We start from the raw sequence: 138,074 nt of genomic DNA, 5'->3' as shown, positions 1-138,074 counted from the left end.
TTCAGGACTGAGATACTTCTGGCCATCTTATTAGTGAGGCCCAATACTATTCTGACCAAAATAACGAATATTCTTGGGGAGCAATAGACATGTCTATTATGGAGCATGAATCGAATACCGCATGTAATGTCACCGTAATTTGTGTGAAGGACCTGCTATTAATTAAATTCAGCAAGAGTATATAATATCATCCAATACTGCAGTTAATATCACCATAGTTTGAAATTAACGCTAGTACTGGAGCTTTACAATCCCTACTATTCAAATACTGAAACTAAATTTCTACATATGTTATCAATAATTTCGCTCCTCACTTTCTGTCCAATAAAAGGTTCATGAACCTTTCAAACATTCTTTTCCTCATGTTGTCCCCGCCTTCCTTGGTAGGTTCTTCCCCATTTACAATGCTTTCCATGAAATGGAGCATAAATGGTCCGCAATCAACACAGCAAAATGATCAGAAATGGGTTTATGTTAATTTTATTTTGGGGGGGGGGGGGGGGGGCAATAAACATAGAGATTGTTCTGTGGCATTTACAAATCAAGTCAATAACAACATGTTTCACATTTAGAATGTCAAACAGTGTGGTTTGAGCTATTTACGATGTTGTGTTCTGTTACGCACACTCAAAGTCTTCATAAAGTTCATAGTTGGTCTCCACAATGTTGTTCTGCAATATCCAGCTCCTGGTTTGTTTTTCCTCCTCGGTCATTGCTTTTTCAACAATAATTAGGTTTTCCTTGTCATCTGCGCCTTTGCATTTTTCTCGTATGACCTCTGGATCTTGGCTGTCACCCGGGATTCTCATCTTAGTCAAGTTCACAACATGTATGAACGTCCTGATGTGCTTTGCCTGTTATTTGGCAGATATAACAATTTAGTTCTTCAGAAGCATGATAAACTTACTGAAAAACATAAACAAGCATTGTGAAATGATTACATACCAATCTTGCTGCATTCATGCGGTACTTCTCCTCATCGGTGAATTCATCGATTGTTAGCCTCATTGAATTCATATGAGTGAAGCTCCTTTTTTCATTGTCGACTACCAGCAAAGTGTAGTGCATGCTTGTACCATGGTGAATTGGTACTAGGACCTTTTTGAAACGGAAGATTGACCACAGAGGTTCATACAACATTGTCTCGACACCACACTCAAATGGTCTAGTGTCCTCATCTTTTTCTTTATTTTGTTCATACTTTAGAGCATAGTACTGTATAGACAACAGAACAAAATTAATTCATGTTATTACTTAAAACTATTGGTTAATAAGCCATTACTGACTCCAAACAATCACATTACTGTAGGGCAATAATATAATATTGCCCCCCAATAGACCAACATAGTACACTTCATTTCCACTCAATAAACACAAATAAACGTATCAGCTATCAAAGTCATAATTCTCATAAATAATAACATAGAATCAATATATTATTGGGGGGGGGGGGGGCAATAATCTGTCTACTGCCCCCCAGTAGACCAACCAAAAGCCCTCCATTTTAACCATATTTACACACAACTACTCTTTATTAAACTGAAAATTCAATGTGCTGGGTTTAGGATACTCACTGCAGCGTCTACAGTCAGAAATCCCACTTGCGCATTTCGCTTTGCAGCATCAGACTTCAACAAGTCAATATAAACGTTGATCACCTGCAATTGTGACATTTCATTTTCCATCAGAACTATATAAGTGAACATGGTTAAAGCAAATTTTGACTAAATAACCAAATTTCTAGGGGCAATAATCTTTCTATTGGCCCCCAGTAATACATTAAAGGGATCCCTTATTTGGAAGACTTACATCAGTTTCGACATCCCCCTCTTGGATGATTACTCTGAGGTCGTGCTTGGTGATCCGGCGTAGAAGATCGATGCTGGTCCAGTACTTGGTTCTGTTCAATTTAATACAGATGTAGACAGTATGAAATATGGAAACTGAATTGTTGTACCATATTAAAATAGGCTGTGTACTTACGTGTCTTTCACAACAACGTTGAAGAAGTCTCGATAGTGCCTTGCCACTACTGGGTCCAATGTCCTCCATGTCTGCTTATCACAGTTGACACCCTTGATCTTAATCTTGTTCACCACTTTTCTCTGGGCCTGCGGCATGATTCCAGTTTTCGTAGGTGCGTATCTCTTCCTCATTTTTGCTTCCTTTGGAGTGTCATACTCCCACTCCTCTTCTCTAGGCTTCTTGGCAGCCCTCCGGTATGTCTTCACGTTCTTCTCTATAGAATGTATCTCCAGAGTTTTCTTAGGTTTTTGTTGTTTGGCATAGGTCCCTTCTTTCTGTTTTTCTTTTCTAACTACTGCCATCACTTCATTCTCAGCAATCATACTTATGATGTTATCCAGCTGTTCATCTTCATCTTGATTCCCACATTCTGGTTGCTTTGGTTGTAAACGGCTTTCATCCTGTTGTTCAAGTACTTCCATTGCAATAGGAAACGTTGACGTCACCGAGTCCGTCGACTTTCCCACATTGGCTGCATAATGGGTTTCCTCTTCGACGCTTGGTCTAAAGTTTGGATTTTCATCCTCAACTTCATCTTGGGGGGCCACTTTCGGCATGAAAGGAACTGTCTCAAGCTGTCTTTGTGGTGGGTAGACCTCTCTTTTCTCCTTTCCAAGCCTGATGTACAATGCCCTGATGAGGTTATTTTTTGCCCTATTTTCATTCTCCAGTTCTTTAATCCTCTCATCGGCAACCTTTAGCTTGGCCCATAGATCTCTGTTCTGTGCATTCAGTTCCTCGTTTTCTTTGACAAGCCTTCCTAGCTTTGACTCCATTTCTTTGGAGGGCTTTGTCTCGCCAATGGCTGCCTCCATCTCCATGATTAGATCTTTCATATTCCCTGTCAGCCTTTTATTTTGTTCTTCTTCCACTTGGCTTGCCTGGGGCACCTGTAATTAATAGGACCAAAAACTGTAAGTTATTGCTCCCCAATAATGTGTTTACTGGGGGGCCGTAATAATATTATTTCCCCCTAGTAGACCAGCGTAAAAGCCCATATTTTCATGAAAAAAAAAACCAATGAATTAAAGAAACACATAAACATCAGTTTTTCACTTCAAAATCCTAGTTTAAGTTATTACTGAACTTGTGTCAAAACATTATTGGGGCCTAATAATGTATCTATTATCCCCCCTAGTAGGCAGTAGCTGAGATCAGCCGTGATACTCACCTAGTTGTCAAAGCTTGGTGTGTCCTGCACCTCATCTACCAGCTCGAGGTCTTCCAGTTCAATTTTCGCAGACCACGGTCCATCTTTTATCAGATCCTGTTACATTTAATATGTCAGTTCGGTGTAGTAATCTCATATGTACATCTATGTAATGTTTATGTGTTTTGCTTACCACGGTTAAGTTCTCATTCCTGTACAGCTGCTCCATGCTAAATATTTCCTTTATCGACCATCGGATGAATCGTGAAGTTTCATTCTGCTTTCCAGGTATCCAGGTCTTTGCCTTGGTCTTCTCAAGGAACCAGTAATATATGAGAAGAAGGCATCCATTCATTGTAGATGGACTGTTCCTCCTATACTTTTGTAGCCCTTCCATCAAGAAGTTTAGAATCAGTCTTGGCCAGTTGTACACATTTATGGACTCAATCCGTTCACATACGGCGACCATATCCCATGTAATCTGAGCTCCGGTTCTACTGAAGAAGAATGTGCTGAATAGATACATGATCATTAGCACTGCTATCTTCCTAGCATCTTTCTGTTTGGCTGGCTTTGTCAACTCAGTTACCAGCTTTGATTCAACCTTTGTTCTGAGGACAACCTACATCTTTAAAGGGCTGCCAAATATTGGGGAGTCTTCCATCTCTTCCCTCACCACCCTCCTGTTCACATTGAACACTTGTCCTTCAGCCGGAAGGTGAAATAAAGCCGTGACATCCTCCTCCGTTAACTCCATAACAACATGCCTAAACTTCCATTTGTTGTCTGTGTGGTCGAAGTGCCTCATGATTATCTCCAGGTCTGCTTCATGCTTGTGGAGCTGGATCTCGGTTATCTTGTCTTGCCAGAATGGCTCAATCATTTCACCAAAGTCTGTACCCATCAATATATCCTTTGTTTCGTCTGGTATTTTATCCTTGTGTGCGTCAACCATTCTCCAGAAGGAACTGAGCGTGCACTTCTGCTGCTTCCACTCAATCTTCGCCTTTTGAGTCTCTTTTTTCTGTACTTCCTTCTTAATTGCTTTTTTAGGCTTCTTGGCTTTCCTCCTCTTTGGTTCTTCTTCTTCTGAATCCTCTTCCTCTTGAACTGTTTTCCTTTTCTGATTTCGTCTTGTTTTGATTACAAACCTCTTCGTTGTCTGTTTGCCTTCCGATTCTGATTCTGCTTCAATCGATTGTTCTGAATCTTCATTCACTTCTTCTTCAGCAGATTCTTGGTCGAGAATCTCATCTGCCTGTTGTCACTTCCTCTTCTTGATTTCGTCAACTTTTTTTGCAAGGGCTGGTTAAACGTTGACTCACTACAGTTATCCAAACTCTCTGAACTCCATTCATCTTCTTCCGAGCCACTCATCAGGGTGAATTTTGGTCTAGTCACTTTGCACCGAAACAAAACCAAAATGATCTTTCAAAAATCGTCAAGAGAAGATTTCTGACCCCTAACAAAGTCATTATGGGGGACAATAATGTGTCTACTGCCCCCCCCCCCCACTAAACCATCAAAACTTGCACCAGTTTCAAGGATTCACAGAGTATTGCACTTTATCACAAACAAAACCAACATTATCATTTCATAATCAACAAGAGAAGATAACTGACTCCTAATAAAGACATTATTGGGTGGCAATAATGTGTCTACTACCCCCCGACAGACCATCAAAAATTACACCACTTTCTATGTTTCACAGATTATAGCACTTCTTTACACACAAAACAACATATAATGTCTAAAAGCCCACATTATGGGGGCAATAATCTGTCTATTGCCTCCTACTAGACCAACAAAAACCACACAATTCCTTTCATTTATCGATTACTGCAAATTAACAAACTTCAAAAATCAAATAACAAACGAAAAAACAGAATACATATCAAAGCCTTAATTACAGGTGATTTATGAACCACAGTCCAAACATTTCTGGGAGCCAATAATTTGTCTATTGCCCCCCAGTAGACCATCAAACAAACACTACATTTACTTTGGAATAGCAGATTTCTGTACTTCAATGAACAGAGCAGTGATCATAAGCCCCCAATACAAAGTCTACTGGGGGCAATAATGTTACATCTTTTATGGTTTGGACTCCACAATAGGCTTTCAATCAGTCCTCATTTTTTCTAAATTAACAGTTTATAATCGACAAACAACATTCATAACAGATTTCTTAAATTATGATCCAGAGACCCTAGATTTCACAGATTTTGGCACATGCAAAATGAGTAGACAGAAATTACACAGATATGTAACCAAAATGAGTGGATGCTAACAAGTTTAAATCGTAGATTTTTGTAATAAATTCCTCAGAAACATGAAAATATGGAAAACGGAGTTGGAAATTGGGTTTTTACCTGTTTCGATATCGTCGAAGCCGAAAAAGGAAAAACTGTTGCCAGACCTCGAAGCATCGGCCGTAGAATGGTGAGAATCGAGGTGTGAGAGAGTGAGGGAGAGAGAGAGTGAGAGAGAGAGCGTGTGAGGAGAGAGAGAGAGAGAGAGAGAGAGAATCGGGTAGGGAAGTAGGAAGAGTTTTGAATCGGTTTGACGTTTGATGGAGACTGATAACTGACGAGTCGTGCGGTTTTAGTGTAGTGGCACTACCGTAATATCTTTTTTTCGGAGCCCATATAAGTCATGACACTGTTAAATTGGGTAAGTGGACACAAACAGTTGAAGGTGGAGTGATTGGGGAAATATTGGGCTAAAAATGGGTAACTGGTCACAGCCCTTTTTTTTAATAAAGTGCCACAGATGCCACCACCAAAGCCACCAACATCTTGATGTTGTATAGATGACATCAAGCTATCGCCGCTGCCTGGAAGAAGCCCAAAACTAGCTAAGCCGCCCAAAGCCTCCCCTTGAGTCGATGCCCACATATCCACCTCAGATCTGAAGCAAAAAACCAAAACCCGGCAAGACCAATTCTATCCAGCCTTCAAGCCAAAATTGTTCCAACACCAAGGAGCATTCCCTAGATGCATCACCAGTCCAGCAGCGACACCACAACTTCAGCACAACAAAGGACAGAGCGGCACTGGGCTGCCACGAGACGAGCTTTGATAGAGATTGAGAAGAAACCTTTGCGGCTATAGGACCAGAGAAAACTAGCGTATTTTCATAATTACTCGGATAATATAGTCTTTCAATAATTCAAATATTTGTAGAGTGAACTAAGAAAATAGTAGGGTGACAGTAGCTACACCCTTGAGTCTACAATCAAATGATTACATACCAAAAATTTATTCTTTATTTGGTAAGGTCGAGATTTTCAAATATGAAGAGGACGCTAGCTACCAATTCATATGGCCCTCTCTTAATTTTTTTTTTTTTTTTTTGAGAATGTGGAATTACCATTGATAACAAACAATCAACATACATTAGAAGTTACAATACGAGACAGCCAAGGAGGGCTGTCATTGACCCAAACATAAAAGTCGGGAACCATAAGGGCATTTCTTGCTAGAAGGTGCGCCGCCCGATTACAATCACGTGCTACCAATTCATATGGCCCTCTCTTAAAACTTGCTCATGTTTAAATTTCTCTGCATTTATTATTCGCTTCAAAGTCGAAAGTTGAATCTCTCTAAAACCTACATCAAATATGACCATTAACACTTCGAAGGGGGAGAATTTGGTTAAACAAAATAAAATGGTAACACTACTGAATGAATAATCACTACTGATAATATCTAGCTAAACTCTCTTAGGGAGTGCACATGACGAGATGACGGATGATATGAAAGCGCAGACAAATCCGAGGAAGGCAAGTCCATTTGCTGCGTGAGACATTCTGAAATATTTGTAATAGTAATCACTCCAATCTTTTCCAATGACCCTCTGAAGTTCTCCAGTCATAGCAAACCCTGCAACAGCTCCAGTAGCTATTATAGTTGATACAACCTGCAAATTAATTTGACTGGTTATAAAGCAATGTAGATTCATAGTGACAAGCTTAATTTAGTGTAAAAACCGGGCATTTATAGTTTCTACATTAAGCAATTATTTGTGTGCGCGAGTAGCGCGCATAATTTATATGTACCTTGTCACCGTAGAAGTCAAGTAAGATGTTTCCTTGACCGTACTTTTTGATGCGGATAACTGCAATTACAGTCTGCAAGATTGAATACGCAAGTCCAATAACAACCGCGGCAGCCATGTACCTGGGATTGATTTAAAAGAAAAAGAAATTAAGTGCATGAATTGACAATATGAAAACTAGCATAGATAATAAGTTATGACCAAGTAAAAATAACTCATGATCGATGTTGCCAAAATAACTTTTATGTATGTAAGTCTCTTGGTTGCATCGGATCCATATACAACTAGACTATACTAAATTATACTAATGAAGCCGGATTATTGTCAAAAGTGCATACCGGTATCTGACACGATCATAGAAGTGAAGTGTCTTCTTCGTGTACAGATAATTTGACCTAACATTGGTGACAAGGATGACCAATGACATGAAGAACAAAGTTGCGGTGAGGACTCTCAGCTCAATATTAGCATACTTTGAAGATCTAGGGGAAAGCACTACTTGTGTGTGAGTTTCCATCTTAATTTGCTATATCAGAACACTGTTAAGAGAGTAGGAGAGAGTCAAGCTGAAAATGGTTCAGATCATGATGAACACGTGCACTACTAGAATAATGTTAATAGACATCATGTCATAGACATCAGTCAGGAATTCACGCGATGTAAAAGAGATTTCTAACATCAGTTCTTGAAAATCCGATTTCTATTTGTATAATTAACATCGTTTATCATTTTGGACCGATGTCTGTGTTTTTTTCTAAAATTTTGAAGAAGCATGGAACGACTAAGTTACAAAATTGAGGGACGGGGGAACACAATTTTTGTTGCCTCCAACACTTACTCAGTTCCCACTTGACTACACTCGGTCAATTTTCTCTCTCAAACCCTAAACACCACGACACCCGACGAACACCCGTTCTCCTCTTCCTCATCCTCGGTCTCCGACCAGCACCCAACTGCTCTCTGCCTCAGCCTCCGCCTCCACTCTCCTCCTTCTCCGCCTCCGCCTCCGCTATCCTCCTCCTTCTCTTCCTTTGGCACATCTGTTATCTCATCTCTCTTCTTAAATTCACCAGATCTGCCAAAGACGCAGTCCACCCTGGAGCTCCGCCTTGCCCTTCCTCTCAATTTTCGCGCATTACCGCCATACATACTGTGGGTTTTAACGAAAGGACCAGCACGTCCGGAAAGACGTCGCTACACCCACCCATTTGACAACCCCGAACCCAGTAGCGACTAAGAGTAACAACTAACAACAATAGTCCCAAAGAGAGGTGCGATCTCATGTTGGCCGCTCTACGCTCCCGATCGTCGTCCTCACTGCCTTCTTCGACAATGGAGGCCAGGGTTTCCATCTCTGCACTAGGCCTTCTCCTCCTCCGCAGCCAAGGAAGGCCTGCTTGATCTCCAGGAGGTCGAGACGGTTCTCAGCGAAGTCAAGGCCGACGACGTCAAGGTCATACCGGCGAACAAGCACTGCAAGTGGGCCGATTTCATGGTCCTCGCCACCGGAAGGTCCACCTGGCACGGCAAGAACATCGCCCAAGCCCTGATTTACAAGGCAGGTAATTCGGCTTCCAACTTACTAATTTTACCTATTTCCGATTGAATAGAGTAGAAATTGAAGCTTTAGTAGAAAAATTTAAGTTGTGAAATTTCCTATATGATTGGGATTCCACTTGTTTATACGAGTAGTCTAAGAAAAAGCAGAAAGGAGCTCAGCGCGTGGTGCTTCCCACTGTTGAAGGGCAAGAGGGAGGCAAGTGGATTGTCATTGACTCTGGTTTGTGCTCTGCTCTTTGGTGTATCATCGTTGTGGTGCTCTAAGAGCAATGTTGATTTTAAATTATGCACAACTTTGTTTGGTACAATTGCATAGACCCACGTCGGAATAGTTGGAGAACTAAGAAGTTCATATATTCACATGGCAGCAATCTTTTCTGGCCATCGATATTGTGACTTTGAGATGGCATTAATAGGAAATAGTAGTTCTATAAAGTGCATTCTAACTAGATATCAGAATAACGAATTCTATTTCTGTATTTTCTATTGTAAATTTCTGAAACTACTTTGAAATCTATAATACAGTGTTCACAATGAGTGCACAGTGATTAAGTCCCTCGCTGATGGGGGGCGATATGTTTTCTTTTTTTGGTTTTTTGGTTTTGTAATAGTCATCTTCACTTTTTCAGGGAAAGTGATAGTTCATGCTCTTGATGAGAATGCTAAAGCTTACTACAATCTGGAGACTCTTTGGACAACAAAGCTGTCTGAGAAAGAACCAATTCAGGTATGGTTGAAGTTTACAAATTTGTTTTTTTTTTTGCAATATGTGCATCATATACTCATACTTTATACCATCCTAATCCATCTCATTATTGGAAAGCTCATTCAGATCACCCAATTAGTTTGCATTGGATATAGTGCTCCCTCAAAAAAGTCAAGTTATGAAGTAGCTACGCATGTTACTGTCATCAATTTGTTATTTGATGGTAAGTCCTCAGAAAGCATGCACATATTCAGTTCCACAAACCAATGGCATGCAGTAATAAACTATTATTTTCTCATTACCATTGGTGATGCAAATGTTTATAATGTTGCATTGAGGATGCAATCTATTTTTGGGCCGCCTTCGGAAGAATTATGTAGGATATAGTTTACTTTGTTAATTTTCTCATTGTTGATTACAAATGTCCACTGGTTGTCTTCTATAGCCTGCATTTTTGGAGGATAAATCACTAATTCCTGTCAACCTCTGGATGAACAATGCTCAAGCTAGATCAAGCACTCACTATGATCCACACCATAACCTTCTCTGCTTAGTTTCTGGCTGTAAACAAGGTCAAATAATTTTCTCTAATCTTTTGAATGTATTGGGCTGCTTCCAACTTCATAGTCATTATATATGTTTATATAAAGAATGACTTGGATTGAATAAGAAAGAAGTTTGTTCAATTTTGCACAACTTTTGTCTATTAGAGTTCTCTTGGTTTTTTCTAAAACAAACTTGTATGCTTCACAGTGAGCTTCTTGTTGCCAAACAAGTAATGTTTCCAAGTTTTGTGACTTGTATTAGTTTGAGATGATATAGTGGATGTTATACAGTTTGCAAAAAGCTTCATTTTCAGGGTTTGAAACTTTGAACACATTTTATTTGTTAGGAAGCAGATCTTGAGGATTTAAGAGAAGGTCAGAAACAGATGATGGCATTGTTCCATGAGTAAGGTTAGAATTTATTGGCTATCAGTTTGGAACTAATGTTGCAGTTTTTATGACAAGGTTGTTGCAGGCTAATATGCTGGCAGCTGGTCTTGATGCTTCCAATCTAATACTTTATGCATTTCTGTATACTCCATTAAAGCAAATTCACCCAGTAAATACATGGGTTGGCGCTGTTGTTGGTGCTATCCCACCACTTCTAGGGTAAAGTGTTCCCTGGTTCTATTTGAAATGTTCTTTCATTGAAATTCTTGCTCTGTTAGTAGCTTTAGTATCTTTGACTATTGAAAAAATGTGTTATGATAATGCTAAGTAGCTATAATCTAAGTGTTTGTGAGTGTGCGTGCACACACCTTGTGCAATTGCTTTCTGCTCTAGGTTGGGCCATTTACTTGTTAATCTCATTTTCTATGTTTCTTTCCTTTGTGTTCATTCAATTTCTCCATGCTACATTCTTATGCCCTTATGAAGTTCATGTGTTTGTTTTTTTGGGCTCCTACTTTTTACTCCTACTTTTGATAATAGAATGATAGATTTTGCTTCGTATAGGTTGGGTACTGACGGGATTGTTAACATCTGATTTGGAGGTTCTCTTAAAAATGTTGTGAGCAAAAACATTTCAAGGGACTGCGGATTCAGGGCACTTACCGAGGCAAGTAACTCTACACCAAGCACAGGTCGACTTTATGTTTCCCATTTAAGCATGTACTACCTGATTTTGATCTCATGACATTCACTTAGGTTCACTTTTCACCACTACAGCGCCCAAAGGATCCTTGATATTCAGATTTACTTTTGACATTGTGTGATTGTTTATGGATGTGATTACTAGAATTATACGAATCAAAACTCTGTATTACAATATAGCACTTCAAAAGTAATCCTTTACAAAATTATCATATTTTTCATTTGAGGAATGACTTCTAAGGCATTGAGGTTTGAATGATCTCTTAAGTTCTTCCACTCCCTTGATTACTAATTGAAATTGGATGCTGGATTGGATACATTGGGTGAGTTGGTAAGAAACCTCATTATCAAGTAATCATGTTTGCAGAACTTGGTGCACTGCTCTCTATGATCAGTTGTTGGGGTTGAAATTTCGAATGAATGGTGAAAAGGAAATTGTGTTTGGAAAGTATAGCTTAGGATTTTCATTTGTACTGGCACTGCATTATACTTTGAACTGGAGTGGCCTGAACACAGTTTCATGTGTGTAGTTTTAGGTTAATTTTTAGAATTGGATTTCCATATTTTGAATAGAGAAGATGGAATTGTGTATGACAAGTTTGGTTATTTTGATATTTCCCGCAGGTACATTCTCGATTCTCAACAAATACTTTCCCCAGCTAGGACCTTATTAGCCACAATGGAGAAATCAATACCCTTAGAGGAAATGTTAATTGGTAGGTTATGGAAATTGTTATTAAGCATGCCTTCCATCGATAGCCCCCCTTAAGTTTTAAAATGTCATAAATGAATTCCTCACACATATATGAACTTACTCAGGATGAAGGCACGTGAGGGACTACTTAAGTGTACTGACTTGGTTTATCAAAAAATGAGTTAAAGAAGCTGTTACCAATTGTGGATGCCAGTTCATCCGATTCTAGTAAATTAGAGTACTTTCTGTTGCATGCACATAATTTATTGAAATTATATTGATGAGAACTAGTATGTGACCCTTATCGAAATAGAAGGAATTGGTTATTTTATTCATATCTAATGTGCATAAATTTAATTTCCTTTATCTGTATTCCCTTTATGTTTTTAGCATAGTGAGAACCACATTTGAAAAGAGCTATTAAAGTCTTAACAATTGTAATTTGTTTGAACTAGCTTCTCAAAAGATTTTACTATTCATTAGGCACACGACATACTTCTGTTATGACGCCTCCTCAGATTCTTTTGGATGCCTTAAGAAAGGCATTCTTGACCATAGAAGCAGTATGCTTGATGGTTATGGATGAGTGCCATCGGGCTACCGGAAGCCACCCTTATACAAAGATAATGAAGGTTGATTTCGTTGTTGTGTTCCTCCCATTTCTTTGTTGTGATTTGTTACGAGATATGCATAGTTATATCGTTTGTTGTTGACCAACTTGGCAATATTTTCTCTTTGGGTGCAGGAATTTATCACAGGTCTAGTACTCTAGTATGAAGCCAAAAGTTTTTGGAACGACGGCTTCACTGTACTTCGGAAAGGTAATAAATTGCTATTATCTATTGTTTCTCGTCACTCTTGTTTCAATGTATTACTATGTTTTTTGTTAATATAGAGGATTGCTTTTTACATGTCCATTATTGATACAGAACAATACCGCTAAAATTTACGGATTAGGTGTCTCATCCACAATGGACTGTGAAGATCAAATATCTGAACTTGAAAGCATTTGATTCCCAGGTAACCGCCTTTTTTTTTTCTTTTTTCTTTTCTTTTTTTGAGTTGTCACTGTGAACTACTATTGATGGATCATATGTGGTGATTTACTGTGTTATAATTTGCTGTGATTTACTGTGTTATGACTTATGTTGTGTTATACATTTCTAGTGGGCGGCAAAGAGTCGGAACTCATATACCCAAGAGCAACTTGATGAGGTGCGCATTGAAGCGGCTGACTACTTGCAGACTTTGCCATTGCTAGAACTTGACAAGCAATATAATTTTGAGTAATGCTAGGATTTGCTGACCATTTTGTAGTAGATGTAGTAATATCAGGATGAATTGTGAACAAATTATACTGCATGTAGTTATTGCAGTAGTGGTATCTTCTACACTAGCCTTAAAGTAGGTTAGGGTTTATTGTGCAAAACTTTTGAAACTACCTCAAGCTCTAATTTTGGATAGAAATTAATACAATTCCCTAATATTTAAATTACATTTGAATTTCATGTTATTTGTCGATCAGCTTTCTAGTACTAAATTCAGTAGGAAAGGGATATGAAAAAAACATCAGTTACTGATGAAGAACTGATGTCAGAAAACAGAAATTACATCAGTTTGAAAACAAAAACCGATGTCAGAAAAGAGAAAATACATCAGTTTGGAAACAAAAACCGATGTCAAGAATGCGAAAATACATCAGTTACCAAACAAAAACCGATGTCTAGCATTACTATGAACATCAATATATAAACAAAAACGATGTCTACTATAAATATAGACATCGAGATATAAACAAAAACCAATGTCTAGATCACTATGGACATCGATATATAAACAAAAACCGATGTCTGGTATAACTATGGACATCGATATATAAACAAAAACCTATGTCTGGTATAACTATGGACATCGATATATAAGCAAAACTGATGTCTAGAATAACTATGGACATCGATATATAAACAAAACCGATGTCTAGCATAAATATGGACATCAGTTCAAACTATACTACAGAATGTAGATTGAATGTCTAGTGAAATATTATGTACCAAACACACGAAAAGCTTATGAACCACAAGCAAAAATTTATGAGAACCGATGTGTAAATATTATCAAACATCGTTTCTAAATCAGAAACGATGTTAAAATGGATAATTGTGCTGTTAGACCTATATTTCATTAAGCATCTAATGCCAAAATATGAAGGTTTGACAATAGCTAAACACACCAAAATGGTGATCACATTAACGTTTTTACATCGGTTCTGGACATTAAACCGATGTCTCGTTGCAAAATAGACATCAGTTGTGAACCGATGTCTTAGTTTTGGCGATCTTTAACATCACCCACTAAGACATCGGATTTTTTTTTTTTTAACATCAGTTGTGAACTGATGTCTATGAACTTTATCCTAGTAGTGGTGTCGTGATTTGCTGCGGTTTGTTACACCAGTAACAGAAACAGAGTAGTATAAATAGTCATGCTTAGCTATTTTTCATTTAGTTGAGAAAACTGTACGGTTACTAAAGTAGTAAAGTTCAATACAATTGGTTCTCTATTTTTTCTCTCTGCCTTTCTTCGTCTTCTTCCTCCTCTAGCTGAGGGTTTCATTCACCATTGTTGCTTCAATTTCCAGCTTTTTTCACTGTGACTATGAGTTTTAGCATGGTATCAGAGCCCATGGTGGCCTGACCAGTGCTCGATCACTCTTCTTCCGCTGCAATTTCACTCTTCAAAACCCTAGATTGATTCAAATTTGTTCAATTACCAAATCAAATACCAAATTCATGTGCAAATACGAAGCAAAATCATCAACCAAAGCACGATTTCAAGTAGATCTGTAGCTATTCATTCTCAATTTCTCAGTTCCTCTTCTTCTGACGTTTCGTTCAAACATTGAGTATTTTGAATCATACAAGAGTCGCAAGATTCGTAGTTGTTCATCTTCAAATTCCAGAAATCTGTTCATCTCAAGATTCAACCTGTCTCAACCTCAACAATGGCGTGCTCATCAAATCAAGCATGTACTATTATTTCCGTTCGACTCGATGAAACCAATTATCACATTTGGTTGTTTTTTATGCAACATTATCTTCGTGGCCATGGTATACTCAAATTTGTCGATGGTTCATATCCTTGTCCATCACAATCTGTTATTAGTAATGATGGTTCACTCTCAGCTAGCAATTCAAATGCATATGAGCGTTGGCTGGAGCATGATAACTTCGTTATTTCTATGATTACCAACGCACTTTGTCCTGATGCTCTTACTTTGGTAGTTGGCTGCCAATCTGCAGTGGAGGTATGGCTTACTCTCAAGAAAAGATATGCTAATGTATCTAAGTCTCATATAATGCAATTGAAGTCTGCTATGCAAAGTATACAAAAGGGATCTGATTTTATAGAGAAATGCCTGTTGAAATTTAAGAGCATAATGGATCAATTAGCTGCAGTTGGTGTTAGAATGACTTATCAAGATGTGAAAGTACTGATTCTTGCTGGTTTACCTAGTGAATATGGTCATACTAGGCAAATTATTAGAGGCAAAAGTAATGTTGATTTGGAAGAAGTGAGATCTTTGTTGTTGTCTGCTAAATGTGAAATTGAATTGGAAAATAAGTCTGCATCCTTAGCTCATTTTGTTCCTTTTGGGATGCAATCTATCTTACTCTCTTCCCTTGATAATCATGGAGTCACTCAGAATAGTATAAGCCCTTGTGTGAACTATGACATGACTAATATGCATCAATATAGTGCTTCCCATGCAACCACACAATATGGCTTTGTCACTCCACAGACCACAATGACTGCAAGTACTGGTTTTGCTGTGCCACCCACATCAGTTACTTCACCAACCACATTTCAGCACAACTTCAATTTGCCCAATGGGAGCTGTCAGTCTATGTCATCTATGGGAAATAACACATTCATGATGAACAACAATTTGGGAACTGAAGGAAGCTACAATTCAATGCCATCCCGATTTGATTTATCACATCAGTCAGCTGGTTGTCTTGCTCAAAATGATTGTAATGTGTCTGTGTCATATGGTAATCAACAGCAACAAGCTCAATGAATAATTGCAACTACAACAATCTTTCACAACAGATGCAGTGATGCCGCAACAGCAATTGTCTCAGAAGAATGCACAAACTGTAGCATCTAACAATGGTTATCAGCAGGGTGTTTTTAGCAACTCATATTCTGAATTTCTGATGGTGGCTACTCAGATGACAGTGTTTCATATCCAAATGACAAGGGTACAAACAACTACAACAACAGGACCAATAACAATAATGCAAAACCAAGAAACACAGGGAACTTCAACAATGTCATTGTTTGCCAAATCTGTGAAAACCCAGGTCATGGTGCATGGAAATGCTTTCAGAGAAACACTCGGACACAAAATGGTGCCTCTACCTCATCTGTGATATGTCAGATATGCAAGAAACCTGGGTACTCTACCGTAAGCTGTAGATACTTGAAATTTTCAACCAATTCTCACAATGGTCATCAAGCAATTCTTGCCTATTGTCAAAATACACCACCGACTCATGGAGTGTGGCACATTGATTATGGAGCTACAAACCATATGACCTCCAACAGCAATCACTCACCACTGCAGAAAGTTCTGAAGACACATCACTATGCAGCAATTCTTAAATTTTCAATTCCATATTTACTTATCCCTGCTGCAACCTAGTACTTGATAATCAAGCACTAGTTTCAGGGGGGATGTTAAGAGAGTAGGGGAGAGTCAAGCTGAAAATGGTTCAGATCATGATGAACACGTGTCGTGATTTTTTGTGGTTTGTTACACCAGTAATAGAAACAGAGTAGTATAAATAGTCATGCTTAGCTATTTTTCATTTAGTTGAGAAAACTGTACGGTTACTAAAGTAGTAAAGTTCAATACAATTGGTTCTCTGTTTTTTCTCTCTACCTTTCTTCATCTTCTTCCTCCTTTAGCTTAGGGTTTCATTCACCATTGTTGCTTCAATTTCAAGCTTTTTCACTGTGACTATGAGTTTTAGCAAACTACACAAGTATATAAATCTTTGATGATATATATTTAGGCTAAGCTCCTAAACCTTTTAAAGACAAGTTTACTAAGACCCTGCATGAAATTGTTTCTCTCATTTGGCAAAACCAAGGGAAACAAACACACGATGACAACATAGGAAAGTGTATACGCAATGTGCCATTTTTTGAGTTCATTTCTGTGTTGCATAGTACTCATCGCCCTAGCCATTATGACAGGTGGAAAAGACAGCCAAATCAAAAACTAGATGGGGTGGTCTTTTGAGATTAGGTCAACTCTTGTGGGTTGACTTTTGCTTGAGATTTGGCTGTGTGTGGTGGAGGTGGGTTTTACCTGGTATTCTGGTATATGCTTATACATTATATATGGGATATTTAACATGGCGGCAGCTAGGTAGACTGGATGTTTACGTTACTGTAGACAAAAACTTATAATGAAAAGGGTTTTTGTCCATTTACTCCATTTTTAGGGATTTTTTTTCTCACTTTCCTCATTAAGATTTTTTTTTTTAATTCCCCCTTACCCAACACTGTAAAGAAGTCTTCCCTAATACCCAATTATATATATATATATATATACACACTATTTTACCCTCACCCCTTTGTTACTTAGAGAGAGAGAGAGAGAGAGAGAAATGGAAGAGAGAGAAACCATAGGAGACTTCGTGGAAGCCCCGTCACCGGCCGTGGGATTCTGGTCACAGGAGCGCCATTAAGCTTCAGAGGCTTTCTGGTGGGTCTGATAATCTCATACAAGCCAAAAATGAATTTTCAGGAGGCGATTTCGGGCGTGGGGATCAAGGCGATGCCTATAATCTCAGCGCTCTGACGAAACCTCCTGGCCTCTGTCCAAAACCAGCTCCGACGAAACTCCTGGCCTACTCCGTTTCTGCGTCTTTTGCATGACCACCATAACCCAGACTTCTACAGCTTCCGGTGACGTGGCAAGCTTGGTAAGAGTGGCGGCAAAATCTGAATCTAACAGCGGCATTGAGAGAGAGAGATATATATATATATATATATATATATATATATATATATATTGTTGGCATGGAAGTAATTCAGTAATTAAGTCGAGGGCAAAGTTGTCATTTTACTTTAAATAGGGTAAGAGGGAATGAAAATCTCTTGTTGGGGTAAGTGGGATAATTTTTCCTCATTTTAGTGTTTTGGGTCAAGGACCCTATGAAAATAAGGTTGAAGAATCCAAATTTTCATAAATAAATATACAAAAGAATTTTTTTTTTTTTTGAGTCAAATAGTATCCACATTTCATACTAATTTGGTGCAGGTGTTTTGACTTTGTGATAAGCTTTTGGAAATCATTGATGTTATGATTGGAGGTCAACTTCGTATCAAAAAAACAATTGGAGGTCAACTATAGCTTGATTCTATTATCTTCTTTTGGTTGAATACTTGAACAAAACACATCTAATTGTAAGTAGGATCGCTCAACCTTCAGTCATCGACCCAAGTGCTTTTACAATCAGTAATCGCTTAATCAAATAGTCTGAACCAATTTATCTTAATAGAAAAAAAATGGTAGAATCTTGATAATTTTTTTTTTTTTAATAAAGGGTTGGTGCGGCTGCCCTCAAGGCTTGATTAATGAAACTGCCAAATAAAAAAAGGGGGACGGGACATTGAGCCTACTATGTTGCCGCCAGAGGATAAATCCGACGACACTTAGTTTCACCATGCCACTAGGAGACTGAGACTATTTGACCAAGCAAGAAACTCACCCCCTACCTAGAGCAGACATGTTACTACCACTAGGAGATTGCGACTATTTGCTAATGCAAGGAACTTTCTACCTTCCTACAGCAGATAAGGCACTCAAGTGCATAAACTGGGACCAAGCCCACCTCATCCTACCACGTAATGGTAGCAACTACTTATTAACCCATCTACTAATAAGTAAACATGAAAAAAAAAAAAAAAAACTAAATACTTTAAAACCAAAAATAAAGCATCTTGGACCCAGAGAGATACCCCAAGCCCAAAAACCGCATAACAGGCGCACAACTGAGCTAGGACAAAGAGGGCCCAAACTGATAATCTAGATTAATAATATTTTTGATAGGTCCAGATTTGTGGACAATGTGCCAAATTAAAAATTCGCTAAATTGATAAGATATCTAATACATTTAAAAAAATTTATATAGACCACATATAATATATAAATTAATAATTCCTTGATACATAGTGTTTATGATTCGACTATGAGGCTTTTATAAATAATGACTCAATCATTGTTTGTTTCTTCTTGAAATTGATGTCATTTTCGATCTCATATATGACTTTTCTTAACATGATAAGAACATTTGGTGTGATTTTCTCATGCTGCAACAAAAAACTATTGCAGAATTTGAATCAAGGTCTAATTTCGTAGTTCAATAATAGATGCAGTCCGATCACTTTTTCTTTGCTAATTGCGGTCCATTGACTATTTCTTCTGTCCAATTTACCTTAAAAGTCAAGAAAGGAAACAAAATTAAATTTCTTAATATTGTGATATTTCATTATTTTTATTTTTAATTTTTCAAATTTTAAAATTTGAATTCACGCATTATTAATTATACGTAATCATGATTCCAAAAATTATGAATCCATATAAAATGAACATAACTAAACAATGCAAAACTTAAAACACCAAGTCAACATAACCATGAGGTATAATGAAAGAAGGTGAAATCAATTTAACAAAAAAGCATGCAAGCATGAGTGTTTTATACTTTTACCTCATATAAATTTACATAATTTCACCTCCCAAAGAGAAAATATGGTATGTATGGTATAAGCCTAATCAAAAGGTACAAAGTGATGAACATTAAATCAACCTAACTACAAGGTACATATAATTATAGAATACAAAATGAATTAAAAAAAAACAATATACAAACTAGAATATAGAGGTATAATTATTTTCACCTTATAAAGAAGTAAATATTTTCACTTGGCAAAGATGAAATATGGTATGTCTAGTATAAACCTAACCAAAAGGTAGAAAGTGAAGAATATTAAATCAACCTAACTACAAGGTACATATAATTATAGAATACGAAATGAACATAACAAACAATATATAAACTAGAATGGTTAACCTTATATAGGGGTATAATTATTTTCACTTTATAAAGAGGTAAGTTCTTCACGATATAAAACAAAGGTAAAAGTTTAACCACGTACTATAACTCATATGAAGATACATAAACAAAAATTTTATATACACGTACGACAACAAATCATCAATCCATTGATAAGATAAAAATGGTTCCTAGAACACAAAATGAAAAGACACATGTAAAATTTACCTCTATCATTCCAAATATAGAATAATAATATTTACCTCAATGGTGTTAAGAGTATATATAGTAGAGTCAAAGTCATGAAAGTCAAGGGTCAATGGTGCATACATCAACTGAGTAGTATAAATAGGGATAATCTCTTTTAGTATAGTCAATTGCAACCATTTTTGGACAATTACCAAAAATCTAATATCAGTTGCTTCTCATCTTCTCTCTACTTTTCTTCGTCTTCTACCTCTAGTTAGGGTTTCAATTTCACCATTGTTGCTTTGTCTTCAAGCTTTCATTACTGCAACTGTTAATATTAGAAACCGAAGGCTCTAATTAACGTTAGAAAAGAAAGAAAGAGAGAGAGAGAGAGAGAGATGATACGCTAAAAGTAAGCGTATAATTTAACCCTGAAAATGTCATCGTTAGTATATGGTAAATAGGGATCGTTCTAACCGGGGATTGAGGATACACCTGTCATTGTAAAACAAATAAAAAAATTAAAATAAGTATAAAGTATAATTTACAAAAATAAAACAAAGAATAGAAATATATACAAGTGAACACAGGGGGTTTTAGGATTATTAAATTAAAAACTAAAATAAATAAAATAAAGAAAATGTAAAAACATATATACACGGGTGGAATGCAAGGAATAAAGATCAAAACCACAATCATATGCAAGAAATCCAATCACAATTCCTATAGTTGATTTTCTATGTCATGAGAAAGAAATTGACCATGTGAAACGTTAAAAAGCAAACGATTTCCCATTTTTTACATTCCTTCTATAATTAATCCAAGTGAAAGCACCTAAATCAATCCTATTGAACATGCAATCATAGTCTAGAAAGCTAGCTAATCAAGAACACATTCAACGCATGAAGCATAGAGAAATGATGTCAACCAAAGTGCACAACCTAGTTATGAATAAGTTCACCTATTTGCAATCCTCCTTAATTGATTTCGACTTTTGTCCAAAGCCTTTACTACTTAAATCTAGCTCCAATTACATGCATATATCCTAAGTTGGCCACCAAAGAACACAAACATGCAAAAGTTTTCTGTAATCCAAAATCAATCAAGCAATCTCACATAAGCAACATATAAATCAACATAAAGAAATCACAATTTTATTTCAAAACATATAAATAGGCTTTAAACTTTGCCTTTAACGTCATGTTAACTAGAATCCATAACTCTACGAATCAAACAAAGGAAAACAAAAGAAAGTATGAAATATACCGTGAAAGATGGATGACATGGCCTTGAGACGAAGAACTCGAAGATCCTTGAAAGCAAGCAACCTTCTAGTGACGACCCAAGGGTGGATGGCGGATAAGATCTTGATGTATTGCATGACTTATTCTCCTCCTTGGTTGAGACGCAGAGCTTCTGAAGACTAGAGAATGGAGAGAATTTTTCTAATGTTTATTTTCTAATGGAGAGAGGTGTGTTGTGGTGGTGTGGTGTGTCTAAAATGTCTAGGGAGGAGGGTATATATAGGGGAAGGAAAGGCTTCATGAATTTAATCTCTAAGGAATTTTCTGGTTGCACCACACAGCTCCAACCAATGAAATAATGCCACGTCAGCTCTACCTGTCACTCAACCAATCAAAAAGCTCCAAAATCAATCCCTAATATTTTGTTGCTGATTTTCCCATGATTTAATCTGATTTTATTCATAATTTTCGGCCAAATGTCTAGGCATGAACCTAGACAATGTATCCGGACTCATTTTGGACCTTTTCTCCCTTAAATCTCTCCATGGCTTTATCCTTAACATCCTCCCCTTGATTTTCTCTTGATTTTCACATTAAAATTGCAGATTTTATTCTCTAATTTCAGCCAACATATCTTGAGGGAATTAAGGAATGAATCTGGACTTGTTTTGAGCCTTTTCTTGTTGCACAATCCCTTGAAACTCTCCCTTGATATTCTCAACGTAATCTCCTTGACTCTCTCCTTGCAAAAATCAGATTTAATCTCCCATAATATCTCCCACGTCATCTTCAAGCCATGTGGTCTCCTAATGCCTTCAGGTTTCCTAGCCTCATCAAGATTCCTGCGTTGACTGGGATTCCTAGTTGGACCAGGAAAACTCCATTTCTTCATTTCAGCTCATTTCCTTGTCATTTATTCCAATGTACCTAGAAAATAAAAACTAAATTAAAAATGATTAAGTAAAGGAAATAACTAAGAAAAATATGACGAAATAATTATTAAAACGTCGCATAAAAATGCTCCTATCAAGAGAAACACCAGAAGTATAGTGGTTCGCCTCCCGTTTTAGCGGGAGACTACATCCACTTGAAAGCTTTAACTAGTGTTTGGGCCTTGCGGCCCAACAAGATTACAAAGTATGTAATGAGATGGATTCTAAGTGGAAGTAGTGACCCCTTTTATAACGAAGGGAGTCACTCTCCTTTACATTTTCTTCAATGTGGGACAAGAAGTCCTTCTTGTAGTCTTCAAAGCATGTTGTGAAGGCATATTGTCATGGTTGGGAAGTTGGCTTCCCGACAAGCTCTTGAGCACAACCGACTACCGCGGCGTAGCTTGGACATCGGGCTACTGGATGCATATCACGGTTGGGTCCCACCATGGATTGTAGGCCCCCCAAAGAGGGTGTTACATATGCTTGGTGACATAGTAGATCCTCCATAATAGTAGACGTGTGTACAAGTCCCCAAGTAAGAGGAGCTTCTTAGTTAGGGAGTTATACACATGATGTCATCAAGCATAAGTAACGTCTGGGCGACGCCGAGCCCCTACAACTCCCCGAACTCCGTAAGCAAGAAGGGACTCTTCAACCTGTAAAACAAATATAAGAACATGTGCACATAGAATGCTTGTTGTTTTGGGCAATGCACGTGAGTTGTATTGATATGCAAGCAACCTTCTAGGGCCGGGGCTTAGATATGCTAACCCTTACCCGCCCAAAAAGCCCTAGCCACTAGGGTCGGCCTTCCGAATAGGGCCTTAATTTGTTTAACCAAAAAAAATATTTTATTTTTATTTTTTATCCCAAAATGTGGCTCAATGGTTGTATAGGTAACACAAGACTCATTGTTTTTTGTTGATCATATTATATATATATTGGAATTAACTTATAAGTTAGGAAAAAATTCTGCTTACTACCCTGTACTTTTAAGGTTTCGTCAGTTCAGTCCCTGTACTTCTAATTTAATCAGAAAAGTCCTCGCACTCTCCATCTTCATCAAATCGATCCATTTCCTCACCATTCTGTCAATTTCCTCTGTTTAGGTGTTGACGTGTCTGGATGCCGTTTGATCTGTCAGATTTGTGGGACATTCTCACATGCAAAATTCCCAAGCTACCCTCCTTTTCATTCTTTCCCTCGTTCAATTCTCAACCAGCTTCCCAAGATCGATCCGATTTATTCAGCCTAGCCATCGCCGATTCCATCATTCACATATTCAAGCTCGATCCGATTTAAGAACCACCTCTCTCTCATCGCCGATTCACATGATCGATGACCCCAGCAACCATCCTCATCCTCCTCAGGCCTCCTCAACTAGATGCCCCCACCTCTCCGACCCCAAAGCCATCGCCGCCATGACCCGCGCCGTCTCCGACGTCGCCCAGACCCGCTCCATCCTCAACGCCCTTGACGACCGTCCCGACCACAAGACCGTCGACACCGCCAAGGCCAAGCTCACCCACATCGAGTCCACTCTCTCCAAGAAGCTCGTGGACCTCGTCCTCGCCTATATTGTTAACGGCGACTCACATAACAAAACCAATAAGAAGAAGAAGAACAAGAAATCCAAAACCGACGCAGCCGCCGTGATTCCCACCTTCACCGTAACCATCGCCGGTTCCATCATTCACAACACTCAGTCCCTCGAACTCGCCACTCGGGACTTCTCTATTCCTCTGATCCCTCCCTACCCAACAAGATTTAGCTTCAATCTTTTTTCTAATTCATTTATTTCTTCTTTTAATCTCAGCTGGCTGTCAGATTGCTCGTGCCATCACGATTTTCCGAGTTGCTGAGGTGGTGGTATTTGACAACAACAGTGAGTCTGGCTCTCCGGAAGCTAATAATTTCGATGAGAATTAAAGCAAGGCTAGGGGAGTCTGGCCGGTCAGATAACAACGGCAGCTTTGGATTTTTTGGAGGCATGGGTGTGGTTCGTAGTGGGCTGGGTGGGTGTGGTTGGTAATGAAATTTTGATTTGGGAAGAGATCTGTATCTTTGGTTTTGATTTTCATGTTGGGTTTACATGCATCTTGATTTGAATTTTTTTCAGATTTGGTTTTTCTGCATCTTAGTTGAATCTAGAGGACTCATCTCAACCAAATTGGGTTAATTCGCACACCCAAATACTTAAATTTTTTGGGTTTGTTGTGAGCATGATTTTGGCCCCATTAATGATCTCAGACTCCCTCATCTTCTTCCGGCCATGTTGATCGGTGGAGGAAGTGAGGAACCATAACCAAGAGCTGAGAAGAAGAAGAGAAGACGGGGTTTTGGGGAATTAGGCTGCTCGGGTGGGAAAGGGGAGGGAGATATATTGGAAGGGTAGTGACGCGCTCGAAGCAAGCGCATAATTTAACCCTGAAATGTCGTTAGTAGTATAAGCAAATAGGGATCGTTCTATTCCGGGGATTGAGGGTACACCTGTAATTGTGTAACAAATAAAGAAAAGTATTATTTACAAAAATAAAATAAAGAATAAATATATACAATTGAATAAACAAATAAAGAATTAAAATAATAAAGTATTATTTACAAAAATAAAGTAAAGAATAGAAATATATACAAGTAACAAAATAAAAAGGAAGGGGGGTTTAAGAATTATAGAATTGAAAATTAAGATAAAGAAAATATAAAAACACATGTACAAGAATGAAACATAAGAAACAAAGATTAAACCCAAGTTTATCATTGAATTCGAATTAACCCTACATTGTTCTTCCAAGTCATGTGAAAGGAGTTGATCATGTGAAACATTCGAAAGCAAACGATTTCCCATATTTTACTTTTCAATGCTAATTAATCTAAGCGAAAGCACCTAGATTAATCCTATTAAACATGCAATCAAACCCTAGAAAGCTAGTCAATCATGTCATGTTTAATGCATTACACATAGAGAAAGGCTATCAACTCAAGTGTACAACTTAGTATGAATAAGTTCACCTAATTGCAATCCTCTTCAATTGAATTCGATTTTTGTCCAAAACCTTTACTACTTTGATTCAAGTTTACACAAAACGAAAAGTCGATTTCATGTTCTTAAACCTAGCACCAATTACATGCAAATCCTATAAGTGTCGACCCAAATAAGATAAACATATAAAAGTTTTCTATCAAGCAAATTCAATCGAACAATCACACATAAGCAACTTTGGAATCACAACATAAGAATCGAAATTCTTTATTCAATCATAAAATTTCAGAATATAAACCTTGTTCAAACATAAATGTTAACTAAAAACAATTCTCATGAAACTAAGCAAGATTACAAAGAAAGAGGTTGAATTACACCGTGAGATGGAGATGGGGATGAAGGATGAAACGTTATGGATTCTTGAATCTCGAAAGCAAGCTTCAAGGTGGAGGATGGATGATGATGCTCACGGCTCATTCTTCTTCTTCTTCTCCCTTGCTTGAAACGTTGAATGCACTAGAGGATGGAGAGAAAATGGAAAGGAAATGGAGAGACAAAGAAGATGAGATGGATGAAGGAAGATGATTTGAGAGTGAGAGGAGAAGTGTATTTATAGGGAGGAAAAAGAAGAGTGAAATGATGAGATGAAGAAAATTAATGAAAGTGGAGTATGAGAGTGGTTTGTAAAATATGTAAAAGATGAGGTAATGATGAAAGCAAAGCATGAAGGTGAAGAAATGTGGAAGTGATGATGATCTTTTAGAGTAGAAAAATGTATCCAAGGAGAAAGAAATGCTTTCTTCATGTGGGTGGGAAACATGAATATGTGGTGTTGAGCTGTTTTCAAGTCAGTTTCTGCCCCTTTATTCCTTCAATTATTTCTCCAACAAGACTTCATTATATGCCTTCGACTTCTTCATATGAAATTTTCCTCTATGAGTGTAGATTACTGTGGTAAAATTTCAGAATTTCTTGCCATGTGGTTGGGCCGGAAATGCTGCTGGACTTCTTACAGGTCCAGTTTTCCGGTTTTGCTTCTGTAGAGAATTGGGCTGATTGTTTGAAGGCCTTCCACTCATATTTTTCTCTGGCACTCTTCATAAGAAATGATCCTTTGGGTGTCTAGAATGGATCTGGAAAGTTTCAACTCATTTGAAGTTCGGATGGTTAGTCTGCCACTCCTCATTTCTTGTCTAGCTCGCTTTCTCAGGCCAAAATGCTCATTTTAGGGCCAAACAGCTCATTTCATCATCATCTACTCCAATGTACCTAAAAAATAGAAATTGAGTTAAAAATCGATTCGTTAAGGAATTAACTAAGCAAAATGTGAGGAATTAACTATTAAAATACCGCATTAAAATGCGCCTATCAAATTCCCCCACACTTAGCTTTTGCTAGTCCCTTAGCAAAACAAAACAAAAAAAATCCAAAACAGAACAAAGACTTGACAAAAAGCAAGTAAATGACTCTATTGCTCCTAACTGTTGTCTCAGAGACTCCAAACTCATGGCTTTCACGTTAAACACTTAATCAAAATCACAAAGATAATTCCATGGTTAATAAACCTGTGACATTCATATGACTAAGCAAGATATGGAGAACTTAAGTTATACATTGAATGATAGCATGTTTCGAACAAGTCCAATCCAAACTCACAGGGCATACTCTCGATTTTTCTCTCAGAAATGGCTATGCTTAAAAGCTTCACACTCAAGTATATGCAAGAGAACAAATTGTAAGGCAACAAACAGCTTGCATATTTCATCAATAAACACATTTTGTGAAGAATTTTTAAAGACCTCATGAAATGACTGAGTGCACAAATGGACCTAAACCATAAGCTCGACTGCGTAACTGACTCCACTAACCAAAGACTGCCCATCTCAAGGATCAAGTCAGCACTTAAAACAGGTTGTAATGGGGCTAAGCTAGGGTTTTCGAAATGAAGATTAAGGATACAAAAAAATCCTAAGGACCTAGCAGAGCATATAAGGACCACCTTATGTCATTATTTTTGTAGACCAAATATCATTGTTTTGGGCCAAACCTTCACTCTAACCAACATGGGAATGGACAAAGGCATAATTTTCAACTTTGAGCCTTCTACAAATTTCCAAGTCCAAAACCACACTTCAACATTTTCCCAAGAGTTTTCTTTTCAATTTTTATTCTCTTTTGCCGCTTTTCTTTCTTTCTTTCTTTCTTTTTTTTTTTTTTTTCAAGGCAAATTTTTTTTTTTCTTGGATTTTTCCCACCCCATACTTGTCTTTCATCGTCACCCCTACATACTATGTCATGCTCTACTAAGTCCTTAAGACAAGGGTAGAGATATCCTGTACTAAGCTCATGGTAGGGTAGTGAGGGTGATGAAATAAAGGTTTTCAACGTAGGCTCAAAGGGGTTCATTCTAAGGAGTCCCACGACGGGCACAATTGGGGACACATGCTTGTTTGGCTTTGGTGGTTACCCTAATGCCTTCTATCCTATCCAGGATCAGTGCATATTATGGCATACAAGTTTTGACAGTCACAACAGCCGAGTTCTAGTACTCTCTAGTCCATTAAAATCTATGGCACATGATCATTGGATTTCCAAAGAATGATGAGGTTTTGCAAATACGGCCACGAAATTCTAGAATTATCAATAAGCACTCAAAAAGAAAGTATTTTAGCACAAAAACTCACTTTGGGTCAAATGAATCAGACTTAATCCTAGCATGCTTAATGAACCAAGTTACAATCCTATCTCAAATCTTCATACAAACATCACAATGTCGATTAACCACAGAATTCAATTAAGTCCTATTTTGATTGTGAAAACCTTCAGCCATGAATTCGGAGACATGTTCATCCTAGACGTTAGGAGCATCCTAAGACTCAAACAAACAAAAACACTCTAAAACCAACATTTTTTTTTTTTTTTTTACAATTTAATTTAATTTCAACACTTAGGTACGGGAACAGGGAGTCTCGATGTGCAATGGGACTGAAACAGCTACCCTTTTTCAAGACTATGTTTAATCCAATATACCTTAGTGTATCACAACATTTTCTTTTGTTATAAACATTTTTTTTTTTTACTAACTACTAAAAACACAATAAAGCAATAATCCGTCCCCCATACTTAATTCATGCATTGTCCTCAATGTATAACAAATATAAAGCATGCACAGCATAAATCAAGCATAGAAGAGAAAGTTAACACAACGAAACCTAAAACAACTTAAAATTCATGAAAATAAAATAGAAGGAAGAGTTCAAGAAAGCAAATCTGCGTTTGATGGCTCCTCCACAGATACGGTTGAAATGGGTTGCCTCCCATGCAGCGCTTAATGTTTAAAGTCTTTCAGCCTAGACTTGTACCTCCATTTACTCCTTTGGAGGAGCGGTATGCGGGCGAGTGGCAGCCCTCTTGCTGGTTTCAGCCTTCAGAGGCGGGTCCTCATGTTGTGATGCAGTAGCGTCCTTGCGAGGAAACCCAGGAGGATAACTCTGCAAGTTATTGACTTCCTGAGCAAGCTTGTTTATTGCAGTGTGACAGCGGATCAAAGAGCAGTTCATCTCAGAGATGTAATCGATCATGCAATTGACTCTCCAATCTGTCACCATAATACCATCGCGGAGAGAGGAACGCAAATCATCAATCAAATCCGACAAGCTTTCCAGGGTGGCCATAGGCTGAGGAGCACGAGCAGCTGGTGAGGAAGAAGACTCTCCGGGATGCAGTCTGGGAGAGCGACGAGGCAGAGGAGGGGGACTGCGGGTACGCTCACGGATAGGACGATGGTCCCATGGACGAGTAAGCCCAGCTCTAGTGGCCGCTTGACGACCTTCTTCTTCCAAAGAGAGAACACGGCGTTGATTGACGCCCCTGCGAGGGGTAACCTTGGTTCGAGCCATGAGGAAGTAGAAAGAATTTGAAACTGCACGCTTAGACAAACCTTAGTAAAATCTGGAGGAGACAAAAAAGGATGTATATGTAAAGCACAAAATAGGGTAGAAATCTCAACAAGCACAGGGTTTTAACAAAGCTTCTCCGGGAAGGAGAAGAGTTATGACAGTTCACGGCCCAAGAAACTCCCCCACGTGTAAATATTCCTTTCTTTTCCTGGATTTATGGCATGCTTTCGGCTATAGCTTGTCTGTCACGGATCCTCGAGATTCGTTTGATTCCCCCACGCGTCCTTTCTTTTCCTTGATTCACGGCAATTAAACCTGCTTTCGGCTGTAGCTTATCTGTCACAGCTCCTCGAGATCAGTTTGGTTCCCCCACGTGTCCTTCACGAGCCAACAGCTTTTCCGTGTTTTCGGGTGACTTTAATCCAACGCGTAGATTTAATCTCAGAGATCGTCGATCCAACGGTGGAGATCTGCTCACTCGTTCTATAAATAGGTGCATTCTGAGCGACTGTTCACTCCAAAAGAAAATTCTTCTGAGTTCCAGCCTTTCTCTCTCAACCCTTCAGCCTTTCTTTCGAAACTCAAATCTTTTCTTCATCAACATGGAACCACGAACTCTGCAACTAATGGAGCAACAGACCCAGCAACAAATCGAGGATGGAGGAAACAACCAAGCAGCCGGGACTAATAACCGGTGGGCTCCCACACCGCCTCAACTAAGAATCCTCAAGGGCCTTTACTATGATAAGGGTTTTAAGTACCCAACTCCAGAGCAGATTCAAGAGATCTGCCTCCATCTGAAACAGTATGGGCAGATCGAGGACAAAAACGTCTTCTTTTGGTTCCAGAACCTCAAGGCTCGTGAGAGGCAGAAGTTGAAGGAATTTCGGAACGTTCCGGTTGGTGGATCTCTCGATCTCAATTTTGGATCCACTAGTTCTACTAGTACTGACAGATCCATTGATCTAAATTTTGGGTCACGTGTCGGCTATGGTGCTGATGGATCGATCATGGAACAACGAGGAGAATATCACCAGGAGATTGAAACCCTTCCACTATTCCCCATGCATGGTGAGGACATCTTGGGCAACATGAAGACTACTTCCGAGGGAGGTAGCGGCTATGGCGGTGGCTCTCGCATTTCCCTTGAGCTCAGCCTCAACTCCTACGGAGATGCAGACATGGCTTAGTATAGAGTATTTTTATTATTATTTTTTATTTTTTTTTTTAATTTTTTAATTTTTTTGTAAATAGCTGAATTTAATAAGACTGAATAAATGAAGTTTTTTTTTTTTTTTTAATTTTTTTTTATATAAATATAGGACTCAAAAATAAAAGACAAAATATATATATATATATATAATATAAATATATATAGGACTCAAAATGAAAGACAAAAATATTTATAGGACTCAAAATGAAAGACAATTATATTTATAGGACTCAAAATGAAAGACAATTATATAAATCTCTTCCCCCACACTTAAATATTGCATTATCTTCAATGTAATCAATTAAAAGCATGCAATGAAATAAGTAAGCATAGATAGAAGACATTTACGAAAACAAATCCTAAAATAAAAACAATAGAGAAAAAATGAAAAATAAAAAGAAATAGGGAAAGAGAAAGCAAATCTGATTATATTCTGAATTGGGTTGCCTCCCAAGTAGCGCTTGTATTTTACGTCTTGCAGCCAGACGGTATCTACATTAAATAAAGTTAGTAACTATAATTAACAAAGAAATACAAAATAAAAACAAGTATAACTATTAATTACAAACTACAAGTATAATTAACAAGTATATTGTACATAAGACACAAGTTAAGTACTCAAGTGAGTATAAAACGTGAAAAGTATTTTTACAAGTTTAAAGTGTGAAACAACAAAATAATTTACACGTATAGAGTATTCACAAATATTTCTTTTGTTATAAACATTATTGATATCGAATTAAATTCCAAGCGGTAAATCAAGTGAACGTGCGGCCCAAGTATAGTCGCCTAGACACAAACTCCCTTTCAAATCGTTTGGGCAACCTTACTGAAATGGCCAGGTGGGGGAGGGCGAACACGAGAGGAAAAATCCATTTTGGCATGAGCTACTCCCACATTGTGGTTTATGCCCATTTGCAAGCACTTCTGGATTCAAAAACCCGTCATGAACGTTGTCCCCTTCCTAGACACCATTCCACATAGGCTATACTTACTAAGATGAAAAAGTTCATAAGTGTGAAGACAGTTCAACAAATGTTAATAAAGGCCGCCCTCAACCTTAAGGGACCTGAGCTAGGTACCAATAAGGGGTTTAGACCAATATTAACAAAAGAGACTTCACCTATTCCTCTCAATTTACAACCTACAATTAAAATTCGTGTTCAATAATATAAATAATATTTAAACTAAGTTTTAAACAATTTATATACAACAAATATATATACAATAAATGACACAATTTAGCAAGTGATTTTTCAATCCCCGGCAACGGCGCCAAAAATTGACGCGCTCGAAGCAAGCGCATAATTTAACCCTGAAATGTCGTTAGTAGTATAAGCAAATAGGGATCGTTCTATTCCGGGGATTGAGGGTACACCTGTAATTGTGTAACAAATAAAGAAAAGTATTATTTACAAAAATAAAATAAAGAATAAATATATACAATTGAATAAACAAATAAAGAATTAAAATAATAAAGTATTATTTACAAAAATAAAGTAAAGAATAGAAATATATACAAGTAACAAAATAAAAAGGAAGGGGGTTTAAGAATTATAGAATTGAAAATTAAGATAAAGAAAATATAAAAACACATGTACAAGAATGAAACATAAGAAACAAAGATTAAACCCAAGTTTATCATTGAATTCGAATTAACCCTACATTGTTCTTCCAAGTCATGTGAAAGGAGTTGATCATGTGAAACATTCGAAAGCAAACGATTTCCCATATTTTACTTTTCAATGCTAATTAATCTAAGCGAAAGCACCTAGATTAATCCTATTAAACATGCAATCAAACCCTAGAAAGCTAGTCAATCATGTCATGTTTAATGCATTACACATAGAGAAAGGCTATCAACTCAAGTGTACAACTTAGTATGAATAAGTTCACCTAATTGCAATCCTCTTCAATTGAATTCGATTTTTGTCCAAAACCTTTACTACTTTGATTCAAGTTTACACAAAACGAAAAGTCGATTTCATGTTCTTAAACCTAGCACCAATTACATGCAAATCCTATAAGTGTCGACCCAAATAAGATAAACATATAAAAGTTTTCTATCAAGCAAATTCAATCGAACAATCACACATAAGCAACTTTGGAATCACAACATAAGAATCGAAATTCTTTATTCAATCATAAAATTTCAGAATATAAACCTTGTTCAAACATAAATGTTAACTAAAAACAATTCTCATGAAACTAAGCAAGATTACAAAGAAAGAGGTTGAATTACACCGTGAGATGGAGATGGGGATGAAGGATGAAACGTTATGGATTCTTGAATCTCGAAAGCAAGCTTCAAGGTGGAGGATGGATGATGATGCTCACGGCTCATTCTTCTTCTTCTTCTCCCTTGCTTGAAACGTTGAATGCACTAGAGGATGGAGAGAAAATGGAAAGGAAATGGAGAGACAAAGAAGATGAGATGGATGAAGGAAGATGATTTGAGAGTGAGAGGAGAAGTGTATTTATAGGGAGGAAAAAGAAGAGTGAAATGATGAGATGAAGAAAATTAATGAAAGTGGAGTATGAGAGTGGTTTGTAAAATATGTAAAAGATGAGGTAATGATGAAAGCAAAGCATGAAGGTGAAGAAATGTGGAAGTGATGATGATCTTTTAGAGTAGAAAAATGTATCCAAGGAGAAAGAAATGCTTTCTTCATGTGGGTGGGAAACATGAATATGTGGTGTTGAGCTGTTTTCAAGTCAGTTTCTGCCCCTTTATTCCTTCAATTATTTCTCCAACAAGACTTCATTATATGCCTTCGACTTCTTCATATGAAATTTTCCTCTATGAGTGTAGATTACTGTGGTAAAATTTCAGAATTTCTTGCCATGTGGTTGGGCCGGAAATGCTGCTGGACTTCTTACAGGTCCAGTTTTCCGGTTTTGCTTCTGTAGAGAATTGGGCTGATTGTTTGAAGGCCTTCCACTCATATTTTTCTCTGGCACTCTTCATAAGAAATGATCCTTTGGGTGTCTAGAATGGATCTGGAAAGTTTCAACTCATTTGAAGTTCGGATGGTTAGTCTGCCACTCCTCATTTCTTGTCTAGCTCGCTTTCTCAGGCCAAAATGCTCATTTTAGGGCCAAACAGCTCATTTCATCATCATCTACTCCAATGTACCTAAAAAATAGAAATTGAGTTAAAAATCGATTCGTTAAGGAATTAACTAAGCAAAATGTGAGGAATTAACTATTAAAATACCGCATTAAAATGCGCCTATCAGGTAGCTTGGGAATTTTGCATGTGAGAATGTCCCACAAATCTGACAGATCAGACGGTGTCCGGACACGTCAGCACCCAAACAGAGGAAATTGACGGAATGGTGAGCTAATGGATCGATTTGATGAAATTGGAGAGTGCGAGGACTTTTCTGATTAAATTAGAAGTATAGGGACTGAACTGACGAAACCTTGAAAGTACAGGGTAGTAAGCAGAATTTTTTCCTATAAGTTATAACATTTATAAATATTAGTTAAGATAGTTATATTCAATTAACTATATCTCTAAATCTCCCAAAATAAATTGTTGTTTAACAAAGGAAACAAAAATTAAAGAAAATAAAGCTTAGGAAATCAATTACAAAAAAGAGATAAGTTGTATGTTATAGACTAAAGAGAAACATATTTAAAAAATATAAAAAATAGAAAATTATTAGGGCTTAATTGGCCGGGCTTAAAGGGTCGGGCCGGGCTTGGCTCTAATGGGCTCAAAAGGGGCGGGCCATCGGGTAGGGCCGAGTTTTCATTTGCATGACCCTTACCCTACCCTATTTGAGAAAGGGTAGGGTCGGCCCGCCCTAATGCAAGGGTCGGGTCGGGTCGGGTCGGGCGGGTTTAGGGCCGAAGGGCTAAATGATGAGGCATATATCCATTGATTTAAACTAGTTCGATATCTTAACGATCATCAATTTGGCCGAAAAGTTGTAGATTTGATCTATACATTAGGACAAAAAAATTGAACGGTCGAGATGCCGAAAAGCGATCGAAAAGTGAGTCTCACAAGGGATCCCTTAGTGGAAGGCCCCTACACACACACATGTTAATTAATGAAGGTTAGCAGTAGCAAAGCTAATCTTCATCTCATCTTCATCTTCATCTTGAAGCAGTAACAGCTAACCTTCAATATTGTAGTAGCATAACTAGATGAGTGTCTGATGTGGTTTCTCTCTCTTCATTTTGATCATAAAAGAGTTTGAATTAAAGAAAATAATTAATATTTAGTTATTCATGTCTGGAGGGTATAATTGTAAATGTGTTGCTAGCGCATGGCAACAAAAATAACAACTTGTTCTTATATGCAAAAGTTTGTTCTTATGAGCATGATTTGAAATATTATGAATGTAGTACCAAAATGATCATTTATCAAAGGTTTTTTTTGTAGTTTGTTATTTATCTCAAATGTGTTAAATTATGCAAGGGGAAAGTAATGAATTTTTTTTATGTATTGGGGATAAATTATTTCTCCAAACTCTTTACCTTTGAGAAATTTCAAGGTTGTTGTACTCTAGTGAGGAAAGAAGGTAAACCTCAGCCACACGTACTGGTCCTTCAACTCATGCAATGCATTACTCAAGGATTGTAGAGTCGGGGATAATTCGACCGGTAATGTTTGATTTTTATAGCTTAATCTCAGTAATTGTCCTACCAACCAAACTTCACTGGAGCCAAGAAGGCTATATATTTTTTGTGTTAGTGAAAATCGAACTTTAGTGGCGACAATTGTAGCCAAACTAAGTTATACCAACCCACGGTACCCACCAATCACTTAGAACTTAGAGTTTAGTCAAGCACAACGATGTACCTTCGAGTTTCTCATTGCGTTATGAATCCACTACTAATTTCATTTGTTCTCGAAATGCACAATTCTCGACACATATTTGACTAACCCGAAATTACCACTAAAAGGCGGGGCTGGCTGGTCATGTCATTAATTTTGAGTTTCTTGTTATATGGAATAAGGAATGAGGCATACATCGAAGAGACAAGTTATGATATTGTGATGTTTACCATACACTCAATTTATGTTCAAAAACTTCTAACAAGATCGTAGGTGGTGTAATTACCATTAGTAGAACTAAGATTACTCAAAATAGGACTTACCGTTACCACTCTGACAACTAGTTTGTTGTCACATTTATAAATGTGTGTATGACATACGGATATGTATTATAGAATTTTTCATAGGGTAAGGCTATGGTATGTTAATATTTTTATTTTTTTTTATTTTTATATGTTAATATTTTTCATACATCAACTATTTTTACTACTTTGGGGACTCATTTTACTACTTTAAGGACTCATTTTACCACTTGAGGACTCATGTGGTAACTAAAAAAATTTACCACGTTAAGGACTTATGTTACCACTTTGAGGAATAATAATACTATTTTGAGGACTTATTTTACTATTTAAGGTAATTGTATGCATGTCATATGTTAATACATTGTAGAATGACTGTTCACAATGAAATATTTCAAAAAAAAAAAATTGCAGAAATATCGATATTTGAAATTTGTAGATATCTTATAACTCGAGACGCATTGGCTCACCAAGACAACTGCATGTTATACAACGTACTTAGGAAGAGATAGAAATAAAACAAGAGCTTAGAATTGACAATTACAACTATGGCTCAACTGAAGAAACGCACTTGCAACCCCAAAAGAGAAGAAGAGATCGAATATATATATAACCATTCTCAGGTGCGGACGTCCGTACCTAAGCAAAAGGTACGAATTTCCATTTTTTCCCCTCTTTCTGATCACACATTTAGATCTTAACCGTTCAGTTTTTAGGTCCTAATGTATAGATCATCTCTGCAAAATTTCAGCCAAATTGGTGATCATTAAGGCATTCAAAACTGCAATTTACAACAATGAATACGAACGGTTCCGAATCTGTAGAACCCGAACCGTTCGTATTCATTGTTGTAAATTGCAGTTTTGAATGTTTTAACGATCACCAATTTGACTGAAATTTTGCAGAGATGATCTATACATGAGGACCTAAAAACTGAACGGTTAAGATCTAAATGTGTGATCAGAAAGGGGGGGAAATGGAAATCCGTACCTAATCCTTAGGTACGGACATCCGCAACCAAGAACGCCTGTATATATATATATATATATATATATATATATATATATATATATATATATATATATGAATATGATGTACAAAGTCCATGGTTTTTGGCTCTTCTTCGAAGCAATGGGTTATGGAATCAAAGTGATCGCCTTGGGAGTATAAAGGCAGAGATAATAGATAACACAGCAGTGCAAATAAAAGCGAGCAAGAGGAGACTAGCTGATGCATATGCCTTCTCATAGAACTTGCTCATCTCTAAACCCTCGGCATCCGTGATTCGTTTTAGGTCTACAGTTACACCAAATCCAGCAGCAGCTCCGGTGGCTAGCACATAGGACATGAACTGCAAATCCAAATTAAGAGAGGATACTGTTAATCAACTTGGTCAAATCCGCGAGAATAATTAAGAACATATAAACAAGGAATTAACCTAGTAGCTATGCTCCAAGTTTCAGTGTCATCCTTTTTCCACATAAAAGCAAATGAATCCTACAATTTCTAGATTGGTTTCTTTCTTGTTTCGTGCAGAGAATCGAACCAACCAAATAGGCCCTCCCAGTGTTACTTGAGTTAAAGCCTAGCCTTTGTTTAATCAAGACCGTTGAGTAGCTCAAAATATGTACCTTGTCACCAAAGAAAGCAAGTACAAGTATGCCCTCGCGTCCAGATACTGCAGTACAGATTGATGCCACGAGCTGCAGGAGGCTATATGCGGTACCAATAACGATCGTAGCAAGCATGTATCTGCAATATTAATCTTTTACATTAATTCAACATATTCAAAGATAACTATTTCATTGAAAGAGAACAACTTAAAAATTGATCAGCTAGCTAATTGCTTGATTACCGGTAGGCATAAAAATCCTGAAAATGAACTTTGGACTCATCATAATCGGAATCAATGGCAATTACGGTATTCGTGGCGAGCACTATGAGTGATATGAGTGAGAAAGCGAAGGCCAAGATCCTCAATATGAATGAGGCAGTTCGTGAAGATGCAGAGGACAATTGTGCCATGTTCTTCTTCTTCTTCTTCTTCTTCTTGTATGCCTATCTTAATTTACTTGCTGCACAATATGACTGCAACTGCTAGCCTTTTATAGACCAGATTTCAAATAATTGGCTATGCCACCGGTTACTTGAGCCACATTTCCTTGTCTTTACTTTGTATCTACCAATTAAGTCCGAGTCAATGACTAGCTAAGTCCTTAAACCTTGAGAATATATGAGAGTTGGCTTTGTAAATGAAATATATGAAACATTAATGACTCTAGCCATTCATATTAAACGTGCTTGACCCGGAAGTGGTGGTGGTATGCAAAAAAAGGACTCGAACACAAGGGGGTTGTGTCAAAATTGCTTTTATTGACGTCTTATTGATTGTTTTGCTTGTCAAAGTGGATGTTACTCAAAAATCTTGGACCAAATTTATAAGATTCAAAATTAAAAGGAAGTTGTGTATGAAAGTACTATTTCATTGGTCGTGTTCTCAGTATAGTTCAAAAGAAAATTGGGCATATATTAGTTTTGTCAACTCTTTTGTGCATGGGAGAAGCAAATTTTTACAGCAATATATTGCAGGAATCATATTAACGGTTACTTGGAACTTAAGCGTTAATTGAAAATTGTTCTTCAAGTCTTGTTGACCATATATACATTATTATTGGAATGATGATTTGGCATTCTTATCAGAATTGATTGAGTGTACTTTGGCTCAGTGGAGAACTGGTTGGTGATGCCTAATGTGACGGGCTGGTTCTCCTCCACGGCAGCACGGGTTGGCGGCGATGGTCTGGAAAGAAGGAGTGGAGCCTATGGGGTGTCCTTAGCAATCTTTGCTTGGGTCATCTGGCCTTCACTCTGGTTTGTGGGCCTCAAGCAAGGTCGGGATTGGGTGGGCTCGATCCTAGGTCTTTTAGGGTGTGGGGCTGTGGGCTGCCTTAATTAGAGGAGTGGAGGGTGGGTTGTCACATTTTGCTCCTATTATTGCTTAAATTTCTTTGGTCGTAAAAAGTCTAGCCGCTCTAATGAATCAATTTATTCCCCTTTTAGAATAACAGTGCAGTGCATGGACTTTCTAAAAGGCAAGGTTCTTATTCTTTTTTAGAATAAGATTTTAGGTTGCTCTGAGAAACATTTCTTTCTGTCGACCCCTTAGGAGTGTGTCGTTTTTATACTGCTTGCTAAATTTCAATGAAGCGGCTGAACTTTTCCCCTAAAATAATAAACTTGATTGGGTGTAAATTGCTATGAATCCCATGTATTTTTAGCATTTGACCAAACCAATATGATGCATCACTCTTTTTTTCTTTTCTTTTTTTGAACGAGAAAGAAATTGCATTGACATATGGGCAACATGCCCACGAGGCCCATACTAAACCGGCCTCATATAGAATACAAACAAAGACTTGGCCCAAATAGACAAAAAATAAAGAAAACAAAACCAAGATGGTGGTGAACGCTACATACATTTCCTATCCACATGCAGAAAAAAAAATACCACTTGCTTAAAAAGCCCACATCAATAGCCCAACCCATTCTGAAGCTCCGTCAATGGCGACTACGGGACCGATTTGGAGCCGTACATAGATGAACGTCTGATAATTGTTCATCAGCTATAGTAAGCAGAAATGAGCTTCATAACTGTTTTTGATATGTATTATGTTTTTTTTTTCTATAAATTAAATAAAGAGTGAAAGGTCTCACCCTCAAACTCGAAGGTGAAATGACTGCCACACTCTAGAAAACTAAAAAAATGTTGTTAATGTGGACTATCGATTGATATAGCTCTCAATTCTGAATTTCTAACCTTTACTTGATCCCCAGAGAAAAAAAAGGAGTTGTTCTTGTGGAGGTTTTGCAGACCCCGTCACACTAAATTAAGCTTCAAAATTCAATTGCCATTGTTCGTATCCCATTCCCAAATCTTTTTCGTTAAAAGAAGACAATACATATTAGGAAAGTCCAGTGTTCTATCTTTCATTGGGGTATTGGAGAGCATTATCCCTAAGAAATGTGTCTAGCCAAACAAAAGCATGGATCAATGCCAACATCAGCAAGTACAGTGGCGGATTTAGGATTCGAAAATGGAGTGAGCTATGTATTCATGTGACCCTATGGGCGAGGCAGGAAAAAAAAATTAGTACAATTATGCACATGTGTCAGAATGAAGGAGCGAGGAGATAAGAACCTGAGAGTTCAAGTATTCAATGATTGAATTTAGTTTGGAATTTAGGCTTTTTTGGGAAGAAGAAGAAGACAAAGAATGAGAGTTTGTGATGGACGGAAAGAATGAGAGAACCAGAGAGGAGTTTAACTTCGATAATTCGGGAGTTCGGGTGGCCTTCATCAAACAAACATACATACAAATATATATATATATATATATATATATATATGTATATATCATATTATAGTTTTTTTTTTTTTTTTTTCAACTCAAAAGTCTAGGGAGGGCTTGAGTCCTCCCACCCCTATACCTAGATCCGCCCCTGAGCAGGTATATACATGGAGAAGTGTCCTCCCAAATTAGAAGATTACGCGCTTTTCACCATGTCCACAAGAGTAACCACGTACAACCCGAAGGTAGCGGCTGGTGTGGAGTAGTCGAGACTCGAGAGGACAACAGATGTGAAAGGACAATCTATAATCTAGAGGACTTCTGCAAAACAAGTAGAACTGTAGAAGGGAGCGAGGGTGCGTTATATATGGAGCAAATTCTCCCGGGTGTATATTATGACAAGCGTGACCTTGTTTGGAAATTGGGCTTCCTTGTGTGTGCAAAAGATTAAAGTTCATTGCTAATTGTTCTTAATGTCTTACAAATTTAAGATTGATTATTTTAGGGATAATTTATAGTTCTTTTGTTCTTAAGTGCTTAGGTCTTCTCCAACCCCCTAAACTAAAATGCTAAAAGGCTATTTTTTAGCCCAAATGGTCTCCAACCCACCCAACTAAGGGTTAAAGTGTCAAAAACTAGGGCTAAAGGACAACCCAAAGGGTTAAATTTAGTCTTTTAGCCCTTTAAACAAAAGGGATCCCTTTAAACAAAAGGGATCAGAAATGGAGGCCCACGGGTTATAGTGGACTGTGACATAAGCACGACGTCAGCAACGGCTAGTTGACTGACGTCAGCTAGCCGTTGGTTTTTATTTTATTTTATTTTTTTATAACTTTTACACTATAATACATATCACCTCAACATTCTTTTTCACATCTTCCTTCTACTTCTTCATATAAAATCAACTAAAGATATTTTTGATTATCTTAAAACAAAACAAAAATACAACCGGGAAAATATTTTTTATCATAAAAATGATTTAGCTTGCTATAAGTAAAAATCTGATAAAAAATAAAAACATATTTATATATATATATATATAACATATCCAAAATGTTAAAATATGTTTTAGGGCTATAATTTAGCCTTGACATGTTAGAGATGATTGATGTCACATCGATAAATAATCCAGAATTCACGGCTAAAATTTAACCCCATAACTATTTTTAGTTTTTTTCGGTTGGAGATGGTCTTATCACTCTTACATATTAAGAAAGCACCATGGTCAGGATGCTGCACTTTTTCACATGATGCATGTCCCAAGGCTGCAGTACGTGGTCCAGATTTGCTGCGAAGGGCTTGACATGTAAAGCTTAAATGGATTTACTATCTGTATATATACCATGCATGCTTTGGCACTCCTATTTGCTCTGTCACCTTGCTTGGCTTTTCGTTATTTCTGCAACAACAATGGCTTTCCTACCGTACCCCAATATGTATATATCTATTGCTTTACAAGTCATGTAGAAGATCGATGACATGTTTTGGACCACAGCAAATGGACTTCCATCACTGATCACTTTGCTTCAAGCCTTCAACCTGTACCAGCTGCTTTACTACTAAGCATGCATGGCCACGGACCGTGACGAGTCGAACTAGTGCCCTGTGAATTAACCTCTTAAAATTAGAACCTTGCATTACTACTTTTTCCTTGGGGTTTAGTACTTTAATGATCGTTTTCTGTTTTGGTGATACGATTTTTGTGATCTTAACTCGTAAGTAAAGGATCCAAAAGAGGAAAAAAAATAGAAAGAAAAGGATCAGAGTAACACTATTGATGCATTCAAGTTTAGCTTTTGACTGCTAGAGCTCGATCCCTTGAATCGTAAGATCAAGCATATTATAGGTTTGAAGAGAAATTATGACTCATCAACTTTAAGACATGATTAAAGTTAAACATGTCACAATTTTGAATTATAAATATGAAAAGCAAAGTGTAGGACCTTACAGTTGGGATTATATATGCACGATCCTCTTACGTTATAACACGTCCACAGAATGGGAGAAAATCATGTCGGTGAGACGGGTGAGTACTGAAATAAGATGATTACAGAATCTAAAGTACTTATGAACTACAGTAATTAGTGATGCGTAATCAGTGTGGTGCATGCTTAATTTGAGCCTTCGAACAAGGACGACCGAAAAAGCCGAATTTCCTTTATTAGTTGAAGGTGTTGATATACAAACGGGAAATGTTGTTAGCACTATCAAAAAGTTGATTAATTTGAAATATACTAGTTAATGAGACTGGCCGTTTAGTACCAGTTAGTAATTATATCATGCTTGTAGGCTAATCAAGTTCCCTCACTGGTAGACTAGCTAGTCAAACATTCATCTCTCTCTCTCCCTCCCCCCCCCCCACCCCCTCCCCAATAGTCCAATTACATTGTAATATAAAGAATTAGAAAGGAATTCAAGCTTTGATTGAAACTTAATTTTATTCGTGTTTGGTTACGCAAGATTCCGTTCATGATTGTATGATGGATAATGTAATGAAGGAAATAAAAGGGATTCAGGTATTACGTTCTCCCCTATGCGACGTAATGAAATAAATAATAATATAGACATGGAGATGAGTCTCCCATCTTGACTGGGTTATAAACTTTTTTTTTCTTTTTTTTTTAAATAAAAAGAGATCGGATATCAATCTATCAATCACTGAATTTCCATCTTACACTTAAAACATCGATCAATCAATAAGAATTTACATAATTACATCAGATCAAACAGGATCCAAGCCAAATTAACCACACATAGTTAGGGTTTCTATGATAGTATTTTTCAGTTCTTTCCTGCATGCAGTTTATGATTTTGTAGAAGTACTGGTCTTGATTCTTGAACTAAGTGAGCAAAGAATCTAGTACATGTATGATTGAGCACATGTGGGAGAACGTGAGGGCTGATCAAGAATTAGAATTAGAAGAAGCATTTGTAGCAGCTAGCTAGATTGGAATCTGTGCGTGTGCGTGCCCATATATATCAGACTCGATCCGCTATACATCAATAACAGTACATGATGAGAAAGCTAGTGTTAACTAGTTAATAACGACGTCACAAAAGGGAAAGCTGCCATGGAAACAGAGAGAGAGAGAACATCTCTTCCTTCTTTTTCTTTTTCCGGTCTCAAGAGAGAGAAAAACTTCACGCCTCTCCAGCAGTCCAGCATATTGTGGCCATCAACAGTACATATTACTTAATATACACCTTGGATTTCCGAGCTACATAATGTGCTTTATCTCCTTACTTCTTCTTATACTTCCATATTTCCTTTTCTCCTCGTTTTCTTTTCAATCAGACAGAGAGACAGACAGGTGCCCCATTCCCATCAGACAGTACTGAATTTCTGGGATCGTTATGTTTGAACATCAATATAATTCCGAGATCATTAAAATACTGTAAACCCTAAGTAGCCTTGACATGCCATTTAAGCACGCATAATGATTAAATAGAATTAAGATAATGTCGGCGTTAATAGCCAGGTTTGGGTTAGCCATCGCCAGTATTGTATAATACGTTAAACTAATATAGTAGTATGGTTAATTAATATAAATTATTTTTTTTTCAAAGAAATTAAAGTATGTATTGTCTAGCTAGGCTCGTACATAGTTACAGTGATTAAGAGCGTTTCCCTACATCCGAGGCTCAAGGTAATGAGTTCAATTATTCATCCTCAAGTATCCAAATTATATTTTATATATATATATATATATATATATATAACTACCAAGGGGTTAATCGAACGAAAGTAGTACCAAGAAGTGGAAGTCTAAAAAACTATAAATTACAGTTTGGTTAATGATGACGTCGTTGTCAGTGAGCTGTGACATGTTGGTAAGTCATAATTCCAACATTGTAAAGGTCACGGTTCGAGTCTCACTGACATATGTAAAGGGGAAAATTCTACAATGTGTTAACGTATGACATGCATACAATTGCCTGAAAAGTGGTAAAATGAGTCCTCAAAATAATAATATTAGTCCTCAAAGTAGTAACATGAGTCCTTAAAGTGGTAAATTTTCTTAGTTTACCATATGAATCCTGAACATAGTAATATTAGTCATCAAAGTGATAACACGAGTCTTTAGAGGGGTAAAAATAGTTGATGTATGAGAAATGTTGACATAGCATAGCTTTACCCATGTAAAGGTGGGGTGGGTTAAGAGTTTTTTTTTTTTTTTTTTTAATTGATGGCGTCGTATAAAAAAGAATTAGTATTACTAATGGATAGGCTAAAGTTGAACATTACTTAAGTTGCTTATAGGCTATAGCTTGTGGATTGGAGATGGACTATATATTGTATTCTCTATTTACCAGGGCATCCAGATAGTTTCTCACCCTCTTTGTATGAATATGATCTACAACTATATATCCCCTATGGCCAAGCTAGAATTCAAACATATATTCACGTCCCTGTCGTAGTCTACGAGAAACCGACCAAAGAAACCATCTTCACTGTTGCACGTACTATAGTGAGGAAGACAGAGATGGACTGGCTTTTTTTATGGTTCATTGCTTACCTTGGTTGATGCAAAAGCAAATCCAAAACCCAGATTCCATTTTCTTTACTACAGAAAAGCAAATATTAATTATCATAAAGTTACCTCATAATCGTAAGCTAAATATGATTAAAATGTATGAAGTGGGATTTAGATCTCTTAAGCTACTTGAGTTTTCGTAATTTTCTTCTTTTTGGTTGTTTGTTATGCTTTTGACATGTGTACTTGTGTAGTATGGTCGTGGTCTCTTGGTTTAGTTTTTTTTTTTCCAACAAAATTTGAAGAATATGTCCTTCGCTCCTTTGCATGGTTTTGAGTGAGATTTTGGCGTCTTCCTTTAGTTCCTTTATAGTCGTCCATATGACCATATCTCACTTAACTCTACTAATCGCACTACCCACAAGTAACTAACACTCCAAATAAACCCTTCTTTCTTTTTCTCTTTGAGTCCAAAATCCTATAAGGGGCACAAACTTTTGGGAGCGCGGTTGAAAAGTAACTAGGAAGAGCTAGAAGTAAATTCATATTTTGCCAGAAATATGAGACCAAAATATCTGCTACAGGTCGATTGCCACTTGGATGCTCAAGGAAACTGGGTTAACTACTAGAAGCAATCAACAAAGGACTACTCAAACTTCAAGTTTTATGGTGATGACTAAGAAAGCATAGAGAATTAATGAATATGATCAGTAGTCTTTCATGGAAATAACCCAACAGGTGAGAGACTAAAATCTGGAAACTGAAATAACAGTCTCTGGCTATGCTTGTTCCAACTCTAGCTAGAGTGTGGAAGGAGCTAAGATAATGTGTGTGGGTGATTTTCCTCCACCATCTCAACTGAAACAACTGATAGAGAGTAAAGACTACACAGAAAAATTTAGTGGCTACAATTCCATAGAATTAATGAAGGAAAATTACTTCAGTACACATTGCATTAATTTGATAATGATAACAATTTAATCCCTTCATGTCAGATAATACTACATGGAACACAAGCTAGCCTAGCTACTTCGGACATACCCATTGAATAACCCCACAAACGCTCAAGCAATAAACACACAACAAAACGTTTCAATGCTAGAAAAACCTACCATTCTAAGTTTGTTTCAGCAAAATAGGAAGAGATCACTCCATCGACCTTTCCCATTTCACCATAAATATATTTCTCATTTAAACTTTGAACTTTCGATAAAACTCAACGGTTAGGGGACGTTGTTGGTTGGTTTGAAACTCAGAGGCTTAGTGATCGTGAAAACATTATAAGAGATGACTGGTAGAAGAAGTGAAACCTGAAAGATCAGTCCAAGCATTATTAATGCCACCAGCAGCAGTAGTACTACCCCAGTATTGCTGATGATGATCATTTCCAAGACTACCCAAAAAATTTCTTGACATATTCAATGCTTGGCTTTCTTCCATTTTCACATTAGCAACCTGAGTAGCCCCAATGCTTGAATCCACTAATGGCTTAGAAAGGAGCTGACCAGCTCCCTTTCCATAGCTTGCTGTATCGTGAGCATTATTTTGATTATCGTCAAACTGGTATAAGCCATGACTACTTGGTGGCTCCAAATTAGCCAAGAAAGGAAATTGCTGGCCTTGTTGAACTTGATGATGCTGAAGTGATGATCTCCAATGCTCAGCCATCCCAGTTGACAAGATAGACCCAACACCACCACTATTTCCACTAGCACCAATATTCTGACTATGGAATTCAACACCAGAAGGTTGTTGAATCCCCCCGAAACTTAAGCCGCCGGAACTATAATCACTTAGATGATGTAAAGAGGGCAGAAAGGGAAACTGATGTGGTGGAGGAGCCAAATGGCCTAAGATATTTTCACTAGTACTGCAGCTGTTGGAGTTGGAAACTGTGCTGGAGCTCGAACCAGCTCCGCCTTGGCGCTGATGATGATGATCTGCTGCTGATGCCGACGCTGGTGACTTTGACCTTTTGCTCCTTTTGTTCCTTCTGCAGCCTCCTCCGACCGGCACACTTCTCAGCGCTCCTCCTCGGGTCCAGTAGCGCCGACAGGTCTTGCAGAAGTGGCGCGGCTGCGTCAAGCTGTAATTGTTGAAGTAGCAAAATTTGGTGTTTGTGGATTCGCATCGAGGGCATTTTAGGGCTGTCTCGGGCTGCGGCAACTTGGCCTGTCTGGCAAGATCAGACATCGATCCAGGTCTAATCGTGCCTGCTCCGCCGTTACCAGCATCTCCAGGTCCTCCGGAAGGTGGTGGTGGCGGTGGAAGAAGATGGGGATTCTGATCCGTGCCACCTCCTTGTTGTTGATGATGATGAGTGGATTGCTACAAAAAAATTATATAAAAAAAAAAACATAGAATATGAGAAACAAATCGAAAACCAGTGTATATTCAAGAAGATTTTTAGAATGAAAAAAAGGGTAGGAATAATTATCTTTAAAATTAACTTTATTGAAGAAGAAGCTATGGAAAGAAAAAAGGGGAAAAAAATGGTTGAAACTAAAACCCTTATTACCTGTTGCTGCCAGTTGGGTGGATCCAGATAGCCGGGAATGGATGAGAAAACCATGGCTCTTATGTCTCGGAGAGCTTTCTCTTTTTGTAAAGGGTTGGTGTGGGTTTTTTAGGGGAAGTAATGAAGAGAATCACATCAAACACAAGAGAGTTGCAGAGAAAGAGAGAAAAGATGAGAAGGAGACGGAAAGATAAAGGAGCCACAGCTTGCTAGCTGGTGCTTATTTAATTTATTTATTCTGTTCGTTCTTCTCTCACCCCATACCCACTCTCTCTCTCTCTCTCTCTCTCTTTTTGTTTTATTAAATTTTTAGGGTTTGAAGGAGACGACAAAACCATTTTCTTAGTCTTTAAGCTTCTTTTCGATGATGCTGTTTTTACAGTAATCCCATAAAGATTACCGGGCCAATGGCCATGCATGTAGGGAGAGAGAGAGCGCCAACGATTAATTAGTCAAGAAAAAAAATCAACATATTATATAAGCTAGCATTCCTAGCAACATGTAAATAAATAGATTTAATAAGGAATTAATAATGAAAAGGTGAGTGATTGTGGGGGTGGTCATGGGTGGAAGTGTCACAATCGAATGTACCTTTGTTTCTCCAATCTGTTCTTGACAGATCGAGATTTTATTTTTGCATGGAAATGTGTATGCAATTACTACATTACTATTACCCTCTCCTTATATATAACATGTTTTAGGGTTTAGCGTAAACAGTAATATATACAAAATTTTGGAACTTGTAGTATTATTTACTCAGCCTTTTTAACTCGGCATTTGGAATAGGAATGGAAGCTACAAGCTCATTCCCCACCCAGAAACTGTCTCGCCAAAACTGTGAAAAGAGATCGAGATGTTATTGCTAGTGCTATTAAGCAACCCGTACTTAGTGATCTCATTCAATATACTTTCCCCTTTTACTCTTCAAACAGTCAAACTGTTTCATGTAGAAGTATAAAAGTGCAGGTCAAAAGTTACAAGTGAAATGATGAGAAAATAACCAAAGGATGAATGACCGTTAATGCATACTGACGTACCATTATGTTTGTGGGAGCTTTAGGGTTATTTAACTCTGTTCAATTAGCTTATCTATACGCATCAGAGACACCATAATACTATTCTACATTTCTGCCTAGTCAGAATACTATTCTACCTAGCTAATTAATTAACCTGGAGCTAAGTAGGTTCATCAAGAAGTTAGTTTGAAGTCTCTTTATGGCCTTAAATTCATATTGAGAGTGCTGTGGTCTATGCCAACCTGTATATATGGAAATGCATGCTTGAAGCTGAAAGGGGTGGCAATTCATGGTGAGCTACTGAAAAGCTCTTTTAACATACATATAAAACTGGTGTCAAACTCGATCAAGAAAGGTCAAAAGCTAGGAAACTAAGAGGAAATTCGATATATCAAATGTCTATGACAATACACATAAGCCCGGAAAGAGATGAAATCAGTTGTCCCCAATACACTATCCATATTCTGTTCCCATGCATTCATTGGTCCACAAAGATTAAGAAAATATTTTTTTAATCTTTTGTTTCATTTTTTATTTTTTTTGTAGACCAATGAATGCATGGGGACATAATCAATTGGGGATAGCTGATTCATATAGCGTAAATTAGTGACTCATTAAATATCTTTTGTGAGGCATGTTTCACCAAATCACCTTTGGGCTGATTGGCATCGGTGAACGTTCAAATGTAACATTTTTTTTTTCTGATTAAGTATTATTGTTTAAAGAAGAGATTTGTCAGCAGCGATTGGTTTCTCTTGTATTATACTCAAGTCTGGTGCTCAAGGAGTTTTGAAGAGGATATGAAAGTTTTTTTTTCCGGAAAAAACATCTTATAGAGGAAAGTAAAGACGTGATTTCACACAAGGTTTTACAAATTAAGCCATATTTTATGCTCAAATTTTTTTTTGTATATACCCTCATACGAGAATTTCCAGTATAATCTACCAATCTACCAATCACTAACTTTTTGAATTCGTACTAAGCTTTAACAAAGACTAGCTAGCTAGGGTTTGGTGCATTACCCCTGTCGTGGCCAAGCCGCGGTTTGTGGGGTGGATAGAGTGGTCGTCATCAGATGCTCACGGTCGGGGACTCCTACTTTTTTTTTCCAGTTGATATCAAGGGGTCCCAGTCTCACCTTCTTGTCCTAATTTTGCCAACCCAGAAATATATGTATTATCAAGGTCCCCCCTTGTAATAATAATGTAATATATATATATATATATATATATATATATATGAGGCCAAGCTAGGTTAATTCTTGTCCAAGTTTTCATTCACGTACCCAGAACATAGCTCACGCAACGTGCGCATCAAATCTATATCTTCTTTTTCTGGATCAGATTGTGTGACCTTCAGATATGAATTTGATGAATGAAAGCATGATCACGACAACTCGGTTCTATATTTGTGTTGATGGTTATTGTGAGTTTTTTTTTTCCCGTCGGTTATGAAAATTGAATACTTGACTTACACTGATATTTCGAGTCATATATACGCGAATGATTCTTTCACCAAAATTGCCCTCATGCCTCAGCTGAGCAACGAGCAGCGATCTCATACAAGCTTAACATTATATCACACCGATCGAAGTCCTACACCTTGGTCCGAAGCTGCAACTGTCCTGAAAATTCTTAACTACGGTGTATGATTTCATTATCGTCGGTCAACGTATAAAATTAGGTTCCTGGTTATACACAAACCACGTCAAATGAGAAAAATTTAACAGGAGTTACCAAGGATTAATAAATGGATGCCATTATTAATTATGAGACTACCGAACGATGAGACAGAATTGACAAGGAGATCGATACTGGAACAGCTGGAGTGACAAAAACACATATTATCAATCAAAGTTGATGATTAAGGAGGAATTGATACTGATTAGCTAGTTCTATGCTGCTGCATGTTGTCACCTTAATTTTCAATGGAGAATGATGATGAAGAGTCACGTGCACAATGATGGAAAGAAATTGACGCTTAATAAATTTGAAGTATCACTGATCAACAAATAATAATCTATACTGTACTGGGACCTACCGTGAACAATTTACTCAATTGAAAGTACTGATCGAGATCTCATCAGAATAATTACTACACCACTTATTAACAATTCTTTACCTGTATATACTAGTGGTTTCACATGTTTAATCAAATAATTAACATGTGAAAATTTCATAAATTAAATGAACTTAGTTTTAATAGTGTTTGATCACAAGTAAAAATTGCACATAAGAGCTTAATTTCTGATAACATGTAACACAGATAAGTGGCTTCCTAGTTAATTTCCCTTTTTTATAATTTATATTTTGGAGGTTTTCGAATTGTTGATCTCATTTTCTTATTTTTCTTTACGAGGGTTACAGTTGTAGTACCCTATCTTTACGTGTATTTCTTTCCTTTTTTCACAGAAAATGGGGGATGAACAGAAGAAGTTGATCCTCCCTCATCTTGGTGATCTACGATTAAAACTAAATTGCTAAAATCTTGGACACTGTGGCTTGGGAGAGCTCAAACATAGCAACAGTGTTGTAATTCATACGGCTGAAAAGAAGAAAATGATTCAGGATATGATGCTGTCCCCATAAAAAGAAGCAAGCTAGCTCATGTGGTCCAAATATCAAACAGTAAGCTAATAACACACTACCCACTACAATGAATCAAATTTAATTGATAGTATATAATTCATATATAGGCATGCATAATGTGGCTAGATGCAGCCTCTACAACAACTTATATGAACCAAAGTATATGAAAACCTAACCCACAATTAAGAATGTACCCAATGAGCTACATGTCCTAGCTACCTCTGTTTGATCGATATGAATTAATCAATGTGTGTATTCATCTGCATCTTATATACTTGGTAAATACCCATTTATTTGTATATGGTACTCCAAAGTGCAATAGCTAGGATGAAACATGTTATATTTTTCAGGATATGGACCCCAGTCTTGTATGCTCTGAAAAGTCGAGACACGCAGAATTTGCTTTCCTTAGCTCTATAACAGTAAAACTTATACCTACAAGGTGAATAAAGAGGTTCTTTTACTATATCAACATAGGGTGCTCAACAGATATAACATAAAGAGTTTAGATACCAAACAACTGAAAAAGGGATTCAAATTTTGGGTAAGCCATGAAAGAGCTTTACGTACATCTTATGTGTTATGAGTGTTCATAGATATGTTTTAAAGAAGTTGTAATAGGCAGAATTAAAAGGAGGCACACTGCAGTCATGTGATGAGAATGCACTGGTTGATCACCCCAACAAAGACAAATTCATGAATAAACATCCTCATGCCTTTCCAGCATCATATATGGCTAAGTTTGCAGCCTGCGCCTTCTCGCCAAATTTTAAACCAGTACTTTTTCTGCATTTTATTTCACTTGGTTTAATTAGACTTTGGATCACACCTTGTTCGATCTACAGTATATTAAAAAATGTTACTGGTTTTGGACTCCCTTAAATTCCAGTAGTTGCCCCCATTCAAATATTTAAGCATATGAATGCATTTTGGTCCTTCATCATCAACCATTTGGCATAGAGATTTTTGATCACATTTTTCATTTCTGCCTGGATCCTGACTAATTATTAATTAGTGAAATTTATAGCATGACACTTGCACTTATCAATAATCAATTCCAGGGTTTTTCCTCTACGTATATGTACGTGTTAATACTTACAGTTACAGACAATAACCTTTTGCAAGCTAGCTAGGTGCATGCAAATAGCTTACCTATAATATGATTGCTACTGATTATTCGATGTAAAACAATCCGCGTGTACATATTCCAGTCCTATTCGCTTCAATATTGTACCAAGCTTAATCAATAATATTAAATGTTGATATTCACTCTGGTTGCACAAGTCATACCATTTAGGGCGGTTGAGGTGACAATTTAGCATATATCTATACTATTATTAAGAGAATGGAATTTTTCAGCCAAAACAGAAAAATTTTACCAAAATATTCCTCCAATATTAAAAAATATTTTAACTGAAATATTTGAGAAAGACAAAATGGTCAATTCACAAATAAAAGAAAAACAAAATAAATTTAACAAAAAAAAAATCAAAAACAAAATATGTGCAGCAATGTTATCCACACTATGTGGAATAATTTTCCACGTAATTATCTACACTCATAGAGTGTGTTTGGAGTCTAGTGTATATATAGATCAAGTTTGTAACTCCAACACATAAATCATCCGATCTAGTGGGTTATTTGATTAATTATTTTTGCTTAGTTGTAAGTGGCACAAAATAATCTTAGGAGAACTGAGTTATTAAGTATGCTTAGCTTCCGTTATTCTTGCTTCTGGAGAGACTTTTTGATGCATTTTTATGAATATTTTAGTCCCTTAACTTTGCAAAACACACAGGATATGCAGTTGTAGTTCTTTTATGACTTGCCAAAAATCCGACATACCTTGATACCTAGTTGTCTATGTTCACACATCTAAATTTGCACATAGTTCTCATATATGGATGGTAGGAATATATACTTGAAAGAACTTATATGATAAAATTGATCAGTTTCTCTCTGTTTACACTGCAACAACAAAATTGACCTTGAAAGAATACCCTGAACATAATTTCATTGTCTGTAATGTATTTATCATATCCAGTAGTCATCACAAACATTAAGTGTAAGCTTAATACTTGATAGACTGTCAGAACAATAATTTGTATTTACTTTAAAAGTAACATTCCCTATACGCTTTTGTATGCTAATCACTTAATGATCACTAGGCTTAAAAAATGCAGCAAATTCCAGACTGTTTATATATGCAGCAAAAGTTCTGAGGATACCTGCCAGGAAATTAAATGGAATATATCCTTTTTTCTACATGAAACTATTATATATATAGGGATCAGATCTCAAATTGACTTGCATCTATAGCATGACAGCATGTGCCTGATCTGAGGAAATCTGAGTAAATTTTAAGGTTGGTGAGTGGTGTAGGAATCTAATTCCCCTATCTAATCAATCTTTGCAGAATATTTCTTTAACTCATTTTCATGCAAAAAACGAAAGTAGTACTCAGCTGTACAATTATGCAAAGCAGCAAAGGAAAGCTTTAGCGAGCCCTGCAGCTTTTGTGCCCCCCATTATTTGTTTTTCTTGTTGTCACCTAGCCCTCCCACATATACACATTAAATTACATCTGATATGCAGTAGTTTATTGTTTTGATTCATTAATATACTTCATCATCATACTCTTGTTGTAATATGGGCTTGGTCAGAAGAAGGGATTTCCGAATTGTAAATCAAGATTAAGAATTGAAGCACACAAATCTCACTCCTGATTCTCCTCACGTGCTTTAGCTTTTCTTAGGGGTAAAGATAGTGGTCCAATATATTCTGCATTACAATTATAGGGAGTAGTTATAATGCGAGGAAGTAAATTTGAATGGGCAGATGCATAACCTAGAGAAACCCTAAGGCCGGCGTTCTTCGTTTGCTGCAAATTGTTCTCGTCCGGCGGCGCCCTGACGTCTGGGTGGCCTCCGGCCTCCTCACCGTCATGGGTGGCTGCCAGACGGGTGATCAATATCTACCGCCCATAGGGCTTTGTCGAAGGGGTTGTGTTCCTGGTTTTGTCAGTTTCGGTTCGGCTGGGATCGTGGTGGAGGATGAGGTCATGATGTTACGGGTCGGTTATCTGTCCCTGCGATGGGTCTCTTGGAGCGCCGACGCCGCCTGGAGTTTCGATCGACGATGGTATGGGGCTGTGAGAACCTAGATTGAGGATGGTGTTGTTTCATGGTGATGCAGATTGACGTGGCTCGAGACGACGCGGGACGTGGCTCTGGCGGAGTGGATCGCTTCTAAGCGAGCGGCGGACTGGATCGGATGGAACTTTACCGGCAAGTGATGTACGACGAGGGACTGGGAGAAGATGGTGGACTGGGTTCGAATTAGGCTGCTGGGCCTGGAGTGCTCCCCTTGGTGACTATCCTATTGGGCTCAATTGTTGGGCGGGGATCCAATTCTAGTCCATTAACTTCTATTTGGGCTAGGGTTTAGGCTCTTGGTCAAAACTTATGTTTTTAGATTTTTTTGTCTAATTACAATAAGTTTCCTTGTATTAGAAACCTAAAACTTTAGCGCCTCCGGCGTAGTACCAAAGAAAGATCTCTACTATCTCTACGATCTGAAATTTGTAATGAGTGGGTCTACTTCTACATACCACTGTGGGTACTACCACTACCTTCTTGTCTGTCTATGTCCTTAAATGACAGCAGAAGGATATGTAATGGTCTATTCTGGCTTGTGATGAATATACTATTTCGTCCCACGGGCTTGATTCAAAAAAAAAAAAAAGGGCAGATGCATATAACTTGTACACAAATGCGGGTCAAGAAATAGTCTTGCTACTTAAATTTGTGATATAAACATGCAAAAGCACTAGAGGAACAAGATTTTTCAAAGGGTGATTCTAGTTAAACCTCCAAATTTTCTATTTGGACCTCTCATACTTAGTACACCTCTAATTTACCTTTTAGAATACTTGAATAGCTAAGTAGACCTCCTTATTTTTACCAAAACACCATTGAACATGAGATACAACAATTTGTTACTTTACTTTTTATCTATATCTTCAACTACCAAAAGAAGAAAGAATCAAAATCACATGATGTTACTATCTTATTAGTAGATCGAGAACCAAAATTAAGTTGGTTCTCGATCTTGATATGTTGCTGGAATCTCTTTGAATTTGCTAAAAGAAAGATTTTAAGGGTTTTAGGTTGGAAGATCGAGTAATAATTATATCATAATATTCAATTAATTTAGTTTAAGGAAATTCCAAATTAGATTGCTTTGAATTTATTTTTGTATTAAATGATGAGCCATCTATAGAAAATTTTATTTTTAATTAATTGCTTTAGGTAAATTATAAAACTATATAGGCAATATATGGAAATTTCAGGAAAAAAAATTTAATTGAATTGAATGTTATATTTGGGGGAGGTAAGAAGAGTAATTTTTTTTTCTCTCATTTTACCTTATTTGTCTTTTCATATAATTTGACAAAATCTATTAATAATTGAAAAAGTCGGAGGTCCATATATTAAATGTGGAGGTCCAACTAGAACCATCCTTTTTCAAATAGGGTTTTCCAGACACAGCTCAAGTAAAAAAAAAAATTAGAAAAAAAATTGATTAATGGTTTTTGAATTGGCAATAAATTATAAAAATATCATAACTTTCTAAAACTTCGTATTAACATCGATTGATTTTCATAATATAGTTCTACCTATTGCGTTAATAGCATGTATTAATAGCATGTAATATATAAATGTGCAAGAGTGCATACAACATTCCCACTCTTATTTAGAAAACAGACTATTAGGATGGTTAGACGGCCCAATTGAAGACTTTTTTTGAGACCACAAAAAATGGTTTGACATTATGCATAAGCTAAAACTAACTACCATTAGAGAGAGCTTTCATGTCTGGCCTATCTCTTCCTCACTATGAATCATAGTAAATGTGCAAAAACAAAGTTTTAGTCTCTTAATTAGTTATCCAATGAAAGAGCATATGGGGATATGCATAACAACAAGCTTCCAGCCAAGGCAAGATAACATTTTTGACTATTGTAATTACTATTGGATGACATTACCATATCCAACCAAATCCTAACCGTACCAATCAAATCTCTCCTCCAACACCATATAAATGGATTGATACGTCACGTCAACAGTGTACACTGTATTATTGTTTCTACACGGCAAATGGATATTAACAACCCATTTACTATCCCTGTATTAAAGTCGACCTATGAAACCCACTAAATCCATGGGCCTAGATTTCCACATCGTTTTAACAAGCCCAAAAGGATGAAGACCATTCAAGTTCACCAAATCACCAGTCCTCTGAGTTTGCCCAGCCCAATCTAAACCAAAGCTGAAAAGACAAGACCCAATGAGAAAAGGGTCGGAGGACGGGAGGAGTCAACGGGACCGCGTAGGCCGACTTGTGAAAGGTCGTTAAGAAATAGGAAGGAAAGTAGGAAACCACCACCCATAAGACAACAGAATCGTCACCGTCCACATCATTAAAAATAAACGGTCCACATTGAACCCGAACATTCTAGACTCCCTCCCTCCAAAAAGATCTTATGTGCGAACATTCTAGACAGTCAGCCCCAAGACCCCTATATAAACCACCCCCAATTCCTCTTACGCCAGAAAATCAGAATTCTTCGCAATCCTAAAAAAAACCCTAGATTCTCTACGATCCAAATCTTTACTTTTTTCTTTGTTCGATTTTTTCAAGTCTTTTGAGTTGTTGATTTTACGATGGCCGGAAAAGGAGAGGGACCCGCGATCGGAATCGATCTCGGAACCACTTACAGCTGCGTCGGAGTTTGGCAGCACGACCGTGTCGAGATCATCGCCAACGATCAGGGGAACCGAACGACGCCGTCTTATGTGGCGTTTACTGATACCGAGCGTTTGATCGGTGACGCGGCTAAGAACCAGGTCGCGATGAACCCTATCAACACTGTTTTCGGTAAGATTTCGAAATCCGGTTCTTTAATTCAAGATTTGTGCTCTGATTGTTGTGATTTTGGTTTATTGTTTAGTTAATTGCATAGTTTATTGGCTGATTTGGTGATTTACTTCAGCAATTTTTACTGTTGCTGTAGACTGGTCGGTTCTTTGATGCTTAAATTGAACAAAAAAATCTATCTTGTGGTTTTTGTTTTGTTTGGTTAATTATTTTGGTCAGAATTTTGTGAAGATATAGGTTAGTCTGCTTGATTTCAGATGTCATGATTTTCCTATGAGCTACTGGATCTGTGTTTGCTTAATTCGATGAATTATCTGCCAATTTTTGACTGGTTTGAGGCTTTGATTAAGTTAGGTTTTCAGTACATGTCAATTGGAAATTATATGATTTGTTTAAGGATTTTAAAAGAAAATAGATTAGTGTCTGCATCATGTACTACAGGGCAGGCTTTTTAGATGTTGTTCAGTTCCTATGTGTGTTAATTTGGCTGTGTTAGTAGAATTATTATTGTTCTTTTTGTGTAACAGGCTTATATCGTTTGATTGTGTATTGGTTTGTTGACTGCTATGTGTTTGATTCTGTATGAATTGCATTCTAAATTGGGTTTTGTTATGATTGCAGATGCAAAGCGGCTAATTGGTAGGAGATTTAGTGACGCCTCTGTTCAGGGGGACATGAAGTTATGGCCTTTCAAGGTTGTTGCCGGCCCTGGTGACAAGCCCATGATTAATGTTGCTTACAAAGGTGAAGAGAAACAGTTTGCTGCGGAAGAAATCTCGTCTATGGTTCTAGTCAAGATGCGAGAGATTGCAGAGGCTTATCTTGGGACAACAATAAAGAATGCTGTTGTTACTGTGCCAGCTTACTTCAACGACTCTCAGAGACAGGCCACAAAGGATGCTGGGGTCATTGCTGGCCTTAATGTGCTTCGTATCATCAATGAGCCTACTGCTGCTGCCATTGCATATGGTCTTGACAAGAAGGCAACCAGTGTTGGTGAAAAGAATGTGTTGATTTTTGATCTTGGTGGAGGTACTTTTGATGTCTCTCTACTTACAATTGAAGAAGGGATATTTGAGGTGAAGTCTACTGCTGGAGATACTCATTTGGGTGGTGAGGATTTTGATAACAGGATGGTGAATCACTTTGTTCAGGAGTTCAAGAGGAAGAACAAAAAAGACATCAGTGGAAACCCAAGAGCTCTTAGGAGGTTGAGGACAGCTTGTGAGAGAGCAAAGAGGACTCTCTCGTCCACTGCTCAGACTACCATTGAGATTGACTCGCTCTTTGAGGGTATCGACTTCTATTCCACCATTACCCGTGCTAGGTTTGAAGAGCTGAACATGGATCTGTTTAGGAAGTGTATGGAGCCGGTTGAGAAGTGCTTGAGGGATGCAAAGATGGACAAGAGTACTGTCCATGATGTGGTCCTTGTGGGTGGTTCTACTAGAATTCCCAAAGTGCAGCAATTGTTGCAAGACTTCTTCAATGGAAAGGAACTGTGCAAAAGCATCAACCCAGACGAAGCTGTTGCTTATGGAGCAGCTGTGCAGGCGGCTATTCTTAGTGGTGAGGGTAATGAGAAGGTGCAGGACCTATTGCTTCTTGATGTGACTCCTCTGTCCCAGGGTCTGGAAACTGCTGGAGGTGTGATGACCGTGTTAATTCCCAGGAATACAACAATTCCAACAAAAAAGGAGCAGGTTTTCTCTACTTACTCAGACAATCAACCCGGTGTCTTGATTCAAGTCTTTGAGGGTGAAAGGGCGAGGACTCGTGATAACAACTTGCTGGGCAAGTTTGAGCTTTCAGGCATTCCTCCAGCACCAAGGGGAGTACCTCAGATCACTGTTTGCTTTGACATCGATGCTAATGGCATTCTCAATGTCTCTGCTGAGGACAAGACTACAGGCCAGAAGAACAAGATTACAATCACTAATGACAAGGGAAGGCTGTCCAAAGAGGAGATTGAGAAGATGGTTCAAGAAGCTGAGAAGTATAAGTCGGAAGATGAGGAGCTCAAGAAGAAGGTGGAATCAAAGAATGCCCTGGAGAACTATGCTTATAACATGAGGAACACGGTCAGAGATGAGAAGATTGCTTCCAAGCTTGACGCTGCAGACAAGAAGAAGATTGAAGATGCAATTGAGCAAGCCATTCAATGGCTGGATGGGAATCAGCTTGCCGAGGCCGAGGAATATGATGACAAGGTGAAGGAGCTTGAAGGCATTTGCAATCCCATCATTGCCAAGATGTATCAGGGGGGTGCTGCTCCCGACATGGGTATGGGTGGAGGCATGGATGAAGATGTTCCTCCTGCTGGTGGCAGTGGTGCAGGTCCCAAGATCGAGGAAGTTGATTAAGAAGTTTTCTTTTGATTCATTAGTTGTGTTTCGGCTCTGGGATGGGGGGCGTTATAGGTGTTTAAGCTTTTGTTTAAGGTAGTTTTGTTCGGCCTTGCGCCGATGTGTTTGTATAAGTTTTAAACTTCTTTAATGGTTTTTATCCGTGAAATCCGTGATGTGTTCTTGATAATTTCTGCTAATCATGTCTTGATGTTTCTAATGATGCACTATTTCTTTAAGTTGGTGATTGATTGTTCTTTTTCTGGTTTGCTTGAGGTTTTCAAATCCCCAGTGAGGTCCTTGAAGAAAAGAACCTGGGTTTATGCGGTAACTACTGGTTCAAGAAAATGGTCAATTAGATTGCAAAGTTACTTTTGCGACCCCATTTTGCATAATACCAATTTTGTACATAAAAACCACAAACTTCAGGAATGGAAGGCAAATGTATGATGTGGTTTTACTGCCTACCCGAAACACCCAGCATGCTCATACCATTACGATATATAACTACCCAAAACTAATTGCATTTCACAGGAGTTGGCTTATGGGTTTTAAGCCAAAGAACCCTGCAAATCAATGCGTTTAAGATATTTCAGAACACTACATCTACCAAATACAACTCACTAAATCCATGGCAGTCGCTAGTCTAGTCTCATTTCCTCCTATTGCTGTTATTGGTGGCATAGGAAAGTAGATGGCTGCAACTATACAACAATTATATGTGGTAGTAAAATGCTTCTTATGCTCAATATCTATCATAGGTATAACTTATACCTATGATAGGTTTAACAGTCATTTCTAACTTTTCCACTAAATTTGCCATTAGCACCCTACCTTTCTGAGGATCATTCACCGATCTTTCAACCTCAATGAACAAAAGAGGAGACATCTTTTCCATGCAAATTCCGATCTCTGCGAAGACCTGTGCACTGTTCATGATAGCACGACATAGGAAGTTACGAACAACACGTACTCTGCATTCCCTTATATCTATTTATGTTTCAAATTTAGGGTCTGATTTTGGTTTTGTATCTCATTTTTGATGAGTTGTTCGATAGTTCCATCAGTCCATCTGGTGAAACCAAACAACATATTCTTAGAAAACTACAATTTGTTTATCAGACTAATTATTACACTTTGGTTTTGACAATGCAGGACATATCCACAAATTGGTATCAGGTGGTGTGACCTTGTGATTAAGAGTCTGAGGTCATACTCATACATAAGTGTAATCTTTGATTCTTAATCCCCCTATCAAAGGAGAGTTATCTAGCATCATGATGTATATATTCTTTCTATTATATGGAATGGTTTTGTCGACGATTCTTTCGCCGGCAAACATATGTCCCGTAGTCCACGACACCAATGACCTTTTCTTTGCAAGATGTATATCATCAACTAACATTTAAGGATTTAACCCAAGAAAATGATAAAACTTCCATAAATGATAATTATCAAATTCTAAGATATCTTCCAATAGTGGAGACTGTGGACTGGACTTGGTAAACGATCTTAAAAACGGAAACAAACTAGCCCAATGAGCACCGTCCGATATCAAAACCAACGGCTGCGATCAAAACAGAACTCTCTCGACTGTTCACACTCTCCTATCTCCCCCCAGAAATCGCATTACGAACATTCTAGACCAGACTCTCCTATATAAAAAGCCCCAAACGCCTCTGAGCCTGTGATAAGTGACAAACACACGCTGCTACCCTCACATTCTCTCTCACTCTTTAGAGATCTTGATCCGTACACAATGGCCGGAAAAGGAGAGGGACCGGCGATCGGAATCGACCTCGGCACCACCTACTCCTGCGTCGGAGTGTGGCAGCACGACCGTGTTGAGATCATAGCCAACGATCAGGGGAACCGGACGACGCCGTCTTATGTGGCGTTCACTGACACCGAGCGTTTGATCGGTGATGCCGCAAAGAACCAGGTCGCCATGAACCCTATCAACACCGTTTTCGGTAACGTTTCGAAATCCATCTTCTTTTTTTGTACAAGATCTATGAATTTTGGTAATTGCTGCTATACATTGTGCTTTGATATTATGATTTGGTGTAATGTATTATAAATCTGTGCTCGTTTGGATAATTTAAGAGCCTTTCATGCAAGATCTATGAGTTTTTGTTTTAGCTTCTTCAAGATTTTGAATGCTTTAATACCTTCTTTTCGTGTTAATCTGATGCTTTAATACCTTATTTTTGGACATGAAATACAATTCCAAAACAAAGATTTTTATGTCAAAGGAGAAGTAGGGGAAATCAGTGGATCAAATATGCATGTGATTGATTGTTTTACCTACACTAGCTCGATGATCTTCTGCCTTTGAATCGTAGTTTTGTAAATTTACCAAATTTTGATTTGAATATAATGAATTCGACACTGTCAATGTTATAATTTAGAGGTATGCACCATGCGAAACATTGTGTTATAGTTTGGTGCTCTTGGTGGTTCGTTCTTGATGTCTTTTAAGAGACGAGGGTGTTAAGTTTACTATGGTTGATTTTGTTGTTTTGAGGATTTTGTCAGTGTTCCAGCTCGTGGTTTTTATGCAGTGCTTTCTAAATGGATTTGGTTATCTTTGCAGATGCAAAGCGGTTGATTGGTAGGAGGTTTAGCGACTCCTCTGTTCAGGGTGACATGAAGCTATGGCCTTTCAAGGTCACTGCTGGGCCAGGTGACAAACCCATGATTGGTGTTACTTACAAAGCAGAGGAGAAACAGTTTGCAGCAGAAGAAGTTTCGTCTATGGTTCTCATTAAGATGAGGGAGATCGCAGAGGCTTATCTTGGATCAGCAGTCAAGAATGCAGTTGTGACTGTGCCTGCATACTTCAATGACTCTCAGAGGCAGGCTACAAAGGATGCTGGGGTCATTGCTGGCCTTAATGTGATGCGAATCATCAATGAGCCTACAGCTGCAGCCATTGCATATGGTCTTGACAAGAAGGCAACCAGTGTGGGAGAGAAGAATGTGTTGATATTCGATCTTGGTGGAGGTACTTTTGATGTCTCTCTACTTACCATTGAAGAAGGTATTTTTGAGGTGAAGGCTACTGCTGGAGATACCCATTTGGGAGGAGAGGATTTTGATAATAGGATGGTGAACCACTTTGTTCAAGAGTTCAAGAGGAAGAACAAGAAGGACATCAGTGGAAATCCAAGAGCTCTTAGGAGGTTGAGGACATCTTGTGAGAGAGCAAAGAGGACCCTCTCATCCACTGCTCAGACTACCATTGAGATCGACTCCCTGTTTGAGGGTATTGACTTCTATTCAACCATTACCCGTGCTAGGTTTGAAGAGCTTAACATGGATCTGTTTAGAAAGTGTATGGAGCCGGTTGAGAAGTGTCTGAGAGATGCAAAGATGGACAAGAGTACTGTCCATGATGTGGTCCTTGTGGGTGGTTCTACTAGGATTCCCAAAGTCCAGCAGTTGTTACAAGACTTCTTCAATGGAAAGGAACTGTGCAAAAGCATTAACCCGGACGAAGCTGTTGCTTATGGAGCCGCTGTGCAGGCGGCTATTCTTAGTGGTGAGGGTAATGAGAAGGTGCAGGACCTATTGCTTCTTGATGTGACTCCTCTGTCCTTGGGTTTGGAAACAGCTGGAGGCGTGATGACTGTGTTGATTCCCAGGAATACAACCATTCCAACCAAGAAAGAGCAAGTGTTCTCTACTTATTCAGATAATCAGCCTGGTGTCTTGATCCAGGTTTATGAGGGTGAGCGGACGAGGACTCGTGACAACAATTTGCTGGGCAAATTTGAGCTTTCTGGCATTCCTCCAGCTCCTAGGGGAGTTCCTCAGATTACTGTTTGCTTTGACATCGACGCCAACGGCATTCTCAATGTGTCTGCCGAAGATAAGACCACAGGGCAGAAGAACAAGATTACTATTACCAATGACAAGGGAAGGCTGTCCAAGGAGGAAATTGAGAAGATGGTCCAAGAGGCTGAGAAGTACAAAGCAGAAGACGAGGAGCACAAGAAGAAGGTCGAGGCTAAGAATGCTCTTGAGAATTATGCTTACAACATGAGGAACACCATCAAGGATGACAAGATTGCTTCAAAGATTGACCCATCTGACAAAAAGAAGATTGAAGATGCAATTGATCAGGCCATTCAGTGGCTCGATAATAATCAGCTAGCAGAGGCTGATGAATTCGAGGACAAGATGAAGGAGCTCGAGAGTCTTTGCAACCCTATCATTGCCAAGATGTACCAGGGTGGTGCTGCTCCTGACATGGGTGGTGGCGGGGAAGCTGATGTTCCCCCGTCTGGTGGAAGTGGTGCTGGTCCAAAGATTGAAGAAGTCGACTAAGTTGGTTTTGTTCTGGAAAACTGGTGGCTTTTAGGTGTTTAGTTTGATTTTGCTGTTGTAGTGTCAGTATAATTTTCCCTACGGTACTTTTGAACAGTTTTTCTTGCCAAGATCTCTATGAAGTTTCTTGGTAAGTTTGCTAATTATGTTTGCCAATGAAACGTATCTGTTCAATATATTTCTTGTTTTGTATGCATTCTTATTCCTCAAATGAATGAGATTTGGGCAGCAGGGCTCCCAGCTCTTTCTGCTAATAAGAGTCCAGGCAATTACGAATCTTGCCCAGAATTGGAAGTTGAAAGGTGTGTAGTTTTTCTGCGGCTCCTAACAGCGGTGAGAATTTTCTGCATTACAATTACTGTAAGGAGGAGGTTTAGCTTTAAGCCTGTAATTTCCTAAACAGATTATATAGAAACGCATATGTTGTCTTTGGTCAGTTCATGACTCAATGTATTATTATACAGAAAGTTCTCCCAATTGTTTGAATTGAAGGGTGGGACGTGGAAGCAAGGGTAGAAACTGGGACTCAAGCTTAAAATAGATTGCGCATAAAGCAAAATCAAAGAATTCTTTTCCATATAATATGTTGAAATGAAGAAAGAAAAAAATACAGGAGTTATATAGAACAGCCATTAAACCTTGTCATGCTAAACCACTATGGCTTGAAACCTCCTTAACAGCATCCTCTTCCATTTCTACCAGTTGACTGCAGAATGATTCAACATCACGTGCCTCTTCCTTCAAAGTAAATCTAAACTCCTTCCACTGGTACTGACCAATGCCATCCTTCAACAACGGACCGGCAACCTTGCTCAATATGTCAAATCCCTTGCGATCGACAGACAGCATGTATGCATCCTTCCAAGAGAGCATGTATTAATACGTTAAGGTCTTCCAGAAGAGTAGGTGATAATGCATGCCTAGCTACTAATGTACGATAAAACTTCTAACTGCAGCTATTCATATACTATTTGTCTATATTATGTCGAAAAAGAAAAAAGAAAGTCAGACCTTAGCATTGGCATTCTTGTATGTCAAACAAAAAAGCATCAGGGCTCTGCGTCTTGCTACACTCTGATTTATCCCATCAATAAGCTTAGCAGATAAAGGAGCTGGACATGAGAATGTTTCAGATGTGAGTAGATGCTACAGTTTTAGCTTGTCATACACCTGTAGTGCTAAAAATGAGAAAGATCCCTCCAAAAGAAATTCAAAGATATTTCACCTAACGGATCTGCTTTAGATCCACCTATATCTTCTTGGTCAATGTCATGAGTGCTTCCATTGCCATCAATGTACGTGCATGATCTGGACAAAAAAGACCTCGAGTCAGAGGTAGTCGACACAGATATTACTCCATCTCTTGCTAAACATGATTCAAGTTCTGATATGACCTTAAAATGAAACTATCAAGCAGACCGATGAGATCTCTATATGAACATTTACAAAGAAATGTTATGCAGAGAATAAAGGGCAGTATCCAGAATAAAAGGTTCTTGCCTTTGGTTGAACTTATAAACTATGTACTTTTCATCCCCTTCCAAGAGATCCTTAAGGTTTTCACTCCGCGATGTACGACTATGGTCAGAAGAACTTAATACACCTGAAACTGTATAACTAGACGCGCTGATTGCTGTCTGTTCCGATAGCATGACTTCTCTAAGGACTTTTGTTGCAGACTGAGCCTATATCAAGAACAACACGGTCAATGAAAGTATTCAAACCATAGCTAATTGCCTAATATGAACGCTGAATTTCCAACTCATCGCTTATATAGTTATATCTAATGAGGTTAATATTAGCATTCATTCTCTGTTTTAGTGTCCTTATAGTGGATGTAATGAACTGGCCTTAATCAACCATATTAATAGGTGCAGAAATTCTTTGAAAGACTGTCTGCAGGATACCTTCTATTTTCAGCATTCTTACACATTCTGGACCACCAATTATTTGAAACAGGCTATGCAATCATCTGATGTTATTTAGTTCACTGAATTGGTTTCTTTAGGAAAGCAATCAGTTGCAGAATCAAATGTAGTAAAACTACACTAAAATATCAAGTTTCAAGATAATGAACATGAATCTAGCATGTTGGAATAAGATCACTTGGGATTAGAAATTATAATGTTGTAAAAGAGTGAGTGTTGGAGGGATAAGAATCTAAGAATACCTTTTCATCGGTTAAAGGTACAACATCCCCAGTCAGAGCAACTCGAGCTGGTAACTGAAAGTTAAGAAAAATCAACTATTAGGTAGCTTTATTTAAACAAGATACTATCTCTGACACTACCTTATGCAGCTTCATATTTATTCCAACAATTAAATGCTCTGCGAAAGAAAGTCCTTTAGACTAAATCTTGGGCGCTAAACATGTATCATTCAATTAGCTAATTTTGGTGAAGGGATACAAATCTACCTTCTTTATTGATCTAAGTAAACTTGCCAGCGGCCCTGGGATGGGATTGGCCACAGAAAAAGAACTCCGTTCATCAACAATTAAGTTCTGCACACCAAAATAATAAGAGAATAAGAAGCGTTATGGCTAGATAGCAGGCAAGTGTCCCCACTTAATAGACAACAAAATACAATCTTTGTGTGCGGATATCTCAAAAGCACTCAAGTGAGAAGATTAAGAAAGCAATTAATGATGTCAGAAGGTAAAGCTAATCACTTTAAACACTATGAAATGAGCTTACCACATTATGCAACTCCTTCTCGGGTACCCAAATGTACGGCTTCCCTCTTTTGCATATGTACTTGATCTTCGATGTGTAAATATCCTCCTTGCTAACACAACCATACAGATAAAAACAACAAGAGTTAATGTCTGAGCCTAGCTGTCCCTTCGATTATAGATATCAATGTTTACTAAAGACATCCAGAAAATGAGCAGGCACCAAAACTTTGAACCCTATGTCTTATTAACACCACAGTTATGATCAACTCCAAGCTATTATCCGAACCTTAAGTTCATAGGTGTGATTGTCTACATGGATTATCTATAATCACGACGTTTTCAATGTGAATTCAATCCCTTTCTGCTACATCTTCCATAAGCAAAGTTCTCAGCTCAACAAACCCAACAAACTGGATACTATGCTCAATTCAGTGAAGGTCTGCTATTGGATTAAGAACCCAAAAAAAAAGATTCTTTTATTGCTTACAAACCACTAAACAAGCTCAAGGGTATAAAGCTGCAAAGAAGAAGCAGATGAAGCTGAGAATTAAAGGGTCCGAGCAAATGGGTACCTTCCTTTAGCATCAGCCTTGATAGTATTGAGCTGCCCTTGCCAATTCGAAGACAATATACTCTGCAATAATTTCAACCTCATCAAAATCTCTACCATCCAAAAATCCTATAAAAACCAACAACAGAAAACGAAAAGGGTTCACCTTGCACTTCTCAGCAAACGTCAAAACCGTCGCCTTGTTCGTCTTCATGACTGAAGAGGCGTCGGAGCGGGTCAGGGTTTTAGGGGTGTGTGGGTTTTAGAATGGGGTAACCCAAAATAGTAAAGACAATGAGGCTTTCTCAGCTAAAACGCCACCGTTTTGTCTTCGGTTGCGTAATTAAAGCAAAAAGTTTAAAGCTTTTTGATAACAAATTGGCCCCCACAGAAAGAGTAAGAAGAAGGCAAAGAGTCCACCGGAGCTTAGCAGAGACTTGGATCTCGATCTCCGGCCATGGAATCGGAGCCATTCGAGAGAGAAAAGCACGTGACTTTTCTGGAGATGATGTACCGGCTCCTCCCACACCAGTACCAGACCCAAGAGATCAACCGCCTCACTCTCGCCTACTTCGTCGTCTCCGGCCTCGACCTCCTCCGCGCTCTCCACCGCGTACGTCATCAATACGTCGCCGTTTAAGGGATTCAGTTTTTTATTTTTTTTTTCATTCACTGATTGGGATTTTGGATTTTCAGATTGACAAGGACGCAGTTGCCGATTGGGTTCTTTCACTCCAAGCTCGCCCAAGTGACAGCGACCAAGTCAACAATGGTATTGATTCAATTCAGCTTTTCAATTTTGTTTGAGCTTAAATTTTGTAAATTTTATTGGAAAAAAAAAAAAAAAAACGAGTCTTTGATTTGGTGCAGGGCAATTCTATGGGTTTTATGGTTCCAGAAGTTCTCAGTTTTCTCCTCAAGATGATAATAATGGGGTATGGACTCTGTGTTTTTGGGTTGTTCTGGTTTGAATAATTATGTGTTTTGATCTGTTGAGGTAATTCTAAGAAATATGAGCACAAGTGTATGCATGAGTTACTGATTTGGTGTGGTTACTTTTTACAGGCTTCGAGTTCCGGTATCAGTAACTTGGCAAGCACGTATTGTGCTTTGGCCATACTGAAAATTATCGGCTATGACTTGTCTAGTATCGACTCTGAGTTGTTGTTGAAGTCGATGAGGAACCTTCAACAGCCAGATGGGAGGTGTGGTGAAAGTTGTAGTTACTTTCTCCATTGTTTTTTGGGGTGTTATGAGGTAAATGGATTGATTTACTGATGATTTCGACTGTATTTGGCAGTTTTATGCCTATACATACAGGGGCGGAGACTGATCTTCGATTTGTTTATTGTGCTGGTAAGAAGGGAAAAGCAATTGTGAATTTACTTTTTCAGTTGTTTAATTCAATATTTTTGACAATGTGGTATGAATTTAGCTGATTGATGTACCAGCTGCGATTTGTCATATGTTGGGAAATTGGAGTGGCATGGACAAGGAGAGAGCCAAGGAGTACATAATAAATTGCCAGGTTTGTCTAGCTACTTTAGTGATCTTAGGTAGTCTGTCTATATATCAGTACTTTTTCATCCTCTTCGCATTTATATCTTGTGTCTAGTATTTGATCAGTACATTTCCAAATCACAAATATTTATTATCACTGTGTAGATACTTATACATAACTGACATTGATTTTTCAGTCATATGATGGTGGATTTGGGTTGACTCCTGGTGCAGAATCTCATGGTAAGTTAAAACATATATTTAGAAATGCTTAACTATTTTCATTAGGCAGTATATGTGGTCCGATTGAATTCTGTACTTTCATTTTCAGTCCTAGTAACTTGTTCTGTAGTATTGCTATCATGCCCTTATTAGAGATGACCTAAGATAAGCTGAATAGTTCAAAAATTCAATGAAAAATTCTAAAGACATTCTGAGTTTTTCTCAAACACTCCTTTAATTATTGACAGATAAAATCTTTTGGTTCTCTTCGTAGTTATTGAAGTACTTGATATATCTCCAGGGACTAGTTATATTATAAATGTGGTGGTTTACATCTGAGTTCAAGAATTGAGTTACTTGTACTTATTGAATGTTAATGAGAACATAGCCATGTCTTTTCCTCATTCCTTACCCCCTAGACCCTTACCAGTTGGTTGCTTGTTTGTTGGTATTTTGCTCGAGTCTTATTGATGAGTATTTTGACTAAAGAGGGAATAAAATAACTGCCTTACTAGCTATCTTGTTTTAAGGTCATAGAGTTCAACTCTGCATCTTCTTCAATGATATAATGTTCCTTTTAGTGTCACAGGTGGTGCAATCTATTGTGGTATTACTTCTCTCCGGTTGATGGGATTCCTTGAAGAGGATGTACTTTCCAAAAATGTGTCATCCTCCATAGTAAATGTGCCTCTGCTGCTGGTTTGGTGCTTACAGGTTTATGATCTCACCTAATCTCTTCAACCATTATCAGTTTCCTAGAGATTATAGGCTTATAGCATTCCAGCACATAAACAATTGACAGGCATGTGGGCCGTTAAAAGCTTTAAAATCTGCTAATTAAGTAATCTAGAAAGAACTGTCCCTGAGTTTTGCATTCTCATAGTTTAACTTTTCTGTTGTTATAAGCTGTTTCAGTGACATTTTATTAACTTTTCTCACCAATCATTCTTGTATACCACTGCAGAGGCAGGCAGGTGATGGTGGATTCCAGGGTAGACCCAACAAGCCTAGTGACACATGTTATGCATTTTGGTATGTGGATGAACAACTTGTGGTTTTCATATGTATAATATTTGGAATTGTGTAATGTGACAAGGAATATATGTTTGTATAGGATTGCATCAGTTTTGAAGATTTTAGGGGGGCACAAATTGATTGACCAGAACGCTTTACGTGGATTCTTAATAACTTGTCAGTCTCAGGTGCTTTGTTTCTCTTTCTCCCATATTGACCTGTGATGATAGAAGAAGCACATTATCTTTAGATTTGCCTTGTTATTACTGCATATGAAAAAAACCACTATTTGACCAATCTCTTTCTCATGAGTGATATAAATGATATTCTGAGGTTATTGATGATAGAGGCTCTGCCAGCATGCCCTGTGGGTTTTCCATGTCATAGAAAAGAATCATAATTGCTTTCTATTTATTGGATGCATCTTACGTACATATGATTACGGCTAGAAAGACATTGAATATAAAGGGAAGTTCATGTTCTTAAAAAAGTATGTTCTGACCAATACAATGCAGAAATAAGTTGAATCACTTGATTTGTATGAAACTCTTCAGAAGAGCAAATTCATATGATAAAATAGAAGTCTGTGAATCTCTATCTTAATTTTTCCCCAGCTAATCTACTTGCTTATGACTCCTGACCTTTGTTGTTCATGTACGTGTTTCCATCAGTATGGTGGTTTCAGCAAATTTCCAGGGGACCTGCCAGATCTGTATCACTCTTATTATGGGTTTACAGCATTCAGCCTTCTGGAAGAACCTGGCCTCAATCCACTCTGTGTTGAGCTAGGAATGACGGATCTTGCTGCCATAGGAATCTAACTTATTATTCATATTCGTTGCCTTGGAGTTGCAACTAAGTTTACGTGTGTTTCCACATATTCAATTGTGTTCTCAGTTAGAATTTTTATTTTCATTCATGAATACAGTGATTATAAAGTACAAATCCTTAGTTATAAGTTGCAACTGAAATTTTTTTTTTTTTTTTTCTGGAAGGACAGTAAGTGCGAGTTATATAACAGAATTACCGCCTCTCCGTGGATTGCAAGAGTTGCTTTCTGTATCGTCTCTGCTCACCATGATATTGTTTTATAACACAGCATAAAACTGCTCAACTGCAATGAGCTTTCTAAAACGTTATTGTAATCTAAAGTGAGAAAATCTTCCCCAGCACGGGTTGTATTGCAGGTTGTTTGCATTTAGGGTTTAGATGCCTCGAATACATGCATTTAAGAACGATTACTCGAGCTTGAATATTGAGAGGTTAAGTATGAGAAATTCTGTTTTTCACCGAGTCCAACAGTTGTACAATCACATACTCCGGTGTATGGTAGAACATTCGGTGAATAACAGCTCTTTCATGGTTAAGGATGTCCGGGTACTGTATATTAAAGTCCTGAAGCTCATGATTTCAGCCATGAATCCATCAGCATTGCCCATACAAAGGGACAGTAAGAAAGTAAAAGTCTATAATGATTCTTGAAGGTGGGAATATGCACCTTTCGGCAAATTCCCACAAGGCACTTTCACGGGCATTTGCTTTGGCTTTGTTGTTTAGGTAAAAGCCTAAAGGCATCTCTCTCCCCGTCAACTTTGTCATGTAATGCAGGTGGTAATGGTATGCAACCCCTTTCACAATTTGTTAATTCTTATGTCAGCTTGTAAATCCATGTTCTGTTTATTAAGTAAACTGGTAAATCCAGGTTTAACATGAACTAAATCTTCAACATCTACCTAGTGGGGATAAACATGCCAGAACAATGACATGGCCACAGTGATTGTTTATGCATTTTCTTACTGACAAAGCGGAAGTAGACTTCGGTCCCAAAAGAACTTTATGAAATTATTGCGGTATTTGAAAGTGTGTTGTATAGTATTTCGGAGTGGCAATATTACGAAGTCACGAGGCTTAGATTAGCTCATTGCGTATAACTCTGGAGTCCTATAGAATTTTTGGTATTTGGACAGGGCAGATCAATAGTAGCATTCAGTCACAAGAAGGTTACAGGAATTAGACAACTCAGGAGACATGGAGACTGAATAAAAACAAAGAACTCCACAGTCCTCCATAGGTCCCCACCCCATCTTCACCACCATCTTACACAAATTGTTGTCCCCCATTAAAACTCAAATTAAGATACAGTGCACAAGGCATTTTCATATTAACCTAATCCCGAAGACCCCCCTAAACACCACTAAAAACCCAAGGATAAAACCAAAAATTTAATTAATTAAGAAGAAAAAAGAAAAAGAGAGGGATCACAATACTTCATGGAGCTCTAATGTAAAGTGGGCTTCTTGTTGATTGATGATCTGAATGCTGAAGGTGAAGAAACTAGTGGGAGTACCTGTGAAGTGCTTGAATGGTGTTGTTGTAGATGATGAAGATGGTGATTGAGCTCCCTTTCTTTGTTCTTGTCAACAATTATGGTGATATAAGACCCATCTTGATCCTCATCTTTAAGGAACTTTGACATTGAAGCTTTACTAGCTTTACTCTCTTTCTCTTCAACAGGTCCATCTTTCTTCTGAAGACCCTCCTCAGCTTGTTCCTTTAATTTCACTCTAAGTTTCTCCTCTGCTTCCTGCAAGAACTTGAACTTTGGAGGAGGTGATGACCTTATCCTGTTGAACTCTGCATCACTCTTTGATTCAAAGAGAGGGGAACTGAAATTGAATCCATGTTGGTTATGAGAGTCAACAGGAGTGAGAGGAGGTGTGAAAAGAGTTGGAGAGCCCAAAGGAGTCAAATATGGTGTCTCCACTGTGATAAGCAAATCACTCAAACTCTTACTTCGTGACCCCTTTTGGCTCTTGTCGCCACACCTAGACTTCGCATCTTCAGATTCCAAGTCCTCCTTTGTTTCCTCTACAATTGTGAAGAGGTGTCTTGGTGGCCCAGAAGCGGTTTGCAGCCTCATAAGCTCTGCATCCAGTTCATCTTCTTCAAAGGGTTTGAGCAGCAAATCATTGTTGCTTGCTGTGTGCATATGAAGCTGAAGCTGAGCATTTGGTTCATGGACAAGTGTGTCTGTGATTCTGAATGAAGAACAAAGCTGTTGGGGGCTTTGAGCCATGTGGCTCAAAGACTTAGAAGTCCTTCTCCAGCAGAACATGTAGAACACCTCCTTTGATGGGCTGCTGTAGTCATCTTCTATCTCTCTGTTGGTCAGCCTCTTCTTCCACCACAGCAAGTAGTAAAGCTCAGCAATTAGAGCCAAGAATAAGCAACCAAAAACCACACTCAAACCAAGTCCTACACTACTCAAAGATTTCATCTTTGTCTCCAAATCTCATCAGAAAACCACTAATATCACCTTTAAAGACTCCAGCTTTTTTCACCCAAGCATATTGTCAAACAACTTCAAGGCAAGTAGGCAACTAAACAGAGCAGCTCCAATCTTCTCTGAGAAAAAAGAAATAGCTAAAGAACCCAGATATTTGTTTCACCAGTTCTCTTTATTTTGCATGCTCACTACTTTACCAACAAGCTAAAACCCATCACCTAAAGGCCTTCTCTTTCTCTCTAAATCACACCCTTTAAATCATGATTACAAAAGCCTCCTGCTTTTAACCCACTAAGCACTAAAACTGGCCCAGATAGCACATTGAGAAAAACCCCCCTAGTTAACACAAATGTGTCAAAACTATAGCAAAATAAAAAACAAAACAAAACTGGCCGGGAGCTCTAAATAGAAACAGCAAGCTATGATATGAAAGTGGGCAAAATGGCCAAATGGCTTCCCTAGTTTTATGGCTGAGAGGACTCGCTTCCTTCGAGAAATGTTCACATGGGAAGACAGAGACAAAAGACAGTGATATGTCATATGATTATATGCTAATGGACCTCTCTAATTTCCCCAACAATACTCATAGCCATAGGTTAGCATCTTGTTTCATATTGTACCAAATTAGAGTAAACAAAAATTATGCTTTATTAATAAACTAAAAGTTTAACTATTAATTTTTTTTTATCTGAAAATACTTCAATTGAAAACCTGAAAGGGAAAAGGCCCAAACAAGTACATAATTTTTCTGAGTATAGTTGGGGAAATTTTTCTGTACCTTAATATCTTGAGCAGGACATTATATGATTCTTCTGTCTTTGACTCCAAGTCAAAATGCTAATGACCTTTTTATCTTATAGAAGTGGGGTTGACACCCCATGATTAAAAGATATTAATCTTCTGACAAATGCACATTCCCTTTCTGTTTTCACAGAATATTATATACTGCGTATCCATATGAGACTATATGCTGATAATTTATATACCACAGCATTATAAAATGGAAAAGGAAAAACAATAGAGAGAATATTCATCTTGAAGTTCATCTTCAGCTGTTGCCTTGCCTGTAGTTTTCTGGAAACAAGTGGGCATTCAATAGAATCAATCCATATGATCTTATTATTGAAATTTGGGACCATGTTAAAGAATTTTTATGCATATACAGATATCAACTGCGTATAATTTGATAATTGATCAGTAAAATTACACGTAACGACCTACTCTAAAGAAGTGCAATAAGTCGCACAAACTGATCATAGCTCACCGGAAAAACACTTGCAGGCCTTGAAAACCCTAAACCCTGACTAGAGACACCAATGCCTTGGGCCTAGGGTCTACGTGGTATTCTGTGATGTGGTCTTAACAAAAGACCTCTTTGGGTCTTTGTGGTATTGTTTAATCACAGGCCTTACAGCCAGAAATAATGCCTGCGTTTTGGGTACCATATTGCAGATAACAGGGCCCAGTTTAGGGTGTCAGGCCCCACAAGGGGTGGTAGTGTTCAGGGTGGTAGTGTTCAGGCCCAATGTCCATGCACATCTGCACATTCCACACCAGGAGATCATTAGTGGAACTGTAGAAGGTTGAATGTCTGTTGCCCTATAATAGATAAACTAACAATGCCATTCCAAAAAGGAAAATCTTTAGGCATGTTTTTTTTAAACTTGGACCCCTTTTTTATGAGATTGGTTTCCCTTCAGTTTTTATTAGAGAATCAAAACATAGTCATCAAATGAAGATCCTATAAAATGGAGCTGGAGCTATCGAGAAGACATGAAAACGTTCGCACTATGCAATTACCAAATCAACATTCTCACAATATCGATGACAAAACTCATGATATATTGTAGATAAAAGCTCAGTCCATGCTCCAATTGAAATGACCTCAATATTATTTTACACATCAAAACCTCCTATGAGTTTACATTTCATCTCGTGTTATTCTCGATCAGGTGGACCATCGATGAGATCGGCTCTTGCTTACGAGTAGCCACATATAAGGCAAATCACTCTACTCTTTTCTCATATGTCATACACTCAACTTGGTACATCAAATGATTTGGATCTCAGAGCACCTACCATTTTCTGCAAGTAGTGTTAGTGGAGGACGATCTAAGCTTACTTACTTTTCACTTAAGATATAGCAAAATGGAATCTTACTAACTTTAAGTACTAGTTATACATGAAAGCTGCCATGGACGGCCCCTATAAGGACACACCACATATGACATATATACGAGGACTAATTAGATAGAATCGTGCTAGCTTTTATCTTCTTCTTTAATAATTTTTTGCCTTTTAGTCAATTAAATAATTCCAATAGACTATAATAAGGCTCTAGGATACAGCCTAAAACCAGAAAACACTTAAGACTTATAGTTAAGGTACCATTTGGTACATTATCAACTCCAAGTATCAATAATTCTCCCTATATTAATAACATTATTTTCCTTGACTACCCATATGTTGAAGTTGTTGTAATAGTGGACACACGCTTAATCTTTGGTGACTAGTAAAACACTTGATGTCATTGATGAAGTGTAAGTGGGAAACCTAAAAGGCAAACCTAGAAGGCTTAAAGGACAATTCTCATTTGCCAAGCTTGTACTTCCGAGAGCCAACAAATACGTCGATCCCATTAATTAAATTTTTTTTTTTTATAATAAATAATTAGGCGAAAGCAGAGCATCTTCTAACGATACCAATTATTCGATATTCAGTTACTCTGACAGCAACACTACTATAACAAGATTGGTCGTATACGAGAGATGATCATCTTATCATCTATCTAGTTCTACTAACAATTTTTTTTTTTCCTACTAATAAGGTTTAGAATGTGATAAAAAGTAAAGAAAATGATCTGGTAATATAAAATATCTGGAAAATATCTTGAGATCAGGTGGAGTGAGGCCCAACTTATGGTTTTGGGTTATCAAATAAGGGAGGTGGTGTGGTGTGGTGATAAGTAGACTTGGACTGGGTGTGAGCTATGGAGCACCGTGTCTTCTTCTTATCTTTGACAATTATGCGATCGACATAAAAATTCGAAAAGCTATTACGTGTCTGTGATAAGCTCCTAAGTATGGTTAACGCCGTCAGTCGTCGCTAACGGCTGTGTTGTTGACTGGTAGTCGTCTTCAACTCAACATATGTCAAGCAACTAGGTCCCCAACAATTCCACTTTTATTTTGTAGGATTCTTCCATTCTTTTTAGTTTTTATGTTCTCTCATCTCTGTAGGAGAAATATACACTTTGACTAGAACAAAGAAATATAATTTTTTAATAAAATAATCACCTTAATTTTCATCATAGACCGTAAAAAAGAAATTCACTATATGAGTAATTCAAGAAAAAAAAAAGTGTTTTTACAAAATAATACCACATTAGTTGGGCAGTTGGCTATTGATTGTAGAGGATAGGATGCTTTCAAGTCTGTGATAACAGACCTTCCAATGTGCACAACTAGGTTGGAGAAAAAACTCTATTATGCAAAAGTAGCCACAAGACGAATGAAAAATCTTAGGCTACACAGACTTCATTCAGTCACGTCTGTTAACATCTCAATCCAGCAGTTATACGATCAAATCTCAATTAGATGACATAGGTTAACCATAAAATCGGTGAAGAGTAATGCGAACATTTGTCGCCATATGAGTCATCTCTCCATTTATTTTTAACAAACATACTATTATTAAGACTATAAATTTGGACCAAAGTCTCATCATAAGTAATCTATTTTGAATGGAAAATGAGCTGAAAAGGAAAGAGTTTAATTACGTACAAATATTCCAAAAACCTTGATACTACCTTAAAATGGCTAATGTGGCGTCATCTCAAGCATTAAACATGATTTAACGGTTAAGATCGGCTTACTAGGGCGTAGTTATCCGGGTCCCGGGTGCGGGTCAAACTCACAACAGTCCATCTGAACCCACAAAGGTCCAATTCCAAGAGACGCCTGTTTTGACCCATCTCGGGCAATTCACCGCCGCCGTTAACTTAAACGCCGTTACATTCCCGACTCCGATGTTAACCGGTGCAGGTCCCTTCTCACTAACTCCGTCTCTTTAAACAGACTCCGTTATCTCCACCCCTCTCTCTCTCTCTCCCTCTCTTTCTTTCTCTCATTCTCTCTCCCAATTTTGAGGCTCTGATTGCAATTTCCTCTGTAGCTGTTTGTTTCCAAAGCTTCCTTTATAGGTAAAACCTTCGAATATCTCTTCGATTTTGGGAATTTTTTTTTTTGGGCTTGTTTTTGCTTGATTTTATTGCTTTGAATATTTATATTCTCATATACATTTTGGGGATTTTTGTTGTTGTTGAGATTCTAGGGTTTTTTTTTTTTTTTTTTGGGTTCTGGGTCGGTTTGTTTTGGTTGATTAGAAGGTGGGAATAGGAAATATATTGGAATATTGGATCTTTGAAAATCAAAGATGGTTTGGATTCTTGGGATTTTGAAGAAAGTTTGAAGCTTTGTATAGAACTGAGATGTATGGGTTTTGAAAGCAAGTTAATTTGTTGTGTGGGAATGAAGGAAATGATGGAATTTATGAGCCCTGTTTTTGTTTTTGGGTCTTGGGTTTTATGTGAAGCAGAATAAGGGATGGGCTGTGCTGAAGTTCATTGATTGAATATAATGTTATTGATTTTGTGAGAAGTAGTTGTGATTGAGTTTCATTGATTTGTTATGGTTTTCAGGTTGTTCTTGTTTTGAGTTGATTGTTGTGCTTCAATGTGGTTTGGGATTGAGTGATGGGTCTGCAACTATTTGGATGATTTGTTTGTGGGTGTGAGTCATAAGGACTTCTTTTCGTTTGATGATTGTGTAATGGATCTGCAGTCTTTGTTAGTTCATTTTGATGTGTTAAAGATGTTTGTGAGGTGACTATATTTGAATAGTGGGTTTATGACTTGTAACCCGAAAGCAGGAGAAGGAATTAATTGATTTGTGGAGAATCATGGGGAAGCTCTTCTCACTACTTTGTCCATAGAGAATTCTCATTTGTCTACGTTGTTGTCGATGGATTCTGGTTCTTTGGCACATGATGAATTGGAGAGAGAGATGAATCGGACCTTCATACTTTCGCGCCCTCCTGATATCAATCTCCCATTGCTGTCTGAACCAAGCCCACCTCCTCCAACTTGGAATGATCCATGTGACATCTTGGATGTAGGCCTTGGGTCTCAAGTGTATGAAGCTGAGACAACAATCAGTCTCCCCAAAGTCGCAAGGAAATGCAACAAGAGACTCGATAGTGTTTGGGGTGCATGGTTTTTCTTTAGCTTCTATTTCAAGCCTGTTTTGAACGAGAAGTCTAAGTGCAAGATCATTCGGGACAGTAATGGGGTGTCTGGGTTTGACAAAACAGACTTGCAGCTAGATGCTTTCCTGGTTCAGCATGATATGGAAAACATGTACATGTGGGTTTTCAAGGAAAGGCCTGAAAATGCATTGGGGAAGATGCAGCTGAGGAGTTACATGAATGGGCATTCTCGCCAAGGAGAGCGGCCCTTCCCATTTAGTGTGGACAGAGGTTTTGTGCGGTCTCATCGAATGCAGAGGAAGCACTACAGGGGTCTCTCTAACCCTCAATGTGTTCATGGGATTGAAATTGTTAGGACACCCAACCTCATGTGTCTTGATGACGAAGAGAGGAAGAGGTGGACAGAGCTTACAGGCCGAGATGTAAACTTCTCAATCCCGCTTGAAGCGAGTGATTTTGGTTCTTGGAGGAACATACAGAATCCCGAACTTGAGCTTGACCGGCCTGCCCCTCCATCAAAGAACAATATAAATTCTCATCAAAGAAAATTGCTTGATGGTACTGGTTTGAATTTGTCAACTCAGCCATCAGACCATGGAAACAGTGATGGAATGGACCTGTCACCGGTCTGCCATAAGCGAAAGAAAGAACTCTTTCCTCATGGAAATGACAATGATTGCTGTTTACCCAATAACCACCATTTTGACAGAGTTTTGGATGGCAAAATCCACACAGATGAGTCATCTTGGTTTAATGAGTTTAGTGGGGCAATGAAGAATGCATCTGGGCCGGTTACAGCTGCAAAGACAATATACGAGGACGATGAAGGGTTTTTGGTCATTGTCAGCTTACCTTTTGTAGATCTTCAAAGGGTTAAAGTTACTTGGAGGAATACTAATTCACATGGGATTGTAAAGATATCTTGTGTGAGTACAGCTTGTATGCCATTCATTAAGAGGCGTGATAGAACATTTAAGCTAACAGATCTGGCACCAGAGCACTGTCCTCCTGGGGAATTTGTCAGGGAAATTGCTCTTCCAACTCGCATTCCAGAAGATGCCAAACTGGAAGCGTATTGTGATGAGACAGGAACAATGCTCGAAGTTATGGTGCCCAAACGTCGAGTAGGACCTGAAGAACACGAGGTCCGTGTGTGCCTCCGCCCCTCTCCCTGGAACGAAAGGGAGCATTTGTTGACCTGAAGGAGGCATTAAGATGACAGATGCAATAAACATTTTTTTTTTTTCTGTTTCATTGTTTTTTAACTTGATTCCGCCGAGGAAATCTATTGAATGAAATCTGATTTTTTTTTCTTTTCTTTAGAAATTTTAAACCCCTAGAAAAAGAAAGAAAAAGTTAGCATCCTTTTCTTTTCCTTTTTCCACACTATTTATCAAATTGATGTTGATTCATGTAGGTGGTATGTTATGTATCTTATGTCGTATTAGCCATATGTTCTTTGCTTGTAGCTTTGCACTGAAGTTCTGGTGCGGGAGTTCAACATTATTATAAGTTTGCATTCCCATAGTGCTTGGATTGAAGGTTCTTTGTATAAATGAAATACTTATGTGTACTATTATCTCATATATATGTATCTTATTTTCCATTCGCCTCTTCGGCTGTATATAACAGGTAGAATTTGATTCAGAATTACAACACTAGCTTGTGTTGTGGAAAATTGCTAGTGCTTCATTTGTGCCTTAAATCGTTAGCTAAGAATTCGTTGCGCTTTAACATATCTGCTGTTGAAATCTTTGAACAGATTATGCAGCAGAACGGGGAATATAGCCAGTCTCATTTGTACTTGTTTAATTTATCTTATTCTAAACGATTGCAAACTAGAACCAACACAAGTAATCTTTAAAAAAAAAAAAAAAAAAACTAGTACCAACACATGCTGATAGAAAACTACCTCATGTTGTTGTTTACTTCAAGATAAGGAAAATGCAATAGACTGTGCAGGTCTACATAATATCAAAACATAAAAATGAAAAGCTAGCCCCAATAGCATGCATTACTGCTGCAATTATGTTATAAAATAGGTTGAAAACTAGTGCAAAGCAAATGATCATTAACCCTAATCCCAGAAACTAATCTGACTGATATAGTCCCAAAAATTCGTCAAAACCATTTTTACTTCTGCTTGCTTAGCATGATATCCATGGCAAGTGTCCCCGGCCGGCCTCTCATTCATGAGTGGGTAAATGGTGGTAATTGCCGATTTCCGATGGGGTTTGGCCCTGATGGAACTTTGTGAACATTCTTAACGGCAACCAGCTTCCTGGAATTGAGCTGTTATCACAGAAACAAGAACATTTGTCCATCATTTTAACTAAAATTTTGATTGAATTAAAATATCATATGAAAGAATTCAAAAGTAGTAGTAGTTGACTCACCCGAGTAGCTAACATGTGTTTTGTGGCCACCAAACTCTTTCTTGCTGGTGCAGTTTCCAGATCAAGCTCTGCAACAAGCATATAATAAAGGGGAGAAAATAAATGAGCAAGCATATTAACTTGGTTTCTGATTCACACACCAACTTAGCAGAAGATCCAAAAATTTTGCCTACAACTTATATAACTATTGCATATAAACATCACATTCTCGCATTCAATATATCACGTGTAGATAGTTTTGCGAGAGGGACGATGTATACAACAGTTATAGGCAAGAACATGTCTAGATTTTAGCAAAATACCAAGAAAGTTGATAAGGTCTTGCCTGCAGACGCTGCATCTATAGCCACAGAGGCAGTGGAATGACTTGGAAGAGTAGCGATAAGCAGAAGTATTGCAAAAACAAGGGATACTTGTTTCCTCTTCATCTTTGGCTTAATTGTGATTCTCTTTTGCATGGGAAGATCTGAAGTGCTGCAGAATTGCATTTATAACTGATTCACTTATTCACTAATCATATCTTTGTTTGAAATATTGAAATGCCATCATAGAGCTGTCTGGGAATCCAATGCCACCTATATATACAAATTCAATCATTCACAGTTAATAAGCAGCTTGTCATGTTATGTTGACTTCTCAAGTTATTCCATGTCCAGTACTGGATTGTCCCTCCTTACGTGACACGCAAAGCTATCCTCTCCAGCTCTACAGTACCAGAATAGAGAATACAGTGAACCCAACTTACTAGTCAATGAGTGCCTAACTTAAGATAGGACACCTTTCACCATAGCAATGATGATACATGCTCCAATGAGACAATTTGTATTGAATTAGTACTGTTAATATGGGACATGATTTTCTGTCTGGAGTATTGAAGGATTTAGGATCTATTGATTATATTCTGATTTAGCTAGCTTTTTCTTGCTAAAAGTAAGTTGGCTTTTCTCCTTTGCTTTCCTATTATGCATGTGGTTGAAGACTTGAAGTCATTCCTCTAATTCTGCTAGCCAGCTTGAATATATATAAACATGTAAAGCTGATATTTCGTAAGAGAGAGAAGTTCCATATCAAATTTCTAAACCCATTCACTTGGCATTAATTGCTGCATTATGATCCTTAAATATAGTACTTGAACTGTCAAATTTCTCTGTCACCAAGGCTTTTCTTTCTTGGAATCTGTTCTTACGCCACATTTGATACAGTTGGAGCATTGTTGCTACTACGTGCATTGTTATCCAACAACTTCATTATTCTACTAAAGTTGCCTTAATTATGATAGCCTTATGACCTTTCCTAATAATCACTCCTGGAATAATCTGAAAGTTTCTTCCCATGCCTAATCATTGATCAGTGGCATCAGTTTCTCTTGCTTGCATTTTAGAAATTTCTCAGTCACTCTAAGCCATTTTAATTTGTGTCATTGTTCAATAAAATTTTGCTGAAAAACCTCCAATAAAAAATGAAACAAAACATTTTCCCAAGAATAGACTCGTCGTTAAAAGTTTCCCGATATATAGAAGGGACACACGTTTGCCAGCCTACTGTTCGTCGGTCATATGGCACTTTAAGGCCTAGCTTGTTTCGCAGATTTGAGGAATTGGGAAAGGAAAGTTATTCCTTTCCTTTGTTTGGTAACCACAAAGTCCGGAAATGCTTTTCTGACATAGGAGAAAGTTTGGCGTAAACTCATTCCACTCAAACTTCATGGGATTGAGTTTCTCAGCATTAATTGCAATAATTTTGGACAATAATACCCTAGCATTAATTGCTTGATCAGTACCCTTGGTAGTGTTGAAAATTCATTCCAAGTTGTTTTTATTTTAAAATAGAAGGGTATTATTGAAATATTGATATATTTTAACTTTCCTTTCCTGCACCAACCAAACATCGGAAGGGAAATCAAATGATCTTTCCTGGATGTTTTCTCTGCTTTACCAAACACAGGAAAATGAAATTTGACAGGAACTTTATATCACGTTTACTTATTTGGAATGGAAAATAATCATGAATCGGAGACAAGTTGAATGAGAGAAGAAAGGAATCGGTATTGATTCCAGAGGAATGATTCCTAAACCCATCTCCTCCCTTGGTAATCAAATTCCTGAGTATTCAGGAATCGATTCCTAATAAATAGGTGGGACCTACACCAATTCCGATTCATTCATGTGTTAGTAAACACATGAATTCTTTTACCTGGAATCATTCCGATTCCTTTATGTGTTAGTAAACACATGAGTGTTTTTACTCCGTAATCATTCCATTACATTCCATTCAATTCCAAGTAAGTAAACATGCCCTTAGTTTCTATTCCCCACAGGAAAGACAAGGGAATCGATTTCCTTTCTGTGAACCAAACGATGCCTAATGGAAGTCTACGATTAACCATAAATGGAAGGTCACATTTGCCACTATTCTATTTTCATCTTTGGTCAGCCTCAAGCGACGTTTGGGGCAGTGAGCTAATATGCCACATGGCCTCGAGATATATTCTTCCCATAAAGAAAAGAAGACCCTCCACTATTGCTGAGCTGAAAGCCTGAAAAACAGGACTAAATGAGTATCATGTATTGCTATATTGCAAGTCTACAAAAATAAGTGGTCGATCCAATTACACCCCAAGACAAACAATGCAATTAGGCTCGTACTTTTTCTCTGTCTAGATTCATATACTCTTGACCCTAGGCCAATATTGAATCCACTGATGCAAATAAAAACGATAACAGTGTGACGTTAGCAAACAAATATGCATGTATAAGAATAAAGAGAGGTGGGTATTATTGCTCATATGCTCTACTTGCAAGTCCCATGTGAACATTTTTCAGATCAATCTATGATTACCAACAAGAATAAAGGGATCCCACATCGCAAAGTTTCAAATCTCCAACCACATTTGGTGGCTCTGGTGCTAGCGTAGGCACATTTTTGGTAATTTCAATGGTAGGGATACAAGATCCTTTAGGATAAACTAATAAAGACTACTCTATCTTGTAGACTTGTAATGACAAACTGGTAGCTATGTTGGTTTTGTTGGAGAGATGAAAGAGTTCTAGTTAACGTGAAAGAATGTTGCGGCCTGTATAGTCCTAATGTTTAGTGGCTTAGAGTATTTATCTCAAATTTTTGAGTTGGAATTTACCTCTTTCAGTTTAGTTTCTAGCATTTATCTTAAAATTCCGTAGTTGAATCTTGTTTCCTAATTTACCTCAAGTCACATTTTTTTTTTTGAGAATAACCTCAAGTCACATTAGAGTCAATTCAGGTTGAAAATTACACCATAAAAATCAAAGCCTAACTCTTCATGAATTTTCGGGTGATCACGAATTTTCGAAAAAATCAATCTAACCCTAAACTATACATGTGTAAACAAGAAATTTTAACTGTATAACATTATAATATAATGTGACATTCTATAATGTGATATCGGATGGTCTTTGTTTACTCAAACTATATGATAACATTGTACATTGTTCATATATACTCAAATGGCTTGGCCTCAGATCCCAATTTGAATATTTAATTCATAATCTCTAAAACTTATCTATAGTTTCGTACAAAAATCAAGTTAATTGAAAAACGAAAACTTGTCACGCAAATAATGAATAGTCTCATCCTCATTCCTCCGGCCCTTTCCTAGTCCTTACCTAATACAATACCGGCTTACAAAACAGGACACCTCAATCGTTTATCCCAACCCTAGTTCAAGAACGAAAACTTTCCCATCCTCGATTCTCCTTCTCTAAATACGAAAAAAGAACCCGAAAACAAATACGAAAACCAATACACCAATGTAATTGTTTTGGTGGCTTAATGGGTCGGCATGTGGCATGTTAAAATATTTTGGCAAGCATCCATATAAATACTCAATCGTTTCGGTTGATTTGAAGCACAGAGTTCCGTAAACCTTTATAAATTCCTTAAAATTTTGCCTCATCAATTTGGTGCTCTCTTCTATAAAACCCAACTCCTCCTTTTAATCCCTCGCACCCCAAAAACCAGCCATCCCTCCGGTTTCTTCTCTCTCTCTCTCTCTCTCCCTTCTTCCATGGACGCGCCTTCATCCCAAGCCAGTCTCCTCCTCCAAAAACAACTCAAAGGTCTCACACCCAACAACCCCCTGTTTTCGTTTTTCGTTTTCGTTTTTGGGTTTCTTGATTATTTATCCATGTTTCTTTTTTCTGTTTATGTAGATCTTTGCAAGCACCCAGTTGATGGATTCTCGGCTGGTTTGATCGACGAGGCTAATATCTTCGAATGGAACGTCACGATTATTGGCCCCCCTGATACTCTCTAGTGTGTATTCTGAAACCCCGAAAGTTGTTTCGTGCTTAAAACCATGTTTTTGTGTTCAAGTTTGGTTCTTTTTGGTTGGCCTCGATTAAAGATTATTGCTTTGGTGCATAGTAGTCTTGTGTTTTCTGCATGCGGGTTTGTGATCATTGTTTGGAATAAACAAGTATGGGTTTGTTGAATGCATGTTATGTGGTTTTGGTTTTTTGTGGTAATCTTGGCTATTATTGATGGAGTTAGCCTGTGATCACAATCTTCGTACTTTTTTTTTTATGATTGTGTGTTTATCAAACAATTTTGGATGTTGAGTTAGTTGTGTTATTCAATTAGTCAAGATATTTCGGGCCAATGAATGTTTAACTAAACCAATTGGTTGTTTTTGCGATTCCAATTTGCAGTGATGGTGGTTTCTTCAATGCTATTATGAGCTTCCCTAACGATTACCCTAATAACCCTCCTACAGTTAGTTTTACCTCAGAGATATGGCACCCTAATGGTAACTACCTGTCTTCTGAACATAATTGTTTAGTTTTGATTCTATATTGCCTTTCACACTTTAGTTCATCAATGGATCAATGTGCTGTTTCATGAATGTTTCTGTATAAATTACAGTTTACTCGGATGGAAAGGTTTGCATTTCAATTCTTCATCCCCCGGGTGACGATCCTAATGGCTACGAGCTGGCGAGTGAGCGCTGGAATCCAGTCCATACAGTATGTGCTTAACTTGTGTCTTGTCCTGTTGTTATATATTGTTTATTGTGCATTGCTGGAATGGAAGGCTTGTGGCTTTCGCTGTTTTATGGTTTCACTTGTTTAGTTCTAGACGTGTAATCCTATAAGCACAGATTTTTAGGGTGTAGTGTTGGTTGACAACTGTCTGACCTTTAGAGCAATTATGTAGGATTGGCCATCTGATGGCAGTAATTGGTTGTGGGCAACTGTAAGGAACGAACATGGGATTTTATGCATGCTTAAGTGTAGGAAAGAGTTGAGACTCGTTTTTTCAAGCTGAGATTTAAGCTTCAAGTCTTAGTGCTTTAGGTGCGTATGGCAAAGTTGGGTTCTGTACTAGAATTCTAAGCTATTGCTCTGTTGTTGAGACCAATTTGATCTCATGCGAGACACCGTCCTCAATATTTTGTAGACTGGGCTGCAAGAAGCTGAAGCAGAGAGTCAATAGACAGCTTGGTCTCAATATATTGATGGCAGTGTCTTGTACGAGATGACACGCTGGTCTCTTACAAGTAAATAGGAAACCACCATTTTTACTTTGATTGTGTTTGATGCACACTGTCCTGATTTGTAGTTAGTTTGATTAGATACATGTTTACATTTATCCACGCAATATAACCAAGTTTTTGCGGTTTCTGGCTTACACACAGATGACAGATTTTATTGCATCTACATTGTTCTTTGAATGTAGTAAGTAGTAACTATGCTTTACTATTCCCCTCTTATTGTAGTCTGCTGACTGATTGTTAACCTGCAGGTTGAGAGCATTGTGTTGAGTATAATATCAATGCTTTCAAGCCCAAATGATGAGTCTCCTGCAAATGTTGAAGCAGCGGTATGTGTTGCTTTGTTTCTTTGTCATATATTCTGTTATCAATTTTAACTATTAATTGTCCTTTACTAATATTGGAGATGTAGAATACAATGCTTCTGTTCTGGAACTTGGTACTCTGTTGATAAGATAGTTTCGGGGGATCTTCAATAGTCCCTTGCAATCTTCACAGGTGCCAATGTTTGCATCGGTACTACTCTCCCATATTTAACTCTGAAAAAGTGTTATAACTGTTGAGATTTCCTTTCTCTCAACTTTTTCCTTCCTAAACACTTTGCTCAGAAATATAGTTCTTTCAATGCCGAGTGGGCTTGGATGCAATAGTCTGGAATGATTAGTGTACTGGTGATGCGTATATGAATTGTCTTAGTCACATATTTTAGTTTAGCTATTTAGTTTGCTGACATAATTGTGTTTTCAGAAACAATGGAGAGAAGATAGATACGGTTTCAGGAAGAGAGTAGGTCGCTGCGTGAGGAAGTCACAAGAAATGCTATAACCCATCACATAAGATGCGGCCAGAAATACTTTTTGTTTTTTTCAAGGAGTGAGCTGTTTGCAAGTAGATCATTCCATTCCATTTTCTGTCTAATCTTGATCGTCCAAAACTGCTGTTTTGTTACTAGTTCAGCAATGAGATTTGGATATTTATACAAGTCCTCTTTATATGTTTGATCTTCTGTGCTTCGTTTGGTTTGTTCAATGTCTTCAAAATCTTAAGCTAAATGGGAACTCAGATGTTTCTCATATCTACTTCAAACTCTTTGCCTACTGCCTTTTCTCATATTTTCCGGGAAAAGCCCTCCGGTTTGAAAAGTGAAACAGCAATGCTTGCTTTCAATTTAAAACCCCGCCATAGATAGTCAAAGGGAGTGGAACACCAGTTAACATATTTGAAATATTTGCCTGGAAACCTTGTCATGTGGGTACTGTCAATCTCAGTGGTGAACCTTGGGTTGAGACATCACGCACACTTAAAAAAGTGTCATCAATCGTGTGACGATAGTTGCTTCGAAAAATTTAAGGGACCAAAGATTTCTAGTTGACAAGAGAAATAAGAATGTGAAAGTACGCAAGAATGATATGGACCAAGGGAGCTTTCATGACAATGGATTTCTCCCAATTTAATGACTGTCACGAGAGTTCCATTGATGCTATCGCCATGCTTTTAAACACGAGGTGCATGAAATCATTAAAATCATTTTCAGTGAGATTATGAATATGTATCTTTATCCAGGTCTAGTATCATTCATAGAACATGATTTGTCATGCCAATTATATGAACGGGTTTTTCATATGTGAAAGCTGGTTTTGCCGTTCATCGAATAGTGTTTTGGTGGGTAGGTTAGTGATGGGTCATGACTCATAAGTTCCGGTGTATATCTGACTTCTTGGCTGAGTGTGTTTCAAAGCTAATCATATCTTATGAAATATTTTAAGATATCGGTGAAAATTAATCAAATTTATAAAGAAATTTAGAGATTACTTATGATTTACTATTAAATTTTACTTGCAATTTGAATATCCGACAATCTTGGTTCTAAGTCTTTTCAATCAAATTGTCTAACCAACGAGCTCATCTGATCTACGGAGTCTTTTCAATCAGATTGCATAATCAACGAGCTTATCCGATCTACGAATAGCAAGCGGATAGCAAGTTATCATGTAAAAACACTTTTCTAAAGTTTATCTTTTGTATGTCGGGTGGAATAATTGAGGCATGAAATCAATGTTATTTCCATATGTCCCATGAATACTATAGCAAAATTACCGTTTTTTTCACTGGTTTACATTGCCTGGATGATGTTGTAAAATGTAAACTATGATATGATTAATTACATATATGCATACAAAAGTATAAAGTTGATGATGTGTTTGTACATGGATTAAACCTTAAGATTGTAAAGGTTTTTGTGCATTTTTTTCACATCTTCTTCCCAACAATTTAACTTTCTTGTTAAAACATAATAACATCCTCCTTTTAAAAATGAAAGAGATCATTTTATTAAAACAAAAAACGATTACAATTATGGACATGACATCTTGAATAAAAACAAAGTCACTGTATACAATAACATAACAATTAGAAAAATCATACGATTTTTTGAAATCTTGTGCTAGACTCGAACCCACAGTCAATCAATTTGATAGAGATCAAGAATTCTCACTACTTTTTTTAAAAAAAAATTTGTTTCTTTTCACATCAACAAAAGGAAAAAGAAAAAGGGCAAGAGGAAACAAAGCATAGAAAAAAAGAAGGAAAAGCAGAGCCCCCACAAGGCCACACTGCTACTTGCTGCTGTCTCATGTCCCTGGCTCACTGGCTGCTCTTGTTTATCATCTCTATCGCTCTCTGCCTGCTCTCTCTCTCTCTCTCTCTCTCTCTCTCTCTATCTTTCCTCCCTTGCTCTCTTTCTAAAACCCACCTTTGTTTCTTTTAGGCTTTTAGAGCTTTTGCTTCTTCCTTTTTCTCACTCTCTCACACTCCCATCTCAGGCCTTATCCCAATTCCCATGGAACCACTCTCCTCATCATCCTTTCCCGTGACTCCTCTCCCCCCCACCATTTCACCCTCAAAATCCCCATGATTTCTTCCCACTCTGAACCTCCTCCTCCTCCACCACCACTTCTTCTCCTCCTCCTCCTCCTACTCCTCAACCACCATGCGCTCCGCTCATCCCCAAAACGGCGGCGAAACCCCCTACCAAATCCCCACCCACCCTAACTTCCAGTCCACCGTCTCCCTCCGCAAGCTCCGCCGCTTCAACTACCTCATCCTCATCTTCCGCGTCGCCACCTTCAGCTCCTCCCTCGCCTCGTTCGTCTTCATGCTCACCACCTCCCGCGACTCCGACCCCTCCTCCCCTCGCTGGTACCACTTCGACGCCTTCAGGTAGTACTACTACTCCTGTCTCAATTCAAAAATGCCAAATCTTTTGCATCTATTTTTCAAATTAAAGCCGACTAAAGTTCCACTTTTTCGTTCCAATTACTAACACATCCTGCAAAAAGGTAGTAAATTTGCCAACAATTCAGTAGGCTCTTTTTGTTTTGTTTTTAATAAAGAGCCGGGTGCGGTCGCGCTCAAGTCTTACTAATACAACGTGACTCTAAACACATGAATAATTTAAACTAAACCGATTCGAAAATCTTGGCAGATTAGTGGTGGGAGCGAATGCGATAGTGGCGATATACTCGCTCTTCGAAATGGTGGCGTCGGTTTGGGAGATTTCCAGAGGCTCAACTCTGTTCAGCGAGGTGTTGCAGGTCTGGTTCGACTTCAGCCACGACCAGGTTCAAACTTTGCTCTCTTAATATTTTTAATTTTTGAACTTAAATGTAATTATAGAGGGGGGATTAACGAGAGGTGGGATCGTGTAGGTGTTCGCGTACCTGCTGCTGTCTGCGGACTCGGCGGGAACGGCGCTGGCGAGGGTTTTGAAAGGGATGGACACGTGTACGGCGTGGAGCGCGTTCTGCATAGAGACGGACATATCGATCGCCTTGGGGTTTGTCGGGTTTTTGTTCCTGGGCTTTTCGTCCGTGCTCTCGGGCTTTCGGGTCGCCTGCTTCGTAATCAAGGGTTCTCGTTTTCATCTTTAGAGAGAGAGAGAGGGGGGGGAATATTTGGGTGAGTCAGGGTGTTGGGAGGTTTACTGTGTTGCCATACTCTGATTTTTCAGAAGGAATTGACTGATGCGACGTGGATTAGGCGTGGGAGCCCAGTGGTGGGTGTGGTAGCTTTTTCTTTTTTTTCCATCGAGTATTTTGTGCAAGTGACGAGAGGCTGATGGTGGTGATGAGGAGGAGGAGCGGCATGAGCTGTGTGTATATACTACATAGGAAGGAGAGTCGTGTATTCTTCATGCATTTACGAACTCAATTTTATGGGCCTTCACCCGTTTCTGGAGAAGTACTTGTCAAAGTGTTTTTTTCGATAAATATTTCTAAATGAGATTTTGAAGGCGCTTGATATTTTGATTCAAACGCCAAGCAAAAACAAAAGTAAATCGCAAACGCTATTGAGTAGCATGATGTTGTTGATTGTATGTGGTTTTCGAATACCTATACTTCCAAGGAGATTTTCAGCATGATGGTGTTTAGTCATGCTAACAGTTCCTTCACATAATCCACATCATGAATTCAACACTTGCCATAGTACATGCTGGTAGTTTGCTACAATGCTTAGGATTTGGAAATGACTGGTTTAAAGAAATTCTACAGATAACATTAAGTACTTTGAGCTACATTATGATCTGTATACAAGTCCCAGACAAGTGCATATGGATTATGGAATTAGAAGGGAGAGGACATAATAGGAAGCGGATAAACGCTGAGGTAGTAGTAAAAGTTCAAGTGCTAACAAAATGCAATGATACATGTATCAACTAGGTCTTTTTGGAGTTCAATTGGTGTGTCCATTAGCAGATACGATACCATATTCTCACTCTCAGTGGCCTTCATATTTTGGGTCTGCCGTCACGTAATGATAAGCAATCACCAGGAGAAATATGAACATGCCAAGAACATTGGCTATTATGCCCAGTTGGTGATCATCAATCATCTGTAGAAAGAACTTATATTAGCGCTACAATACAAAACACCACAGCATTTCTGCAAATGAACATTTTCAGGCTAGAAGCACAGTCTATTGCATTCATCTATAAACCAGAGACTTTTGACTCACATGTAAAACAGTAGCATTGAAAATCAGAGTACGGCAACACATGTAGATAATGCTTTGTCATACTTCAGAGTTAGAATTATAGAAATTTCTATGTCTCCACTTTCAATACAGTATACTCACAGAGAACATAGTGCACATTTACACAGAAACAGACAAAGCTACTGAGGTCTGAGAAAGCATGCTCAGATATCAACTTTCAGTTAAAGTATTCTTTAAACTAAATTGAGCAAATTGTACACTATTAACATATCTTCATTGATGTTGATAGGCTACCAAGGCAACTTGAGCCATTGTAAATATCAAAGCATGAACATAGGCATCTTCAGTCATTGGGAATATATTCCTATATCAAGCCTCTTTTGGGTGAATATATTCAATTTCCTGCTTCTATTTGTTGAAATCAAGTAAACTATTTTCCAGTACCATCTCCAACGATAAAGTCACTCTACATGATCATGGTTTAGCATCAAAGGACAAAATGAAAGTCACTTTCCGTATTCTCTGTCATTTTACATATAATCAAGGGTATTTCAAGATCCCGTGGCCAGCAGATTTGAGGGACCTGGGTTAGTTAAAACACCCAATGGTTCGTGCGTCTGCAGTGCAGTGATTAGTCTGGCTATGCTGGGATACACTGCATGGGTGTGTGTGTTGGTTCTATTGACGTCTTCCACTCAAAAAAAAAAAAAAAAAAAAAAAAGGGTATTTCAAGATAGCCTATACTCACCAATTACATGGTACTTCTTCCAATTTTCCAAACAAGCGATACACAATAAGGCATCTCCAATTCCAACTAAGTAATCTGTAATTGTCATCAACAACTAAGTACCTAACATCAATTAGCTACAATTGGCTGATAACTTAATAGTAAAAGTCACCAACGAAGATAGGCATCTCCAATCTCTTACTGTAAGCATATGTTGTTTATTTAAGAAAGAGACTTTCTCCTCGCATCTTAAACTCTTTTTCGATACCTAGGCATCAACAATAACAGTACCACTTTCTCTCTTGATACCTTAATGTGGCGTCATCATCATTATACATGAAGCTAAAGCATACGCCCATATCTAATCACAGAATAACTAGGCAATCAGAATCACTCATTCCTCACTTATCCCAAGTACCTAACAAACATATTCACGGACCGCAATTGTATCCCACTCACAAAACGTCATTTTCAGTAGCAAACTAGCAATGCAAACGAAAACACAAACTCTAAATTGTCTTTCAGCCAGAAAATTTTCTTATCCACATAAAAACAAGACGCAAAATATGGAAACTAGCATGATCACAGTGGGATTCGAACCCACGACCTTTAGAGTCGGAGTCTAACGCGATATCCACTCCGCTATGTGACCGTAAGGTACCGTTTCCCCCTACATTTTCGCCTATTTACCAATCCCAATCGCTACGCTGCACCAAAATCTAACAAAAACCACCAAACTTTCTTAGGGTTCTACGCTAACAATCATAATCGGAAATTTACTTGTATTTCAACATAGCTAAACGTAATTCCAGAATAAAAACACAGGGTGGAAAATTATGAGCGATTCGAAAGTGGGTATTGATGAGAGTGGTGTATATGAGTGTGATCTGGGATTAGATAGAGAGATGAGGTACCTTGGTGAAGATCAGAGGCGAAAACGACGAGAGGCGCGAGCAGATCTTCGATGCGCAGACCAGACTTGAGTTGAAGTCGCGAGTGAAGCAGAGAAGAACCGCCTTTTTACTCAACTACCTCGCTCCGACCCGAAGAAGTAAAACAGTTGACTAGTTTTGGGCCGGTACTTTCATGGCTTGGTTTAATACATACAGCCCACTTGGGATGGTTTCTAGTAAAAGACAGACAAAAATAAATAAAAAAATTAAGAATATTTTTCCATTGGTTTCTAGTTATGGTTTGTTGAACTTACCAAGTGGATTTGGAATCTAAGCCAAAGTAAAGACCAACACCTACAGTACTTCTCTAACGGTAATACTGATTTTTCATGCAAAGTATGTAATAAACTGAGATATGAATTTCACTTTGATTCTACTTTGTATATCTTATGTGCTTAACACATAAAATTCAACAAGAAATATATTAGGAGAAGACAATATGCATTGTGACTAGTCATACCTAAATGTTTGACGTGGACATTCAACTTATCAAAAGAGATTTAGTTGCTAACAACTTTATCTAACAATAAGTAGTATTAACTTTCCATACAATGTAGCTTAATTTCATATATAATAACTCAAAATGATTGAAATTATGCTATGATTACCCTTTAAATTAAACTTTTGACTTTCAACTTAAAGGATCATTAACGTAGAGTTCAAATTGTAAGCAAAAAGAGATGAGGGTTTGAATTTATTGTTGTTAGTAGTTGCTTTACTATCCAATAAGGACTTGTATGCTTGTGTAGTTGTGTAGCAAAATATTCCAATAGAGGGTTCAAAATTTAGAAAAAATAACCAAAAAAAAAATAGAGTGTGGCTGCTGGGATTCGAGCCCAGGTCTCCACGGCCACAACGTGGAATTCTCACCACTAAACTACAGCCACAAAGTTGAAACATTATCACAAAAAATAATACATATATTATGATATAGTAGTTTGGTGAATTGATAAAATAGTCAAACGTAGTGCGTTGGATCTGACGCTGCAGATATATATCTCTTCTGCGAAGACGTGCACAGACTTCTCATGTACTTCCCTTGACCAATACAGGTCCATCCGTGCCTGATCTCATTCAAGAGTAATGATCTCCTGTTTCTCACCACCGACGTTGAGAGATTTTTTTTTTTTTCAGAACATTTTAATGAGCTTGGTTAAGTTCAGAGAAACTATACAGTTGAAGAAATTAAAGCCTTGGTTGAAACAAGCAAATATTTCAATAGTTAGTTATAGACTATCAGATATTGCATATAGAATGATCATTTATTCACTTCTTCTTTAATATTTTACAAAAAAACATTATTGAATTTAGGAGCTAAGTTCGTTTTTCCTAGTATATAAACCTGTATTTCAAATCCTACCTACGAGCGTCAACAAAACTAATCGAGTCGAGTTGTTATCTCAATAGATTAAAATTGATTGGTTTTCCATATACTTTAACCATCGTATCATCGATGCTGATTCAAGTTGCACGTCCAACAATTGCTAGGCATATTTCCAAAATTGTACTCTTCAACTCAAAAAGTCAAAAGACAATAGTTTGATTATTAAAGTTGAAACTTATATTATGAATCTCATATACCATTACAATCACATTATTGATGACTTATATGAAGCTATTAAATCTCATATTAAAACTTAGCAATGTCAACAAAACCAATCAAATCAAGTCATTTTCTTATTTCACAAGTATTGGCTGGCTTCTCGAAATTGTTAACCAGCATGTCAAACATTTTAGGCCCTAAACCAATTCACATTGCACTCCCAATCTTGGCTAGACATGGCTACCAAACTATCATCATTAACTCAGTAAATATTAACTGAAATCCAAATTTCTTATACATACAAGGTCACAATCACATTATTGATTTTGTTTGATCGAATTACCCCATTATTTAATAACTAAAAACTGTTCGATACAAAGTTCTTAGACAGAAAGAATAAGAATTTATATATTCGTTTCCAATTAAAATAAGTTATCTACACGATCGAAATATAAGTTTATGTAAAAAAAAAAAACCCAAGTGGCAGTTTTCCATTGGCCATGCACCGTAGTTATTATGCGCGTCATCGCGCGGGAATTCCTCCAGACTGAAAGGGAAGCCTGTGGGGAAGTGAAACTAGATGAAGAGGACAGCGAGCATCAGAGTTGGATCCAATTACAACATGACGTGGCATCCCGCGATTTCCGTTCACACCTCACATCACCCTCTCTCTCTATTTATGTTACCCATATCCGTGTTCGACATGGTCTAGGAAAAGAAACCCACCTTAAAATCTCAAACCTTGGAACTGTTTAGGAACCTTGGACTAAGAACAAGCGAAGAAAAAGAAGAAGGAACCGTGGTTTTAATAAAGAGGTGACGGCATTATTGGTATTGATTTCGATTTAATTTTCATTAATTTTTTTCTCTTTTGGGTTTGTAATTGTGGATGGTTAAGCATTGTGGGTGAGAGAGAGAGAGAGAGAGTGTGTGAGATTCAGATTTCAGATCTGAAATTAAAGCTGGTGTGGTCTCTTTGTTTTGATGATTTTCTACTTTTCGTGATTTTGAAGCAATTCTTCTCTGTCTTCAGTTGGTAGAGTTTGGTAGTGTGATATTATTGCTTTTATTCTTCTTTTTTGGTTTTGGAATATACCCGTATTTTGATTTTGTTTATTTCCCTAATTTGGGTCTGACCCCCATTGCATTGTGTATATAAAGCTCGCTTCTTTATCTCATACTGCACCTGCACTCATCTGAAAACAGCTTAGGAAATTTGGGCTTTTTCCTTAAGTTCAGGTGATCTGAGCTCAAAATCTTATCCAGATTTGTGCTTTTTTCAATATTTGTTAAGACCCTTCTTTTCTCTTTTGAAAGTTGAGTTCATGGTGTCTGAACTTTCTGCTGAGTTTACGATTTGTTTTTGAATATGAGATTGTGTGTTGATAGATGAGTGTGTAATTAGTGGTTGTGAATTTGATCTGAGATATTGAGGTTGTGACTGTTTGGGGTGCAGGAGTTCATCAAATGGCTACTAATGGAGAACATGCTTCTACCAAACCGCCTCCAACCCCCTCTCCTCTAAGGAATGCCAAATTCTTTCAGGTGACATATATGGTCAATTATTTGTTGGAGTGAAGTGTTCAACTATTATATCTATGGCGGTGTTAGTATGTTGTTGTCTGTCATATTTATATCCAAATGTTTACTGATGGCAGGCAAATATGAGAATTTTGGTTACTGGAGGAGCTGGATTCATTGGCTCTCACCTAGTTGACAAGCTGATGGAAAACGAGAAGAATGAGGTTGACCTTCTTGTTCTATTTATGAAGACCTGGTATTCATGATTGACTAGTGTGTTTATACATTTTCAAATGTTGTTTCTGTCAGGTTATTGTTGCAGATAACTACTTCACTGGCTCAAAGGACAACCTTAAGAAATGGATTGGTCATCCAAGATTCGAGCTTATTCGTCATGGTATGACTTTTTATTTTATTTTATATTTTTTATTCATAGCTTGTGTACCCATCTCTCATGAAACAATCTGCCATTGCTGTTGTATGAGATAATTGTCATGTCACGAATATACATTGTTTGTGTTTTAAATAAATTTGTGTTCTTTTCTTCATGAAGATGTCACCGAGCCATTGCTGGTTGAGGTTGATCAAATATTCCATCTTGCTTGCCCTGCTTCTCCGATCTTCTACAAACACAATCCAGTAAAGGTGTGTTTATATTTCAAGTTTGTTTTTGAACAGTAAAGACTTGAATATATGTCTATCCCAATACTTTTGTTAGATCAAGTATAACTGAGCTTCAAAGAACCCCAATCAACGGTGATTCATTCTCTTATTTACCCAAATTTTTGTTGTTTGACAGACAATAAAGACAAATGTGATCGGTACATTGAACATGCTGGGACTGGCCAAGCGAGTTGGAGCGAGGTTTGTGACTGTCAACCTTCTGTCTACTCTGATATGTCATTGTCTTTTCGTTTCTCACAGTGATGTAAATTGATCTCAGGATTTTGCTCACTTCTACTTCGGAGGTGTATGGAGATCCTCTTATTCACCCTCAGGTTGAGAGCTATTGGGGAAATGTGAATCCAATTGGTATGTTTTTCATCTATCAATAGTAGCAGATGCTACATACTTTCAGTTGGATTACCTTTAATTCTTGGGGATGAGTATTTATGGTCTTTAAGATGCAAAGAACAATGCGTTTTAATATATAATTCTATGAGGCTTGCCTTTTTCTCTTAAAGTTCCCTATATACATTGTCATCTTACAATTGAGGTTTATATTGTGACATGATACAAACTATGGCTTCTCCCTGTCATTTGCACAAAATCTTTAAACAACTGCACGTCAACTGCACTAGCATGAGGCACATATTAACCGCTTGCGTGTTTGACATTATACAACAGGAGTTAGGAGTTGCTATGATGAGGGAAAGCGAGTGGCTGAAACATTGATGTTTGATTATCACAGGCAGCACGGCATAGGTCCCATCTCCTCCCTTTCTTTTTCTTCTTCTGTTAATACTTCATTTTGTTAACTTTCTCTTGAGATGATCCTTGTAACAGAGATCCGGATTGCTAGGATTTTCAACACTTATGGACCTCGCATGAATATTGATGATGGCCGTGTCGTCAGCAACTTCATAGCCCAAGCTATCCGGTTAGTGTGATTAAGCATTGCTTTTGTTATCTACACCTACACATTATGTGATGCTTAATGACATTTTTATCCTTGTGCTATTGTAACGGGGTCACATTTATGTTGTCTGATTCTGTAGGAATGACCCCTTGACTGTTCAAGCACCTGGAACACAGACAAGGAGTTTCTGTTACGTCTCTGACATGGTAAGCATGAGTTGATTATTTTGCTTTTTTTTTTTTTTTTGGGTAATCTAATTAGCAACAGGTGGTATTCATCTTCCCCTTAATTAATCCTTCATTGTAAATGTTCAAGGTTGATGGCCTTATTCGACTTATGGAAGGAGACAACACTGGTCCAATCAACATTGGGAATCCAGGTGAATTTACAATGCTCGAACTCGCAGAGAATGTCAAGGAGGTCAGTGTTGTATCTGCAGTCAATTTTTTGGTCCATTTGTCACCCAAGTTTACATTCTCAGTATCCAACATCATTATGACTTGTTATGTATAGTTCAGAAATATGGAATTTATACAAGGAACTAAATATTTTGTCCACATGATTGTAGCTTATCAATCCTAAGGTGGAGATTAAAATGGTTGAAAACACACCTGATGATCCTCGGCAGAGGAAGCCTGACATCTCAAAAGCAAAGGAGTTACTGGGATGGGAACCAAAGGTCAAGTTGCGTGACGGTCTGCCCCTCATGGAAGATGATTTCCGTACAAGACTTGGTGTCCCCAGAAATTAATGAAAATGTAGCATAGAAATCGAGGGTGATGGAGGTGCAATTTTGTAAATTCGCTTGCCTCCATTGTGTGCGACACATCTTTACTCCATATGTTTCTCAAGCAGAAGAATAAGTGATTTTATTGTTTTATTGTCGTGTTATGTTTATTTACTCAAAACATTTGGAATGTATTCGATTTTATATGAAAGAGCGTTTTTGGTTTTGTGTTTAAGTGTATGCTTTGTCGAGCAAAGTTGATGGTTATCACTTCAATTACTAGTATCGTGATTTTGGGTACCAAGTTGCTTAGAAGATTTTGTTGATTCTGTGAGACCATCAGAAAAATGACATGAGAAGTAGAGGGCCTTTTGAATCCCATGAGCAATGCCTCGGTCTAACTAAAACTGTCATATTTTGAGAGTGATATTATGAAATCAGGGGAGAATGTGGAGAAATGCAATTGGACCAATAGGCCTTGTTTAAGCACTAAAACCACAAGTTCTATTGTTGAAGCTTTTTTGTCAGAACGTCCATAGAACCATTTCTTGCAACTTCTTCTATCATGAGATGTTCGCTTCTCCAATCTGCTCCAGTATGATGAAATTCCCAATAAACCGGGTTAATAACAATCTTCTCCAGAGCAATAGCAGTCTCACGGTGGTGATACCTTACTATTTCTAACACCTTGAGGTAACGATGTTAGCATGTAGTTACTTCTCCATATTTTGGCACGAATGATTGGAGTGGATCACAACTAAAATAAGAATCTATGAATTTCATTTTCAACACACAGAGTGCACAAATGAGGGAATGCCTTGAGGAAAGAGGTCAGACGCAGACTAGCTCGGCTAGCAATTTTCTGCAAAAACTAGCAATTCAAAACGCTTGGGATTTGGTAAGTTGCATGATTCTCATGAGAGCGTGTAGCTGACAAATGTAAATATTTCAATACAAGATGAAAGTTGGCCAAAAGGGAGATTGCCAAAGACTTGAGTGCAGTGGGTTGATCCAGATTGCCAGTTACTGCTACCTTCACCAAAATATTTGGTATAATACACCAATAACCTTTCAAGATTAGGGCAGTTACGTCCACAAAAAGTCTCCAACAATTTTTTTTTTTGTTCAACTTGATGGATAATATGATACATTATAGTAAACAAGTCATTATTGCTAACTAAATCGACTTAGATAAAGTCGATCAACAACACATAATTAAAAATCATTGTAAGATTTTGTATCTACTTTAGGGCACAAATTCGTATGTAGAAGTAGAATGGAGGAATTGAGATGTAGTTCTCGATCCCTTAGGTTTAGCATGTGTAGATTTCAGCCATGCTTTTTTTTTTTTAAATTGGGCAAAAATGTTAATAATGTGGCAAATAATTGATCCAATTTGCAACTGTATCATTTATCTCTTGTTGTTTTTGTTTTAAATGAAATTTAAGTTTTTTTTATTCTTATACTTTTTCTTTTTTCAATCAAAAAAGGTATCGAAACTTCATCATGCGTATCAAATGCAAATCAAGGGACAAGTAATTAGCCTCACTAACAACCTCTTTCGATCAAATTTGGGGTAAAAAAAAGCGGCACACAAATGCATCTTAAAAATTTAGTCATTAAGATACATTAATATATGCAAGTATTTTTAGGTCAATATATTAAAAAAAAAAAAACAACGATAACAAAACTTTAACGACAAGGATTATAAAAGGATGTTGAAGACTTTCAATTCAAATTGGAAAATTCAATGTTATTAGAGACTCTATCGATCCTTTCCTTATAACAACAATATGATGTTATTTTTGTTTGCTTTTGTTAGGACTCTCTTAGGAGAATATATTCTATCCTAACAAATTGAGGATTAATCAGTAAACCAATATGACCTTGATTTCCTAAACTAAAACTAAAAGCTAAGGTTTAATGCTCTATATAAAGCATAGCATAGTTGGGATTCCCAACTTTCGTAACCAAGGTTGGAGATAGAGAGTTGGTGATCGATCGATCAAACTAGGTACAGGCTTGCTTTGTACTTGTGATAATGGACAGGGTGATCTACCTTCAGTTTTCGGCCGGCCAAAAGCTTTTGTGGTATGCGATCGGAGAACAAGAGGCTCAAAGTGATGAAGAAATTGATAGCATCAGGAAACTGGATCTTCCTCAATTAGATTACTAGCTGATTAACTTCAGCGTCACAGTCGTCAATTCCCGCCTCTACCTCATGGGTGGAACCAAAACCAAAACCAAGGGATATTTCCCAACCGAAATGGATAAGCGCAGCACTCAGAACCTCGACGGTTATCTCTCCTTAGATTTGCTCGCTGCTTCCCCTAATTGGCTCGCATCCCTCCTTAGATTTGCTCGCTGCTTCCCCTAATTGGCTCGCATCCGATGGTGGCATGGACTACCCGGCCTACATTCAACACTCTACACTAGGGGTCGGTTCCTGTACTCTACACTCGGTGACGCTGCCGCCACCTGGGAAAAAGTCCCGACTTTCTTTGACATTTTGGCCACGGAGGAAGGTCGCCCTTTCTCCTCATTTTCTAGACTAGTTGCTCTGATGGAGAACAAGCTTTTCGGCTACTGCGCCACTAACCTGATTTTCTACCCCAGAGTGGAAGCTTATAGACAAAGCTTATAAAGGTGTGTAAAACGCGGTACAAACTGGTCGAACCGGCTGAAATTGACCAATAAGTATTGTTAGGTTCATATTTTTTAACTTTTAAAATTGAAAGTCATTTCAATATTGGACCAAACAATGTATGAACTGCACTGGTTTGGATTTTATTATGCTTAAACCGCGATATATGAACCAACCGATATGTTTCAAATATAATAGAAAAAAGTTTTAACTTTATACCCGTACAACATATATATTTATTTTCCTAGTTTGTTCTAAGTAAGTTTTAGATCTCAAATTATAATTTTATTCTCAAATGATATACTACTGTATTGAAATCCAAGAAGCAAAGGCCTAGAACCCTAGTATATAATTGATGCAATTGCGATTGCCTCTCAATATTTGTCACTTCAGTGTATTGCATCTCACAAATGCTTTGATATTGACCAAAGCTTTGGTATTTTACCATGTTCCTAAACAACAGGTTAATAATATAAAGGTTAAAAACTTAAAAACACCCAACTGAACGAACCAAATCATCTTTAATTGGACTGGATTGCATCAAGCGAAACTTATTTTTCTTGATGATCGGTTGTCTCTTTTTAAATAAGAGGATCAAAGGATTTCACTCCTACCCCCATGGTGACTCGAATCGGTTGTCCAAAATGCCTAAACCGCTCATTTTGGCATAGAGATGGTTTACCATTCCAACTCAATTCATGTGCAGCCCTACACACAAATGCATCCTAAAAATTTAGTCATTAAGATACATCATCGAAAAAAATGCTAGTCAGTATTCTCTCAAGGTTCATTCTCTCAGGTCTTAACGATGTAATGCTTAATTCAAAGGGGATTTTGGATTTGAAAAAGACTACAAAGGTAAGATTTAGTGGATTAGTGGATATGACTTTTTTTTTTTTAGCCATGTACTATGGAATGTAGTTCCACCATCGAAACTAATTTTTTACATTAGTAAGTCAAAAAGAGGAACGTATGTGTTTAAAATCATTATATTATAAGGAGAACAAACTATTATAATATTATACTACATGATGTGAGATTGTGAGAATTATCATCATAATATCAACTTGTTAAGCAAGAAGCCCCCCTTTCTCCCATCCTAAGTGGGTTCAACTATAAAACCTCTAAACCTTCTTTACAATCATAATGGTTAGATAACTTGTATGTTGATAATATTTCAATTCAAATTTGAAACGCTCATCCAACATTGATTTAAGAGTTTTTATGAGCCGTCATTAGACACTCTCTCGATCGTTTCCTTATAACAACAATATGATGCGATTTTTGTGTGTTACTGCTACGATTCTTGTAGGAGAATTTGTGTATGATTTTGCTTTCCTATAACTATAAGATTAATTCAAGTTAATGCTCCATATAAAGCATAGGTGGGATTCTATCTTCGTAGCCAAAGTTCAAAAGCTAGAGTTAGTGAACGATCGTGTCGCTCGATCAAACTGGTGTAGGTTTTCTTTGTGCTTGTGTGACATGGACAGGGTGTTCTACCTTCAGTTCTCGGCTGGCCAAAGAATTTTTTGGCTACATACATAATCTTCCTCCTACGCCAAAAGATAATCATCATCATCTTGCACTTATCCATCCACATCCTCAATATCCCTATCCATTAGTCAAAAGTCAAAGTCATAGTTTATGGACAATAGATAATCTAGCTGGCTGGTTTAGAAATTTAAAAAAAAAAATGGGAAAGAGAATCTTGCACCTTTAAGTTTTTCTTCTCTATAAGACAAAAATTATACATAAATTATTGGAGTTGCTCAACACTTCTTTTCTCAGAATGTCCATAGCACCATTTCTTGCAAATGTTTCTATAATGAGATGTTCAACTCTCCTCTCAGCTCCAGTATGATGAAATTCCCAGTCAAGAGGATTAATAACAATCTTCTCTAGAGCAATAGCAATCTCTATGACGTGTCTGACATGTTCCACAACATTTAAATGATGGCAATACTTTACTATTTCTAATACCTTCAGGTAATGATGTGGGCATGTGCTAACTTCCTCTCCATATTTCGGCATGAATGATTGACTTGGATCACAACTGAAATAAGAATCTATTAATTGCATCTTCAACGCAAAGAGTGCAAAAATGGGTTCACAAGCTTCATACGCAGTACTATTAGGCTGACCAGTAAACGGAATTCATAATTCACAACCATACGATTAATGGATTCAGCAAGCATATGTTAAAACCTGAACAAATATCAATTACTAAATGACTTTGTGACTACATACCTAACTTTCATCCTATGCCAGAATGTAATGGTCATCATGCTGCACTGCTCCATCCACAATATGCCTATTCATGAATCAAAAGTCAAAATCAATTATTAGACCAAAATAAAGTTTATGCCCAGTAGCTAATCTAGCTGGTATGGGAAAGAGACTTACACATCAGAGGTGATGTTAAGCAAGGTTGTGTCAAATCCAACATCTTCAAACCTACACATCCCATGTGCCACCCTTACAGCTGAGAAGTAATCATCCAATACAGTTTTTCCTTCAATGACTCCGTGATGCAGTCGAAGATCAAACTTACACCAATGAATTTCGAATTGAAAGTCCTCAACGGTGCACTCGCCAGACCACACGAGTGTATACCGATGAGGACCGACTTTTATCAAAGTCGTCATCCCAACATCCTGATCCCTTTGGAATGGAAGCATGTAACTGTTCATGACCAGACCCTGCACCGGACGCTGCATCCACTGCATTCGTCAAGTGTCATACACATAAAGCATCATATAGCTATAAGCTCCCGTGATAGGGTGAGCATTATTCACACATATGAGGTGCCTACCCACCACTACTCCGGGATACCAATAACCTTTATATTCGTGAGCCAATGTTCCACATATCTCCAAATGTTGCATTCCCTCACGACAATGACACATCGCGTTAACTCTGCCCTCGATCCCCCGCAGATTGACATACTGCACAGTTCTTGAAGCTCCCAGAAGACTTATATTGAACTCATTCGCAAGGTTACGAGACGGTTCCCATTGGAAGGTTTGGGAGTGAAAACGCCCACTGATGTGACTGACGCAGTATATCCAACCATCGCTGTAGGCCAACGGGTGGTCCTGTTGTCCCGCTGTGAACCTGGCCGCGACTCTCCAAGCCTCCTCCCCTAGTTGATTCGGATCCAAAAACGATACACCCACTTCGGATGGATCATCATCCATGTCGTTGTTGGGAGCAAGTTGTCCGCCTCTCCAAGCCTCCTCCCCTAGTTGATTCGGATCCAAAAACGATACACCCACTTCGGATGGATCATCATCCATGTCGTTGTTGGGAGCAAGTTGTCCGCCTATCAAAAACAACCTTGAATTCACCACGGCATGCTGTTCTTCTTGACCTCATACTCCAAGACTGGAATTGGGAGCTGTCGAACCCTATCGGCTATGCCGGCCTGGTAACCAGTTACGTAAACCCAGCCCAAATTAACTTATCCCCTTCGGCAAAGTGTGGTTGTGCTTCTGGGCTTGAGAAATTAGGGTTGCCTCTCCCATGCCTGCATCTGCTCGATCGAAAGTCACATTATAGACCTCAATGTGCATTAAATGGACGTCCATTATTAGAATGTGTAGCTGAGAAATACAATATGAAAGTTGGCTAAAAAGGAGTCTGATGCAATCTTTAGTGCCTGAATATGGAAAAGGTTAGCCTCACTCAGCAGTGGCACATTCTCAACATCTTAGAATAAATCAATGAAGCCAGGTGAAGGGCATTGCAAATCTCAATTGCTTTTAGGCCAGAATTAGTATCCATTGCCAGAGACTTGAGTGCAATGGATCGATCTAGATTGACAGTTACTGCTACTTTCACCAAAGAGTTGTATATACACGAGTAACCTCTCAAGATTAAGTCATCTACATAACAAGTCTTCAACAATCTCTTGCGTAACATCCACCCAAATCCATTTATGTTCGAAGTAAATTTTTTTTTTTTTTGTTCAACTCGATAGATAATATAGTAAACTTGTCATTATTGCCAAATAAATCTACTTAGATGAAGTCAATCAACATATGTGTTGATGCTTAAGATCATTGTAAGATTTTGTATTACTTTAGGGCACAATTTCGTATGTAGAAGTAGAATGGAGGAATTGAGTTCTTCATCCTTTAGGTTTAGCATGTAGGTTTTCAGTCATGCTCTTCTTCTTGTTTTTTTTTTTTTTTTAATTCGTGCAAAAATGTTAATAATGTGGCAAATAATAGGTCCAATTGCATCGTTTGCCTCTTGTTGTTTTTGTTTTCAATGAAATTCAAGTTTTTTTTTTTTTTTATTCTTATACTTTGTCCTTTTTCAATCAAAGAAGAGATCAAAATTTCATTAAAACACTCATATCACTTACAAATGAATGGACTAGCAAATGGCCTCACTAATTCAATCAAATATGAGGTAAAAAGAAGTGGCAAGCACAAATAGAGGTGTGTAAAACGCGGTACAAACTGGTCGAACTGGCTGAAATTGACCAATAAGTATTGTTAGGTTCATATTTTTTAACTTTTAAAATTGAAAGTCGTTTCAATATTGGACCAAACAGTGTATGAACTGGATTGGTTTGGATTTTATTATGCTTAAACCACGATATCCGAACCGACCGATATGTTTCAAATATAATAGAAAAAAGTTTTAACTTTATACCCGTACAACATATATATTTATTTTCCTAGTTTGTTCTAAGTAAGTTTTAGATCTCAAATTATAACTTTATTCTCAAATGATATACTACTGTATTGAAATCCAAGAAGCAAAGGCCTAGAACCCTAGTATATAATTAATGCAATTGTGATTGCCTCTCAATATTTGTCACTTCAGTGTATTGCCTCTCACAAATGCTTTGATATTGACCAAAGCTTTGGTATTTTACCATGTTCCTAAACAACAGGTTAATAATATAAAGGTTAAAAACTTAAAAACACCCAACTGAACGAACCAAATCATCTTTAAGTGGATTGGATTGGATCGAGCAAAACTTATTTTTCTTGATGATCGGTTGTCCAAACTGCCTAAACCGCTCATTTTGGCATAGAGATGGTTTACCATTCCAACTCAATTCATGTGCAGCCCTACACACAAATGCATCCTAAAAATTTAGTCATTAAGATACATCATCGAAAAAAATGCTAGTCAGTATTCTCTCAAGGTTCATTCTCTCAGGTCTTAACGATGTAATGCTTAATTCAAAGGGGATGTTGGATTTGAAAAAGACTACAAAGGTAAGCTTTAGTGGATTAGTGGATCATGTTGTTTTCTTTCTTTTTTGTTTACCATTGTTTTCTTTCTTTTTCACACCTCCAATTACTCCAATCCAAGATGGTAGTTAGTGTTGAGTTAACTATCACAGAGCAAATATAACCAAAGTCTACACAACAAGAAGTAAAATCTCATATCAAATAGCTCATAAAAAAAAAGTTACAATAGTTGAGGAAGTGCCCATCAAAATAACTTGTGTTGCAAGCTTAGCTTCACTTCAAAATATGATTCTCGACATTAAATCCTCACAGTTGAGGCATATCGTCGATTACGATGAACTCTTACAATTGAACATATGAACATGAACTCCAAGGTTCAAAATGAAATTAAATGCACGAACCAGCGAGTTGCTCTTGAAGGATTAAGCATGAAAGATCATATTGATAAAATTGGAATATGATGAAAGAAACCATAAACAAGGGGGGAAAGAGAAGCACATATTCTAGTCATGAAAAACCAAGGTAATTGACGCATCTCCTGGAGCCTTGACAGAGTGAGAACAATAGCAGTTTCAGAATCCAAAACATACCTACAAGAGGAAATCTTCAGTGCCTGTTATCCATGATCGAACACACAGTAGACGATGAGAACAGAAGGCACAGAATGAGAAGTTATTTTGAAGCATACTTAATTAGCCTACTTAACAAACACAGAATGAACATAGGGTGGCATCAAGAAATACTAGCCAAAGGCATTGAAGTATACATGTCAATATCAAGTTTGATTAGAATGCTCAGTACTGCTGCGTCCATCAACGGCTTTCCATAGTGCAATATAATCTATCTGATAACAGATCATTTGGCGAAGATGCCTCATAGCAAACTGCAGCAATGACCTCACAAAACTCAGCAGGTCGGATTCAACAGCAAGGGTTGTTGTCACTGATCCACATCCAAAACATGGTGTTTGTGTGTGCGTCTGTGTTGAATTTGTTATAATTCACTAACAATTTGAAGTACCTATTCACAAACATCAAGTCACAAGGGCTACAGTAATAAACTCAAACAAGTAAATTGCCCTCTATTGTAATTCATCAAGATTAGCAAATCAATGGGAAGTCTAAAACCAAAAGCCTCACTCCCAACATCAGAACTGTTACGAAGGTATGACTTCACTGGAGACTCCATCCCTGGAATTTACATGTGAAATAGTCAAAATAGCATTTGGTTGATCCAACTTTGTTATCATAAAAGTGATGGTTTGAGATGAGGTATGACTCGTAAGTGTAGGCTTACCAAATAACTCCAAAAACAGGGATTAACAATAGATTACTTAAATGAAACCCTTGGTGGTAAAATAAATCTCTTCTGAAGCCAGTGATTATACAGAAAGTACCTTTAAACATGTTCCTATCCAGTGATAATTCTATTGCAACAAAATTAAAGAATCCATTTAGAAACAAACAAAGTTCACCAAAGTTGTGGCAGATATTGTATAAGAGACAAGAGCATACCATAATTGACTAGTGCTGCACTTGGAGTGTTAAGATGCTCTTATTGCTATCAAGTGGGCAGGCGCTGCGGCAGAATCAGTAATCGGTGTCTCTGGTGAAGGTTGCAACAGTTGATCAAGTAAGGCATATGAGCAGTACCAAAGACCTTCAAAGGTTGACCTTCATTTTAGCTTTAATGTCTCTTACAAGAGTTCTTGATGATGTAACATGTAGGACTACTTGAGTTAATTTATTCAGCAATAGGAGAAGATAACATGAAGACAAACTAATACTCTAAACTGAAATGGAGAACAAGAACAGCTCGAGAAGCTAGAAGGTAAGATGGAAATTCGATGGTACCTTTGAGTTAGCAATTATGACAACTGCGGTTTCCCGAACCAGCACACCAGAGAACGTAGAGTTCAAGGTATTCAAGATCTTCCATTCCATCAACCTTTCCAAAATTTAATAGGTTCAGAATAGACACATTTGTGATGTCTTTTTCTCCAAAGAAGACAAACTTAGAAGGGCACGTGGGCTTCAGAAAACAAGCCAGTTGGATGATTGCCTTGGAAGATGTTGAGAGACTACAGACGCACATAATTCATAAACTTCACAAGGGTCCGTTAAGCAAAACTAGGTACAGAGAGAGGGAAAATATTACTAGCTAGATGCCATTGATGCGAAAATGTTGACCATGGAGCCAATTTCTACCTTGGATCAATATCACATTCAGTAACAGTGTCTCCAAAGTCCAAACCAATCAATGTGCAGTAATATCTCTTCGCTGAGTTGGTACCTTCAGAGATTATGGGAAATGTAAAGTCCTATTATCAAAATTATAAAGAAATTATTCTTGTATAAAAGATGTTATTTCCTCACTCCATGAAAATATAAGTGCTAATCCAGTGAAGGATCTATTGCTCACAAATTTCAAGTAAAATTAAAGTAAATATAATATATACTGAAACTTGTGTCAAAATGGCAGGTCTGGAACCTCTGTTGTCTATAAAGATTGATATTAATCACACACAAAAAAAAGGAACAAAAAAAAAACATGAAAAGAAGAAGAAGAAGAAGAAGAAAAAGAAGTTTACATCAAACATGTGCAAAGAGGGTGAGATACTATACGGTCTACAGTGCATCTTTGCAATTTTACATTCAACGCAGACAAAAATGGAAAATAGTTGATGGAATGTTGGAAAAAAAAAAGCTAATGATACGAAAAACAAAAATAAGATGAACTATCTGGACATCACCAAATAAAACGAACAAACCACAGCAGAAACACATTATATTACATCCCTATGTGGGTCTGTACTTGTAGAGCATCAAGAACACTACAGTGCACTCTGCAGAACAATCTGTGTTATCTAATGACACCCTAATTATAGTTAGCAAAGGCTCAAGAAAGGAAAAAGAAAGAAAAAAGTAATTCAGAGGCAGCATAATAAGCACCGAGATGACTAAAAATAATTAGCAGTGGCACCTTAGTGTCACAATATGAATATAAATTGAACCATCATGTTGTCAGAATCACCAATGATCTCAAGATTAGTAGAACATACCTTAGAAGGTGGTGTTACGAAAGCGACATGCACCGGAAACAACTGCAGGGCCGGCACAAGAAAGAAGCAACATCAGGAAAAAGATGAAATCCATAACAAATATTGTCCTATATACAGTGCTTGATGCAAAAGTCTTGGGAAAGAACAAAGATATAATTAGCAAGTACAGATGAAGAAAATTTACATGTGATTGCAATACATAGATGTATACACAGTTACTCACAGACACTTTTGTCTACATATCCTTCTAATCTCATAATTTACTTTTGTGTGTTGTGTGTTGTGTGCCTTCCTGTGGACTTTTGGTCATACTCCATATATATCTGTTATCTGCTCTTCTTATTCGTTTAATGTGAAGCTCCCTTCTATATGCTATTCTAAGACCGTACGTATTTCTTTACCATTACCTGAACATCATAAAAAAAACTGGAAAATTAACCCTGCTGGATAAACAAAAGGTCAATATGAGCAATAAGACTCAGAATCTTTCCCTCAGGTACATCGGCACTACAACAGACTTAATGATGCAAAACATCCACTGATGCTTCATTGACCTCAACAATCTGTTCATATACAGCATCCAGTCAGTGTATTTCCAGATAGAAAAGCATGTAGGACTGCTCAAAACTCGACAAGCATGCCTTTCACAGGCTTTAATCCAAGAGAATATAATAATAGAAAAAAGAAAAAGGAATAGAGACAAATCTGTCACATATTGGTTTCCATAAGTTCTTCAACATGGATACATTGAACATGAAAAGCACCACGAATGGCCACCTTATGAAATCAGGAAATGTGACGGACAACAACAGCACCAATCAATTTTTTGGAGAGAGATGAATTATATCAAAGAACTAAGGGGGCAACATTATACCATGTTGGAAGATCAGATTACAAAAGAACTGACCGAAGCTAAATGATGAACTACACAAAAACCCCCCACAGCTCTCAAATAACTTAACAATCTGTTAGTATAAGGTTATGTTTGGCATTCCCTATTTTAACAAAACTCTACTCTCATATGCAGCCCAAGTCCATAATTGTTTAATTATACCAAGTGTGGTTGTCTTGCTGTCAAAGACCCACTTGAAGTCTCAAAGATCAGTTTGCTGCTTTGCTGTCAGCTTCCCCATCTTAGCATGATTGCTTAATTGGTTCTCTTGTGGCTATCTTGCTGTCAAAAACACAATCCTCTTTTGTGTGGTTGTCTTGCTGTCGAAAGCCAAGGACCATCTTTGAAGAATAGTTCAATAACTGCAATTGCAACTTGCTACATCATCTCAGTTTGCTGCCTTGCTGTCTTGCTTCCCCATCTCATCTTGCTGTCTTGTCCAAGATCAAGCTTCAAACTTGAAGATCAAAAGAAGACCCCTCTTCATCATAGCTTAGGTAAGCTCATACATGGCATCTCTTTCACAAAAGTCAATGGTTTTTCATGAGTTCCATTCGGGTGTCAGTTTTGATTAAGGAGTTTGAGTGTTTGGCTTATAGAATTGGTATTCCCAATTGAAATTAGGAGCATGGGTTTACATGTGCAATCTGAAATTATGGGTATGGGTTTACATACTCCAATTGAGCTTAAGGGTTCTTTGAGTGAACTGTCCTTTCTCTTCCTCCTATATATATATATGGGTTCTCTGTTCATTCTCGGGTATTGAAAATATTTGGGTTTTCAATCCATTTGTTGTTTAAAAAACTATCTCTTTGGTTTTCTGTTTTTCAAAGTGTCTTGTTCCATGTTGAAAACAATTTGAAAAACAACAAACCATTCATTCATTCATGCATATTCATCTCTTGCATCCCATGAGGTCATTTGGGTATTGCTAGCTTCAAAGGTGAAATCTCCAAGACGAACTTGCTGCGTTCATAGCTTGTTTCATAGTTGAGATTTCTGAGTTCTTCACTTGTGTAAACAATTAGCAAGGAGTGATTACAAACTGTCTAGTGAGTCTGACGCAGTCGGAAAGATCACCTAGGTTTACAAGTAATAAACCTAAAACAAAAAGGTTCTGAAGTCCACCAGAGATAAAAGAGATAAATTTCAATTTGATTGAAAATATGATAAAAGATAGTTCTGCAGCCGTTTAAGGTTGCTTATATATGAGAAAAGAAACTCCAGGGCGACTAACAATGAAACCCTAAAGCCTACGGGTAAAAAAAAAACAAACAAACAAAAAAAAACTAGGAAATCGAAAATTCGAAAAAACAGTAAATTGCAGTTTTGAGGCCCTAAACTACCTCGAAAGTCCGAAAAAGCCCACACGTCCAAGCATAGCAACTATTTTTATTCCTGGCGCGATTCCCTTTCCTGAAAGCTATGGCGCGCTCCAATCGGACATCAAGTTATGGCGTGCCTACTAGTAACTTTCGTTTTCCTCCTTTTGCACGATCAAACTGCTCTTCGAATTAGGCTGCCACCCGTTCAGCATCAGAGTCAGTCTAGAGAAGTTGCCGCGTCCAGTGCAATCTTTGTTTTTGTAATCTTGTAAGTTGTTGTTCATTAGTGAATTGGTTTTGGTCTTTCAAGAGTTAAAGGTCATGCAGATATTTTCCCTCGATAGGGTGTTTATTGCGTTAACAAAAATATGTGTTCTTTTTTTCATTTTTGTAACCAAAAAATATGTGCTCTTTAATGCTTTAGTTGGTTTGCTTGATTGTTCAATATATTCTGTTCAATATCAACACTCAAGATTGATCACCCAATTGCAATCCCTGAGAAAGTTTTGAATGAAAAAAATTGGTTGTGAGCCTATTCACCCCCATCTAGGGTCCTTCTAGGATCTACACAATGAAAAGCTAAATCGCTTGAGAATAATTAGTAGGAAGGAATATAGTAGGTGGTGATACAGTCATACTACCTCTAACCCCCTCTACCAATTAATCCGGTACCTCCTGAAAACACGGAGCGAAAACCCTAGGAAAACTAAAGCAATTGCGTCCATGTCCCGTCCGGCGGCGCGTCCTCGGGATGTCGTCATCGGACGGGTAAGCTTGCTTGGCGAGTCCGGTAGTAAAGGTCAAAGACTAGGTAGAGGCCGAGGTGCGACTAGGGAGAGGTCGCTGAGACCAGTTTTCAGTTTCTTCCCTCTTCGATCTGGCTCTCCAGGGCAGTGGGCAGGTGTAGTGGTGTGTAGGTGGAGGACTGGTTTGCTGAGGAGACTGCTGCAGGCACTGTTGTTGCCCGACTTTGCACGATTTCCCCTGTGGATGGGGTCGAGGTCTAAAGGAGGGCACGGGGATCAACCCATGAATTGCTCCAGACTTGATTGGTTTTTGGGCGCACTGGAGATCCGGCGTTGGATGTCAGATAAGGTTCATAGTTTGGTGTGGCTGCGAGCTTCGACGGTGAAGGTGGTGCGAGTCCGGCAACGAGTGGAGAAGATGGCTGCGAGCGGCATTACTGATGGGAGAGTTGGTAGGTGGGCCTGGACCTCGTTCTTGGGCCTTGGCTGGTGGGCTTGTGCCCCATTTTATGTTTTTTCAATAATTTTTTTATTTGTTAGGTGTTTTTTATTTCCAATAATTCCTTACCAATTTTTGGTAAGGCTATGTGGGCTGTGTCCCAGAATGCATACTCAATATGTCTTGTCTGACCTAGCGAGGCGGCAAATGATTGTGAAATGGCTGCAACCTCCTAATGGCAGGATGAAATCTAGTGTCGCTGGAGTTAATTCTAGTCGACTGCATAGTGGGAAAGCAAGTTTAATTGTTCTATGGCTTTGTATGAGTTTTATCTTTCCAGTATGTCACCGTTGTGAAGCAAATGGAGTTGCCCAGATATCTGGTTTGTCAACCCTTGCTAGTTGGTGCATGTTTGAATACATAGAATTAGTGGGAGCTCTTGTTATTATTCAGAATGCTCCTTTATTACTAATTGTTCGGGGTTTAGGCTTTACGTCCCCTCCTTTGTATTCATCAGTTTCATTAATGAAGACTTGAGGGCAGCTGCACCGGCCCTTATTTTCAAAAAAAAAAACAAAAAAAAACCCCTCTACCAACCCTTCATGGTAAATAGACTTGATTTACAATTATCCACATAATTGATCGAGCACTAGAGAAGGCAAGCATCGAGAATACTGATGGATTAAGGAAAAGGTAAGAGTGAATCCAATGTAAAGTTTATACTTTATACCTCAATTATAGTGTCCATTAGCAGACTGCTTTGGATATGGACATCACAACAAACTTCACCCTAGTCAATCTAATCAGCTCTCCCTTACTCTGTCAGTATTGAACTTAATCTGAAAATTCCCATCCTATCCCAAGAAACAAAATCCTTTTTATCTTTAACCTGTATCCAAAAAGGCTGATTTTCCTACTGTTAAGTAAAATGTTTGATATAAGGGATTCCCATCTAGCATGAGCCATTCGATAAATCTACCCTACCCAGGAATATGTTACATTGTTGTGCTGAGTCTCCTCCGTCGATTTCAACCCCATCCCTTGACTCTAAGAAATTGTCAATATTATCATGTCCTTCCAGAATGAGAGTACTAATGTATCCTAACACCATCTTCTTTAGTTGGAAGAAATTTTGAGGAAGCATTCCTGAGTCTCATCTTTGACATTCTAAGTGCAAAACCCGGAACTCTGAAACCCAAGACTAAAGCCCTGACCTTGTCATTTTTATTTGCACCAAATGAATAAGGAATTACACCGAATGAAAAGTTCTATTTCCAATTTACCCGAAGCTTTTATTTTCTTTTTCTTTTTCTTTTCATTTGAAATGGGTGCATAATTGGTGACAAACTTATATCTTCAACTTCAATTAATGTTACAATTAACAAGAACTCAATGAGTGAGTGTCATTGTCAAAAGATTGCTAGAAAAAGGGAAAGGAAAATAGTACCATACATACACTAATATAGTCTCCTCAACACTTGAAGCGAATTGCTAGCCCAACGAATAAGTGACATGAGTATCAGATAAATTCAAAGCTACCTTAGTGACATGATAGGAAGAAACTTGCTGTATTTGCAGATTGTTCCAAGGACCATGGGTGAATGAAGGTTGTGCCTCTCGTGGTACATTAGAATTACGTCCGGGACCTATCTTGAAAGGTGATGCAGGAGTTTAGATTGTTTTTGAATGACACTTTTATCACGACTATGAAACCTTGTGAAAATTTCTGTCATGAATTTTCTTTTTGCTGCCTCTTTCTCTCAACGTGCATCATACCAATTTGCCGAACAATTCAGCGTACCTAGCTATGTATAGTTGTTAGCTAGGTAGTATGTACCTTATTGAAATGATATATATACCTGATCCTCAATAGTTTTTTGAAGATTGCATATCCAGATATATATCCATTGATCTGTCATCTCATACGAAGCTTGTGATCTCCGCCTCACATGGTTTTGTTGTGGATCGAATTAGGTACGCCATAGCTGATTCATATGGTCATTTCTTGTTCATGCAAGATTACTGATCCCTCCAACTCCTGGACACGCTGAAGTTCACACGGTGACAGGGGGCTAGGGTGGCTTAATTTGATCCCATGAATCAGAGATTTTACGTACGAACAAACTCGATCCGTTGATCTTCTCTTTTAGTATAGTACGACGTGGTTTAGCCAGGCTAACAAAGTCTTGAAGTTAACCAATGGTTAAAGTCTCAGAGTAGAGTAAACGAGTAGTAGAGTTGACAAAAAAGAGTAGACACGTAGTAGAGGCACTAATTGGAGCTGGGGTGCTTATGTCCCTCTGTACTCGATCTGCAGCACCTCTCTAATTTGGTTTGTGGTCACCTTTGTTTTTGCAATTCAAAGGACGAAGTTAAAGCTTTTCATTGATGCTCGAATTACTATGATTTCCTCAGTTGAGTCAATATCACCACATAAAGAATCAAAGAGAGAATGGTTTACCATTTGTAATCTTAGAGTTTCAAGATGCTACGTTGGTGCCAAACTATACAAATTAGGGGTGGCTGAAAATGCCGGACGTACCGAAACCGACCGGAAACCGGCCGAACCGCCGCCTTCGGCGCCGACAAATACGGTTGCCAGTCGATCGGTACCGGTAGTACCGTACCGGAGGTAGGTGCTCGGCTCGGCAGTGGTACAGCCTATCATATAGGTTCGGTATTACCGAACCAGCCGACATAAAATTTTTGGTTTAATTCCAAAAACTCCCACTCTTTTGCGTCTGCCAAGAATCGAACCCGTCCAGCCTCAATGAGAACTCAAGCCACTTACCACTGGACCACAAGCTCACTTCTGTTAAGTTAAGCAAAAGACTTATATATATACACTTAATTTAAATTCATAAACAATTAAAAAGGTTCTCACCTTCCATTTCTTCCATAAACATATCCGGTGTCTCTCTCTCTCTTATTTGTTATTCCTTCTTCTTCCAGAAACGACCCTCTCTCCCTCTCTCTCATGTTCTTCGTTCTCTCTCTCTCTCTCTCTCTCTTCATTTTTGATTTCTATTCTTCTTCCATTCTATTGCTTCTTCCTCCATTTTCTTCTCATTTTCCTTATTCATTCTTCCATTTCTTCCTTCTCAGACTTGAATCAAAATCAAATCTATAGCTAAATCTCTTGATCTCGAATGAGGAGGGTCGTCGTGCCGTCATTTTAGCCACCGTCCTTCCTCGCTGCCGGCGCTGTTGAGATAGTCGGTCGACAAACCGAAACCGACCGCAACATCGGCGTACCGATTCATCGGTAACCGATTTATCGGTATCGGCAGCGGTTGTAAAAAAAGGCAAACCGATGAGTTTCGGTTCGGTAACGGTGATGGCCAAAAAATGTCGGTTACCGGTACCGAGCCAGCCCTAATACAAATTCTCTTGTATGTTTAAAACATTTTTTTTTTTGAATAAATTCAGTTTACCCCCCTGAGGTTTGGGGGTATTTTCATGTTAGTCTATGTCCTCTTAATTTTATCAGTTTACCCCTCAAAATCTTCAATTTTCCTCAACCGTGTCAAATGTCTCAATTTCTGTCTAATTTGGACGTTAAATCTGACAAAGAAGCCCACTTTAGAGGCTAAAATTGTCATTTCATGCCAAAAAAAAAAAAACCACGACCATATTCGATCCCTTCTCTCTCCGCCCTCCTCCTTCTTCTTTTTCTTCTTCTACCCAATCTTCTTCTTCTTCTTCGATCTCCGGCTAACGAAATCACTGCCTCCCTCAAATCAAATTTTTCTCCTAGCCTCCACGAACCCATACATGCCCACCATCTTCTCTCTGTAGCTAGCTCAAAGTCTCAGACTCTCTATGTCTCATATCCCCAAATCCCAAAGATGCAAACTTGAACCCAGAATCTAACTCACCTCAGCCTTCATGGGCAACTCTCTAATCACACCACCACCTACTCCTCCACCTTTTCTCAATGGTGCACCACGTTCTCCTTCCCCCCGGAGAACAAATTGTTGATGACAATCACATCGTTCTCTCTAGAGAGTAACTTATCGACGAGGTGAGACCCAATGAAGCTGGCGCCACCGGTGACGACGATCCTGAGCCTGCGCTTGCCGAGGCTGGAGGGGACCCTGCCGGCTTTGTGGGGGAGGTCGGTGGAGAAGGAGGCGGTGTTGATTCGGTCGTGAAAGGAGGAGAAGGATCTAGGGATGCAAGGATTGGGCTAAGAAGGGAGAGGCAGAAGAGAATGGGCTAGAGGATGAAGAAGGTGGAGCCGACGAGAATGCCAACGAGGATGAAGAGGAGGTGTTGCTCTTTGAAGATGTAGTTGATGGATCTGGGGAGAGATTTGGGTTGCTTAAAGGCTTTGGTGGAGTATGAGGAGGCTAGGGAGGTTGGGATCTCTTTGTCCCTCCTGTGATTCACGCTTGATTGCTTGTGTAGCTGTTTCATGCTTCTACACTCAGCCTCGTCTTCTTGTTCTTCTTGTTCGTCGCAGAGATGGAGATGGATTAGGCTTGGTGGTGGATGATGGTGACAGAACAGAATGAAGCAAGTGGAATTTAATGGAAGAAGAGGAGGAATCAGAATACTTGATCAGATAACCAAGCCCTGTTAGGTTGATTCTTTTTTTTTTTTTTTTTGTGCTTAATTGGTTATCTGATTAAGTATTCTGATTGGTTTTGAATTTCTCTGATGATTTTGGATCTGTATGTTGCAAAAAAATTTTGTTTTTACATGTGAAGTACTTTAAGCAAAAGCAATTATGGGTTTTTTCGCTTGTGAATTGTGAGGAATCAAATGGATCTTTGTTGGTGACTTGATTTGGTTCTTTAGAATGGGTTTTACATCTAAAGTTGGAAACTGGCCTTTTTTTTTAAGTGTTGATTTAGGGTTAACCGGGAAGAAGAAGAAGAAGGGCGGAGAGAGCGGGGGTCAAATATGGTCATGGTGTTTTTTTTTTTTTGCATGAAATCACAATTTTAGCCCCTAAAGTGGGTTTCTTTGTCAGATTTAACATCCAAATTAGACGGAAAATGAGACATTGGATACGGTTGAGGAAAATTGAAGAGTTCGAGGGGTAAACTGATTAAATTGAGAGGACAGAGACTAACATGAAAATACCCCCAAACCTCAAGGAGGGTAAACTGAATTTAATTCTTTCTTTTTTTAATTACCCTTGAACGAATTGTTTTGCGAGAAGAAAAAAAGAGTTCAACTATTGATGGTTAAGGCATAAAATGGTGCTAATCTAATTACTGCAGAGATCGTATATGTCTTTTGATACAACGGACATGGTAATGATACATTTCATCAATGGAATATACCAAGTGCCTAATTGGTACAATTAAATTTCCCTCCATGATATATGATTGTAGATTATATCGAAATTTTATTGTTCTTGCCCTCTTCCCACCTCTGCTCCACCCCCACACAACAGTTGTCCAACTCTTGCCTCCGATGTCACATGTTGCCTCCGATCTCCGATGATACCATCAATTACTCTTGGGCCAGCAACCACATAAAATGAAGACCGAGCGAATTGTTGCATCATCTTTGTGTAATCATTGCAAAATGAAAGAGTTTTTCTATTGGAACCTCCAAATTTACTCACTTGACCTCTATGCTTTTTACACCTCTTATCAAATTTTCAAATACTAAATTTACTCACTAAACCTCACTAAAGTTCTTCAAATAACCTCACTCATGTAATTTGCAAACAAATTATTATCTTTAAAATAAAAAATTTAGTCTTTTCAATGATTTAATCACTTTATAAGTCTTAACTAAATATACATAAAAATCATTCGTTTTTTAATGTTTTTTTTTTTTTGTATTTTTTGTACCACATGATTAATTATTTAAATATTTTTAGTTTTTTTTTGTTGTTGTTGTTGCAAATATAATGGATTGACTTAGATTTAGATCATTAATCATATGAGGGTTTATTTTGTTTTCCCTCATCAATATGCGTTCAACATATATATCATAAATTTTTATGTCACATGATCTTAATCATATTTTTAATTCTTATTAAATATATATGAATGCTTTAAGTGAAATTGAAAAATGAAAATAGATAAGGAAAATAATAAGGAATACAATCTAATATTATTGAATTGGAAAGTCTACATAAAATAAATATAATATTTTTTAGTATAATTATTGTCCTTAATAGTCATTTTATAGTAAGTTATATATGTCATTTAATAATTCATAATAAAGTGAGGTCAAGTGAGCAAATTTGGAGGTCCCAATAGAAACTCTCAAACGAAAAGAATAAAATTCAATGCTTGTTCACTAAAAATGAATTTTACTTGGGAGAATTTTATTAACACTATTCCGATTCATTAATAGTTTAATACACGGCCCTCAAATTATTTTTTTCTCAAAAATACATTCTTCCGCCCCCCCCCATCCCCATATGTCCCTACTCACTGTTTGAGACCTAAAATTGATTTATGCAACTCATCAATCAATCCCTAAACATTAGATCAAGTTCACTGGCAGCCCTTATGCCCGGGCACCACGTCAAACGGTGACCCAAGTCACCAAAATTGTGAAATTGCTCCTTCCACCGGGCTTGGGGCAAGAGAACAGCGGAAGACCCAGGACAGCAGCTCAGTCACCATGCTGTCCGAGCCCGTGACCCAGGCCTCCAGTTGGCCCAAAAAGATAAGCTGAGGGGAGACGCGCCAGGAGGGTGGAGTGCATGCCAGTCGCTTGTCTTCTAGTGGAGACAAGGCTGCAGCGCGTGGTAGTGGGGAAAAGTCAGGTTGTAGCATGTGGGTGGGTGGCGTGGCGTGTAGCCATTGGAAGCCTTGAAAATGTGAAGCCAACAGTCCACAAATCTGGACCATTGGTTTTAATTATGAATGGGATCTAATGGTGAATGATTAAGGAGTTAGATAAGGTTAAAATATATATATATATATATTGTAATTAGTAACTGTTAGATTACAACGGTAACAAAAAAAAATATAACCAAAATTTTCTATAAATAAATTGTCGGTGGTGTACATGTGATAAAAGTATCAGTGGAGTTATAAAAAAATAAAAAATAAAAGTGGTCGGAATTGAGTGGTCGGTGGATATATCATTTTTTTACTCATAAAATTTTCTTTGGTTAGATTTTCAAAATATTCATCAATAGTATTTATTTACATCATATATTTCTTATTTACACTAAAAATTTAATAAAATATTCAATGAACAGTAACTGACTGGTGACCCTGACCTCAACGGGTGGAAACAGAGGTCCAGTGGCAGTGAATAGTGTCATACCCTAGTGACCTGGTGACCCTGACATGGTGACCCAACAGGTGAACTTGCTCTTAACAATGGAGAATATCTCTCCGCATCTCCGCTCTAGAATTCTAGGCTCCTTTGTTGTTTAGGCGAAAGTATTTTCTATTGTAAGTTGCTGCAGTTTAATAAGCAAGCTGTAATCCATAAATTTAATAATATGAAGGATTCCATGAAAGAAATCTCCATGAGAACTTTTGATATTTACTATAAAGTCTATGTATCTAATAAACATTCTATTCATGAAATAATTTAAATTTTGATTCAATTCTGTTTGCTTCCGTTTTGGTGGAAATCTTTTTCCTTGGAGATTTTTAATTTTTTTTAATCTTTAATTTCTGGTTGAGGTTAAGATGGTATTTAAAAAAGTTTCAAAAATTGTGGATGTGTAGACGCGATTTGTAGATAAAATTTCTCATCTACTTGAATGTCCCCGTTAGTAAATAACTAAAGAAAAATATAAATTTACAATAAAAGAAAAACAAATACTAAATTAGAAGGTTTTAAATGGAATTTTTTTTTCAGGTCTATTTTCCATTGAAATGATAATAATAATTGCTAAATTATTTATGTACAGGTCCCAAATTTTCCCAAAATTCACAATTTGTCCACTTTACCAAATTTTGAAATCGCCACACACTCTCCAAATTTTCAAACCCCACCATTAAACAAATTTATGTAAATGATTTGAGGTTCTTTTTAGAAGCGTAGATCAGTTTGCAGTTGCTTCTAGCTCAGGTTTCATTATAGTTTAATGCCTTTCAGGACAGAACAAACAAGGAATCAAGTTCGGTTTTTGCTTGAATTTGCAATAGGTTTGCTAGGCCCTTATTGACCCACCTCCATCTTCTGATATGTGGTAGATGCTAGATACTAGGCGGTGGTTGAAATATTGAGGCGTAGTCATATAGTTGCGGTGAAGGGCCATATGGAGAACAATTTGTTCATTTGTCATATGCAAAATTTTCATCATTAACTTTTGTCGACCTATTTTGAACCTTATAATGTGGTTAGTGATATTATGTTGCAAGAGGGCAGGATTTATAATGATAAACTTATGAGTTTTGATTTGTTTATAATCATTGTGATTTTGTTAGTTTTAAATGTCCAATTGTCCAGCATAGGTCCAATGTCTTATTAGGCAGATAATCAATCAGCGTAGCATTGGACACTAGTTCCTCAGTCCCTATACATACATATATATATATATATATATATATATTTGAGAGAAGCTTGCGTAGGCCACCCACACGGGACACGTGGTGGGAATAACTAATCACTGTCTAGCAGGAGAGTGTTTTGGGTATTGCACTTTAAGAAGCAGGGACAGTTTTGAAAAAGATTGAAAATTTGCTTTCTTTTGATTGGGTGTGGCCTTATGGTGGGGAAACGCCCACCTAAGTATATATATATATATATATATATATATATATATATATATATATATATCTTACTTAGCATTGATATAGATTATCTGTTTTTGTGATTGTAGGTGATTTAGCAAATGGATGGCACCAATCTAGAGGTTTCAGTCGGGCAAACAAAGGAGACTTTTAATAAATGTGACGTAGTTACTAGTGGAAGTAATAGTGGGATAAGTTTTGCTGGAAATCACTGGTGATTTGTTTTAATTTGTGGATGAATGTCACTGTTTTGACAATGAATTTCAATGTTTAAGCCTGAATTGAAAGGCGATGAATCTTTGATCATGTGAAGTAAAGTTCTTACGAGCAACATTTTCTCTCTCTCCGTTTTCCATATTATGGTTCAAGGTAGAGTCTTGAACCTTTACTAATGGTAAAAGTCGCAGGGTATACCATTTGAGATTTTGAGAGGCAATAATTGGAGGTTGCTCATTCCCTCTGCAGTCCTTAACTGTTTGAATGCATGCAGAGAGGACTGGCTGCCACTTTCATCAGGAAACAGTGGGAGAAGGCACATCGAATTTTGATTGGGGCCAGCTTTATTCCACTGGATACACATGAAATATACATTGTTGATTAGAAAAATGTTTGATACTAAATCTTAACGTTTTAAATCGATCTTTTTTTCTTTTTCATTGAAATGATAATAATATTCGCTAAATTATTTTTTTCTTTTCATAATTAAATATTTGTCCCCTCCAAATTTAAAAAAACCCGCCAAATTCAAACCTATAAATCCAACCCCTTGAAATCCTCCATCACCATCTCTCATCAGTCATCATCACTTCACAACCTTCTCAAATCTCAACCTTCTCAGATCTTGAAATGTCGGGTCGGGGCAAGGGCGGCAAGGGCCTGGGCAAAGGCGGAGCAAAACGACACCGTAAGGTCCTCCGCGACAACATCCAAGGCATCACCAAGCCCGCGAGGCGGCCTCATCTACGAGGAGACACGCGGCGTCCTCAAGATCTTCCTCGAGAACGTCATCCTCGACGCCGTCACCTACACCGAGCACGCCTGCCGCAAGACCGTCACCGCCATGGACGTCGTCTACGCCCTCAAGCGCCAGGGCCGAACCCTCTACGGCTTCGGGGGTTAATCTTGTAAATTCACCAAAATAGAATCTTGGAATCTTTTTTGTAATATTCACCGATCCAATGAAGTTGTCACTTTCCTTCAAGTTTTTTGTCCCCCGGTTGCTCTCACGTCCATTTCAATCGCGTTTTGTTTTTTTTTTTCCTTTCTGTTTTTGTTTTTTTCTAATTAAAATAATTTATACAATGGATGATGAACTTAGTAATAAAAAAAAAAACCTGTGGGGCCCTCCAGCTCCTGAGGACCGCTGAATGATCTGACGTGGCAAATAATCATCACGGGTCGCTGTCATTAGACAAAAAGCTTAAAGGCGGCTTGGTTTTCCTCTCTCTCTAAATGCCACAGTCGGTTTTGCTTTATCGCTCTTGTGAGAGAGCCAACCGATTCCCAGTGGCAATTTCGTAATACCATGGGCATTTCCTGCGACGACGTCGTTATAGTCCAGCAGGGGAAGAATCCCGGCGAGCCGACCGTCGTGACGATCAATTGTCCCGACAAGCCCGGCCTCGGCTGCGACCTCTGCAGAACCGTGCTTCAATTCGGGCTTTGCATTACCAAAGGAGGTAGTATAAATCTATGGAAATTGTAGCTTCTTTCGTGTTATGAGATCGTGTGGTTTTTGATTGGGGATTTGGGGGTGTAGATTTCACGACGGACAAGAAGTGGTGCTACATAGTGTTGTGGGTGGTGGCGAATCAGAGCTCAATGAAGGTCGATTGGGAGAGGTTGAAGGAGCGGCTGCTCTCTGCTTGTCCGTCTTCGTGTTTCTACAAGGTTTACCTCAATATTCAGTCCAGTGCTCCCTCGCCGTCGCCGGTTTACCTCTTGAAGTTTTGGTGCTTTGACCAGAGAGGCTCACTGCATGGTGAGAGTAGTTGTCGGTTTTGTTTTCTTGGGGTTTTGGTTTGATTGGTTTTTGAGTAATGAAGAAAGGTGGTGTTGATTTTTTTTGTGTGTAGATGTTACTAAGGTGCTGTGTGAGCTTGAGATGCTGATTCAGAGAGTGAAAGTGATGCCAACTCCGGATGGGAGGGTTTTGGACCTGTTCTTCATCACGGATTGCTTGTAAGTGTTTGCGTGCAAGGATTGATCCTTCGGAAATTTGCGTATTGGTGTTATCGGCTATTATCATTTTGTTGTTCTCCGTGTATGAATTTGCATAATCAGGAACTCTTGGCCATTAGTACAAATATAATTTGTGGTTGAGTAGTTTTTGGGATTGTTAGTATGTCGTAATACATTGAATTTAGATGCCAGGTTGTGGTGTTCTTGTCTGATGTGACCTTTTGGAGTTACTTACGTATTTCCATTAGCATGATACAATGAATTAGGTCGGCAAATAAGCAGAAGAGTTGTCTAATCATGTTTTAATTTTGATTTGGCCCTAGTCGCTTTCTTGGAAATGCCTGATTATGCATGTTGCCTGGTGGATAGTTATCTGGATTGACATTTGTTTTGTGCACATGTTAAATTTTGGGACAAATTATGTCAACTAGAATTGTATTCTCAGTAAGGATTTATTGCCCTGATTGAAATTGATAAAAGACTAGTTTTTGAAATTATGCAATCATGATGCGATGAAATAGTATTCTTCCTGACTATTGGTTATACATCAGAACAGTGTTTAACACCCTAGTAACATATAATTTCAGAGATTTGCTACACACGAAAAAGAGGAGAGATGACATATGTGAGCATCTGATGGCTGCCCTAGGAGAGTACTGTATCACCTGTGAGGTTCAGTTGGCAGGGCCTGAATATGAAAGTTTGCAGGGAAATTATTCTCTTCCATCAGCAATTGCCGAAGAATTATTTAGCTATCGGCTAACAGATGACAAAGCTTGTCCGAAAGCTCTCAGCCCAAGTTTGGCAACAGTGAAAAACACAAGTATTACGTTGGATAATACACTGAGCCCTGTTCATACGTTGCTGCAAATACAATGTGTGGATCAAAAGGGCCTCTTTTATGACGTATTAAGGACTTCCAAGGATTGCAAAATTCAGGTACTTGTTTTGTAAGCCTGTTCTCTGATAATTTTTTTTGCCTCAATATACCGGGAAAGATTCAGACTGACTACTTTAGAGTTAACTATGCTATCATTGCAATGTACCATTTTTCCTAAAATGAGGTCCTTGCACTAGTCAGAATCTGATAAAAGAGTGTCTTCAGTTTTTCCTCTTCAGCACTCAGTACTAAACCTATTTACTGTTGCTTTTATGTTCTGTTTGCTAGGCTAAACTTTTAATCACATTTGAAATTAGAAATCTACTGATGTGAGTCTCTGCTGTTTTCATATAGATTGCCTATGCTAGATTCTCTTCTACTGTCAAAGGCATCCGAAATTTGGAACTGTTTATTCAGCACACAGATGGGAAAAAGATTGTAGATCCTGAAAGACAGGTTGCATTGTGTTCTCGGTTGAAGGAGGAGATGCTTCACCCGCTGAGAGTGATCATTGCCAACAAGGGTCCGGATACTGAACTCCTAGTCGCTAATCCAGTTGAGTTATCTGGAAAAGGACGGCCCCTCGTCTTTTATGATGTTACTCTTGCACTGAAAAAGTTGGGAATATCTATTTTCTTGGTAAGAATTTGTACTGGTATTAATTTTTATATATTTTTCTCTTGAGTTAAAAGATTCTCATAGTTTTCGTTGTTGATGTGTAGGCTGAAATTGTAAGGCATGAGACTGAAGATTGCCAGTGGGAAGTCTATAGATTTCTTTTGGATGATAGTCGAGAATTTCCTTTGGGGAACAGAGAAGCTAGAAATAAGATTGTACAAAGAGTTAGAAGAACTTTGATGGGATGGTGAGCTGTTACTTCTGCTACTCTTTTGATGATTTGCAGTTTTGCCATCCAGTAAGTTTGGCTTACTGCAATTCTCTATCAAAATAATTATAGTTATCAGCACTAATGGCATGATAGAGTGTACTGGCTAATTAAGCAGGAGGAAGTCCATGGTTTTGTGCTGAGACACATCTGTGGGACTCTACAGAACTATGTTTATCTTACGCCGCGAGTCTTGTCGCTTGAATATGCAAGTTTTGTGTGTTTGGAACATATGTATGTTTTATTTTCATCTTCTTATCCAATGGGCATGTATGATGTTTTCTGCAAGAATTGACATCCTGGATTTGTAACTTATGTTTTCTTGTAAGTTTGGAACACTGTGTATGTTGTATTTTCATCTTCAAGCGCTTACACTTCAGTATCCGGATGTGGTTAGTAAGAAATTAATTTACAACGTTGGTTATAAACTTCGAACTTTGATTCACTTCCAACTGAAAGATAGTCACATTTCTTACATCGATGGCCAGGCACGCTGATGTTGGTTGAAGAGAGATATCGCGTGATCTGGCTATTCCACATAGTGATGATGGTCATATTCAGAAAAGACGGTTATCAGAAAATGAGACCGACTTGTGCACATATAAATGTCTGGATGCCGGTTCTGATGGCAAAACCCAAACCAAGAACATTCATAGGTGTACTTGAATGTTTGTGTCTAAATCAGTAAATTGTCTTCTTGAATGAAGCATCATTGGTTTTTGAACCCAAGTCTATATCCAGATACTAACCCCAACCCTAACAAACCTCAGCTGCTTATAAAGTCCCCGCCATCGATCTGAGAGTACATATATACTCATAATTTCTCCGCCGTAGTCCTCTGTCATGGAGGCAGATACAAGTGATACTGATGATTACTGTGATGTGATTATTCACAATAATCAACGGTCATCTCTTTGTGTAAACAAATACATGGCGGCACTACATCTCTCTGATGCGCTGTAATTCGGTGTTCGGAATCGCGAGTGCGCTGTAATTCGATGTTCTTCACCCTAGAATCCAATCCGCTTGCAAATTTTTGATGCAACTTATGTCGCCGTCTAGTACTTTCAGCATGTCTAATCAGCGAGTCTAGGGTTTTGTACACGACACTGACCGCTAGCATTTATACATTCCCTAATATCTTTTGCAATCTAACGGTCAAAATCTTCAAAGAATTTCTTCACCCAACCTTTTGTTTCATTGTTATAATCTGAGTTATCATCACTAGATTCATTATCAAACCTCCACCCCCCGATGAGGTATTGGCTTTCCTACTAACAGCTGCTCCATCCGAAATCTGCTGGCCTTGTGTACCGTTAGGCAGAGATACACGAGGAGATTACTAGAAAACTTATTCTGTCATCTAAACAACACAGGTAAGGAGGTAAGAGCAATTTTGACCTTGATCAACGAAGAAGTAGAAGGGATGGGTTCTGGGGCTCTCAAAAGGAATGGTAGAGGTCCAGCTAAAGGTGACAAAGGGCATGGCATGAATTCGGAAATTTATCGAAAGAGGTATATTTATCACCGGCGATTACTCATATTTGATAATTGTTTGAGTTTGTATGGAAGTTGATGTTCTCAAAAAATATTTTCCCGTTTCTTTATTTTGGTTGCTTTTATTTTGTTTTGTTCATGAACTATGTTTGGATGTTGATTGAAGACTATGCTTTTTAGTTTATGTTAATAGACAACGTTCCTTTAAAAGTTGTACAGGTATGCTTGCTCTTCAAGAGTTTCATTTTTTATTTTTTTATTTATAGGATAGAAATGCTTTCTCCTGAAAAACAAGAACACTCTTACATAAACATAGTCAATTGCATGTGACCATGAGACAATATTAATTGGCCTCGGACACAGTTATTATGGCTGTAAGACTGGAGCTTCAGCCTAAAATAGCATTTGCATTTCAGTTTTACAAATGATTGGCTTGGAGTGGTTATCTTTACATTTTAAGTTTCATTTCTAGAGTACTTGTCACTTCAGATTCGTTTGAATTTGCGTTATCTCTTGTTTCATCCTCTGAGATAAAGTGTTTAGATTAGTAAAATTGGAAATTATTATATGCACCGACGGTGCAAGTGACCCAACCCTTATAAATAGCTTCTTCTTTTTTTAAGGGTCAATTGTTGTTCTCCAATTTTGTGTAGCTGGACATTGGAATTTGTAGTAATATTATATTGATGCAGTACATATATGGTCTTGCATTTCTACTGTTATCTCCACATTGGTTAGTCAGCAACTCATTGTGATTTCGAATGAGCTTTCTATGGATGATGGCTATATCATGAATTAATGGAACATGCTTTCATGTTTCTAAGTACTAGATAGTGTTGCATACTTGCATATAACAATCAGTTAACAATTGTTTCTGATCTGTGAACTTTTATTAAATCTGAGTGTTTGAATTTATCTTTTGGTACATCAGTCATGGTACATGTACAGAAGCAAATGATCAGTAAATCCATTTTTTTTTAATTACTGACACACATACACACACTTACTTATATGGCATTATATACTGATTGATTCAATTTATTTTTTATTTTCTGTTGTGTATTGTTTAATTTTATTGTAATCAATGTCTAGGATCATAACCACCGAATTTATCCCTTCTTCAGGTCAGATCAGCTCAAGGGTTCATTCATAACATGCATGGACACAATATCTGGCCGATCGCTTGAATGAGCTGTATAAACGGTGGAAGATTTCAATTTCAAATTCACATGCCCTGAGGAACAAGTGAAGGTTGCATTCACGTTTCATATCGAGAATCGTTATAATGACTAGATGAGTGAAATTAGGAACAATAAGAGTGTTGCAGCTCGATATGCTAATAATCCATCGTGATAGAAGCCAGAGATATGGACAAAGATCGTATAGAAAAAGAGTGAGCGAAACACAATCAATCATGGACAATCAACTATTGTGCATATGACGGATTCAGTATCAATGGAGGATACAGTCATCTCTCTGTGTAAACAAATACATGGCAGCATTACATCAGTGCCCAAATCAGCTGGCCTCGTCTAATCCTAAAGACAAAATTTGGCAAATCATAAAGACAAAATTTGGCCATCTACTATGTAATTAGTTTGTTTTTAATTTTCTTGTAGCGCTCAGCAGTCCCATTTATCGATCATAGAAGAAAACTTACTCTGCCATCTAAACAATACAGGTATTAAGGAGGTATGAGCAATTTTGAACCCGGTAATTTGGCCCTTGATCGACCGCAGGAAATTCCAGTTACAGTCATCCGCAAACACAATCTAATTCAGAAACTTGATTTAGAGAGTTTCGATCGAAAGGACTATATACACACATCCGATCGACTCAATATACAAGAGTACGAGCTATGAAGCTGCTAGTAGCATTTCACTCGTTGGTTTTGTGTTGGTTACCCTCGTCAAGGATTCAAAGTTTATATACGTTTTAATTAGATGCTAGAATAGGTTTTCTTTGAAGAATTTTCACACAGCTTTTGTAACGGACCTTGTCATGTTATTTGATGAATTGATGTGTTGGACTTGTGAAGCGATGTTCATATTCATGTCATCTTTAAACTTGTAAATTACCGGAAGTTTTGTGCGTGCCCTAACGCCATGCACATCATTATTACGATCGGGCCACAAGAGGTAGTCATGCTTGAAAACCAAATTGAGCTACCTCAATCAGTTACCTTACAGAAGAAACTCTATCATCCTATGAACTTGTGGCATTAACAATAAAACTCATAGGCCCAGACACAATGACTAAACAAGAAATCATATTTAAGATCGATGATTCTTATAAAGAAAGTTATATATGTAACGTGATAATGCGATGATGATAACGATATTTTTGTAGTTAATCACAAAGTAATAACTCATCCCGCAAGGTTTGACTTGCCAGAGAAAAAAAAAATTAAATAAAAAGAGATTTTGATATACACGACAGATAGACCTATGAAGGATTGTGGAAATCCCACTTTTTATTCTTACTTTTCAAATTTAAATCTTTTAACCTTATCTCATGAAGATACCCGAATAGTTTTCTAAATAGATGTCATAGAATCGTAATTATCCATATCAATAAGTTGGTGATTGATATCATCTTAACCAATCAAGGATTTCGTAAATCCCATTGTTATTCTCATCTTTCAAATTTCAGATCTTTTTAATCTAGAGTTCTTGACCTAAAACACCAAAATAAAAAAAAATTATCCCACTTACCCCATCAAAAAAAATTTATTCCCACCAACACAATTTAATAAGAAAAGACCATTTTGCCCTAAGCTTAATTATCAAACTACAACATTAGCACTCTCTCTCCACTCTCTCTCTCTCTCTCTCTCTCTCTCTCTCTCTCTCTCTCTCTCTCTCTCTCTCTCTCTCTCTCTCTCTCTCTCTCTCTCTCTCTCTCTCTCTCTCTCTCTCTCTCTCTCCTCCCTCTCTCTAACCGAGATATCAACGCCGGAGCTCCGGCAAAACCACAATGGTATCATTACAAACCTAAAAGACGCCATGGCAGACTGTTATGAGCTCGCCGGTGCTGTTGAAGAAGAAGACGAAGGTCGAAGATGTTGTTTGAGACGAAGGTGTGGCTGGTCTTCGCCGTGGCGGTGATCGTCTCTCTGCGAATCACTTTCTGAGGAACCACGCCGTCCAATTCAGACCAGATGATTTGCAGAACGGCGGCAGGGCTCTGTCGACGACTCCGAGCGCCCCACAGTCTTCCTCTTCCCCGGCCTCGATCTCGACCAGATCGATGTTATCGGCTGCGACGATAAGCACTTGGCCATAGAGAAGCTGGCAAAGCTTGGCGTCGTATCTTCTTCCCGGCCTTGGAGAGCTTGCCCATTGGCTTCCGGTTCCGATTCCAAAGAAGAGATGGATAAGAGCTTTTCGGCCTCTCTCCACCGCTATACTTGCAGATACTCCGACCAGGTCCTTGATTGGGTCGGGTCTGTTAGTGCTTGACCCAAATCAGTTTTTTTTTTTCTTTTGGTGGTAAAATATGGCAGAAGCCTAGAAAGAAAGAAAAAAAAAGGGCTTTATTGGGGCCAATAGATGTTTTAAATTGATGTAATCTCTTCATTTTTTTTCTTTAATCAAATTTTTATCTGTCTAATTTTAGAAAAATTAGTTTTCATTCTGCAAATGAAAGTTCTATTGGGGGGCAATAGACTATTGGGGCAAAAAAACTTTCCGGTGAGATTTTCAGCAAATTTCGGTTGGCAGTAGCAGTTGACCAGATTCCTACGAAAGTTGACCGGATTCCGGAGGCCGGTGACCGGGCTCCGGCGAAGTCTCCCATGGTTTCTCTCTCTTCCATTTTTTTTTTCTCTCTCTCTCTCTCTCTAAGTAACAAAGGGGTGAGGGTAAAATAGTATTAAAAAAAATTAAAAAAACAAAAAAAAAATCTTAATGGGGTATTAGGGAAGACCTACTTAGAGAGTTTTGGGTAAGAGGGAATTAAAAAAACTTTTAATGGGATAAGTAAGAAAAAAATCTCTAAAAATGGTGTAAATAGACAAAAACCCTTTAATCTAATACGTACGAGGGAAAAATGTCACCGTTTTCGTAATAGCTAGCTAGGTAAAGATCAGTTAATCCCATTAAGTTAGGGATTGATATCATTTAATCTAGACTATCAAGCATTTCCACGGGCGTAATTCTGTTCAAATAGTTGTAACCCAACTCTTAACTTATATAACCCCAGCGATTAAAGCAGTGCGCGTCCTCGTGAACCCTAACCACTCATAAACCCTAGTTTCTCTAATCTAGCTCTTCATTCCTGAACCTCTCATGGAGGCAGATACAGTGATAGTGAAAACCAAAGTGAATGTCGATCGTCGAACATTATTCAACAGTCATCTCTCTGTATAATTTACCCAACCTGTTAATGCTGACGTCAACTTTGTGCAAGGTTGCCAATAACGTGGTAAGATGAATCCCTTTTTGTTTATGGTTTAGGATTTCTATTAATTTAACCTTCTCTCAGAAGTGCTCTCTTGAAACAAATTTGATTGTCTTTTTCTTCCTCTACAGCAATGGAAGAGTCTAATTGCTCGAGTGTTCGTTTTCCCTTTCAAGAAGCAACTGTGACTACATCAGCTGAAGTGCTCCCTTGAACAGCTTTGATTGTCTTCTTCTTTTTCTCAGCAATGGAGGAGTCTACTTGCTGGAGCTTTCGTTTTCCTCCTTTCTCAGTGCCAAGTGCCAACCTCAACTACTTCGGCTGCCGTTCCGGGGCTCTCTCGTGAAACTTTGGGAAATCTTTCCGGAATTCCCAGCCAAAGTCTCCCTCATAAACATGAGAACGCATCGTTGTGATAACCGCACGATTTCCCTGTCGTAAACTCTCCTCCTCATCCGAAGGATATATATACGATCCGCTGTCTGGGTTGCTTGTCCAATTAGACTTTGATTTACTTGTCCTCTTCTTTGGTATTGACTTTTTTTTCAAAGACAGCACTAGAATTCCAAACGAAACGTATATTTGTTCGGATCGACTTGTTCACATGCATCTACGTGCCACAACTGGAGCTGCAACAGACGTAGTCAACTTGAAATTGGCTGGCTAGTTTCATTTTTTTTTTACAACACATCAACAGCAAATTGTTTATGTCAACTTTTCTCATACATAAGTGAAACACGTCGTTTGAGATCAGTTTAGAATTTTATCATAAGTGAAAATTCTCTAATTCGTCGAGTTCGGATGTGTTTGGATATAATCTTTGTTTTTTTTTTTTTGTCTCTTGCAACACCATATAGTAAAATTTATGAACGTTCCAGTATAGCAATTTTATTAAACTTCATAACGTGATAATGCTAGATGATGATAACGCTCGATATTCACTAACTAATAATTCACCCCTTAAGGTTTGACATACTTACAAAACTATCTATACTGGACATTAGGGTTTAGGGTTCCATTTTATTATGAGGACTTGTAAATGATGATTTTTAGGACGTTTTGTAATCAATGCCTTATGATATTTTCGGTTTTGAAAGTTCTTAGGTCGTTGTTTGATCTTTCGGATACAAAATATTCGGTGGGCTCGGGGTACTCTTGACATCCAATTTCAAGCAAGTGAAAATTTTCTAATTCGTTCAACTCACATGTGTTTGGATATAAAATCTTTTGTTTTTTTTGTCTCTTGCGACACGATACGGTGAAATTTTGTTAAACTTCATAACGTTATAATGCTTGATGAGTAGATGATGATAACGATCATTATTCACAAACTAATAACTCATCCAAAAAGGTTTGACATACTTACAATACTATCTATATATCACTATTAGAAACTGCTCACAACTTATGGATGTAGGAAAATGGGCCGATAGTTACTCGTCCAGAAATTGGTAGTTTGTTTTTAAAGATAAAATATAAATTTTTAATTGTCATCGATAAAAAATAAAATTTTAAATAAATAAATTTATTTAATGTTTGAAGAGTATAAAAGTAAAAAAGATTCTTTTTTTTGTTTTGATTTTTTTTGGTTGAGAAAATAACTAAAAAAAACCAGTTATGGCTAACCACACCATATGTACTAAAGGAAATATGCACTAATGGATTGTACGTACAGGTCTCTATTGGTTAAACTTTCAAGAAATTAAAAAAAAAAAAAATTAATGCCTGACATGTCTCAATATCTCAACAATCTAAATTGATCCTTAACGATTGTGCATATCCCACTATTTAAAAAAAAAAATCTCTTAAACTATTTCATAAAGACCCCGTACGTATATAGATCTCATAAACACCCAAACATTAGTGATTGATATCATTTTAACCAATCAAGGATTTCGTAAATAATAATGGATTCTCATCTTTCAAATTTCAAATTCTTTAAGCAGGTGACATTTGCTAAGTGGAAAATGTCACCGATTCTTTCCAATATCCAAATAGCTAGGTCTCATAAAGATCATCATTATCCCATTAAGTTCGGGATTCATATCATTTAAACTAGAGATTATCAAGTTACACTTGTGTAAATCCCATAACCATTCTTCTTTAGCCCGATAGTTGTAAACCCAACTCCGACCTTATATAAATTCCCATCGATCGGACTGGTGCATGTAGTCGATCGTTAAACCCTAACCCCTCATCTTCTCCCGGCCTTCTCCAATCCAGCTCTCCTCTCATTAACCCTCTCTATATGGCAGATATAATGATAGTCCTCTCATAATTTTCTCAAGGCGAAAATGCTACGGTGAAAGAAGCATCTCATTTCTGCAACAATGGGAGCTTACAAGTACGTCCCCGAACTAAGGCGGAAGAAGCAATCTGATGTGATGGGGTTCGTCCAGAGGGTTCGCTGCTGTCAGCATCCTTCGATTGTCCGAGTCACAAGGACTCGCCCCTACAAGGCCAAGCAGGGATATGTTATCTACCGTGTCCGTGTGAGGCGTGGTGGTCGCAAGAGGCCTGTTGCCAAGGGTATTGTGTATGAGAAGCGCACCAACCAGGGAGTTACACAACTAACGCAGCAAGAAGAGCGCGCTGGTCGTAAGTTGGGTGGCCTTAGGGTTCTCAATGAGGATTCAACCTACATGTACTCTGAGGTTATTCTTGTTCATGTTGCTCACACAGTATCAAGAAAGACCCAAGAATCAATTGGATCGTCGATCCTGTTCACAAGCACAGAGAGCTTCGTGGCCTCACTTCTGCTGGGAAGAAATACAGTGGACTGCGTGGATAGGGTCACATTTACCACAAGAATCGTCCTTCTCGCTGCAGGTCAACCTAGCTGGAAGAGAAACAACACCCTCTCCCATCGTCGCTACCGTTGATTTTGTTCCTTTTATCTTAGGTCTTGGTGTTATTTTATAGGTATTTTGAGCAAGACAATATTTTGTTATGAGCTGGAATTTTGCAGTTCGAAACTTTAATTTTTTTTTAAAAAAAATTACACAGATTCAGAATATGAAGCTGGTCGAACTTCCGTATAACTAATCCATTCCTTCATCGATCGTGAACGTCGTCATAATTAGATTGTACCAGTACGTGTGTGAATACAATGGAGTCTTAAGAGGACTTTACGTTGGATCTGATCTCCTACTTTGGCCTTGTTGTTTTTCGATGACACATCAACAACAGATCCCTACGTTGATGTCGACTTTCTCCTCCCGAAGTCTTTTCAGAGGATTTGGTGCTTTTGAACGAGCAGCAGCGGTGCTTTATCAACTACGATCGGAGGAACTAGTCAACTACAGTGTTTATGAGTGTTTTTATTTCAAATGAGGATGTAAACCTACACCGGTCGCAATCGGTCCCTCGTAGGAATAAGCCAGCAATAGTGTTTATGAGTATTTCTATTCGAATGTTTATTGGTTAATTATGTAGATGATGTACACTAATGAGATCGAATTGATGGAATTAACAACAAAATGTTTGAATTTCAAATGTTTATAGGTTTTTTTTTTAAAAGAAAATGTTTATAAGTTATGTAAATAACGCAACCCTCTTGAGATTGAATATTTAGAAAATTAACAACAAATGAGATAGAAAGACATAATTTTTAAATAGAATGTTCATATAACTTCGCACCTCATCATATTGTGAATCATTATATCACTAACAAAACTTGCAATTTTTTTATTTTTAAGAATTTAAAACTAACATTTAGTTCGTCAAAGAAAACAATACTAACATTTTACCGTGTTGCAAATACTTCGTGTCCAATAACACCGTATATAGATGAAGCCAGATATCTAAACGTTGTCGTTTTGGATCCAAAAGCCACATGTCTCAACGTTGTCGTTTTGCATGTAAATGCAAATCGCTTTTGCAGTTACGCGTTACATGGAGGAAATATAAAACTCTCCGCTGCAAATCCCCAAATCATTTTAATTGAGGGTTTCCCACTCATCCTCTTCCTCTTCTTCTTCTTCTTCTTCATTTTGCATCTCAGCGTTTTCTCTCTGACATGATATGACCACCTAGGTAAGAACTCCTCCCTTAATTGTATCTCTGTTTTTCTTAATATGTATATTTGGCTCTGTATGTTTAGAACTCGAATTCTTTCTCCTTCTCTGTCATCAAGATTTTATGTTCAAAGTTGCAAATTTTTTTGATGGGTGGAGATTTGGAAGATGTGGGTGTTTATAAAAGCTGAATTTTTAGATACATTGTGAAAATGGAGGTTGAAGAGTGAGATTCGTGGGCTAAAGTATGCACCTTTACTGCCTCCATGACATGAACACTGAGAAAAGTATATCAATTTTGAGTCTTTTAAGTTTCATATGTTATGTTTGTGTGATTCTGAAATCCGTAAAATTCATTAGCGAAGAATCAGAGTGGTAATGACTTTACTTTTTCTTGTTTTAGTGATGAAATGGGTAAAATTGATGTGTTGTGGGTTGTTTTTGTTTGTTTTATGTTCTGCTAGCACATGTAATGTTGTTCTGCTATCTTCTTGTATTCTCTTTCTTCCATTTGGAAACTAGTGCTTGGTAGGTTGATTGAACAATATGTTTGTTACATTTCGGTTTTTGTGGTTGTGTTGGGCAGCTTGGAGATTCGATTGGTGGGAGATCGCTGCTTTTTAAAGCCGGTTCTTGTTCTGGATATATGTACTTTACGTAAAGCAGTGTTGCAGATATTTCCTTGAAGGTTTTACTTGGTGCTTGCGAAGATGAGCCAAAGCCCCTCACGAGCCAGGAGGTTTCGCAGCAGTGAACGTGCATCTTACCGTGATGCCCCATATCCCAGGGAGCGCCGTGTTAATAGGTATTCTAACACATTGCTTTTGAATAACTTCTGTTTAGTGTGATTACTTTTTGAATGTGTTTTTCTGAATGCTCTTATAATACTCACAGAACAGCTTTATGTAATATTCTGTAGTCATTCCTTTTGTTGGTATAAGCTTTGGTGAGGTTTTAGAGGATATAGGGACCATATGATTTTACATGCAGAAAATTGACTCAAGAATTAATATGTCTATATTGTTACTGAGGTAGATGACTGCTATACCAGAAAGAGAACTAGAGGGCCATCACAATGTGATAGACTTCTAAGTGTAGGAGACAGGATGTGAATTAAATATTATAATTTTTGCAATAACTTCAACTCCTGCGGTAGCTTTATCTCCTTTTGAGTTACAGTTGCTTGTAATGCTTTGATAACCTATTGAATTATATGGCTTTTCTCCCCTTGATGCTTGTGTTAATGAAGTCTTCTTTGGAAAGTTAGGAAGGAATAACAAGAAAACAGAACTTTTGAAAGTTAGGAACTTTAATTGTAATGCATGTAGAAAAACTCAGAAAGCTCATCGGTCCCAATTTTTTTTAATTTCCTGATGTTGGAGATCATATTATAACTGGACATAGTATACTACTTATTGATAGCTCTAATGTCATGATTTTGATTGTTCTGTTATTTGGCAGGAATGATTTTCTTTGCAACAAATGTAAACGACCAGGGCATTTTGCCAGGGATTGCCCGAATATGACTGTCTGCAACAACTGTGGACTTCCTGGGTGAGTTAACTTCTGCTGAACCATTCATTTCACATAGAAGGTTTAGAATATTGAAAACTTGTTGTATGTAGGACTGCACAGCCTGGTAACCACTTAGTGATAAATCTCCTTTTGTGAAAGTGTTTTTGATACTATTACTGTATTCTTGTATCAGCCACATTGCTGCTGAATGCAACTCAACCGCTACTTGTTGGAACTGCAAGGAGCCTGGACATCTTGCAAGCCAATGCCCCAACGATCCAGTCTGCCATATGTGCGGCAAGATGGGTCACCTTGCTCGTGATTGCTCAAGCCCATCTCTTCCATCCCATGATGCGAGGCTATGCAACAACTGCTACAAGCCAGGTCACATTGCAGTCACTTGCACCAACGAGAAGGCATGCAACAACTGCCGCAAGCCAGGCCACCTCGCCCGCGACTGCCCCAACGAACCCATCTGCAACATCTGTAACATATCAGGCCACGTGGCCCGTCACTGCCCCAAGTCAGGATCAAACATGGGAGGAGGAGGAGGAGGAGGCCCTTTCCGCGACATTATCTGCCGTAACTGCAGCCTGCCAGGGCACGTCAGCCGCGAGTGTGTGTCCATTGTCATCTGCAACAACTGCGGCGGAAGGGGTCACCAAGCTTATGAGTGCCCTTCCGCCTTGATGTATGATCGCGGCGTGCGTAGGTATTGAGTAGTTCACCACCTAATGGATTAGGGTAGGGTTTCAGTCTGTAGGATCTGCTCGTCGAGTACTGTTACATTGGTTATATTATGAATCTATGCAATCCTCAATTTCATCTATATGAGTATATGATAGTGTTATGTCACTCTCAAACGTAGCTTCATTTGACTCGTAACTTCACACCTGGTCAATTGAGATGGCTCTCAAGCCACACCTATATATATATATCATCGATGATAACGAAATTCCAATGCATTGTGAAAAGTGTGAGACTAAGAAAATGTGCACGTTGGACAAGAAAGGCGAGGTCTTCATCCTCACCCTAACTGGCCCGGGTGAGCATAGGCTCAACCCAACTCTACTGGACGCAATCCAATCCGCTTTAAACACAGTCCGAGCCGCCGCCACGTCATCCTCCGTAGCCCTGATCACCACCGCACACGGCAAATTCTTCTCCAACGGCTACGATCTGGACTGGGCCGGGTCGGACAAAGCCCGAAGCGAGCTCATGAACTCGAAGCTCCGGTCGGTAGTGGCCGACTTCATCTCCCTCCCGTTGCCGACCATCGCCGCCGTCACCGGCCACGCCTCAGCCGCCGGATTCATCCTTGCGCGGTGCCACGACTACGTTCTGATGAGGAAGGACAGGGGGTTCGTCTATATGAGCGAGATGGACATCGCGCTGGTGATTCCGGCTTGGTTTCAAGCGCTGATTAAAAACAAGGTCGGATCGGCGGCGGCGCGGCGCGATTTGATGCTCAGAGCGGATAAGATGACGGCGGCGGCGGCCGTGGAGAAGGGGATTGTTGACTCGGCGGTTAATGGCGCGGAGGAGACCGTTGAGGCGGCGGTTAGATTGGGGGAGGAGTTGGTTAGGAGGAAATGGAAGGGACACGTGTACGCTCAGATTCGCGTTGACTTGATGTCGGAGGTTTTGGAGGAAATCCGAAACCATGACAGTACAAGATCCCGTCTGTAGCAACTGGGTCGGGTCGGGTCGGGTTGCATGTCTTTTCTTATGCCGTCTAACAGTCATTGGATTTAATGGTTGGATTCAATAAATATGGGCTTTGTTGGATTTACTTTTGTCTTTTGTAATCTGTTCAATTCTTTCAACATTATCATGGGTCAAAAATAATGATAGCTAAGTTGAGATGAAAATTCTTTAGCAGATCTTGATATTTATAAATATTTTTTTAATATAATTAAAATATATATTTGATATTATCCCACCATCCATTTATGTTGATGTAAGTGCACGTTGGTGCACTGAACATTCTCTGAGTTGAGACTACTTGAGGATTTAATGAAAAATAATGTCAAATTAAACAATGAGTGATCACTTGTTTTCATCGCTTTTTTTTTAATTGCGTTACGTTAAAATAGAATTATTTATAAAAAAAATAGAATTAGAGTCTTCTCTCTGATCTTAACA

General features: G+C 38.0%; 18 protein-coding genes, 2 long non-coding RNA genes, 2 other non-coding genes and 1 pseudogene across 44 annotated transcripts; 14 read left to right on the top strand and 9 right to left on the bottom strand.

Moving 5' to 3' along the window:
- Window positions 1-7,647: 7,647 nt before the first annotated feature.
- On the top strand, window positions 7,648-10,455 carry LOC121049714 (protein Iojap-related, mitochondrial-like). Its single transcript, XM_040507709.1, has 5 exons — window positions 7,648-7,677; window positions 8,598-8,792; window positions 8,927-9,014; window positions 9,424-9,521; window positions 10,393-10,455. Exons 1-5 carry the CDS (start codon window positions 7,648-7,650, stop codon window positions 10,453-10,455), a joined length of 474 nt encoding a protein of 157 aa, XP_040363643.1.
- Window positions 10,456-36,608: 26,153 nt separating this feature from the next.
- Window positions 36,609-37,682, bottom strand: LOC112182784 (CASP-like protein 4D1). Its single transcript, XM_024321325.2, has 3 exons — window positions 37,370-37,682; window positions 37,146-37,266; window positions 36,609-36,865 (listed from the first exon to the last, which is right to left on the bottom strand). Exons 1-3 carry the CDS (start codon window positions 37,537-37,539, stop codon window positions 36,659-36,661), a joined length of 498 nt encoding a protein of 165 aa, XP_024177093.1. The 5' UTR covers window positions 37,540-37,682; the 3' UTR covers window positions 36,609-36,658.
- Window positions 37,683-45,258: 7,576 nt separating this feature from the next.
- On the bottom strand, window positions 45,259-47,125 carry LOC112195898 (dof zinc finger protein DOF2.4). The gene is made up of 2 exons (XM_024336132.2): window positions 46,856-47,125; window positions 45,259-46,665 (listed from the first exon to the last, which is right to left on the bottom strand). The coding sequence occupies exons 1-2, from the start codon at window positions 46,907-46,909 to the stop codon at window positions 45,616-45,618; spliced, it is 1,104 nt and encodes a 367-aa protein (XP_024191900.1). The 5' UTR covers window positions 46,910-47,125; the 3' UTR covers window positions 45,259-45,615.
- An 8,940-nt stretch (window positions 47,126-56,065) lies between these two features.
- On the top strand, window positions 56,066-58,974 carry LOC112182665 (heat shock cognate 70 kDa protein 2). The gene is made up of 2 exons (XM_024321184.2): window positions 56,066-56,399; window positions 57,021-58,974. Exons 1-2 carry the CDS (start codon window positions 56,186-56,188, stop codon window positions 58,760-58,762), a joined length of 1,956 nt encoding a protein of 651 aa, XP_024176952.1. The 5' UTR covers window positions 56,066-56,185; the 3' UTR covers window positions 58,763-58,974.
- A 1,051-nt stretch (window positions 58,975-60,025) lies between these two features.
- LOC112182666 (heat shock cognate 70 kDa protein 2) lies at window positions 60,026-63,272 on the top strand. Its single transcript, XM_024321185.2, has 2 exons — window positions 60,026-60,717; window positions 61,341-63,272. Exons 1-2 carry the CDS (start codon window positions 60,504-60,506, stop codon window positions 63,074-63,076), a joined length of 1,950 nt encoding a protein of 649 aa, XP_024176953.1. The 5' UTR covers window positions 60,026-60,503; the 3' UTR covers window positions 63,077-63,272.
- A 324-nt stretch (window positions 63,273-63,596) lies between these two features.
- On the bottom strand, window positions 63,597-66,667 carry LOC112182669. The gene is made up of 9 exons (XM_024321189.2): window positions 66,470-66,667; window positions 66,326-66,387; window positions 65,773-65,863; window positions 65,493-65,579; window positions 65,247-65,300; window positions 64,577-64,761; window positions 64,302-64,384; window positions 64,088-64,188; window positions 63,597-63,934 (listed from the first exon to the last, which is right to left on the bottom strand). Exons 1-9 carry the CDS (start codon window positions 66,515-66,517, stop codon window positions 63,719-63,721), a joined length of 927 nt encoding a protein of 308 aa, XP_024176957.1. The 5' UTR covers window positions 66,518-66,667; the 3' UTR covers window positions 63,597-63,718.
- On the top strand, window positions 66,620-70,211 carry LOC112182667 (geranylgeranyl transferase type-1 subunit beta). 6 transcript variants are annotated; one of them, XR_005801812.1, is made up of 12 exons: window positions 66,620-66,916; window positions 67,000-67,075; window positions 67,174-67,238; window positions 67,369-67,508; window positions 67,604-67,659; window positions 67,755-67,831; window positions 68,001-68,046; window positions 68,615-68,739; window positions 68,990-69,057; window positions 69,140-69,216; window positions 69,711-69,904; window positions 70,040-70,211. XR_005801812.1 is itself a non-coding variant. In XM_040508902.1 (12 exons), the coding sequence occupies exons 1-11, from the start codon at window positions 66,761-66,763 to the stop codon at window positions 69,858-69,860; spliced, it is 1,047 nt and encodes a 348-aa protein (XP_040364836.1). In that variant the 5' UTR covers window positions 66,620-66,760; the 3' UTR covers window positions 69,861-69,904; window positions 70,040-70,211. The 6 variants fall into 6 exon arrangements, 4 of the variants coding, with proteins under 4 accessions (XP_040364836.1, XP_040364837.1, XP_024176955.1 ...); XR_005801813.1 differs by having other exon boundaries at window positions 70,035-70,211; XM_040508902.1 differs by having other exon boundaries at window positions 69,140-69,227.
- Window positions 70,212-71,010: 799 nt separating this feature from the next.
- Window positions 71,011-72,805, bottom strand: LOC112182668. The gene has a single exon (XM_024321188.2). It carries the CDS (start codon window positions 72,314-72,316, stop codon window positions 71,318-71,320), a length of 999 nt encoding a protein of 332 aa, XP_024176956.1. The 5' UTR covers window positions 72,317-72,805; the 3' UTR covers window positions 71,011-71,317.
- Window positions 72,806-76,380: 3,575 nt separating this feature from the next.
- On the top strand, window positions 76,381-79,196 carry LOC112170420. Of its 2 annotated transcripts, none has more exons than XM_040508892.1 (2): window positions 76,381-76,526; window positions 77,025-79,196. In XM_040508892.1, exon 2 carries the CDS (start codon window positions 77,347-77,349, stop codon window positions 78,790-78,792), a length of 1,446 nt encoding a protein of 481 aa, XP_040364826.1. In that variant the 5' UTR covers window positions 76,381-76,526; window positions 77,025-77,346; the 3' UTR covers window positions 78,793-79,196. The 2 variants fall into 2 exon arrangements, with proteins under 2 accessions (XP_040364826.1, XP_040364829.1); XM_040508895.1 differs by having other exon boundaries at window positions 76,384-76,526; window positions 77,255-79,196.
- Window positions 79,197-79,533: 337 nt separating this feature from the next.
- Window positions 79,534-80,832, bottom strand: LOC112182661. Its single transcript, XM_024321179.2, has 3 exons — window positions 80,312-80,832; window positions 79,987-80,054; window positions 79,534-79,882 (listed from the first exon to the last, which is right to left on the bottom strand). Exons 1-3 carry the CDS (start codon window positions 80,472-80,474, stop codon window positions 79,781-79,783), a joined length of 333 nt encoding a protein of 110 aa, XP_024176947.1. The 5' UTR covers window positions 80,475-80,832; the 3' UTR covers window positions 79,534-79,780.
- A 3,006-nt stretch (window positions 80,833-83,838) lies between these two features.
- Window positions 83,839-86,542, top strand: LOC112201404 (ubiquitin-conjugating enzyme E2 7). The gene is made up of 6 exons (XM_024342311.2): window positions 83,839-84,080; window positions 84,174-84,276; window positions 84,672-84,769; window positions 84,886-84,986; window positions 85,765-85,842; window positions 86,261-86,542. Exons 1-6 carry the CDS (start codon window positions 84,029-84,031, stop codon window positions 86,336-86,338), a joined length of 510 nt encoding a protein of 169 aa, XP_024198079.1. The 5' UTR covers window positions 83,839-84,028; the 3' UTR covers window positions 86,339-86,542.
- A 1,608-nt stretch (window positions 86,543-88,150) lies between these two features.
- Window positions 88,151-89,844, top strand: LOC112181685 (CASP-like protein 4C1). The gene is made up of 3 exons (XM_024320102.2): window positions 88,151-88,732; window positions 88,998-89,133; window positions 89,221-89,844. Exons 1-3 carry the CDS (start codon window positions 88,503-88,505, stop codon window positions 89,440-89,442), a joined length of 588 nt encoding a protein of 195 aa, XP_024175870.1. The 5' UTR covers window positions 88,151-88,502; the 3' UTR covers window positions 89,443-89,844.
- Window positions 89,845-90,045: 201 nt separating this feature from the next.
- LOC112181769 (dolichyl-diphosphooligosaccharide--protein glycosyltransferase subunit 4A) lies at window positions 90,046-90,403 on the bottom strand. The gene has a single exon (XM_024320199.2). It carries the CDS (start codon window positions 90,401-90,403, stop codon window positions 90,290-90,292), a length of 114 nt encoding a protein of 37 aa, XP_024175967.1. The 3' UTR covers window positions 90,046-90,289.
- A 1,408-nt stretch (window positions 90,404-91,811) lies between these two features.
- TRNAR-CCG lies at window positions 91,812-91,884 on the bottom strand. Its single transcript has one exon. It is a non-coding gene; the product is annotated as a tRNA-Arg (tRNA).
- A 1,116-nt stretch (window positions 91,885-93,000) lies between these two features.
- Window positions 93,001-93,072, bottom strand: TRNAH-GUG. The gene has a single exon. It is a non-coding gene; the product is annotated as a tRNA-His (tRNA).
- A 1,319-nt stretch (window positions 93,073-94,391) lies between these two features.
- Window positions 94,392-97,790, top strand: LOC112182659 (UDP-glucuronic acid decarboxylase 5). 3 transcript variants are annotated; one of them, XM_024321174.2, is made up of 12 exons: window positions 94,392-94,544; window positions 95,185-95,273; window positions 95,387-95,473; window positions 95,559-95,646; window positions 95,803-95,894; window positions 96,049-96,113; window positions 96,193-96,281; window positions 96,597-96,674; window positions 96,756-96,849; window positions 96,968-97,034; window positions 97,144-97,248; window positions 97,397-97,790. In XM_024321174.2, exons 2-12 carry the CDS (start codon window positions 95,196-95,198, stop codon window positions 97,577-97,579), a joined length of 1,026 nt encoding a protein of 341 aa, XP_024176942.1. In that variant the 5' UTR covers window positions 94,392-94,544; window positions 95,185-95,195; the 3' UTR covers window positions 97,580-97,790. The 3 variants fall into 3 exon arrangements, with proteins under 3 accessions (XP_024176942.1, XP_024176944.1, XP_024176943.1); XM_024321176.2 differs by having other exon boundaries at window positions 94,405-94,559; XM_024321175.2 differs by lacking the exon at window positions 94,392-94,544 and adding an exon at window positions 94,891-94,967.
- A 7,861-nt stretch (window positions 97,791-105,651) lies between these two features.
- LOC112182301 lies at window positions 105,652-109,482 on the bottom strand. Of its 15 annotated transcripts, none has more exons than XR_005805203.1 (8): window positions 108,700-109,482; window positions 108,477-108,518; window positions 107,623-107,707; window positions 107,269-107,495; window positions 106,930-107,122; window positions 106,436-106,841; window positions 106,182-106,298; window positions 105,652-106,028 (listed from the first exon to the last, which is right to left on the bottom strand). It is a non-coding gene; the product is annotated as an uncharacterized LOC112182301 (long non-coding RNA). The 15 variants fall into 15 exon arrangements; XR_005805192.1 differs by having other exon boundaries at window positions 105,652-106,005; window positions 108,700-109,480; XR_005805173.1 differs by having other exon boundaries at window positions 105,652-106,005; window positions 106,182-106,605; window positions 106,712-106,841; window positions 108,700-109,478.
- A 24-nt stretch (window positions 109,483-109,506) lies between these two features.
- On the top strand, window positions 109,507-114,263 carry LOC121051117. Its single transcript, XR_005805209.1, has 2 exons — window positions 109,507-109,865; window positions 113,853-114,263. It is a non-coding gene; the product is annotated as an uncharacterized LOC121051117 (long non-coding RNA).
- Window positions 114,264-121,323: 7,060 nt separating this feature from the next.
- LOC112182656 lies at window positions 121,324-121,754 on the top strand (annotated as a pseudogene).
- A 245-nt stretch (window positions 121,755-121,999) lies between these two features.
- Window positions 122,000-124,882, top strand: LOC112182655 (ACT domain-containing protein ACR9). Its single transcript, XM_024321169.2, has 6 exons — window positions 122,000-122,232; window positions 122,313-122,534; window positions 122,629-122,734; window positions 123,322-123,673; window positions 123,969-124,253; window positions 124,337-124,882. Exons 1-6 carry the CDS (start codon window positions 122,079-122,081, stop codon window positions 124,481-124,483), a joined length of 1,266 nt encoding a protein of 421 aa, XP_024176937.1. The 5' UTR covers window positions 122,000-122,078; the 3' UTR covers window positions 124,484-124,882.
- Window positions 124,883-132,718: 7,836 nt separating this feature from the next.
- On the top strand, window positions 132,719-133,433 carry LOC112183712 (60S ribosomal protein L15-2-like). Its single transcript, XM_040512509.1, has 2 exons — window positions 132,719-133,320; window positions 133,405-133,433. The coding sequence occupies exon 1, from the start codon at window positions 132,729-132,731 to the stop codon at window positions 133,278-133,280; it is 552 nt and encodes a 183-aa protein (XP_040368443.1). The 5' UTR covers window positions 132,719-132,728; the 3' UTR covers window positions 133,281-133,320; window positions 133,405-133,433.
- Window positions 133,434-134,297: 864 nt separating this feature from the next.
- LOC112181583 (DNA-binding protein HEXBP) lies at window positions 134,298-136,784 on the top strand. The gene is made up of 4 exons (XM_024319965.2): window positions 134,298-134,433; window positions 135,001-135,219; window positions 135,876-135,968; window positions 136,123-136,784. The coding sequence occupies exons 2-4, from the start codon at window positions 135,125-135,127 to the stop codon at window positions 136,646-136,648; spliced, it is 714 nt and encodes a 237-aa protein (XP_024175733.1). The 5' UTR covers window positions 134,298-134,433; window positions 135,001-135,124; the 3' UTR covers window positions 136,649-136,784.
- An 88-nt stretch (window positions 136,785-136,872) lies between these two features.
- Window positions 136,873-137,812, top strand: LOC112195320 (enoyl-CoA delta isomerase 1, peroxisomal). The gene has a single exon (XM_024335734.2). It carries the CDS (start codon window positions 136,890-136,892, stop codon window positions 137,616-137,618), a length of 729 nt encoding a protein of 242 aa, XP_024191502.1. The 5' UTR covers window positions 136,873-136,889; the 3' UTR covers window positions 137,619-137,812.
- The last annotated feature ends 262 nt before the right edge of the window (window positions 137,813-138,074 follow it).

The sequence above is a fragment of the Rosa chinensis genome, chromosome 1, assembly GCF_002994745.2.
Source record: "Rosa chinensis cultivar Old Blush chromosome 1, RchiOBHm-V2, whole genome shotgun sequence".
Lineage (NCBI taxonomy): Eukaryota > Viridiplantae > Streptophyta > Magnoliopsida > Rosales > Rosaceae > Rosa > Rosa chinensis.
This window is presented reverse-complemented; position numbering and strand designations above follow the sequence as displayed.

What these genes read in the sequence shown, in the direction of transcription:
- LOC121049714 (XM_040507709.1), top strand. Translation starts at nt 7,648, where the DNA reads ATGACCAATGACATGAAGAACAAAGTTGCG. An exon ending in CCCAAGCCCTGATTTACAAG is followed by an intron (nt 8,793 to 8,926) that starts GCAGGTAATTCG and finishes TTATACGAGTAG; the next exon opens with TCTAAGAAAAAGCAGAAAGG. An exon ending in CTGAGAAAGAACCAATTCAG is followed by an intron (nt 9,522 to 10,392) that starts GTATGGTTGAAG and finishes TTTATTTGTTAG; the next exon opens with GAAGCAGATCTTGAGGATTT.
- LOC112182784 (XM_024321325.2), bottom strand. Translation starts at nt 37,539, where the DNA reads ATGGCACAATTGTCCTCTGCATCTTCACGAACTGCCTCATTCATATTG. An exon ending in CAGGATTTTTATGCCTACCG is followed by an intron (nt 37,267 to 37,369) that starts GTAATCAAGCAA and finishes TTAATATTGCAG; the next exon opens with ATACATGCTTGCTACGATCG. An exon ending in TTGCTTTCTTTGGTGACAAG is followed by an intron (nt 36,866 to 37,145) that starts GTACATATTTTG and finishes TTGGATTTGCAG; the next exon opens with TTCATGTCCTATGTGCTAGC.
- LOC112195898 (XM_024336132.2), bottom strand. Translation starts at nt 46,909, where the DNA reads ATGGTTTTCTCATCCATTCCCGGCTATCTGGATCCACCCAACTGGCAG. An exon ending in CACCCAACTGGCAGCAACAG is followed by an intron (nt 46,666 to 46,855) that starts GTAATAAGGGTT and finishes ATTTTTTTGTAG; the next exon opens with CAATCCACTCATCATCATCA.
- LOC112182665 (XM_024321184.2), top strand. Translation starts at nt 56,186, where the DNA reads ATGGCCGGAAAAGGAGAGGGACCCGCGATCGGAATCGATCTCGGAACC. An exon ending in CCCTATCAACACTGTTTTCG is followed by an intron (nt 56,400 to 57,020) that starts GTAAGATTTCGA and finishes TTATGATTGCAG; the next exon opens with ATGCAAAGCGGCTAATTGGT.
- LOC112182666 (XM_024321185.2), top strand. Translation starts at nt 60,504, where the DNA reads ATGGCCGGAAAAGGAGAGGGACCGGCGATCGGAATCGACCTCGGCACC. An exon ending in CCCTATCAACACCGTTTTCG is followed by an intron (nt 60,718 to 61,340) that starts GTAACGTTTCGA and finishes TTATCTTTGCAG; the next exon opens with ATGCAAAGCGGTTGATTGGT.
- LOC112182669 (XM_024321189.2), bottom strand. Translation starts at nt 66,517, where the DNA reads ATGAAGACGAACAAGGCGACGGTTTTGACGTTTGCTGAGAAGTGCAAG. An exon ending in CGTTTGCTGAGAAGTGCAAG is followed by an intron (nt 66,388 to 66,469) that starts GTGAACCCTTTT and finishes AAATTATTGCAG; the next exon opens with AGTATATTGTCTTCGAATTG. An exon ending in GTTTATAAGTTCAACCAAAG is followed by an intron (nt 64,385 to 64,576) that starts GCAAGAACCTTT and finishes TTTTTTGTCCAG; the next exon opens with ATCATGCACGTACATTGATG.
- LOC112182667 (XM_040508902.1), top strand. Translation starts at nt 66,761, where the DNA reads ATGGAATCGGAGCCATTCGAGAGAGAAAAGCACGTGACTTTTCTGGAG. An exon ending in AGTACATAATAAATTGCCAG is followed by an intron (nt 67,832 to 68,000) that starts GTTTGTCTAGCT and finishes TTGATTTTTCAG; the next exon opens with TCATATGATGGTGGATTTGG. An exon ending in GACACATGTTATGCATTTTG is followed by an intron (nt 69,058 to 69,139) that starts GTATGTGGATGA and finishes ATGTTTGTATAG; the next exon opens with GATTGCATCAGTTTTGAAGA.
- LOC112182668 (XM_024321188.2), bottom strand. Translation starts at nt 72,316, where the DNA reads ATGAAATCTTTGAGTAGTGTAGGACTTGGTTTGAGTGTGGTTTTTGGT.
- LOC112170420 (XM_040508892.1), top strand. Translation starts at nt 77,347, where the DNA reads ATGGATTCTGGTTCTTTGGCACATGATGAATTGGAGAGAGAGATGAAT.
- LOC112182661 (XM_024321179.2), bottom strand. Translation starts at nt 80,474, where the DNA reads ATGCAATTCTGCAGCACTTCAGATCTTCCCATGCAAAAGAGAATCACA. An exon ending in TATAGATGCAGCGTCTGCAG is followed by an intron (nt 80,055 to 80,311) that starts GCAAGACCTTAT and finishes TGCTTGTTGCAG; the next exon opens with AGCTTGATCTGGAAACTGCA. An exon ending in AACACATGTTAGCTACTCGG is followed by an intron (nt 79,883 to 79,986) that starts GTGAGTCAACTA and finishes CTGTGATAACAG; the next exon opens with CTCAATTCCAGGAAGCTGGT.
- LOC112201404 (XM_024342311.2), top strand. Translation starts at nt 84,029, where the DNA reads ATGGACGCGCCTTCATCCCAAGCCAGTCTCCTCCTCCAAAAACAACTC. An exon ending in AGAGATATGGCACCCTAATG is followed by an intron (nt 84,770 to 84,885) that starts GTAACTACCTGT and finishes TATAAATTACAG; the next exon opens with TTTACTCGGATGGAAAGGTT. An exon ending in GCTGGAATCCAGTCCATACA is followed by an intron (nt 84,987 to 85,764) that starts GTATGTGCTTAA and finishes GTTAACCTGCAG; the next exon opens with GTTGAGAGCATTGTGTTGAG.
- LOC112181685 (XM_024320102.2), top strand. Translation starts at nt 88,503, where the DNA reads ATGCGCTCCGCTCATCCCCAAAACGGCGGCGAAACCCCCTACCAAATC. An exon ending in TACCACTTCGACGCCTTCAG is followed by an intron (nt 88,733 to 88,997) that starts GTAGTACTACTA and finishes AAATCTTGGCAG; the next exon opens with ATTAGTGGTGGGAGCGAATG. An exon ending in TCGACTTCAGCCACGACCAG is followed by an intron (nt 89,134 to 89,220) that starts GTTCAAACTTTG and finishes GGGATCGTGTAG; the next exon opens with GTGTTCGCGTACCTGCTGCT.
- LOC112181769 (XM_024320199.2), bottom strand. Translation starts at nt 90,403, where the DNA reads ATGATTGATGATCACCAACTGGGCATAATAGCCAATGTTCTTGGCATG.
- LOC112182659 (XM_024321174.2), top strand. Translation starts at nt 95,196, where the DNA reads ATGGCTACTAATGGAGAACATGCTTCTACCAAACCGCCTCCAACCCCC. An exon ending in TTCATAGCCCAAGCTATCCG is followed by an intron (nt 96,850 to 96,967) that starts GTTAGTGTGATT and finishes CTGATTCTGTAG; the next exon opens with GAATGACCCCTTGACTGTTC. An exon ending in TCGCAGAGAATGTCAAGGAG is followed by an intron (nt 97,249 to 97,396) that starts GTCAGTGTTGTA and finishes ACATGATTGTAG; the next exon opens with CTTATCAATCCTAAGGTGGA.
- LOC112182655 (XM_024321169.2), top strand. Translation starts at nt 122,079, where the DNA reads ATGGGCATTTCCTGCGACGACGTCGTTATAGTCCAGCAGGGGAAGAAT. An exon ending in TTCTTCATCACGGATTGCTT is followed by an intron (nt 122,735 to 123,321) that starts GTAAGTGTTTGC and finishes ATATAATTTCAG; the next exon opens with AGATTTGCTACACACGAAAA. An exon ending in TGGGAATATCTATTTTCTTG is followed by an intron (nt 124,254 to 124,336) that starts GTAAGAATTTGT and finishes GTTGATGTGTAG; the next exon opens with GCTGAAATTGTAAGGCATGA.
- LOC112183712 (XM_040512509.1), top strand. Translation starts at nt 132,729, where the DNA reads ATGGGAGCTTACAAGTACGTCCCCGAACTAAGGCGGAAGAAGCAATCT.
- LOC112181583 (XM_024319965.2), top strand. Translation starts at nt 135,125, where the DNA reads ATGAGCCAAAGCCCCTCACGAGCCAGGAGGTTTCGCAGCAGTGAACGT. An exon ending in AGGGAGCGCCGTGTTAATAG is followed by an intron (nt 135,220 to 135,875) that starts GTATTCTAACAC and finishes GTTATTTGGCAG; the next exon opens with GAATGATTTTCTTTGCAACA. An exon ending in AACAACTGTGGACTTCCTGG is followed by an intron (nt 135,969 to 136,122) that starts GTGAGTTAACTT and finishes TTCTTGTATCAG; the next exon opens with CCACATTGCTGCTGAATGCA.
- LOC112195320 (XM_024335734.2), top strand. Translation starts at nt 136,890, where the DNA reads ATGCATTGTGAAAAGTGTGAGACTAAGAAAATGTGCACGTTGGACAAG.